Raw genomic sequence first — 141,652 nt, 5'->3', positions numbered from 1 at the left:
TAATAGTTTTTTGTAGAATCTTTAGAGTTTTCCACCATAAGATCATAACATCCGGAAACAGAAATAATTTTACTTCTTCCTTTCCAATTCAGATGCCTTTTATTTCTTTTTCTTGCCTGATTGCTCTGGCTAGAACCTCCAGTAATATATTGAACAGAAGTGGTGAAAGTGGGTGGCCTTGCCTTGTTCCTGATCTTAGAAAAGTTTTCAGTCTTTCACCATTAATTATGATGTTAGCTGTGGGCTTTTCATATATGACTTTTATTATGTCGAGATAGTTTATTTCTATTCCTAGTTTGTTGAGTACTTTTATCAGGAAAGGCTCTTGGATTTTGTCAAGTGCTTTTTCTGCCTCAGTTGAGGTGATCACGTGCTTTTCTTTCCTTCGTTGTGTTAATGTGGTGTATTACATTGATCAAGTTAATATGTTGAAATTGCATTCCAGGCCTAAATCCCATTTGATCATGGTATACAATCCTTTTAATATGCTGCTGAATTCACTTTGCTAGTATTTCGTTGAGGATGTTTTTATCAATGTTCACAGGGATATTGGTCTGTAGTTTTCTTTTCTTGTAGCATCTTTGTCAGATTTGCTATCAGGGCAATGCTGGCCTCAGAATGAGTTAGGAAGTATTTCCTCCTTTTCAATTTGTTGGTAAAGTTTGAGAAGGACTGGCATTAGTTCTCTTTAAATTTGGTAGAATTCATCAGTAAAGCCATCAGGTCAAGGGCATTTCTTTGTTAGGAGGTTTTTGATTACGATCCTATATCTTTACTAGTTTTAGGTCTATTCAGATATTCTGCTTCTTCCTGATTCAGTCTTGGTAGGTACTATGTTTCTAGGAATTTGTCCAGTTTATCTAGGTTATCCAATATTGGGCATACAACTGTTCATAGTAGTCTCTTATAATACTTTTCATTTCTATAGAATCGGCAGTAATGATCCCACTTTCATTTCTGATTTTAGTAAGTTGAGTCCTCTCTCTTTCTTCTTAGTCTTATAAGCTTATTTTTAAAGTGTGGGTTTGCTTAAAACGAGCTCCCTCAGAGGGTGAGTGAGTAAGTGGGTAACTGAGTGAATGCATCATATAAATCCCCTCTGAATATCCCACTGCCCCCCACCCACCATGTACGGACACTGAAAACAGAAAAACAAGGCTCAGAGAAGAATAAAATCTTGAAAGTCAGTTTTCCATAGAGACTCATTCAGAATATTGCACACCAACCTCCTGAACCCGGTCCATGCTCAGTCTTAGCCTTTTCTTTCCAGCTCTTTGAAAAGTCGTCCCCAGTCCTGAGCCAGTTTCTCCTGGCTGGAGGAAAAGCAAGCACCTCCCGTTTAGCACAGACTGGCCAGCTGCCTTGGGCCCACATCCCCGCCCTCCCTGCAGTGGGGCTCGTTCCTGCCTCGGCACAGCCAGGGTCCTCTTCTCCTGCCCTGGTGCAGCCTCACGCTGCAACCCCTCCTCTCCTCCAGGCGCAGGCCTCTGTGTCCCAGGCTGGGGCATTGCTTCAGGGAGTGACTGATCCAATGAAGTTATCCAGGCTAAGACCTTAATGACCACAGCAGCTTAATGGTCTGCCGCTCATAAAACACGTGAATTTTAATTCAGTCTGAATGCATTAAGCCAAAGGAGGAAATAACCTAGTTTCACGTGCCGTGGCAGGTCGGTGGAAGGAGACGTTTGGGATGTGCGAAAGACCGTCTTAGTAATGGCCCTGGTATTGAGCAACAGCTGAGAAACTGGAAGCCCTGGAGAATCCTTGGAACATCAGCTGCCACAAGGCTCAGGGCTGGAAAGTGGGAGAGAAGAGGGATGGCAGAGGCAAGCTTTGGAGCAGCCGAGGACGTATCACAAAATATTTCCAAAATGCCTCGTCCGTCCTTTCGCCCTCCCTCCAAGGATTTCAAAAGAGAGTCTCAACACATAGCATGCTGGGTACGTTGGCCCCAACTGGGAGTCACTGAAATCAGTTTTGACTTGTCTGATGACCAACCTGCCCAGTTTGCCTGGGACCTTCTTAATTTTAGCACTGAAAGTCTCATTTCCCAGGAAACCTCTGAGTTCCAGGCACACTGGGATGGGTGGTCACCCTGGATCTGAGAGAGACCTTTGGGATCCCACTGAACCCACCCTGCCTTCCCAGAGGTCCGCCTGTCTCCCCCCAGCTCCCATCCTCCGAGGTGGCACTCCAGTGCTGGCTTTTGCATGGCTGATAAGACCAATTATACCAAATATATGGCCTGACACAAGCTAGGCCAATCAGAGTTTGAGTCCCAGAAACTGAGGTTGGAATTCAGAGAGAGCAACAACACCAATGGCAAGAAGATTTGTTAAGGTGATTCGAGTACTTACCATGTGCCAGGTTCTGTTCTAAACGGTCTGCTCATGATACCTTATTTAATCCTCACGCTAACCCCGTGAGGTAAGTGCTACTGTTATCATTTTGTTGCAGGAATTAGGTGGCACACCCAAGGTGGTGCAGCTAGTAAATGGTAGGCCTGGGGTTGAAATCCAGGCAGTGCATTTCCAGGATTTTCTCACTCAAATATTTAGTCTACCCAGCTTGCCCCCTCTCCTTGGTTTCTACTAGGAAATGAGTCAAGACCCAGCTGAGCAGCCATGTTTTTCCATGGTCTGGAGGAGCAGAGAAGGCCAGTGGCAGGGAGGGGGGTGGGGGAATGTGGGGGTGGTGAGAGACAGAGAGGAGGGGTCCTGTGACCCCAGGGCTGGGAGCCCCTCGCACCTGACCACATCCAGGTTTGGTTCCAGCACACCTCGGCTTGGGCGCCTCCCACCCCAGGGCTCTGTGAGACACCTCTGAACCCCTACGTTTGTGTAGAAGCTGGTGGGGCTAGGTTTCTGGTTCCACCAACCAAGCAGTCCAGTCTACGAAGACTAAGAGGTGATAAGGGATGGTGGTCAAGAGCAGCTGAGAATAACACTTGCTGAGCACAATCCTGGCTCCCCACTGCCTAGAGAATGTCCCTGGACAAGTTCTGTGATGGCTCGGAGCTTCGGTTTGCCTCTCTGTAAAGCATGAGCACAATTCCTCCTTCATACTCGTCCCCGGGAAGACTAAATGAGATGAACTCTGCAGAAGAGAGATCTGTCTCTCTGTGAGCCACCTAGCAGGGTCTCCTTCTCCCCCGGGAATGGGGCGCGGTCCCTCTCTACCCGGCACAGGGGATGGCAGGGAGAGCCAAGGGCTTCTGGACAGCAGGCTCTGAACCTCTGAATGGGGGACTCAGCTGGGCTTGGTCCTCACCTCTGCCTGACATCCCTGAGGGAAAGCAGATGCCCCAGGGGCGGGACGGGCCCAGAGTGATCCAATTTGAAGCCTGCAGGACTGGAAAAACTGAATCCTTTGACCCAAGTGGCAGTGAGTGCTGGCAGAGGACTGGAGGAAGGCTTATTAGCAGGAGGCAAAGCCGGGCAAAGACTAACTGTGCCTCCGCCCCTCCACGTATGCCACTGAGAGCACTTCCAGCCCCACCACAGGAACAGCTGTGATCACTAGGAAGTTCTCCCTCGGAGCCAGCAGTAGGGTTGAGGGGACACACACAGGCACACACACACCCCCACGCACGACCTGGAGGCCACGATGAAAGTTGAAGCCTTTAAAGTTAGATCCAGGGCAGTGGTTCTCAAAGTGTGTCCCTGGACCGGCAGCATCAGCAGCGCCTGGAAATGTATTAGGAAAGCAAATTCTCAGCTTCCCACCCCAGATCTGCTGGATCCAAAGCCTTGGAAGGGCCCAGTACTCTGCTGTAATAAGCCTTTCACATGATTCTGGTGCAGACTCAAGTTTGAAGAGCACAGATCTGAAAATAATGGAAAGAAAACAATGGCTTGTCACGAGGAGGCAGAAACTCCCAGACTCAAAGATTATAATCAGACAAGATCTCTGACCATGAGACCAGCCTGAAGCAAACACAAGAGGCCAAGCCTGGCTGACCACACTGTGATCGCCCCAGCCCTACGCAATACCCAGACCAGTAGGAAGTGGGCAGTGCTGCAGCCTGCAGACAGAGCTCCCCAGAGCCCGGATCAGGGGCCTCACAGGGGGTCCCGAGTCTCGCAGGGGGCCTGCGGGGGCTGCTCCGCGGGTTGGCCCTGGAACAGTCCCCAGTCCTGTGCGAGCTGTAGGCCCATGACAGCCATGAGCACATTCCCGTGCTCCCCTTCTCCAGCACGCAGAGTTTCTTTCTTAACAGCTATCCTGTTCCCACTCCACCACTGCACATGGGGTGTGCCGGGCCGAGTGGCAAGTTTTTCAGCCATAGGAGGCTTCACTGGAAGGCATTCCACCTGGACTGAGTGGAGTAGTGTCCAGACACTGAGGTCCTGGAGCAGCATGCCGGGGTGATGACATTTCAGCATCGTCTCCCTTGGGGAGTTTCCTGTGGGTGTGAGCAGGTATGGGGGATGTTAGCAGCCAGGAGAATAGACCCCGGTGGACACTGACAGCTGCCTCCTCTGTATCCCTTTTACCCTTCTTGACTTTCATTCAACTATCCACCATTCCCGACCCCATGATTCAAGGGAAGCCAGCCTGCTCCCTGGTTCCAGGCGCTGGGCCCAACTTGTGCAAAGGTTGTCCAAACACCCTCTGCAGGAACCGGCTGGGAACGTGGTCCCAGCCAAACACAGCCTCCGGCCCACAGAACAGACGCACAGCCCAGCTCTAGGGCAGGGGCAGCTAGAGTCTTCTGGGCAAAAGATTTCTTACTGTTAAGAAAGGGCCACTGGAATTCTTTCTCTTTCTTACATCAAAATTTTCCCTCTCTTCTGGCTTAATCTCATCACAAAGAAACATACTCTCATTCTTCTCACCTTAAAAAAATACTCTCTTGTTCCTTTTCCCCTGCTAGTTACCCCCATTTCTCTGCTCCCTTTGCAACAAAACTCTTAGAATCGCCCATACTCACTGTCTCCAATCTCTCTCCTCCCGTCGTCTCTTAAACCCGCTGCCGGACTCCCGGCCCCACCACTGCACTCACGCTGCCTCTGTCAGGCTCACGACACCTGATGTGGCTGAACCTGATCTCAGTCCTGCTCCCCGTCCACCGGACAGCCCTGGACACAGCAGTAACCAGCTCCTTCATGTCCCTCTTCACTAGCTCCCAGAACATCACGCCCTCCTGGCTGTCCTCCTACCCCACGGCTGCTCCATCTCCCTCTCTGCTGCTGAGCCCTCTTCCCTGACTTCTCCTGTTGGGGTTCTGGGGCTCAGTGCCCACTGCTCTCCTCTTCCTGCACTTCCTGTTAGTCTCATTCAGGCTCATGGCTCCAAGGACCACTCATTTGCCCACAACTCTGGAATTTAGACCTCCGCCCCAGACCTCTCCTCTGCGCTCCAGGACCCCTGCACGCCGGCCTGTCCGCATCTCCACAGGATGCCCCATGGGCACATCATCCCTAACAGGTCCAACGTGAGCGCTCCCCCAAGAACACTGCTCTGTGTGGTGGCGATGACAGCTCCATCCTCCTGGTTGCCAGACCAAAAACCTGGAGTCAGCCCTACTGCTGTCTTCCTCCCCCTCCAGAAAATTCTACTGGCATTGGCTTCAAAACCTGTCTAAAGCCTGACCACTCCCACCACCCCCACTGCTATCACCCTAGTCAAAGCCTAGATGACTGTGGTAGCCTCTAACTGGTCCCCCTGCTGTTCCAGCAGCCAGAGGGAGCTTTTCAAAATGCATGTCAGATCATGTCACTCCTCTGCTCAAAGCTCTGCAGCGACCCCACTTTACTCAGTAAAAGCTGAAGTCCTTACAGAGGCCACCACCTGGCCCCATCACCCCAACCAGCGTCTCCTCTTGTCTCCCCTCTCCAGCCTCCGCTGCAGCCACACTGGCACCCTTGCTGCTCCTGGGACCCCCGGGCGCGTGTTCACCTTCGGGTCTCTGCACCAGCTGCTCTCCTGGTCTGAACACTCTTCCTCCAGGAAACGTCTCCATGCGGCCGACCCTGATTAGCGTATTGAATCCCAGACCCTGTCATCCCCTTCACCCTCTTTGTTCCTGTGACTCCCTAACACTCCCATCGTAGACCGATTGCCCGTGGGTACCTGCGTCTACCTCCCCTGCCAGAAAATGAGCTTCATGAACAAGGCCCCTCCACCTGCTCGCCCACTGACTTTACTCCAGCGCCTACAATGGCACAGTGCATGCAGCAGGCACCCAGTAAATCTTTGTTGGATGAATGAATGAATGAGATGGTTTCCCTTCCTCTGGACAATAGATAGAGGCACAGACGCAAAGGCCAAAATGTGCCCCAGCCTGAGGGCTGCTCCCATGCGTAGGAGAAGGCAGGGAAGACTGGCCAGGATGGGTGCCAGCCGAGGCACTGAGACGCCCCGCCGGTCAGTTCCCGGTGCTGGCTGAGCTGCTGGAGCCGGGATTTTGCTGCTGGCAGCTAACACGCCTTCCGTGGGGGGGGTTTGACAGTCGTTTGCCAAGACTTCAAGCAATCGCTCCACGTGGTATGGAATGAAAGTAGTGACTGACAGCCGGCGGGTCGGGGTCAGGGCTGCTGGGTTTCAGATTTGCCACCCCATCAGCCTGTGAAACCCCCAAAGACTTGCTTTTCCTTCTGCTGACTTCTGTTGGCCACACTGCGGGCTCCCACGCAGGATTTATTCTAATATCATCTGATGTCAACAACGGCCCTCATTAGCATGCACCTCAATTAACAATTCAACAGGCAGCTGGAAATAAACCCCACGCTTGCTGGCCACTCAGGAAGTGTCAGCCATCAGAGGACACAGAGTCAAATCCTCAGTTCCAGCTCCTCATGTCCTCATGGATGACCTGGGCTGAGCCCCAGGCTTCTCTGAACCTCAGTTTCTCCACTGTGAAATGGGCAGAACTGAGATGATGATGTCTGCGCATTGTTAGCCCCTGGTCTCAGCATTGTGGTGCCCAGGGACCTCGGGACAGTTTTGCTGTCATTCTACTACTCTACAGACTCTGGGCCTTATACCACCTGTGCTACCAGTCTAACCTCCCCGCCAGCCTTTAGGCCACTGACGTGGCCCTTTCTGCCATCCACACTGGTCGTCTACGTGTCCCTCTGCTTGACCAGGGCCGGGCGCCTCCCAGAATGCTCACCCCCTACTTTCTTCCTACCCAAACACCAACCATCTTTCTCTTTCCAGGGTTCTCCTGGTTCCTCTGGGAAGCCCTCTCTGATCACCAGCTCAGCTTAGGCTCTCCTTTCTCTTGGTCTCTACAGGTTTTGGGTCTATCTCCCGTCTTTAGACCACTGTGCAAACGGTGTAGAGTAAAACTTCCACTAGGCTCCTCAGACTGCTGACCAGTCTCGTGCCTGCAGCTTGCAGAAGTCTGCCTGTGAGGCAAAGCAGTGATGTGATGAGAACATAGACTGCATAACTGTGTGACTTTGGGCAAGTTACTCAACATCTCTGAGCCTTAGCTTGGTTGTCAAGAAAAATGGGAATAATAGCATGTGTTTATGGGGACACTATGAGGATTAAAGGTGAGAACATACATAAAGTACTCAGCACAGTTTCTGGACCCCAATAGGCACTTAATAAATGGAAACCAACATTGTAGTCACCATTGGAAGGGGTTTCTTTCCTGTCTGTCACAGAACCTACATTCCAAGTGTTTTCACTAGACTGTGCTAACCGATGCTTTAAATTAATTATAAAATATTCCAGTATCTACAAAACTGCCTCTCTCTATGATGGTTCTAACTGTGCAGAGACGTCAAAGAGGGGACGTGAGCACTGCCACCAGCTCCTCCCACCATGACACTGTTCTCTACTGAGCCTGCGTCTAGCTTCGTTCTTGGCACAGTTCTCAGAGCAGACACTGCTACAAATCAGAGTTGGCAAATGGTGTGTAGTAAAGAATGTGGCTGGTCTTTGTCCTCGGTTCCCGGGAGGGAACCGCCAAGTCCTTGGGATTTCCTGAGTGGAGGAGTGTCTTGGTTATTCACAGTGGACGCAGATAGTCTGTGCCAACGAGGTGAGTCGTGCTGGGCCCTGACACAGTTTCTGGAAGGAGCTGGCCACACCAGAAAGACCAACCATGTGATTGGAGGGTTGGGGCTTTGAGTCACATGATATCAGCCCAGCCTCTGACCTTTGGGAAGGGGAGAGGCTGGAGATCGAGTTCAACCACAAGGCCATGATCAATCAATCATGACTATTAATGAAAGTCCAATAAAAACTCTGGACATGGAGGCTGGGAGAGCTTCCTGGCTGGCAAACACACTGAGGTGCCAGGAGGGTGAGCATCGGCACATTTGGGGCCCTCCCAGACCTTGCCCTGTGCATCTCTTCATTTGGTGATTTGTATCCTTTATAATAAAACCACAATGATAAGTATAGTAATTTCCTGAGTTCTGTGAGTCACTCTAGTGCATTCTTGATCCTCAGGTGGTTGTGGGAACCCCTGATTTGTAGCCACTTGGTCAGAAGTACAGGTGGGCTGGACCCCAGGAGCTTGGAGCTGGTGTCTAAAGCAAGGGGAGTCTTGTGGAGGATGGTGCCCTGCCTGGGAAGTCCGTGCTGACTCAGTGGTTCGTGTCAGGATGGCGCTGCAGCAGAAGAGAACAAAGGTGAGGCTTTTATCTCATCAGTCAAACGCAGATACTGCGGGCCGGGTATGGGCCCAGCTGTGGGCCAGACCAGGCACCTACAGTGGAGGCAACAAGAAGATGAGGGACAGTCCTGTGGTCCCACCCACAGGTGCTCAGGAACAAAATCAACCCAGGGTCAGCATGCAAAGCAGGAGCCGGGCCCGAGCCGGGCTGGGGATATCCGAGACCTGGAGAGACAGCAGGAGCTGCTGCGTCTGTCCACCTTTGCCCAACTCCCTAATGCTCTTGTGGGCCACCCCCGACCTGCGGGGGCTGGAGCAGCAAGGATTCCAGCTCCTGATCTTCTGGTGGACAATCCTTGCAAGTGACCCCATTGTCCACAGTGGCAACCTCGAAACCCCACCTGATATTGGCCTGTCTCCTTCCCTGCCTCAGTCTGCCCTTCCCTCTCTCCTGCTTCCCTTCGGGCTCAGCTCCCAAACAAGCGAGTGCTCCTTAGAGTCTCTTTCTAGGAGAGCAGAACTGCGGCTGAGGCCGGGCTCCCCCGTGCTGTGCTCCATAGTGCAGCTGGGGTGGTCGCAGCCTCCCCCGCCTGGAGGGAGGGAAAATGGCGGTATGGCCCTCCCCGGGACAAGAAGGTCCTGGGCGAGGCAGGGGTGTGGGGGCTCCAGGGCCAAAGGGGAGTTCTGATGACAGACACACAGGGCAGAGTGTTAGAGTGGGCCACAAACACAGCGGGAGCCACTTCAGTCCCTCCCAACACAAAGGCAGAGCTGGACAAGAGGACCCCAAGGGCCCTGCCACAGGGAAGGGCACGGGGAGTTCAGGCCCCACTGGGACCCAGGGCAAGCTGCTGTGTCCCCAGGCTGGAGTCCTAATGACCTCACGATCTGGGGCCCTTGCCAGGCCCACCTGCAGAGCAGCTCCCAGCCTATGGCAGGGCCGCTTCCCTGCCTGTGCAGACCACACCGTCCAAGGGTGCTTTCAAGGGGCGAGGGTGGGCGCCCACCCTGCTCAGCATCAGCCAGGGAGAAGCGGAGGTTTCCACAGCCGTCCACTTGGGGCGCCCCGTTCTAACTCACAGAACAACCCACCTGCGCCAGCAGAGGCTCTGACTCCCGTCACCCCAGAGAGCTCGGAGGGAAAGACCCCCCAGGAGAAGAGACCCTGGAGAGCGAGGCTTGCGGGAGGAAGCATACCACCATCGGCTTCACTCTCGGGGCCCTCTCCAGAACCCACCGCCAGCCCCTCACCTGGGGAAAGGTCCAGCAGAGACTTTAGGGGGTGAGGGAGAGTATGTGGGAGGACCGCTCTCTATCCCCCCAAAAGGGGGCTGTGGAGCGGATGTCTCCCCAGACCCTGCTTCCCTGGCTGGCTTGTGGGCTCCTGATGGGCCAGCATGTCTTGTGCTCTGTATGCTGGGCCCTCCAGGGGGCTGGGCACAGAGCAGGTGCTGCTGAATGGATGACAGCCCAATGCCTCAAGACCCTCGCTCTCCACTTCCACAGCGAAAGCCGCCTTCCTTCACAAACACTCTGCAGTGTCCTCTTACGTGGCCCGAGCCAGTGCTGGGCCCTCCCAAGCCTGCATTGCGCCTGTTCATGCCCCGCCCCCGGAGGATGCCCGCCTCCAGCCCCCTCCCACTATCCATCCTTAAAGGACAGGCCCTCTCACCCCACCCTGCCCAGCAGGAATTCTCCCCTGGCTTCCGTCTCCCTCTGCGTTTTGCGGCACGCAGTGAAAGGTCCGCTTTGTGGCATGCAGACTTTCAGCTCTAGATGCCCCTGTGGCAGAGTCAACGCAAAAACAAAAAAAAAAGTCCATGATAAACAAAATACCAAATTTCCATTAAAGACGGGATCAATATTACTGATTTTTCTTTTTGCCTCAGGCTCCAATATGACTTGGCACTAATCCTGTCTTTATTTAAAATTTTGATATTTTATTTATCATGGAAATTTTGCCTTCTTTTTTTAAAAGATTGCATTAAAATAATATATATATGGATTACTGAGTTCTTTGGCGACCTTCTAAATTTTGCGCCAAAGGCGACTCCCTCACTCCCTAGTCTCCGGTCCCAGCTGTGCCCCAAGACGACAGTACTGGACCTTCTAAAGGAGGGTGGCTCCCAGCCAGCCTGCTCCCTGCTGAGCGTTACTTCACAGGAGGGATGAAAAGCAACCTGAGCCAACAGTCATGGAGACAGCCTTGGGAGAGGCGATGAGACCAGAGAGGAAGAGAGAGGAGAGAGAAAGAGACATGCAGAAAGAGAGAAGTGGAGACGACAAAACATTAATGAGAAGAGAAGGGCTCAGGGTCCCAGCCAGTGATTGCAGGAGTTTATGCAGATGACTCCCCGCCCGCGGATGCAGCCCTGGGCCCTGATTTGAAGGCTTTCCCTTCAAAGAGCTAATATTTGTAATGTACCAGTCACACACCAAAGAGGGTAATTCAGTAGCTTCTAAAAACAAATCTACGGTTTACTTGAATTCTCTAATGAGTTGATATAATCTCCTCAGGGACCTAAAGTACAAATCAATTTACAAACGCGTTTCTCGCCCCCTGCGGTGCCCCACCACCTGCACTGCTGAGATTATCTGTGACAGAAGGCCGCCCCCGTAGAGGAAGACGGCCCTCCACACGCAGGGTGGCCAGGCGTCGCAGTCTGCTCAGCATAGTCCCAGTTTGCACCCGTTGTCCCCCTGTAATTATGAATAGCACGCCCTGTCACTCTCAAAACTGGCCCAGTTGGGACCAGTAACCTGCGTGGTCACCTGATGGCTGCATGAGTTCTCTGAGCCTCACAGCACTCCTCTGGGGAGGCAGAACAGCTGGAATTATCTCTACAGATGAAGAAGCCCAGGGTCAGGAAGGTTTGGATCCTACCCAAGGTCACAGAACTACTAAACGGAGGAGACAGGATTGGAAGATTGATGTACGTGCCGTGTAACTACTACTGGCTTCGAGGAACAACTTACAGCCGACAGACTTCAGAACCAGGTCAGAACCCGCACAGATGCCAAGCCACAAATACACCCTAAGGCACCGATGATGCGTAGGGCTCCTGGGCTTTGCAAACCAGACAAAGGAGGCCACTGGCAGCTAAACGAGCCAGTTTAGTTTGTCAAAACCCAGTATTCCCATAATGGCAGCCCCTCCTATTTTCCAAGCGGTAGATTTGTGCTATTCAACCAGGACAAACTCTCCCCTCTCCCGAGTCTCTGTTCCACAAGGCTGGTGCTAAGTAACCCCCTCTGGGCCAAGCCCATTTTCCTCGGGGGAGCTAGAGTCAGAGCAGAGAAGGGGACAAGATGAGGCAGGAGTGATGGGCAAGGGTCAGACCACATCAGGCCTTGAAGGCCCTGTTAAGGGCTGTGGTTTTCAGTTGCAAGAGCAATGGACAGCTACTGAAGAGCTGTAAGCAGGGGGCAATGGAAGGCGATCCAGGGAACCGAAACCCTACAAGAGTATACAGCCTGGCAATGGAGGCGAAACTGATCAGACTTGCTTCGGATTGGCTCTGGGAGGGAAGAGGAGGAGGAGGAAGTGGGTTAAAATGACTCCCAGCTTCTGGGCGGAAAGCTTTCATCAAAGAGGAGCAGGTTTGGGGGCCTCGAGCCGTGTATTCTATCCTGTGTGGTGGGCCAGAGCTGAGGGGCTTTCAGAAATCCGTGGTAGCAGCCAGGTAAGCAGCTGGGTATTTACGCAAAGCTCTGGGGAGAGGTCTGGCTAGAGATTAAAGAACGGCAAGTCACCTGCATATACACGGTAATTGCACCTCATAGCAGCTCCCAGGGCGTGGGTTCACTCAAGGCCATGGCCACCAGCAGGGTTCGGAGTGAGGCCAGAGTCTGGATCATTCCTTTGCCGAAAAGACAGCTGGCCAAAGGAACTATAAGATTGCTTGGAAGCTAGAGTATTTGCACACCAAAACAACGTCTTCCAACACTCCATCCCTTCTGTCTCCTCAGACCATTTAATCTTTCTGGGCTATAGTGACCGCGGCCACCTTGGCCGCCCCCGAGCCGTCCAGACCCCCAGGCCTAGATCCTCTCTTCTTGGAAACTCTTCAGTGGGCTTGTTTCCAAAGTGCTCCCCGTGAGCCCAGGAGGCGGAGGAAGCGCTGGAGGCCGGGCACCCCAGCCCCTCTCTGTGGGGAGCCGCCTTCCTCCAGGGCTTCTCAGGCCCAGCAGGCTGCTCGGAGGTCGGAGGTCGGCTGCATCAGCCCACTGAATCCCCACCACCTCCTGGGAGACCAGGGTCATCCCCAGTGGACAGACAGGAGGTCAAGGCACGCTGCCCAGTGACACAGCTGGCAGGAGAAGGCTCGCACTGGAACCGGCACCTCCGAGACAAGATGGCACGAGTCAGTCACGGGGGACGTGGCCCAGCGTGGCCAGTCGGCAGCGAGTCAGAAGTGCACACATTTAGACCTTCGGCTCTGGCTTCACTTTCAAAAGGAATTTTTCCGCTTTCGTTTTCAAAGGGAATGTTTGAGAATTCTTGTTTGTAAAGGTTTTCAACCTTTACTTCACCCGGGTTGTCACCCAAACATATCAGTGCCAAAAAAAAGTTCACGGACAGTGAATCTGCTGGAAGCAGAAACTAAAATTCATAGGAAATAGTATGGAGAAAAGCTTGTATTTAGGCTTTGTTTTGAAAAATAAAAATAAAGATTATAAAAATAATATGATTTCATCTTATCTTAAATAAAACCTGGCTTATTAGTATAATGACTCCTTACTTCTGTGGATTTTTTTTTACCTTTTATTATGAAAAATTTCCATCAGAACAGTAAAGAGAATGGTATAACGAAACTCCATTATCTATTACCTAGATTTAACAATTGCTGACAATCTTTATATTTACTTTTACAGATATTGTGACATTTCAATGTGAATCTTTTCAAAAATGACATTTACTTACACAGACACAAAATTATCATCACACTTAAGAAAATCGATAAAAATTTCCTAATATCATCTAATACGCAGGCCACATTTAAATTTCCCCCTAATTATCCCAAAAAAATGTCTTATGGTTGGTTTGTTCAAAGATCCAGTCTAGAACCACTCGTGGCATGCAGCTGCTGTGACGTCTGGGTATCTTTTAATTATATATTGCACTGTCCAAAACGGTAGACATGCGCCACATGCGGCTATCTGAACTAATCAAAAATAAATAAATGATAAAAAATGAAATAATACTAAATGCAGCTCCTCACTCTCACTAGCCACACTTCCAGCGTCTAACAGTCACACCTGTGATGGAACATTTCCATCATCGCAGAAGACACTACTGCACTGGGCTGATCTAGAACATGCCCTTGTTCTAGGTACCCTGGCTGTCATCTTTTTATATATGACTCCGGCCTGTGGAAGAGATCTGGCCAGCTATTCTGTGGAATGCCCTCGCTTCTGGATTCGTCTGCTTGTTTCTCAGAGCGTCGTTTAACTTGTTGCCCTACCCTCTGTTTGCCTATCAACTCCGCCCTAGAGCTAAAGCTTGAGTGAATGCGGTTCTCGGAAGGCGCAGCGAAAGCACCCTGTTGATTGGGGCGGAGGAGTGATTCTTCCTGCCGAGCGTGTGCTGACAGTACCGTGGTGGGACCAGGCGCCCACCTTACACTGCATCTGTCCAGTACAGTCACACAGCATCCCGGCCTCATGGCTTGGACACTCAAACTGTTCTGTTCTAACGCACACAGGATTTCGCCAAAGGCACATTCAACTGCTTCACAAAATTTTGCACCTTCTGCAAGACCCTAATCTGGCTCCACAGTGTATTTGTGCTGATCCAGCCACCACTGAAGGGCTGGGCAGCGGGAGACCTGACAGCCAGGAGGCAGCAGAGGGAGGGCCTGAGTCAGACTAGGGTCCCACGCACGAGCCCGCGGTGAGCGTTCTCACCTGACGGCCACATCAGCTGCCTCATACACGCTCACAGCTGTGGCCTCTCAGACTTTTTTAAATACCTCCTTTAAGGAACTCTGATAAACAAAACTCAAAACTTTTAAGATAAACCATGGGGGATTTTTTATTACTTATTTGAATTCTTCACTTTAAAAAATTGTGAAAATGCATTGAAAGGTAGAAATCATAAGAGAAAAGTCATCACAAAGGTCTAAACCAGTACAGGAGACTGATGAAATAAAGTATGTTTCAGCCACACAACAGAGTACCAAGCAGCTAAAATTAGGAATGAGGAATATCTCTACATACTGATACGGAGAAGAAATAAATAAGCAAAAGAAGCAAGCAGAATATTTATAATATGGTACATTTTATGTGAGAAAATGAGAGACAGAAAATAGATGAAGATGATGATAGAAAGAGAGATACCTTGATAATTTACTTATAGTATCATAAGAAACAATGGAAGGATAAACCAAAAACCTTCTTTTAAATAGTTATCTATTGGGAGAAAAAACAAGATTATGGAAGCAAGACTTCTACAGATGTAACTTGCTAATCAGTTTTTATTTTGGACTTTAAATATTTTACATAATTTTTTAAAATTTAGTCCCAAAAGAAAAACAAACAGTCCCTTAAAATTTGAAAGTAAACCGAAATGAATGAGCTAACTGCGTAGAAAGCGTGTGTCAAGACTCAAAGTGGCTTTAAACACAGCATCTTGACTCCACATCCCAAGCAGGAGATATTCCACGGGTAATAAAAAAGGAAAGAAACCGTAAACTGCATTCAGGAGTCATGTTATTAGTATTGATATTTTTATTAAATGATTATGATGCCAGCATTAGACACCACAATTTTCAGCATAAAAATGATATAGTATAAAATCAAGGAAGTTAAGTAAAAAACCTGTAACCTTAAAAATGAATTGGAAATAGCAGTATGAACTCCTACTATATTTTTCTCTTAAACAATAGTCTCCTAGTTCTGTCCACTGAAAGGGCCTGGGAGCAATGACACCCAGTAACAATGAGACACTTAGAGGACCACTTACCAGGGAAGTTGGCTAAGTCCAGGTCTAGGGTCAAAATGTACAAGAGACTGGGTCATCTTCCCGTACCAGAAAGCAAGGGAGCCATCGAGATTGATGAGGTCACGTCAAAGTGACATACGACAGCACAGGGCCCCCCGCAGCGGCTGTTCAGTAATGGAAGGGTCAACGGATGGTTGCAAGTCTCATCTGGGAGAGCGGTGGGGACTACAGGGTGAGGGCAGAGAGGGAGGACCCCAGCGCCCACAGGGCCCGCCAAGGTGGGCACAGCGTGAGGGCGGGCTTCAAACCCAGCCTAGGGGGGAGAGCCTCGTGTGCAGAGAACAGAAGAGTGAGCACGCAAGAACCTGCGTGTCTCAGGGGCCCCACCATCCGCAGGCTCCGGAGCAGGAGTGAGTACCCAGCCGGCGTGGACGGTGCTTGGCCGCCAGACTCAGCCTGCACGAGGCACCAAGAGCAGGTGTGGTTCAGGAACTACAGGCCAAGCGCTCTGGAGAGGCGCTGCCAGGCCGGGAGCCGGGAGCCTGGGGCCGCGTCGGGCACACTGCCCGAGCCCCTGCCTCTGCAGACCCGTACCCCAATGATCCCCGGCTTCTGCAGCCCTCTCCACCACCCCCACCCGCGGGTCCAGCCCCTTGGGAATCTTCCCAGCAGCCGAACCCACCGCCTCCTGCCCGGGCCTGGGCTCAGCCCCTCCGCCAGGGACCTGCCAGACCCTGCGTCATTGCGTCACCTCGCAGGGGTCTTCCCACCCAAGACTGCCTAGGGGGCCCTCCCTCTCCCCGACGGCCTCTGGGTTCTAAGCGGAAGCTGGCTTTGCACAGAAGTACCCCCCGACCAGGCCGTTTCCGCCTTGCTGGGGGTCTCCCTGCGCCGCCCTGCAGTCCCTGCGAGCTGCTGCGCGGCGCCCGAAGCCGGGGTGGCCTCCCCCGCGGGTGGTCCTTCGCAGCGCCCAGCCCGCCATCGCCCGCTCGGCCCGTGGGGGGCGTTTGCTTGTTCTCGAATCACGTGGGTCCCCCGCGAGCGCCCTGGTTGGCGCCTGGGACCCGGTGGCCCTGCGCCCAGGGGTGTGCGCGGGCGGAGACGCAGGGGCTCGGCCGGAGCTTCCTGAAGAGCTCGGCGGCTTCCCCCCGCGTGGGCGCGGCTTTCGGTGGGCGCCCTGGGACAGCGTCCTCGCTGACGTTCGGGGCCGTGAGACTTTCTGCCTCTGAGCGGCTGCTGACTGTGGCATCCCTGTGGTCTTACTGTTCATCTCCCCGGAGACAGTGAAGTTGAATAGTTCTCACGTGTTGATAGGATATTAGACATCCTCTTGGGAACTGTCTGTTCACCTTGATACCGAACCTGAACTGAGTTCGCTCACCCCTTGTGCAGGAAGTCAATCTCTGACACCCGGGTGTGATGGAAGAAAGGAATTTTATTTTTGCACGGCGCTGAGCAAGGAAAGAGGGCAGCTAACGCTGAAATCCCAAACTCCCCGAAAAGCTAAAAGGAAGGGTTTTTATTTGGGGTTTTAAGTAGGGGAGGGGGAGCATATGGCTTTGCTGGTGCGAGCTTTCTCACCAGCCTGTCTGCGGCCTTGAGACACTTGCAGAGAGGAGGGAGCCCTTGACCTTGCTGGTCAGCAGCTTCCTCACCAGCCTGTATCTCTTTGCAGGGAGGAGATGATCCAGGTGCTTGTCCTTGACGGTGTCTGTCTCCATGGAGGATAGTGGATTCTGGAGCCAGGAAGCCAGAGAGTAAGCTGGAAATAAGTGTTTGGGTTTTAACCCCATATATGCTGGGTTTAATGTGGGGAAACTGATATCAGGGTCGATATCAACCTTTTTGCCCATTTTTCCTGATTTATTTGAATTGATTCTTATGTCGTCTTGGTAATCAATGTGTTGTAAATATTTTACTCATTTCTGTTGTTTTTTCATTAGTGGAATTTTTTATTTCTTGATTTTCGTGTTATCTATTTCAGTGCTTTCAAACTACCTGTGGTTATGGATCAGTTTTTTGTGGGTTTGCCTTTCTTTTCTGTCAGTGGCAAACCAATATGTTCTAAAATAAATTGGATTATTAATAAAAATTTTTAAGTGACATACACAATCTAAGCCCCATTTTTTAGTTACTAGATTTAACAGATATAAAGTATACTGTCAGATTTACATAAACGTTTCTAAAAGCTGGCTTCCAGTGTGTCCACTCGCCCAGTCACCAACTGGAGCCGGAGTTTACAGATGCCTCACTCTGAGGTTTTCCTCCTACCACTTGAAAGCAGCTGAGTTTTTCTTGTTTTTCTCCTCTAGTCTCAAGGCTTTTTAAGAAATGTTTCAGTATCGCAAGGTCATGAAGATATTCTCTTTTATTTTCTACTATCTTTATAGTTTTACCTCCCATGTTTAGATCTTTACTACATCTAGAATAGATTGTGTATTGTGCAAGGTAGGGATTTCATTTCCATTTTTTTCTCATGGATTTCCACTTGTCATTTATTGAGAAGCTTGTGATTCACGTTGTCGTATCGAAAGTCCATTAATGTGTGGGTCTGTATCTACAGCCTACATTTTGGTCCGTGGTCTATCTGTCTATCATGCATCATGACATGCTGCCTTATTAACACGACTTTGGAACAGGTCTTGGAATGTGGTGGCTGAAGTCCTCCTCCCTTGTTCTTTTTAAGCATATTTGTTTGGTTTGCATCTCCATACAAATTTTTGAATGAATTTGATAAGTTCTACCGAGAAGCTTGTTGTAATTTTAATTAGAATTGCATTAAATCTATAAATGTATTTGGAGAAAATGACACATTTAACACTACTAGGTCTTCCAATCCATGAACACGGTTTATCTCTCCATTCATTTAGGTCTTTTGAATCTTTCCACATTAAAAAAAAAGAAAAAAAGACACAGGAGTCAATTTGAAGGGGCTTGCACTGGCTTAAGATGGGACCATTTGAGCACCAAACAGTGAAGTGAAACATGACAAATTATAAAAGTCCATGAGTTCATAGAAACACTCTTAAAAACTCTTTGGTCACCATTAGAATTTGTTAGGACGTCAACTCATTACTCTGAAAATTTACAAATTGATAAATAATGGGACAAATCAAGCATTCATTCTGTCTATCTCTTACAAACTATATTGCAGAGGAACCAAAGAATCCATGAGGTGAAATTCCGATGAACTTTCTAACAGGAGAATCCAGTTGACCCCACCTGAGCTTACTGACCTATCCTGTCACAACTCAAAGTAGAAGAGAGACAATGAGCCTCCCCACTGGGCCACGATGAAAAGCACAGCACCATCTACAAAGGGTTCTTGCCTTTAAAAGTAAACCTGAATCCAATCAAGTCTCTGAATCCAACCACTAGCTTTTAAGAAATACAGAAGACAAAGGAAGAAGTTAAAGAAGGCCTCTGGGCAGCAATCAGCCACATCTAGGATACAGGACATCCTAGAGATGCAGTGAACAAACTAGTTTCTCCAAGAAATCAATGGCATTTTTAATAAGAATAAAGAATAAAGCAAAAAGAACCAAGGATATGTACGATATACCCAAACGCAATGTGTGGGTCTTGTTTGGATCCTGATTCAGACAAATGAACTCTAAAAGACCTTGTTAAGAATTTGATCAGGCTAAGGGACTATGGGATTTGATAACTCGTGTATTAAAGAATGGCCCTGCAAATGTTACTCTATCATAAAAATGTAACCACTCTAATTGAATTTAGAAGCAATATTAAAATTATTCTTTTGGTGATGCTTCCTAGATGTATTAAATAAAATATTTAAAGTAGCAATTGATTAAACTGCAAAAAATAAAGAATTTGATCGTGAACTGTATATTAGATGATATTTATTAAGGAACAGTGGTTTAATTTTGATCGGTGTGATAATGCATGGTGTTAGTGTTTTTAAAATGCCCTTGTTAACTAGAGATGCATAATGTAGTATTTATAGGCAAAATTACATACTGTCTGATTTGTTTTAAAGGACTCCAGTTTTTAAAAAAATAATATGAGAGAAGGGATAGCTCAAATAGAGATGGCAAAACCTTGATAATTATTGGTTGGGGGATGGGTACATAAGAATTCTTCATTATATTATCCTCTTATGTGTATGCTTAAAATTTCCCAATTAAATGTCTCTTATTGTTTTGAAGTTAAAAACAAATAAATCCAAAAGTCAGATAAGGAGCTAGGACAAATATTTGCAATTTATATAATAGTCAAAAGGTTAATATATGGTCTAGATAAGCTGTTCTTACAAAATGTTAAAAGTGAGCACTCTAATAAAAAAATGAGTTAAAGACTTGAAAAGGCAATTTACTATATTACAAATGGCTAATAAGCTTACAAAAATTAGAGAAAGTCACTAATTATTAAAGGAATCAAATTAAAAGAGTGATGAAATATTATCTTGAAATATTTTTTACGTCATTGGAATGTGATGAGAAGTAGACACATCTGTACCACTGCTGGCCGGATTATAAATTGTAAAAACTTTCTGGCAGATAATTTGACAACATGTATCAAAGACCCTTAAAAACGTGTGCCTGGGCTCCTTGGAGAAGTTGCTGTTTCTAGGACTGGGGCAGGAGATACTCAAGACGAGACTGGAGTACTTGTAGCGCCAGACAGTGAAGGGGTGTCAGACAAAAATTCCTCACAATGATGGGGTTACGTCAAAGGGACCCAGGAGTCAAGTGAAAGAGCTCTCAGTGACCAAAGTTGCAACAATTTGAGCCAGCAAATAACGCAGCATTGGATGATAACCCAGCCTGTGAAATCAATAGCCATGAGTCCCTTCTGATAGAGACGAACAACTGAATGAATAAATAATAACATAAATGGGGGAGAACAGACAAATCTCGTGTACATTCCAAATAATTTGTGTAACGCTTCTCCCTCAAAGAGGAGGCGCCTAACTCCCCGTCCCTTAGGTATGGGTTGTGCAAAGTGACTTCATTCCGAAGACCATGAAAAGAAGGGGAAAAGAGTAACTTTACAGTGGAGAAACCTAACAAACCTCAGCCAGGTGACGCGGAGGTCAACATCAACTGTGACAAGTCATACTGAGAGTGTGCACCCCTGCTATGAGGTCATGAAAAGGGCATGTCACCTCTGTGGTCTTCAACCCAAAACACATAACCCCAGTCTAATCATGAGAAAAAACATCAGACAAATCCCAACTGAGGGGCATTCTACAAAATAGCTGACCCCTCAAAACTCAGAAACAGGGAGGTCTGAGAAACCATGCCCGCCAAGAGGAGCCTGGGGAGACACAATGACTAACGTCCCGTGGGATCCAGCGGAGATCTGAATAAAGCATGGGCTTCAGTTAAACATCCTGTTTCAGTGTGGGTTTGTTAATTGTAACAAACGTATCACACTAATGTAGGAGGTTAATAATAGAGGAAATTGGGTGCGGTGGATGCCAATGCTCTGTACTATCTTCACAACTTTTCTGTAAATCCCTGTGTTCTAAAATTAAAAGTTTATTTTTAAAAATGAATGCCCTTTGACCCAGAAATTCCATTTTGGGAAGTGTATTCTGAGGAAATCGATAAGGATGTAAACAGAGAAGAAGTCATAGACGTGAAGGTTGTAACAGTAGAACCTGGAAATAGGGTGAGAGCCCAACGACAGGAGAGGTCGGTGAGCGACAGTCGGTCCACACAGCGTACGGACAGTCACCAGCCGGCGGAAGGCTGCTCCAGATACGCATGGAGCTGAGGTCTCCATACTTAATTGTAATTACAAAATAATAGATAGTGCTATTATATTTGAAAGTATAGTAAAATATAGGTAAATAGAAAGACCTCAAAGTACATACACAAAGAATTAACTGAGGCTGTGTTGCTTTGGGGCGTTTTCTGATTTTTCTTTAATGAGCAGGCTGAAATTCCCAGGAAGCAGCTGGTCTGGCCAAACTAGTAGGTTCGCAGCTCACGTCCACTCTCACCAGTCAGTGCCGGAGCTTGTCACCATCTGTGCTGTTTTGGCTGTTAAAAACTTTTGAAATCACTTCTGTAATAGAATAATAATATATTCATTTGTTAAGCCTTATAGTATGCAATTCTGTGCAAACTCTTCTCACACATTCGAGATAAAATTTTATTTGTGAATGTTCTGTGCAAGTTTCCAAAAAAGCCAGGGGAATAGAGGGACCCCTGTGCAACCCTGGAGGAAGCCAGCCAGCCCAGTCCTGGGTGATGTTGCCCTCCCCTCTCACCCCCTCCTCGGCCCCACCCTCCCCGGCACTTTCAGTCTCTCTCCTGGAGGAAAGTAGTCAACTCAGAGGGGCAGGGCCTAAGCCAAGCGTGGACAACGCCCTGAGCCACAGCTCCTTCCCGCCTGAAAAACTCGTTAAGCACCTGGTGACCCCGAGTCACTGGGCTTGGCCAGCAGTTGCTGTTACCTGGCCTTCCCTCTGTGACAGGCGTGCTTCCTGCATCCTTCAGTCAGGAACACCTTCGGCTGTCCTTAGTCGGGCGACCTGGCAAGCAACCTGGTGGAGACAGGAATTAACTTGTGGAGGGCTAATGGTGATGAAGGTATTTCTGTCCGTAGCGATGGAAATGAGTTTTATCCAACGGAGAATAGAAATCTCTGTAATCAATTATTTGAACTGGCTCTCTTGTTAATTCGTAGTTAGATAAAATCTTTGACGTGTGTTCATTTTATATTTGTATGAGAGTCATGACTTTACTTCAGTGAAAATTATCCGTAAGCAGCTTCCGATGTCCCCCGGGACACCCGGGGCTTCGCTGGTCAGAGCCCGTACTGAGCGCTGGAGACGGGCACTTCCCGGCTGAGCTCGGCCGGCCGTTGCCTCCCGCTCCCTGAGTGAGCCCCAGCCAGCAATGGGACTCCAACTTCACTCGCTGTGTCTCTAGTTCTAGTTTTCTAATCGTTACTGAACTTGTGTTTGTGACTTTATTTCTGGCTCATGCGTGACTGATAAGTTATTCTCCATTCTTGGCAACAGGGGTTGGCAAGTTGGTTTTGTGGTCTGGCCATTTGGTGATCTCTATTACGGAAGGGATGATAGGGATCTAGTCCCTCTTGGGTGAGAGACAACAGAAAATCCAGCTTGTTAGTCTTTTTATGTTTGTCTGTTTTGAGCTCAAGAATTTAATGCCCCCCTGGGAAGAAAAACAGCTCTTTGGGATCTGGGATTAGTAAATTTTGTGTTTTCTTTTGGCCTGTGGCTGAAGTGTGGACCTGAAGCGAAAATCTCTCTGTGCGTCTGTGTGTCCATGTGTCTGTGAGTTTATGGCTGAGAAAGGCCTTGACATCTTGGTGAGTGAGTGTAAAATATGCTAGATTAATATGGCTCTTAAATTAAGGGAGCTCAGTTATGATTAGTTTAGAGAAAAAAATTAAGCATTTATATAAATCTAATATTCCTAACTCATAATACTTTCAATGTGTTAGGCTTTAGGGAAATATCCTTCATAAAGAAACTGCTAGCTTAGAAACTTTTTATAAATTCAAATTCATATAAATAAGGTAAATCAAATTAGCTTACTATTTTTGATTTTAAAAAAACAGGTAGGTTTTTTATCATCGTTAAGCATAATGCAAAGAAACATTTTTTGTTTGATTTCTCCTGAAGAGAATAGTTAATCTGAGCTTCCTAAATAGTTCACTGATCAAAAAGCTAACATTACTCTTAGAGGTTACAAACTGTAAATTGATGTTACTCTAAATTGAAGCATTATTCACACAAACTTATCATATGTTTCGTGGTGTATCAGATTAAGTAAATTTCCAAGATCTTCAGATAACTTAAAACCTTAAACTGGTATTGAACAGAGCTAACTAGTGATAATCATTGGCTGCTTACTTAGGTAATTTCTAAGTAAGATATAAAACTAAAACATGATTACTGAGCATGACTTTATATACTTTTGCTTCCTATTTTTCTATGTTACAGAAAGACTGTATATTTGGGTCATGTTAGGACACGTATTGGTGTTTCCACTCTAAGAAGGAGCAGAGGGATGCGTGTGGATGTCTGAGCCCCCACCCCCCATCCCCTCCAACCCCCCACCCCGCTTGAGTCTGCTGGGCGGCCGGCAGGCTTGCCTGGGATCATTCTCAACCTTCCACCCATCTGCCCAGTTTTTTCTGTGACATAGAAGTTGGTTACTTTGGGTAAAAGTTATCATTAATATGGGTGGTTAATGTTATGCACGAAGCAGCAACAAAGAAATACAAGTGTGTATGTGCTTCGGTTTTGTGAGGCCGTAAAGAGCAGTTTTGTTCCCGAAGGTGAAAGGTCACCCTGAAGGACAAAACTGAAAAGTGAATTTCGTTTGCCTTGGCTTGTAATACCTGAGTCTGAAAGGAAACCATGAAATACGTTAACGTTTTGGCCCAGTTCACTCCCCGTTGATGGACTTGCCGCCTCAGTTTACTGATTAGAGCCTTGGGCTCCAGCGTGAGAGGTGGTTCCTCACCCAGGGTTCAGTCTGCCTGGACAGCAGAGCCTGTGTCTTACCATAAAAATTGCTGTGCTTTATGTTGACTTTATGTCCTTGATTATTGAAAAACAAAACACACACAAAACCTCACTCGTGAAAGAGATGCGCTTCCTCAAAATCATATCACCTCGCTGTTCGCTTTACAACCTTTCGTTATTACTAGACGGGTGAGCAAGACTTGTTTCTCGGCGGCCGGGCCACACTCCTGATCAGGGCCCTGATCTGCTGCGGCCAATCTCCGGATTCCCCCCCTCCCCCCCACTCCCCCGAGGTCAGATCCTAAATATAGAAAGGGTGAAGTAAAACCTTCAGATGTCTTCACCTAGAACATTCTTTGAAACTTCCCAGAGGCCCTGGAAGCTCACAGTGGTTTGCTCTTCCACCTTATGAAACAAGGGGGACACTAGGAGTAACGACGTTTGTTTAAAGGGTCCCCAGAGCTGCCTGGGAAGAGGTGTCACACCAAAGAGACCCTCAGCTGCCCAGGGTTATTTTGTGTTGGTAAACGTCCTCGATATAAATACTCCAGAAGCTGCCGGCTTTATGGGAAGGCCTGAGGCCGGTCAGCGTCCTCACCGTCCACGGCATCTTTTACCCTCAGGGAGACACTGACCAAGCTGTGGTGTAGTTGTTTCCCAACAGAGACGCCTGCCCGCTCCAGCTTTGTATCACTGTTGCTGCAATAAATGAACCACAGTGTTGTCGTCTGCAAGTCACTTAGATGACTCTTCTGTTTGTCTGGAAGCTCCGCTCTCAGCTACAGGCCAGACCCTGGGTCCTGCATAGAAGGGCAGCCTGAGGACACTGACACTCCAGTGACTCCCCTCCTGGGGACAGACTGCTGAGCTGAGCTCGCCTGGACTGCTGTCCGCCCACGCCCGCGGCTGGATCAGGATTTCTAGGACTCAGATCAGAGCAGGAGCTTCTTGAAAGCGGGCAGTGAATGAGAATGGATTGCTCAGGACTGAATGAGGCCATTTTATTGTTGTTATTTCTTGGAATATTGTTGATGTTGCTTTAGCCTTCTTTCGTTTATAGATCTGTGAGGAAACCATTTCTCTTCCTTCTTAGCCTACAGTTTAATTGGTTTTGCTTTTGTAAATTGAAAGGAAACAATTACATTTCAGAAATGACTAAAGTCCCTGGGTACCCCATCCCCATGTCCCTCCCTCCTCAGAGGTAGCTATTAATCTGAATTTTATATGTATTATTCCCATGCATTTCTAAACACTTTGTTATATGTAGACATCCATTAGTGATAGATGGCATAGTTTTGCAAGCTTTTAATCTTCATAAAATTGGAATCTATGGCGGCTCTCCTCTGAGCGCCCTTGTCCGGGGGGAGGGTGGTGGATGTCGTTTCTGAGGTTTGTCCGTATTGATGTGTGTAGCTCTTGCGCGTTCATTTTCCCCTCTGCGTGTTCACCGGGTGACCACACTACCCATTTCCTGTCGGTGGACGCTTGCACTGTTACCATTGCTCGTTTGTATGAGCAAAGCTGCACTAAACATTTTGTACAGGTCTCATGACCTACTTATCAAGTAGAAGAACCTCACATGGAAACGGCACTGTTTTTAGCTGCTAAACAGTTCACAGCTGGCATAAAAAGAAACATTTTTATCTGATTCTCATTGACCCCCCCCCCCCCCCGCCAGAATTCAGAAACTTGCTTAGTTCCCTCAACCTTTCACGGAAATGTAGTTATTGTTATAGGTTCAATGAGAAACTGCCCTCCTTTTCGCTGGGCTGTAATTGGACTGTGCATTTGGGATGCGATACTCGGGGATGATACTCAGTTAATCTGGTATGATGAGCCACTGTATCTGGAGAATCAATGCCACGAGGCCCTCCCGGGAAGGCGGGCCGGTCCCAGCCCCACAGGTGGGAGGAAAGGGAGCTTCCGCAGGCCAGGAGCATTCCCCAGCCTGCGGGACTCGGAGAAGAGAGGAAGCCAGCCAGTCATCTGATGGTGACAGCTCCTTGGGCTCTGCTTCCTAGCTAATAATAGAGGCTTTTAAAAATCCGGTCTGACGCTCATGAAAACATCCAGACAGAAGCTCATTCCAGGCCCTGGCAGTTGCTCAATGCTGCACAGCTCTCTAGATTTGAAAGCAAACTCAAGGAGGTCTGCAAATTAATGAGTATTCTTACTGCACCCATGTAAATAATCAGGCCAAACCTAATGAGACTTTTTGTTTTGTGATAAAGAATAATTTTTGGAGATTATTATGATCCTGGGAGAGCAAGAAGAATGTTTTAAAAAATTGTGAGAAACTTTAAATGGGGGAAAAAATTACTGTGTCCCTTCCGTGGCATTCCGGCCATCAGCTAGTGGAACCCGGGGACTGTGGGACTCGGTGGGGCGCCTGCCTTTGACTGTCGGGCTGGGCTGTCTCGCCGTTCTGTGCAGACCGAGGTAGCTGGCGCAGGGTGGCGGGACTGCGTGTGAGTCCTGCTCAAGGCAGGCCGTGAATCCTGTCCAGGAGCGACTAGAAACTCCAAACCTCCGGTTCTCGTTTAAACTGCCTGAATGAAGCATCTTACTGGTTCCTCATTAATTCGTTACATAAAATGTGTTGCTTTTCTATTTGTATGAGACATATGTATATACATATGTATGATTTTACCATTTTAAAAATATTCTGTAATTCTTCTTAATTCACCCAACAACCCTGTCACTTGTGTTGTCACCATTTGACAGGAAAACAAAGTGAGGCCCAAGCAGCCTGGCACCATAAAGGCTGGATGCGCATCGCCAGAGCCCAGCTCTTAACCACCCCAACGCCTGCTTCCAGGGCCTGAAGACACCCCAGACGTGTGCCTGAGCCATTGCCCTGTGCCCTCGAACCTTCTGAAGTCACCGTTTCCTCTGCTCCTGAGTGAAATGGCTCAGGGTCCCTTCCTGCGAAGTTTGAAAATCTCAGCTCGGCCCCACCATCTCCCAGGACCTTTGCCGGCAGAGGCTGGGGGAGAGGGCGTTTTCCGTGCGCTCTCTCTGTCCTCCTGTCCCAGGAAATCCCTCTGCCCTACAGCCACTCTCCGCTCCGCCCTGGGTCCGCTCCTACGGTGCCCCTTCTCCCTGATTTCCTCAAAGCCACACTGACACACTGAAGGGTCAGAATTAACGGTGGTGGGATTTTCAGCCCAGCACAGAATTAGAAACGAACCCGGAACTAGTCCTGGGCGTCCTCCAGACTCCTCGGGTGTTTGCTGCCTGGTGTCCTCGCCGGCGGTCCTCCACCAGGCCTGGCTCACTGCCTCCTCAGGCCCGTCTCCCTCCAGCCTCTTCTCCTTCTCTCCACCCTTCCCCTTTGGGGGTCCTCACAGCCACCACCCTCCTCCCCCACGGGCAGAGGCACAATTCCCTTATCATGCGGAACAACCCCTCTCTTTGGCTTCTCCCCTCCAGGCCACGTGAGGGAGGAGGAAGAGGCAGCCTTCAGAACCAAACATGATTTTGAGGTATTTTGTTCCCCACAAATGACCATTGGACTCGGAGGAATGCTTGCTTCCGTTCCGACTTCAAACTGTAGGCAACTTTTCAAATAGAAGTCGTTTTCTTCCTATTACACAAAAATCAAATTCCCCACAGAAGATGATAATCTGTCAGCGTGGAAGGCATCCAAACCACGCTGCCACCACCTGCAGATGCTGCCCAGAGGGGAAGTTCTGGAATGTGCTGAGCAACTCTAGCCTCTTGTTAGATTAAAGACACACACACGACACACGATTCTAAAAGATGAATCTTCACTCGGATGAACGCTGGTGGAAAAACTATGGACACACATCCTGCAAGGTAACCCCTGCCTCGGGATCTCAAAACCTTCGTGTGAACAAAAGAAAGATTGGCAGGTTGCCGGACAACAGGGGGCATCAAACTGGCACACCAACAGTCGGGCAGAGACCGTCTGCATGAGCCTGAGTCCACAGGGGCACCTCGGGGCTCTGCCCACGGTCAGCTCTGCGCAGCTCAGCAATTTGATTACAACCGATCGCATCATCGGCCTCCTCACTCAAATGTGCGGAGGCTGGGTTCCAGCCTCTAGGTGGCTGCTGGAGGTCCTGCAGAGGGCTCTGAGCAGAGTCAGGACGTATTCTGCTGTCCCTTCACCTGTCCACCACCCTGGGTACCATGTCAGAACACGGGCTGACACGGAATGAGACAGCCGTCGGCCGTGGCAGACTCGGAGCATACAGAGCTGACCAGGCTCAGCCGTTGGGTCAGATCTGACCAGGTGAAATGTGGCCAGGAGAAACGCCAGTCTGCCCTTGAGTTTTTAAAAACCACAGTCCAAAAGAGACAAAACCAGAAACAGGTTACTGGGGCGGGGTGATGGGATTATGACTCATTTATTCCAGTTTTTAGTAAGCAATGCCCTGTGGCTTCTGCAACAAGCAGCAGTGGCCACGTGGCAGGGACCGAGCAGAGCATGATCGAGCACGGCACTCTCTGAGCACCGGAGCCTAGGCCTCGACCAGGAGCCAGGGGACATGGAGGGCTCACTCAGGGGGATCAGAGGAGCGGGCCAGCTCCATTCCCTACGAGCCGTGCCACAAGTGCCATGACAGACTGATGGACGGATGAGGGTGAGCTCAGAGGAGGCGGCAGGAGAGTGAAAGGCGCATCTGTGAGGGGCACTCAGCCTCAGCCTGGCAGAAAAGGTGGGACGGCGGGCAGAGGCCACACCCTCAGCCGGCCACTGGGACAGTAAATCCAAGGCAGGGAGCGGAGGAAGACGGGGCAGAGAGATGGTCAGCGTCTGGGTAAGGGACTTGGTCTTGTGTGGGAAATGGAGCCTACTGGAGGGTTTAAAGATGGGAAGGATGTGGTCAGAAATGAGTTTCTGAAAACTGGTCCTGGCAGCCATGGTGCCCTCCAGGGATGGACAGAGGGAGACACCACAGAGGCAGTGAGACCCAGCAGGACACTAGCGCCATTCCTGCAGGAGGAGGTGGCAAGGCCTGAACATGGAGGGGGATGGGGAGAAACAATTTAGAACTCTTTAAGAGGCCAGAGGACTAGGTGACAGACAGAGGAGCATGGAGCACTCAGGAACGCTTCAAGTAACAGAAACCCCCACAAATGTGATGGGGTGATTTCACACACAAAAAAAGATCAGGAGACAGCAGTCAGGTTGAAATGAACGTGGCTCTGTAATGCCATCCCTCCACCTTTCCCCTGCACCATCCTCAGTGAGTGGCTCTTTGTCCTTAAGCATGTGGCCTCGGGGTCACAAGATGGCTGCTGCACCTCCAGCCCTCATTCCAAGGCAGGGAAGAAGGCAAGGGCCTTTCTCTTAAGAAGGCTTTGACTTTTCATTTGGGAAGGGATGCAGCACCCATAGCTGCAAGGAAGGCTGAGCGACTTCAGTGGAGTTCATTGGTACCCAGAACAAAATCAGAATTCAGTTAGGGAGGAGGAGCAGATGAGTATTGGCTGGGCACTTAGCAGCATCTAGGGGGCGCACCCGGTTTGACAAGCCAGTTTGGAGGCACATAAAGTTTGAGGTGCCCATGGGCATCCGGGGAAGCTGGGCAGTTAGATGAAGTTAGCTTCAGGGGCACCTGAAGCTTGGGTGAGGACGGTCACCTGAAGCCATAGACTCAGGATCACCAGCTCATAATGAAAGATGACCTTCCGGAAGTTTCCGAGTCCATTCCACGAGTCTGCTCTAGAAACTGCACGTCCTCTAGACCTACCAAAACAAGAACGGGGCATGGTGTCAGGCTTCCAGAAGAGAGAAATCCCATTGCCTCAGCTCTGGGACGGTTTCTGTGGGTGAACCTTGGCCCCCGTGAGCTGATGCGCTCCTCGGGGGACAGCTGTGCCTCCCTCCTGGTCCCCTGGCAGTGCACACAGGGCAGGACTAAACACACGAGGTCGACAGACCGAGCGGCAGGACCTCTGCTCACGCTGGGTTCCAGGCCCTTCCTTTAGCAAGGCTCGCCGTCCATCTTTGCCACTGTGGTTGACATAGCTGCTGGCATGGAGATGCGCCCCTTGTGCCTTCTCCCACCAGCACTCAGGACCCTCATCTGTGATCAGGGCTGTCAGGAAGGTGGCCTCCTTGCTCATTGTTAATCATCCATTTAGTTAGACCGACAAGGGCCTTCCCTCAGTGACTGGCCCTTCTGCACAACCAGAGCCAGGCCGGGACTGTCCCTGGCAGCAGCCTGCCCACGTCCTCCCACGGGCCCAGAGTGGCCCCTCCTGGGGAGCCCAGGGACCCAAGAGCAGGCCAGGCAAGGCTGTCTAGACCATCCCTCCCCTTCTCTCTGCCTCCCTGACCGAAGGCAGCTTCTGAAGAAGGGGGATCTTCTCAAACGAAGGCGTTTTGCAGCTCCTCAGCCGTCACGCCTGCAAAACCCCTTCCTCCTCCTTTTGCTGTTGGTGGTCAGGCCACCCCACCCCCGCCTCCCTGGCCCCTCCTCCTTCCTCAGCCACAAGCTCTCCACAGGTGCCCTCATGTCCCCTGGCCCCAGTCTCCACCTCGATGCCCCTTGGCCCCTACCTCTCTCTCCCAAGCCCCAGGCTCCCCAGCGAGAGCTTGAATCCCACAGGCCTCTCCAACTCAGCCGGCCTCGCACCCAGACCTGCCCACTGCTCCCCTTGCATCTCTCTGCCTGAGACAGGCGTCCCCTGCACCAGCTCCTGGGGACCCGGTGAACTCCGAAGGCTCCACGGAGACTCCTCCTCCCACGGGGACCTGGGTGGAAGCTCCTGTTCGTCTCCAGAACCTTGAACACAACACCATGACAGCCCCTGCTGGGGTCCTGACAGTTCTTGTCTGCTTTCCCCCAAACTGTGAGCACATCAGGGGCAGGAACCACTTTTTTTTCCCTTCTTCCCCCCAAAGTCCCCCAGCACATAGTTGTATACTCTACTTATAGGTACTTCTGCTTGTGCTATGTGGGACGCCGCCTCAGCATGGCCTGATGAGCGGTGCCATGTCCGCGCCCAGGATCCAAACCGGCGAAACCCTGGGCCACAGAAGCAGAGTGTGCGTTCTTAACCACTCGACCACGGGGCGGCCCCAGGAACCACATTCTAAGCTTCTCTGTAATCTCAGTGCCTATGTGGGAAATGGTGAGTGAGGGAAGGAATGAATGAGCAAGTGAATGAATGTTCAGGACACTGGATCCACAGAGATGCAGGTGCATCCCCAGCCACACGAGCCTCCAGCTGGCTAAGGAAGCTCACACTGCTACACCGCCTCCAGCGCTGGGGCGGGTTCTGGGCACGGAGGCGCGGGGCGGGTCAGAGCATCAGATGAATGCTCCTCCTGGAACACGGAGCAGCAATCCACACGGGTCTCCTTCCCCCGTCACGCACTGACCCACCTGAGGTGGACTCTCTGGATGGAGTGAGGAAAGTAAGAGTCTCCCAAGTGTCACACACTCACTCTCACGACACACTCACAACACACACACACCCCTACTTGTAGTCTCCATCCAGTCATGTTCCCTGGTCTCATGGCTCTTTCTGGAAGCCATGGTGGAGTGCACGTTCTGGAGTGCACTGGTCTGAGCTCCTAGAATCCATCCCCCCTTAACCTTGGAAGCCATACTCCAATTTTTGGTTAGGTGTCCACCCTCCCTCACCCAGGCTGGCCCCACCTCCAGCTCTAGGCCTTGTAAGTGCAGGGCCAATCCAGAGGTCAGCCCAGCTCAGGCTTCAGGCCAGCTGCTAACCCACCTGGGCAGGGGCTGCACCCGCCTCCCTACCCCAGAAGCTGTCTCTGCAGGGCCAGCTCCCTCCCACCTGCTACAAGGAGCTCCCTGCAGGCCCCACCACTATGAGACAGAGCAGGGCTTGTCCTGACAAATCACCCAGCCGCAAGAGGAAGGACCCCCTTGAGGATGAGGGGGTAAAGCTCAAAGCCACCATCTGATACACCTTTGAATCTCATATTGTGATGACCCTAAGGCAAATGCTTTCTCCTGCAGAATGTGTCTAAATTTTTCATTCTGAAATAAAAGTGAAGACACTGCTGTTGGCACCGTGGCTGCATCCCCCACATATCCAGCCCAGGGTTTCGCCAGTTCGGATCCTAGGCGCAGACATGGCACTGCTCATCAGGCCATGCTGAGGCGGCGTCCCACATAGCACAAGCAGAAGTACCTCTAAGTAGAGGATACAACTATGTACTGGGTTCAGAAGCAAAGTGGAGCTAGCCAGGTCTGGGCTTCAAGCCTGGCTCCACCAGCAATTAATTAGCTGACGTCCTTGGACAAGAGAATTAACCTGTCAGTGTGGAAGGAAGGAATGAAAAGCTAAAGCCTTCAAAGCAGGAGTAACCAGAAATGAGCTCCCATGCCCCACTTTGCTCATAGAAATTATGGTTGACACAGCCAATACTGTGGAGAGGGGAGGGCCACAGCAGTGACGATCTTGCCACCTGAAACAAAGTCCAAGGGTTTTACCCCAAAATAAAGCTAAGCTTCTGACATGCATCCCCTTCACCTGATTTATGTCGAGAAATCCCTTCCACGTGGAATTCCAGCTGGTCCCCAGGCCCATGAGCACAACTCCAGCGGCTTCTGGGAGAGCCCCAGGCCACTGCTACGTGTGCCACACGCTGCTCAGAGCAGCCCACGTCGCTGAGGAGCTGAAGAACCGGGGCTGTGCACCGTGGGGGCCTTGACCTTGGAAAGGACACAGGCAGCGAGAAGGAGGAGAAGCTGGGTGGGCGGAGCTTGCCCTTCATGGCCCAGCAGGCTCAGGGCTCCCCTAGGAGCCTGGGGCCAAGCGCCCAGGTTCAGAAACCAGTCCCACACTCACCAGCAAGCCACCAAACCTCCTTGGGCCTCAGTGTCTTCCTCTGTGGAGTGGCGTCCTAGCACCTGAGCCCGGCGCCCTCCTATGTATTAAATCATGTCACTTTGGGTGGCACCCAGTGGACACAGAGCTGGCTCTTCAAGCCGGTCTTCCCTTTCCATCATCCGGCCCCATTACCTGCATCCTAACCAACCACCAGTAGAAACACCAGAGGACAGGGCCTGAAGCCAGTGGTCAGGTCTGGGCCCAGGCGAACCTAAGAGGTGGTGGTGGTCATGCAGCTGGCAGAGGGACTGCCAAGAATCGAGCCTCTTGCCCAGCAGCACCTGCCTGGGGCGAGGACCTGGGGGCGGACTGGCTCGGAAGAAAAGCCACAGATAATCACAGTTCCATCGCACCGGAGACAGAAACGGAGGGAGAAAAAATAAATGCACACGTTTTCTGAGCGTTGACAGCTTTTGTTTCATTTTGGTTTGAACACTAAGATTTATTTCAAACGGCACACAGACGGGCTGCGGAGCGGGGTGTCTGGGCCCCGAGGTCTCTGGAGAGACGGGACCCCACCCGCAGCAGCTGCCGGGGGGGAAAAGAGGACCCTCGCCAGGCAGCACGCGGAGCCCCGGGCGGCGCGCATGCGCGGCGAGCCCGGCGGGCGGGGCGGGCGGGGCGGGCGCCGGGAACTCAACTAGGGGACACAGCAGCTTCAGGAACACTGGTGACGCCACCGGACTTGCCGAAACCAGGCTCTTTGGAAAACAACCTAACCCTCGGGAGCACACCTCTTGGCTTAGGTCTCTCCTCTGGATTTCCCTTTGCTTTTCAAAAGTTTAAAAACAAAAACGGAAAAAAACACACATTTTTCGGGAAAAGTGTTCTTCACACGCCCAGAGGGCTGCAGCGGCCGCCGCCCTCACTGGACTCGCTCGGTGAAGTTCTCGGGGAAGACGCCCCGGCACTGCTCCAGCTCCTTGTGCTGGTTCCAGTCGCTCTCCTTCACGCCCATGAGCCAGCCTTCATCCTGCGGGGAAGGTCATCCAGGTCGCACAGGGATGGGGGAAGAGGCACGTGGACTCTACAGGTGTTCATCTCGCTTGGGACACCCTGGGAGAATGTCCTCTCCATCTGCCGGTTCATTCCCTCTAACCTGTCAGCCCGCCTTGAAGCATGCCTCGAAGCACGCCTCCTCCAGGCAGCCCTCCCTGCCACTCCCGCGGGACCCAAATGACCGACTCCAGGAACCATGCCGCCCCTCAGCGGGCAACTACGGCTGTCACTGGGGAAATCTCGCCCCTCTAGGAAGGTAGTCTGACTGCTGCACTGGGCTCATGTGTCTCAGCAGCTCCCTCAGTCCCAGGCCAAGGAGCCTCCCACCGTCCGGTGCCTACAGAGGACACGTGCCCGAGGAGCACATCAGCTGTCCTTCCAGTCTTCGACACACTATTCCAGGACATTCTGCTGAGCACTGACCAGTGAAAGGCTTCTAGAGTGGCCTGAAGCCGCCCCACCCTGCCCTCCAACCTGAACTTGGCCTTTGCTCCATACTGACCCCCCATAGGAGTCACCTACCCCAGCCATCACAACCTCTCCGGCCAGACCCTGACCCCCAGGCCTGCAGTGACCCTACACCCTGCCATGGCTGAGGCCATCGCTGCCCCTACAGCTGGGCCATGCCTGGGACCCCCTGGGTCTTTGTTATTTCACTCGTGTCATCACCTGCCTTGTCACAGACCCTATGGATGTCCCATCTGAGCCACTGCCTCCCACCCCAGATGACCCCCACTGTGGGCCAGGGGCCAGGATTCTGCCTTTTTTATTTTTAAACATTGGCCCTGAACTAACATCTGTTGCCAATCTTTTTTTCTTCCTCTTCTCCCCAAAGCCTCCCAGTACATAATTGGATATTCTAGTTGTGGGTCCTTCTGGCTCTGGCATGTGGGACACTGCCTCAGCATGGCTTGATGAGTGGTGCTAGATCTGGGCCCAGGATCCAAACTGGGAAAACCCTGGGCTGCCAAAGCAGAGCACCCAAACTTAGCCACTCGGCCACGGGGCCAGCCCCTGCGATTCTGCTTCTGAAAATCCCACCCAGCCCGGGGCTGGCCCACCGAGAAGATCAGTGGGGACCTAGAGGTTTAGGCAAATTGGCCGATTCAGCAGCAGGGCCAGGAAAGCCTGTTACTCAAACCTCCCAGCCCACTGTGGCCTCAGGAAGTACCTGGGGTCCTCAAGTCCCAGCCTAAGACCCCCATCCCAGGTTGGCCCCCTCCCAGACCCAGACTCAGCCACGCCAACAGTCAAACCACAGGGGTGTGCTGATGGGTAAGTGGGCCCTCTGAAAGCAGAAAGAGCCCAGCCAGGACCCCAGGCACTGTGGGTGTCACCTGGGCATCAGCATGGGCACCCTGACCACACTGACACTCCACAAAGGCTCACTCGACACCCACAGTGAGGCTCCTGCTGAGGGGTGGCAGCTACCTGCATAAAGCAGCTGTGCAAACCCAGGAGGGCCCTTCTGCCTCGCTTGGCACCAGCCCCAGGCCCAGCAGGAGGCCCTCTGAGGACATTAACCAACGAGGAGAAGCTACAGCAGGAAGAAAAGGGTCTGGAAGGCATCTGGGGTGAGTAACAGCTGGAAACACAGCTAGGGGCGTTCAGGGTCCTGCCAGAGGCCACACGCTGTCCCTGTGGGTCCTCTGTGCACAGGGGCAGGGTCAGCCTGGAGGGCGAGGCTTGCAGGGCCAGTGTGAGCTCAACGTGAGCGGCGGAGCAGGCCCCTTGGCGGAGGGTTCATGAGGGGCAGCCAGGGATCCTGTCCTGGGAGGGAGGCTGGGGGCGGCAGGGAAAGGAGAAGGGGAGAAAGAAACGTTGATGAAAGAAAGCAGACAACGCTGGAGGAAAGGAGGGAGAGGGAAGCAGTGCAGACAGAGTTCTAGGAAGAAAGAAAATGAGAGACTGAGAGGGAGACAGGCAGGAGAGCCCAAAAGAAGGCGAAATGTGGCAGGGGAGACAGGCCAAAGGGGCAGGAGAGATGGGAGGGGCCAGGCAAGAGAAAGAGGAGCACAGAGGGAGGGAGGGAGGGAGGCGGGAAGGGGCAGGCAGACCCTGGTCCCTGCCGTGGGGCTCTGCTGCCCCCTGCTGGCCACTCACCACCACAGCAGGCCCAGCCCCAAGCCAGGGCCTCACCTGCTCCTCGGGGTTCTGGAAGGGGATCACCAGCACCACATCACCAGCCTTGAGCTGCAGCTCGTCTGTGTCAGTGGCCGTGTAGTCATGCTGGGCCTGCACCTGCAGAGGTTGGGGAGAGTTTGACACCCTTCCCTCAAAGGCCCCGGGTCCCACCTGCGGGCCTTGTGGCTCTGGGGTGATGCACCGACATGGTGACCAGGAGCCTGTGACAGCAGCAGGACTAGGGCTCAGATGCCACCTGGCCAACTGGGTAGCAGGGGTAGTAGGGGCAGGCCAACTTGGGGCCAAGACCTGGCCTCTGGGGTTCAGGGTCCCCATCTGAGGCACCAGGGGACGGTGGCAGACAGCAGCTGTGGGGTCTGCTGGCCTGGGCTCACCTTGAACATGAACCCCGGGGGCAGGTCCACACGCCCAGCCGCACTGCCGCCCTCCACGGTACCGTTCACAGCTGCAGAGAAGGTTTCCACCACGACAGCAGGCAGAGAGCTCTGGGGAGGAAGCACAGGTCAGCGTGGGGCGGTGGGCCCAGGGGGTGGCAGGGCCCCGAGGGCAGGGAAAGGGGTGTCTGTGCTGGTTCCTCGACAGGAACCACGACCTGGACCAGCACAGAGCAAGGAGTGCAGGCGAGAATCAGGGCTGGGAGCCGCGGGCGGGAGGACGGATGGACGGACAGACAGCAGGGAGGAAAAGACAGGGCCTCGGTCCCTGTCGTCTTACGGAGGCTGCTTCACTTGCTGCCGTCTCCCGGGGCTCCTGGGCTCCAGCTGCAGGTTGAGTCCCACCCGCCACCTCCGAGGCCTCCGATGGCTGCAACATAAATGCCAGCATGGGTCAGACAGAAGACGCGCGCCACGACCGGGACAGAGGAAGGGGCCACGGAGGGCGGCACCCTGAGTAGCAAGAGCTGGCCGGTGCCTCCACACAGGTCAGGGAGCCCCTGGAGGAAAGGCAGGTCCCGGGCTGGGGACGCAGCTGCAGAGGGTGCTGGCAGGCACGAGATTGCAGAGTGACCTGCCGCTGAGAAGCCCAACACAGGCCCCTGGGTGCCTCCCGGCCCTCGCTCACAGGCCATGCCCTCTACGCCCAAGACCTGGCCAAGCCTCAGCTTCCTCCCACCCGACCAGCCGGGCCCGCCCCTCACAGGTTGGCAGGGGTCTGCTGAGTCAGCACGTGCCCGTCCCAGCCAGAACACAACTCAGGACAGGCCAGAGCAGCCTTTGCCCAGCCCTGGATGCCTGCTCCCCAAGGAGGGAGCAGCACAGCGCCAGGCACGATGGTGGGGCACAGGCAAGGCAGAGTGGACGCTGCCGGCCTCAGTCAGGCTGACCTCAGCCAGCACCAAAACTCGGCCACCTCCGAGCTCCGGGAGCAGGCACTCAGCCTTCCTAGCCCCCATTTCCTCATCTGTAAAAGGGGGAAATGTGTCTGTTAGGGTGAAGATTAAAGGAGAAAATTCTGGAAAGTAGGTGCTCTAAACGCTCTTCCCTCCCACAGCAGGGGCTGGGGTGGGGCTGGCAGGTGGGAAAGGGGCTGATCTGACCCCAGCCACCCCTAGCATGAGCGACAAGCCCCATCCTAGGCCCTCCTGGCTCACGGACCTGGCCTCACCCCCAGGCCCATAGTGCCCTTGTCCATCCTGTGCCCCCTCCTCTGGGCTCACCCTTCATGCTACACCCTCAGAAACCAGGGACAAATGAGGGGCAGGCAGGTGGGCACTTACTTGGGCAGGCCCCAGCTCGGCCGTCTGGCTGGGCCAGGCCACAGCAAAGGTGCCCTCGGCAGCACTGGGCTCCCTGGAAGGCAGGCCGCCCGCTGGACTCTCTGTGGGCTAGTGATGGGCCGGGGAGAGCAGGGCGGGGGCGGAGGTGGGGAGAAGGTGTTGACAGGGGCACGAGACAAGAGAAGACTGTCATGAGCCACCCAGCGCTGACAAAGGGGAGTGAGGGGTGCCTGTGGCACACAGCCTGGCCGAGCCCAGGAGGGGCAGACGCAGACCCCTGAAGAGACGCCCACTCCCATCTCCTCACTCCTTCCACTGCCAAGGGGATGGACAGGCGCAAATGTGCCACCCGCAGCTCAGCACAGCGACGTCCATTCGGCAAATGGCTCTGCTTGCTCACCCCAGGCTTTCTCTGGCCTCCTCCAGAGAGAAACTCTATTGTGGAGCTTTCTCCTCCGAGCTCCCAGGATCTTGGGCTGCTGACACCTGCACACCAGTGCCCCCACTCCTGCAGGAGCTGTGTCACCAGTCATTGGGCAAGTCCCATGCCCTCCCTGAGCCACTCTGTCAAGCCACCAGGTGACGCCGACACGTGCCGGGCAGGCCCTGCTCACAGAAGGGCCCCTGACCTCACCCTGCCTCTCCTGCCCGTCACGTCATCCCTCCATCCCTCCTCTGTCCCACCAGCTCCAGATGCCACTGCCCTGCGGGGCCCCTGATGACAGAAGGCTCCTCCAGGGCAAGGCCCCTCCCCTCTGCGGCCCTCCTAACCCACAGGCCTCGGCCCAGCAGGAGGCACCTTCTCCAGCCTGGATGGCAGCTGGTCACTGTCTAGGGCCACTCACAGGCCCTGACAACTGGCCCAACCATGGAGGTCCCTCTTCTCAGGCTAAACCAAGGAGCCCCTTTCCATGGAGCCTGGCTGAGGGCTCTGTGTCTCCACGGGGGCACGAAGCAGCCGATCAGCTGGAGACGAGGCAGCTGCGCCAGCTCCCTGTGCGTGTGAGCACGGGCCCGAGCATGTGTGTGCGTGCACCTGTGAACCGTCAAGGTGCAGGACGAGGCGTGGCGGGCCCAGCACACACAGGAGAGCAGCTCCCCCCCGGGGGTGGCCACAGAGCACACACGGCTTACCTCCCAGAGGTCCCAGGGAATTGGCTGAGCGCAGCAGAGGGGAGAAGGACAGAGTTAGCACAGAGGTTAGAGACGGCAGTGGGCAAGCATTCCCCAGGGCCACCACCCCACGCCCGCCCCAGGGCCCTGGAGCCCGGCAGACACGGAGCTGGGCTCTGAGGTCTGCGAGGGCCAAGTCCTGGACACGTCTCAGGGGGCTGAGACCCCAGGCAGAGGAGCACCCAAGCACGGGGTGCTGCCAGGAGAGGGGCAGGCGCTGAGACAGACCGCCAGCTGCCAGGCAAGTGTTCAGCTGGCCCCGCCTCAGGGTCCTCTCACTGGCCTGGGTCTGCTCTCTCGCCTTCCCATGGTCAGGCAGGACTGGAGGAGGTGACAAGAGCCATGGGCCAGGGTATGAGTGGGAGGACAGCCTGGTGACCCCAGGACTCCCAAAGGCCTAGGCCTACAGAGGCCCACGTGGCCAGCGGGCAGACATGAGCCCAGGGCTGGTGGGCTCAGACCAACCTGACCAGAGGGCGTGGGCGCCTTCACGGGACTCGCCACAGGCGGGAGGGGGTCAAAGTCCAGGTCCAGCAGACTGGCCTGCTCCGAGAAGGGGCCCGGGGCCTCAAACTTGGCGGCAGCAGCAGAGGAGGAAGGCAGTTAGTGACAGGTAGGGACCGTCGACACAGGCACACACAGCGGGCACTTGCACTCAGGGACACGTCCAGCCCTCACACGAAGGGGTGCTGCCCACGCCGCACACCCTGGCACAAGCCTGCACCACACAGGACGAGGCCTGGAGCCCACCTCAGACATCGGCCACAACTGCCGCCCGACCAGAGCCAAGCCCCCAATCCCCCCGTCTCGTTCTGCAGGCAGACTCAGGCTGCCCTGTGCCTGCGCTTCCTCTCGGCTCCCTGGGCCCACAGCAGCCCCACCTCATCCCTCCCCCAGATGTAGCACAGCTACAGCCGGCTGGACAAGACAACCTGTGGTCCCCCCGACCTGGAGGGCCTCTAGGACAGGCACAGGCCTCCCCTCACTGCCCCATACGAACAGGTCACCCTATGGTGACAGCTACCCACCAGTCAGCTCCAGGGAGCGAGGCCAGGGCTGAGGCAGCACACGTTGCCTAGGGGCCCAATCTTAAACGTGGGGGTCCCCAGCACCTGGGGTACCCATGTTCAAACTGCAGATCCTGCCCCCACCAGCAGAGAGTCCCACTCAGTGTGTCTGAGTGCAGGCCAGGAATGTGCACGCAGCAGGTATGGCCCCAGGAGGCTGGGAGGGGGCCCCGTTCACGTTGTGAGAAACCAGCCCCACCGTAAGCCATGCCAGACAATTGTGGGAAAAAAGGGTCTTTCCCAGAGCCGCTCACAAGGCTGTCAGGCTGGGTCCACAGGGGACATGCTGCCCTCACAGGAGGAGGGCCTTGCTCAACTGCTGCAGCCTTCATGTTGGACGCAGCTTTCCCTTTGGAGGCCATGGAGGACTTTGCCCAGGTCCTAGAGGACAGAGCTGGCTTGGCCCCGGGGCCTCCTCCCCACCCTCCTGCAGCACTGGCAGGCACAACCCCACAAGCCCAGGCGACCCCAGCTTCCGGGCACCCAGCGCTGACAGCAAGCACCCTCCAGCCTGCCTCCACCAGAGCCTCCATAAAGAAGGACCCGAGAGCTGAGAGCGTGGGGAGGAGCTCCCCAGAGAGGCCTTCATAGCTGAGCTGCAGCCTACGGGGAGAGACCAGACCTTCGCCCTGAGAAGGCTTGGTGCCAGCCATCCCGCAGCTCGAGGCAAGGCCTCCATGCCGGCCAAGTGCACTCACTTTCCAGACAGGGGACCCCAGGCCCTGAGCCCCTGCCCCAGGCTCACCCCCAGCTCTGACTTTCCTTTACTTTGAGCCCTGTCCCATGAGCCTGGGGGAGGGAGGTCACTGCTCAATCCCCACAGCCGTGCCGTCTCAAAATCACTGAGTGCTCAGGACACCATGAGTGCACGGCCTCCAGGTGCCCTCCCCCCAGGTGGTGGGCAGCACTTCTCTCCTCCAGGTAGCCCCACCATTCGCCCCTTCTCAGAAGTCACCCAAGTCCAGACAGCCGCCCGTCATGCTCCAAGTGGACAGGGTCACCAGGCCAAAAGACAGGCTGTATCATCCCTGCCCCTCCTCCCAGGCCAGCCTCCCCACCCTGCAGGACAGGGACTGTCCTTCGGCACAGGACACAGGCTACTCACCACGACCTAGCAGAGCAGTGGTGTTAGCACAGCATCATGGCAGGGGACCAGCCCACCCCGGCCCCAGGCAGCAGCACCCACAGGGCACACTCCCGCCCTCGCCAGGCAGAGACCCAGTTCCCTGAACAAGTGGAGGAGGCAGCAGGGGAAGCATGCAGTGAGCATGGAGGGGCACACCCAGTGCGCGCGGTCTGGCTGAGGTCAGGCCCGCAGGTTCCTCCCCCGTTAACTGGGGACAACCGCCTCTGAGAGGATGGCTGAAAACCCAACCAGGTCGTGTAGGTAAGTGGCTGACACCGTTCCCTGCTCAGTGTTCACTCGCTCTTGGTCACCCCATCTCCCTCGTGTGCAACCTCACCAGCCAGCAAGCATCCCAGTAGCAAGCTGCCCTGGAGGTCCCTCTCCCCGCTCCCCCCACCCCGGCTCCAGGAGCACCTCGGCCAGCCTCGGCCACCTTCTACAGAGAGGGGCTCCTGCACCTCCAGCCCTGGGCCAGGGCTTCCCCGCTCTGCCCACCTAGCGCCTGTATTCAAAGTTCCTAGTTCTAACCTGAAGTCCTCCCTGGGGGCTTGAAGCCCCTCGCCCCTAGGCCCCTTAGCAGAGACCACTGTCCTCAGTTCCCAGCTACCTCTCCATCCACACTCACCCCTCTCGCCCGGCCCCTCACCTCCAGGCCTCAGGGCTTGTGCAAAGGAGCCTGTGGGAGGCAGAGCCCAGAGACCAGGCAGTGCTCCAACACCGGCCCACGTGGGATTAGCCTGGGAGCAGCCAGTCACAAGAGGCGAGACCCCACATGGAAAGGGCCCTGGCTGTGAGGCCTGGACACCAGGCTCCGAATGTCTAGCACACTGTGGCCCCTGCAAGCTGAGCAGACAGTGTGCAGCCCACTCCAGTGCTCCCATGGTCACCTTCCCTGCTTGGCCCTCCTTCTGTCCATCTGTAACAGGCATTACATGCCTTCTTAGGGCATTTACAAGCAGCAGCTCTGCTCTGCAGCCCAGCCACCACCCCACATCCAAGGGCTGCCAGGAGCTCTGGGAACTAAAGTCTAGGTGCCTTGGCCAGACCTTCCAGGACCTTCCCAGCTGCCCCTGCTGCCTGCTCTCACTGCCTCCCACAGCGGCACCCTCCCAGCACACAGAACTCCCAGAAGTCCCTAAGCCCTTCTCTCACCCCTCCTGGGCTACGTACAAGCTGCTGTCTCTGGCTAAAGCACTGTGTCTGCTCGTAGCCGCCTGCTCCAGGAAGCCTTCCCTGACTGGCCCAGGTCCTCCGTGTTCACTGCCCCTTTCGACCAGAACATCAATGGAACCGCGAGGCCATTGCGGAGCTGTCTGTCTCCACTAGAACGGTTCACCTGTGTGCCTGCGTCTGGCCACAGTACATGCTCAGAGATGGATGAGGAATGATGGAGGAAGGGATGGATGGATGAGCGAGAGGGAGGCTCAGGGTCAATCTCTCCAGCCAGCTTCTTGGCTCTTGAGGCAGAGGCCCAGGGCGTGGGATGAAGAGGGAAGGCCATGCACGCCTGAGAGAGCAAGAGGAGGGAAGAGAGCTGGGCCGCGGCGGCCGCGGCTGACCTGGGAGGGGGTGGTCACGCTGATCTCAGGGACAAACGTGTCGTCAAACAGGCTGAGGATCTGTTCCTGCTTGACCTCCTTGGACGGGGTGTGTTTGGGAGGCGGAGGGACTGGTGGGCCTTTCCGGAGCTGTGGGTCGGCAGCGGGTGAGGGGGCCGTGTGGGGAGGCACAGCAGAGCGTCGGGGATGGGGACAGACAGACAGAGACAAAGCCACAGTTAGTCACACCCAGGCCACAGCCCCACCCAGGCAACCGAGAAAGACAGAGCAGGAAGAGTCACTGCTCCCCAAGATACAGACGCCAGGACCCCACGGCCACCCTGGGGGAGAGTGAGGCAGGGCATCCAGGAACGCTGTGCAGAGAGGAGAAAGGAGGGGGAGGGGAGAAAGGAGGGGGAGGAGAGATGATGGGAGGGGAAGAAGAGAGAAAAGAAAAAGAGAGCAGTAGAGAAGAGGGAGAAAGCAGGGAGCAGCCGCCCAGGCCACCCAGGGCCGCTGTCGGAGGGTCTGGGCTCCTGCCCACCCAGGTGAGAAGCTGGAGAGAGAAACGTGGTGGAGAAACAGCCCGGGTGCCCGGCCCGCCCTCCAGCCCTACTTTCCTGAGCCCAGACCCCTCTCTTCACCTCCTGCAGGAGGCCCCCGTCAGCCTCTGCTGTCACATGTGGAGGCCGTCACATGTCAGGGCCGGCATGGAGCCAGCAGAGACCCAGGAAGAGGGTCACACGTCTGCCCGTGTGGGGGGACCTCAGGCATGTCACGCAACCCCCCGAGCGTGGGTTTCCTCACTTGTCAGCTGGAGCGATGGCAGCACCTGCCTCAGGGGGCTGTGAGGATCCAGTGAATGAAAACACGGACAGCGCGGGCACAGTGGCCAGCCCAGATAAGCGCTATTCAAGTGTGGGCTCTCATCACGGCTCTTAACATCATCATCCTAATCAGCGTGGGCCGGGTGATGGCCTAAAACCAACAGAGCCACTGCCAGCAGCAGACGCTGGGGAGAGACTAACAGGGCTGACAGGCCAACAGAGGCCACCCTCCTCCCTCCCTTTCCAGCTCCTGGGGATGCTGTGGAAACCTGGAGAAAGCTGGGGGCACAGGGCCTGGCTTCTCCAGGAGGGGCAGTCCAGAAGCACAGAGCCTGCGCCCCCTTGTTCACTTCACAGTCTCCTCACTGAGCCCTTTCCCTTGCTGCCCCTTTAAAGATCCTGCAGGGCCCCATGCAAGGGAGACGGCCAGGAGGAGAGAAAGGCAGTCACCTCCGCAGACTCTAGATGCTGGGAGCTCAGGGCCCAGAGCCTGTGTCTCAGGAGCGAAGGAACATGGAGACAGCAAAGTACCCCGCAGGCCAGGGAGAGAGGGAAGGGAGGGCACTGCGCTGGGGGAGGAGGACGCACAGTCACAGATGCCCCGGAAGGAGGCCAAGGCCACCAAGATGAGCCTGGGCCGGGCAAGGCATGAGTGAGGCCAGGGTCCAGACCCAGGCAGAGGACAGAGGACTGGGGAGCAAAGCAGGAGGAAGAGACGGAGGACGAGGAGACAGGCCCTGGGACGGGGTGCCTACCTGAGACGGGGACTTAGGGAGGGCGGCCCCGGGTGTGGCCACACTGGCTGGCTCGGGCTCGTGGTTGACTCTGATCTCGGGGGTGGCGGCAGGGGAGCCATCTGGCGGAGGTGAAGGGCTCTTGTTCCCTTTGGCAGGGGCATTGTCGCTGTGGAGGCAAGACAGGACAGGGAGCCTGATGGAGGAAGGCCACAGTGTAGGAGAGGGAATGTGTAAATACACAGGTGTGCGTGTGACGCACTGTGCACGTGCAGATGCCCCACGATCCATGTGTGAAAATGTGTGTGCACATGTGTATGAGCTTGTGTCCATGTAGATCAATGTGGGAGACTGCGGGTGGACGTGTGTCCACAGATTCACTGTGAGAATGGGATGTCCACGTATGCATGAGTGTGGGTCCTTGTGCATCCACGTGTGAACAGCACGTCGGTGTGCATGAGGATGGGTTGAAATGAAAGGAGGTAGGCAGGAGACCACAGGTGGTCGCAGCAGGGGCCTGCCCTGGAGAAAGGGCCGGTCTGCGGTGCCCAGGGGAGCAGCCCCCTGAGGCCAGCCCAGCGCCCACAGACCTCTTGGGGCCCCACCCTCCCCTCACTCAGAGGCCGAGCTCCAGAGCGGGAGAAAGCCAAACCTCCTAGAGGCAGAGAGTCTCCTCCCAGACATCACACAACAGCCCTGTGCCCAGGGCGGGCCCCAAGGCTCAGCCAGACCACAAAGGCCTCTGGGGGGGGCGTCCCCCACCTCACAGCCCTGCCCCGGGGCTGCCACCCCCATCCAGACCAGGCCTCACTGTCTCACCAGTGCTCTCACAGGCCCTGCAGGGAAGGCGCCCGGGAGACCCGCCGGCAGGGTGTGAGGGAGGGCGCCAGCCACCGTGGGGGTGGTCGCCAGACGAGAGTCTGGCGGCCTCCAGGCCAGACGGTTCAGGACCAAAAACAAGGGCGAATGTGTGCATAACCCGCCCCGTGGGTACAACGGGAGCAGAAAATAAAAACCTGTATTTGTACCTGCACCAAGAAACACTAGGCCAGGCACTGGCTGAGACTAGCTGCTAGCCACAGGCGGCTGCTCAAATTTACACCTAAATTAAATGAAATTAAAAATTCAGCTCCTCAGGCACACTGGCGACATCTCAAGTCACCTTGACAGTCACCTGAGGTGAGCGGCTACTGTGGTGGACAGGGCAGGTCTGGAAGGAAAGGAAGGGAACCAGTGACCATGTCACCTGGGGTGGGGGGGGGGGTCACACGATGGAACAGACGTGTGAGCGATATCCATAGTACCTTCTTGTCTTTATTGAATTTATGTTTTCTGGGAATGTACTTGCCTTGCGTCACTTAACAACAGGAATATGTTCAGAGAAACGTGTCGGTGGGCGATCTCGTGCCACAGAGCACGCTTGCACACACCTAGATGGCACAGCCCACTGCACACCTAGACCGTGCGGCACTAATGCTACGGGGCCTCATCACACGTGCGGGCCATCACTGACTGCCACGTCGTTATGCAGCGTGTGACTGTACACACGAACCTAGTACACACACACGTAAGTTTACAAACCGCCCGTGCTGCAGCCTCTTTCCCTGAGCCTCCCCAGGCCCCTGCTGGCTACATTCTCCACCTGTTAATGCCCCTGGGGCGCAGCCCGGCAGACTCAGTGCTGCACAGGACGTGCTGCCCTGCGCTCGGCTGTCCGGCCGCCCCCATGCCCCCAACAGGCCCTCTACCCCCAACACGCACACGGCACAGCAGCCCGGCCGTAGCCGGCCCTCGGGAAGGCGGGGTTAGTGCGCCCTTGGAGAGGGCTAGGCGCATGCAGGGGCCGGCGGGCCGGGCTGGCCGGGCCGCACAATGCCGCACTCACTGCTGGTACCTGTTCTTCTTTCTGCGCAGCCGGGAGAACAGTTTAGTTTTCTTTCTGTGGGACGGACGGGACGTGGAGGCCTTCATTTGGGGGAAATGCCAGATTCGGGGCTGGCCTGTCCCCTTCCCTCATCAGCAACCCCTCTGCTCAGAGGACAGCAAACGGCCACAACCTCTGCCACCACCCGAGGCCACGAGAGGGCCTGACCCCGAGCGCGGGCCGCCTCCTCCCCAGGGCCTGCTGGCCTCACCACTGCCAGGTGCCCTGGAGCGCTGCCGGCCAACAGAGCACACGAGCCAGCGAGCTGGAGGAGGGCGCTCAGGGGCTCAGAGGACCAGGAAGGAGTGGGTGGCTGGCCAGTGGGGGCTCCCGGGAGAGGAGGTGACTGGGCCACAAAATGGGCCACTATGCTTTCAGGGGGTCACGAGTCTCCACATCCCCACCTCTGCCCTCAGACCAGCCACTGTCCAGCAGGAAGGAGCCTGGCCCACGTGCAGGCCCAGGATGGCCACCACTCACCGCCCTCCTCACCCATCCTGGACGCCCCTTCTGTCCCCTCCAGGCCAGGCAGCTGCAGCGCAGGGGGGCCGGTCCTCCTGGGACCTGGGACCCCGTCCTAGTCTCTAGGCCACCCTCTCCCCAAACCCTGCGCTGTCACCTGCAGGGCCCCTCTCTAGACCACGTTTTATTTTCAGGGGCGAAGAAGAGCAATAACATTCACTGAATACCTTCGCAGCCCTAGGTAGTGCCCCAGCTGCCCCAGCAAGCAGACAATCACCCCCTCTCATAGACAGGAAAGCGAGCTCCCCGGTGCTCCACGCTGAGCGACGCCCGGCCACAGAGGAAACGAAATCTGGACTCGCTCTTGTTTCCCCTGAGCCACAGCCAGGGGGCAAGGCACTTGCCCTCCTCGCTCACAGGCTCCCCTCAGGAAACAGGGATCTCCTGGCAGGGGGAGGGCCCCCACCCCACCCCGAGGCCAGAGCCAGAACAGGAACGAGGACAGCTTTGCGGTGTGCAGAATGCCGCCTTCCAGGGACTGGGACCTCCCAGGAGCAGGAGAGGGAAAAAGTGGCACTACCCCTCTGCTCTAAGAAGATGGCTCACTTCCCAGAAGGCTCCATGTCCGTCAATCATTTAGTCCCCACCCCCCCACCTCCAAGCTGAGCAGGCGCCCTGACTGCTCCTGCCCCACAGATGAGGAAGCCAGGACGGTGATCTGCAGACTGACCTCTTCATGGGACACCCCGGAGCTGTAGGGGGTGCCCTCCGCAAGTCCCCTGAGCACAGGGAGGCAAGCCAGAAAGGCGAATCCCAGAGGGACGCAAGAACAAGCCTCGTCTGACCTTGCATGAGTCAGCGAGCACCAGGCGTCAGCCCCCACCACACCTCCCCACGCCCATGCTGCAGGGCAGTGGGCGCCACATACCTGGGCTGGGCCTTGACCGTGAAAGTGTTGCTGCCGTGCTGTTTCTCCAGGCTGACCAGCACGTCATTGAGGTTCTGGTTGAGCTGCAGAGGGGACAGCAAGCAGGTGGGGGTGGTCTGGAATCCACCACCATCACTTCATCCCTCTGGACCCTAGAGACAGAGCCAGACCCACCCACTGCCCAGAGGGAGGGAGCTGCCAACACGGGGTTTCTCCAACTCGGCTTTACAGTATAACCGTTAAATTAAAATGAAAATAACACGACAGAGGAGTGTAGGCTAATCAGACCCCTTGTTACACCAGATTCTGACAGATAAAGCAGACTTGTTTCAATATGTTAAGCAACATGGTAGAAAAATTAAAAATTGAGAAAATTCTAGGAATCTATTATTTGCCTACAAATTGGGAAACCACCGTCATTCTCTGATACGGAGCTCCCTTGGTCAGGGTAGCCTGAGAACACGTTTACTGTCACAGGGGGGCTGGCTCTGTCCAGGCAAGGAGAATAGGTCTGGGAGCAGGGCGCAGGCCGGGGCTGCACCCATGGGCCCCCCCTCCCGCCCCTGCTCCCAGCCTCCCCAGCACACCCAGCCCCTCCCAGTGGCCCAGACTCTCTGCTTCTTGAGGGTGGGAGCTAGGCGGCTCCTCCCAGAACCCAGAGGGGGCGCTGTGTTCACTAGTATGTGCCAAAGCCCAGCAGGAAGAGGGAGCTCAGCCTGCCACTCCAAGCCTCTGAGCCTGGCCCATCAGGGGGGAGCACGGCGGAGGCCCTGAGGCCCACGGTGACCAGGGCATACCTTACTCATCTCCTTGTGGAAGTTTTCCTCCAGGCCCGCAATGCTCTGAAACGTGTTGACATAGAAACCTACACGGCTGCAGGAGCGGGGGGAAAAGGGCAAAGTGAGCACACAGGTCAGGGTGGACAGCCCAGGAGAGCCACACACGCTGATACACCTCCACTACCACCAGAGACACAAACCCTGAGGGCACGGGGCACCCAGGACAGACACACGTGACACAGCCACGCAGCCTCGAGGGGAGGCCGAGGCTCAGCCCTGCCACCTCTGGCCCTCACCTGTTCCACAGGGATGGCAGCTCCTCCTGCAGATCCACATTCATCTCCTCAAACACCTTCTGGGCTTTGATGAGCTCCTCCTCGGCCTGAGGGGCAGGACAGGTCATCCCCCTCTGCTGAGCCTCTGTCCCAGCCAGCCCAGGCCCACCCCCAAGACCTGTGCCACCCAACCTCCCTCTCTGGGACCAGGACTCTTGGCAAGATGGAGGCTGAACTGGATGTGGACGCCCAGGGAAGAGCCCTCAAACAGCCCCTCAGGCCCTTGCAGCCAGGCCAGTGGGGGCTGTTCCAAGAAGGGGAGAGCAGAGCAGCCATGGCAAGAGGGAGACCCCCCCATCTGGCCCAAGTAGGCCACAGGGGAGGCAAGGGATGAACAGGGCACAACAAGAAGGCAAGAGACAAGGGGCCTGGGGGGCTGGGGCACAGTAGGGGCACAGAGGCAGACCCAGAGCCAGTCAGGTGGGGGCCCTGCCCGCTCCCCCGGGAACCCCTCTCCAGCTAAGTGTCAGCCTGCTGCCTAGCTCTCCGGGCCTTGCTGTCCCCTCCTGAGGATTCCTTTCCCCTTTCTCAAGGCGGCTCCTACTCAGCCTCAGCCACCAACCTGCATTTCACCTCCCTGGGAGAGGCTTTCCTTCCCCCCCTCACCTCCCCCCACCCCTCTCTCCTCTGTGACCTGTCCCCACCCAGGCAGAGGGCAGGGCCAGGGAGGAGGGAGCTGGGCTGCTGGGCAAGGTGCCTGTGCCCTCCCTGAAGGCCTTCCCCAGGGCAGGCCCTGTGCCCTCCAGGCCTGCTCGCACCCACCAGGTGGTGGCGCTAAGGCCCCATCACAGAGCAGAAGGACAGAGGGAGCAGCAGGCACCCCCCTCTCTGAAGGTGGAGGGAGGGCCAAGGGGAGGCTAGGGTGAGTCACAGGCCCCTCCAGAGAAGGGGCTAGCTCCTTCTGGACAGCGCTGCTGGAAACAGTGACTCAGGGGGGTGACTTGGATTCAGGGTCTGAGTCACAGCCCTGGAACGTGGCAGCTCCGCCCAGGAGAACACTTCCCCCCAGCAGCCTCACGTTCTCAGGCCTTCTGGCAAAGGCAGCCAACCGGCCTGACGGCCAGACTCTCACAAAGCCAGGATTTCTGCAAGCCCACCCAGCTGTCCCATCCCGCTTCAGGCACCAGATCAGCCCAAGTCAGCCCCTCCCCTGCTGGGCAACGACCCCCCCCACCTCCCCCGCCCCACCCCCGGGCTGAGCTGTGGTGACTTGGGGGTGCAACTAGAGGAGAGAGGGGCCACCATCGTTCCTGACTATACAATTACCTTCAGGTTGTTGGAACCTGCTAGAGTGGGCATGAGCTCCTTGCCTAACTTTTTAAAATCTAATTTAACAATTAAAGGTAGAATAGGAAAACAAAAATGTCTCTAAACATGCATGCCTTAGGCCACTCCTGGAATAGCCCAGATCTGGTGTGACCTCTGAGCCATGGCCAGGCCATCCCTGCCCTACTCCTCTGAGCACCCCAGTGCCTGAGCGGGGGCTGCTCACAATGGCTTGTAGAACCCACAAAATGAGCGACCCCACAGGACCAGCCTCAAGCGCCTCGCACTCTTATACACGCCTCCCACTCCACTGCAGAGTCTGGCTCAAATCCCGTGTCCCCCCACTCCACCTTGACCACCCCAGCTCCTATACCCGCAGAGACCACCTCTCCGTGAGCATTCAGCTGCCACCCCGCCACCCTGGTCCCAGCTCCCCAAATGAACAATCATGACAGTGAGAGTGTTGACGGCACAGCTGCTCACTGCTGTGCGCCAAGCCCTGTTCACACGTCCCAGCAACAGCAATGCTGCAAAAAACAGAGCAGCTCCGTGTTAGAGTTCCTGGAAGTCAGGGCTGGAGTCTTTTATTCCCTTTGGGTCACAGTCCTCCTCTTCCAGCTCTTTCAGAAGCACGTGGCCGGGGGGGAAGAGCTGTCCACTGCGGGGAGCATTTGCAGCCCCAGTGGCTCTGCTGCATGCTTCTGGCACAGAGCGCAGACCCAGAATGACCTGCTCCTCAGGCAGCAGGGCCCCAGGGGCCTGCAGGCAGGTTTTGGGAGACTGGAGCAAGTGTGGAAAGCAGCTCAGAACTAGCCCAGGGGACACCTGGAGCTGGTCAGCCCTAGAGAGCACAGCCTCACAAGGCTGCACTGTCTCCCCAAAGGTAAGTCAGCCAGCAGGGCCCCAAGTGGCCCAGCTCATAGCCAGCCAGCTGCCCACAGGAACTCTGAAGGCTCCCCAGCTTCCAGCAGGCATGTGGCAGGTGGGGGCAGAAGGAAGTCACGCTCAAATAAAAATTGGATCCAAGTGGGAAAGCCAACTCGGCTGAAAGGCCAAACATCTGCAGCCTGACGTCCGAAGACGAGGTTGTAAGCCTTGGCCTCCCTGCCCTCCCCGGGACGGGGGCCTCCAGCAGGATACCCCGGGCCCAAAAGCAACTGCAGAGACCACCCTAGGCCACACAGTCTCCCAGGGGCTTCTCCCACCCAACAAAAATGTTCACCTGGCCTCCTGCCAAACCCATTTCAGAAAAATTATGCAGAAACCCTGACTGTGGGTCAGCAACCCCATTCGCCCTCCAGCCAGAAGTCCTGAGCTCTGCAGGCAGGACAGGCCCACTCCAGCCCTCGCTCCTCTTCCACCTCCTGCAGCAGAGGAGGATGTGCACCTATCGACGGCTAGGCCACCTTCCCCAGACCCTGAAGATCCAGGGCCACCTGACCTCAGGGTGAGGCTGTCAACAGTTCAGTGCCTCCAAAGTCAGCCCACAGCTTTGGCCTAAAAGAAATCAGGCAGCAGGTCAGGTAAGAAATTGGGCCATGAGCCCTGCTGAGCCCAGAGCTCTCCACATCACTGGCATTCAACATATGTGGGTTGAAGATGATGAAATCAGGAGGTGGTCCAGAGAAAACGCGGCAGCTGCCCAGAGGGAAACCCAACCTCCTGGGTCGGGCGTCTGTCACTCCCTCCCACCCTGGGATCATGAAGGGGCGCTAGAGTCATGTCAGTTTCACTGCCGAGAAATCCACAAGGCTGTCTCTCCCAGGCACTGTATCCAGCAGTCCCTGGTCACACCCTGCTCACCCAGGACCTGGCCCATGCTAAGGGCAGGGGCTGAGAAGAGTGAAGGATGGCCAGGGTAGCAGGATCATTCAGGAGTTTTGTACAAAGAGCCTCCTGTGGAAGCCTTCCAGGACCACTGTGGTTTGGACTCTTTGCCCTCCATGAAACTCACAAAGAGCCGACCCTCTAGGCCCCAGGTGTCAGCATCCCAGCCAGACTGAAAGGCCTCCCAGTGTCCCCTCCAGGGGCCCACAAGTCCCAGGGATCCCCATGAGTCTGGCCAGCTGTGGCAGGAGCACCCACATGGAGCCCCAAGCCAGGGAGCTAGGATAATAACGAATGACCCAGGGCTTGAGTCAAGCAAGCCCAAGCTCAGCCACTAGGCGGCTCTGGGAGCCGGGGCAGGACATTGTGCTTCTGTGGGCAACTTTGTCTCCTCAGTAAATTCAGGATAGCCTCACAGTTCTTATGAGGGCTGAAGGACAAGCACGCCAGGACAGGAGCCTTAGTGACATCATGTCCCTCCTGGTAGGAGCCTCACAGAGGATAAGCGGCTCCGAGGCTTTCCTGAGTTCCTGGAGGCTAGGATTTCAGTGTCTCAGGACTACAGAGACCCAGGTCAACCAGTGCCCCAGCCTCTCTCTGCCTCATACATTTGACCTCAGGTCTCCCAGCAGACGCATCTGAAACAGCCCTGCCTCCCAACCCGGGAAAGGGGCTGAGCCCTCCCCCACCCAGGGGCAGTGCAGGGCAGCTGGGCAGACAGGCGCCCAGCGCCAAGGACAGGACAAGAGACCAGAAGGCGCCAGCACGTGCAAGGTTAGAAGCCAGTGTCACCTGATTTCGGAGCAGGTTAGTTTGAGCTACGAGATGAGCCTGCAGTTTGCCTTGGCACCACTGGGGGGCGGCTTTCTCAAGCAGCGAGACAGGCTGGGGGTGGGGAGGGGAGGTCAAGGCAAAGGAGAGTGGAGAAACAGGAGGGAGACGGGAGAGAGAAACAGAGACACAGATATTAAACACCAAGTCCAAACATCCCAAACGCAGAGACAGACAGGCTGGCCACCCCCCAGGGGCCGGCCCCCGACAGCAGGGAAAAGCCCTCTGAGGCTGACAGAATGAAGGGGAGCCCCAAGCGCGGGCGGAGACGGGGGTTGAACTCCAACTGCAAAGCAAAACGTGAGAATTGTTAGCAGGGGCAGAGGGCTGGGCAAGCGCGGTCAGCCGCTGGCATGTGGAGAGTGTGGCCAGCCCTAGCCCCAGCCCCAGCCCCAGCCCCTGGCTTGTTCCAGCTGAGACAGGGTCACATCAGATCCCGTGACGGAATTCCACTTGGAGTACGCCAGGCCGGGCGGGCCTGGTCCCAGTGTAACCCAAGCCAGGTCTGCTCTCATCCTGGAAAGTGGCCAAGTGGCCTCAGGGCGGCCAGAGGGGCCAGGGGCCAGGGGCCAGGGCAGGCACCACAGGATGGGCCAGAAGTGGGCCCTCACCAGGCGTCCTCCCACTTCCCCGCCCAGGGCCAGCACCCCCGCCTCCCCAGCTCTGCGGCCTGGGACTAGTCACGGCTGCACAGCCCTCACAAGGGGGCTGACTGCTGCGGCCAGGGGAGCGGTGAGAACCAAGGCTGCAGAGGGGTGCGGGGAGCGCAGCGCAGAGGGACGGCTCCTCCTGGGCTCCCCGCTGCGCCTCCCAGAAGACTCCCCCTGCCCGCCCACCAGCCCTCACCTTGGCGATTTTGGCTTCATCCTTCTTTTTGGCGGTTTGGAGGGACTCGAAGTGGTGCCGGGCACTGTCGTAGTCCACCAGCTTCCGCCCTCGCTTGGCGATGCGTGACTGGGGGACAGATGGAGGAGGAGGGGTTGAACAGGGCCTGGCACTCATGCTGAGGAGCTGACCCAGGCTGGGCCCAGAGAAACCGGGTCGTGGGCGCAGGGCCCTGGATGCAGCCGGAGGGCCCAGGGCAGGAGACCCCAGGCTCACCGAGTACATCTAAAGCATGCTTGAGACACGGGTGCTCAAACGCTTCTGGTGGCAACGAGCTCACCCCTTCAAGGCAGTCCATGTCCTCTGTGTCCTTTCTCATAGAGAGGTCACACCGATTCCTTGCAATATTAACCCATTTGTCAGCATCCACCAGCCGGTACTGTGTGGGCTGAGCCACTTTCCTGGCCTGGCCCTCAGCTCCTTAAAGACGCCTCCTGGGCCCCAGGCTTATCTTCTCCAGGGCCACCACTGCCAGCCTCCCTTCTGTACTTCCAACAAGGCACCTTCGGGAGCCTGAGGCACCTGCAGTGGGTAGCCAAGGGGGCCAGCATGGAGCACCACCCCCTCCCCAGGGGACAGGTCCAGCACAACGGTCAACACCTGGGCTCGACACCTCTGCTTCCAGGGCCAAAACACTCGGGGTCCCACTCGCCTCAGTGGAGACCCTGGCACAGTGACAGTTTTAGCACATACTAGGCCCAGCAGAGGCAGCTGGCTTTTTGAACATACGCAATCATACAAATACCCCAGAGAGGAGGTGACACACACAACTGCACACACCCCTTCCAAGCACACACAGCCTGACACAGGCACACTCAGGCACACACGCCCAGGCCTGGATCCCTGTAATACACCATATCCAATCCTACAGTCTCTCCTCAGTGGCACAGCCACACACACACACACCAGGGGTCTCACTGTAGCCCAGAGTCCCAAAGGTACAGGCTCCCAGCTCGGAAAGGCCCAGGTCTGGGGAGGCAGGGGGCTGGGGGGCTGCACAGAGAAGCAGCCCTTGAGGGACGGACTTCCAGGTGAGGTGATGCCTGCCTCAGGGCGGAGTCCCCCAGCGCTGCGCCAGCCCCACACCCGTTCCTCTCTCCCTCTCCAGTTCCTTAGCCTGGCCGCCGGCCCAGAGCCGGGCAGATCTACAGACAGCACCTCTCACCTTGATGTCAGGGAACTGGCCCAGGTACGTGTCCATGGTGAGCAGCGCCTGGTCCACCAGCTTCTGGTGGAAATCCATCCAGAGCAGGTCGTTGTTCTGAGGGAGGAAGAGCGCGTGAGTGCAGCACGGGGGCTCGGCCACCCGGCTCCCAGCTCTCCCTCCCAGGGCCGGGGGCAGCCAAGCCCCATCCCTTCACAGCTCAGTGTCTTCTCAGAACCTCAGTTTCCTCATCATTGAAATGGGGGGTAATGACTCCTGCCCTGTGGCCTTTCACGGCATGACTGTGAGGATCAGATAAGCCCAGGGCTGGTGGGGTCAGGGAAGGAGGCCGACTGAGTCATGAGACACAACACAGAGATAAGGAATGGCCACAATGCATTACCTCACGACAACCCACCTCAGTGTGAGGGCGTCAGAGGAAAAACATGACCCTCAGAGACGGCAGGTGACTTGCCCAAGGGCACACAGCATGTGAGTGCCCCAACAGGAAAGGCTTGTCCAAGAGGGTGAGACAGAGCGGGACAGGCCAGCAGCAGCTAAGGCCAGAAGGGCCCTGTGGGCAGGGCCAAGACCACCTGCCCGGCACTCACCTCGGCGATCTTATTCGCGTCGTCCCTGCCAGGCCAGTCGGGCTCATACACCTCCTGCAGACACTCGTTCAGCTTCTTAGAGGCCTCATGCATGGCTGTGGGCCAAAAGGGTCACTCTGCAGCCAGGGCCACTATGGGCCAGGGACGCAAGGGGACCTTTGTCCCAAGGCCAGGAGGTATGTGGGCCTCCACAGACAACCCTTGTCCCCTCACCACAGACCCTGCCACCCCTTCCCAGTTCTGCACCCATCAGCTCCACAGGGGGAAGTCCCCTCACTGTGTCCCATAACGCCCAGCCCACCCAGGAGCCCCACCTGCCCCTTACCTTTGACCGAGGCCAGGTAGGTCCGCAAATCCTTCTGCAGTCGAGTGCCCTCGGTCTACAAAGAGAAAGATGGGAACAAAGTGAGGCCCTCAGGGCCATGCGCCTGACCCTGTCTCCTGCACTCTCACGTGGACAAACGCAGGCTGCTCCTCACAACGCCACGGACCAGCTGTCCTCATCAGGGCATTGAGAGGACAGGAAAAGACAGATGTGCGAAAGTCCCCGGGCGGGGCCTGGCACAGCACGACTCGGAGCACAGCACTCTCCCCTCTGGTCAGAAACACGCACCAAGCACCCACTGCCTTCTTGGCACCACGCCTGCCTCTGGAGCCCGGGGCCCTAAGGGACATTAATACTGAGTTTGTCAGCACCTGCCCCTTCAGGGCACTATTCTCAGCCCTATAAGGAAGGCAGGAAGACAGAGACCCCTCCGCCCTAGACAAGACACAGGTACACGGCCGAGTGACACACGACAGCACACAGGAAAGACAAGACGGGCATGGACAGGCCTGCCTCAGATGACCACGGGCCAGGTGACCAACCAGCACAGGAACAGAGCCGGGAGGTGCAGCAACCACCGGACACCTCGTTCCAAACGCTTTAGGTGGCGCCTGAGACCAGCAGGCTCCACGGCATCGCGCCAGGCAAGCAGGGCCCGGGGTGAGCCTTCACGGGGTCAGCAGGGCTGTGATGGACAGAGGACGGCCCCACAGGGACTGGAGACCTCGGGAAGCGGGGCAGAGAAGAGTGGGAACCTCTCAGGACACGCCAGGCTGAGAGGAGGATGAGGATGGAGACGGAAAGGTTGAGAAGGGAGAGCAGGCCAGCTAGTGAGACCCCCTGAGCCGGGAGGGCAGCCCCCCGGGCTTCCTGAGACAGCAGGAGGAGCAGAGAGTGTGGAACCGTGGGCGACGCCTCAGTCCCCTCTGGGCCATCAACACCATAGAAGGCAGGAGCGGGAGAGCTGAGCTCCAGGTGGGAGGGGGGCGATCAGGCTGAGGCCAGCAGGTGAAGCTCAAGACCACCCCGTGAGACACCAAAGCTTCCAGAAGCCATGTGAAAATGGCAGAAAGCACACACAGGCTTTGGGGCCATGAAGACCCAGCTCTGTTCCTTACTAGACGTGTAGCTGTAAAAAGTGACTGAGCCTCTCTCAGCCTTGTCTCTTCATCTGTCAACTGGGGAGAATGATCCACACCTGGCAGACCATAAGCAAATGTGCTTGCAGTGCCCGCACGGCGCCTATCACACCTAGGTGCTGGGGGAACAGCTTCAGTGAGCCGGACCAGATCCCAAGCCTTGAAGGACAGCCTCAGAAGATGGGCTGGACCTGAGAATAATGATGCGGAGCAGAGGGGTGACACGAGGAGAGCAGGGCCTCTGGGGGCCATGGGCAGCAGTGGCCAAGGCTAGCCTCTGCCGGAGAAGGGCACCCTCCTGGCCTCTCCCTGACCTGAGGCCTTCCACACTTCCCCACCCCTTTGTTTTGGATTCCCTCACCCTGGTGGAGGGTTAGATAGACACACACCCAGTGGCTGGCCAGGGTTCCAGGGGACCAGCACCCCACAGAGCACCGGCCCAGAGCTCCTACGGAAGACGGAAGGTGGTCTCCACCCCACAGGTCAACACTCCTGCCGAGAGCAAGCAGGGCCGCGGCCCCCTCCCCAAGCTCCCCCAGGCACCCCTAAAGCCGAGCAGGCCCTCCCTCAGAGCCAGGCCTGCCCCTCCCCTGGCATCCTCAGAGCATCGAGCGACAGCTGCACCCTGATGCTGGCACTTTCCAGGCACCGTCCTCTCGACACCTCTGTCCCACCTGACAAACGAGGCAACTGAGAGGTGCAGTGACTCACCTGGGTTGCAGAGGGACTGGTGGAGTCGGGGACTCTCCGGGGCTGGGCCCTGGGCCCCATCTGCTGCAGGGTCCCAAGGGGGCCCCAAGAACACCTGTTTCCTCCGATGCACACCTCTCGAGACGGCGAGAGTGCATGTGGGGGTTCAGGTGCCCGGAAGATGTCGCACAAGTTCAAAAGAAGGAGTGGAGAGGAGAACAGCAAACCCTCCCCCATACTCCTTCTACCCCAGAACAGAGTATACGCAATTCTTAGGAACACCAGAGTTGGAGGCCCGCTGACACAGCCTAAGGAAGAAGAGAAAGGCCAGTCCCCGAGCGCACCGCCCTGGACCCCCGTCAGGGCTCGGAGTGGACGCTGCGAGACGGGGAATAAGGAAGGCCCATCCCACTCACTCTCGCTGCCGCCTCTCTAGTCCCAACAGTTCTACGCTCTGGGGCAAGGGTGAGGACTAAAGTGTATTCATGATGTAACGCCACTGCATTCCTCTGCTGTCCCAGGATACTCCAGACCCAGCTTCTCTTCCTGCCAGGCCTCCACCATCTCGCCCCTCTCCCCACCATGCCCAGCACCTGTCTACACGGCACCCTGCAGAAGGGGTCACCCGTGGGGTGGGCTGCTGCGCTCGCCTGGGCCTCAGGCCGTACCAGGGCCCCTTGTGCTTCCCAAACAAGGCCGCGCTGTGAGCGGGCACGCTGGGCACAGATGTGAAGGGGCCGCCCAGAGCTCTGCCTCCCGTGGGCCAACTGCAGCTGGCCCCCAGGCCGTGTTCCCCAGCCAGTCCCCAGGGTGGGACACAGCTCTCCCCGGCCCAGGGTCCCCGGCCAGCTGCCTCCTGCAGGGCAGCACCCAGACCAGCCAGCACAGAGAGTGTGTGTTCGCTTCCAAACGGGCTCCCGCAGCCCCCAAACACAGTGTCTCAGAAACAACTCTCCGGAGGCTCCTGGCTTGAACACGCTCCTCACAGAGAAGCTGGGGGAAGGATAAGGGCCACTGCCCCTCGGCCTGCTCTCCTGGCTCTGCACTCAGGGGTCTGCAAGGGCATCACAGCCCAGACCAACACCTACTGCAGCTCCGTGGGGATGGCTCAGCCAGCACCCCACGTCCCCGCTGCATGGCCATCCAAAGGGTGTCCCTTGCCTCCCCTGCCATCAGCCCCCACCGGTGCCCGAGCCCCCATCTTCCCAGTGGGCCTAGGGGACAGGGACGTCCCCTCCTGCATGGACGCCCTCTGACCCCAGCTGACTCTTGTCCCTCTGCAGTCAATGCCAGAGGATCTCACTCAATAGCCAGGGATGCCCACGTTGAGCTGAGCCGTGGGTGGGCCCTGGGGGCAAGAAGGAACCAGACCTGCCCCACCTCAGTGACAGACATGCAAACAGCAGTGATGAGCCCTGGGGTGCAAGCTACAGGTGGCCCCCAGGAGGAAAGCATGGCCCACTTGGAGGACGCAGGCTGGCTTCCAGGAGGGCCTGAGCTGGGTGTGCAGGACTTGAGGGCACAGGGCAAGTGGGCCATCCAGGGTTTCTCAGTGCAGGGGCAGAGGGCAGGGGAGCTGTGGCTAGTGCTGCATGGGCCCAGGGTCCATGTGGCATGGGTCCCTGTAAAAGCAGGTAACAGCAAGGTAACCTATCCCTGTCCGAGGACCCACTCCCATAGGAAGGGGGTAGGAAATTCGCTTCCTTGATGACCAAACCCCCTGCCCTCCTTGGCCCTAAATGGTGCTGGGCTCACTCGCTTGGTGTTCACAGAGCAAGAGCAGGAGGGCGCTCAGCTTCCAGCTTCTCCAGCTCAATCTTCACCCACCTCTCCCAGGATCCCCCAGGCCCTGCAGGTGGGCTGAGGCCAAGCCCATGGCAGCTTCCCAAATTAACCCCCTTAAGAGAAGTGAATCCTGACACCTACCCCCAGACGCCAGTCACCCCCTATATCAGTCAAATCCAGAGCTGCCTTAACCCCCAAGGGAGGGTCACCCCAAGCCTTGAATGTGACCTCAAATTCGCCCCCTCCTGCTACCACCCTTGGCCCCTGAAAAGCCAGCCTCTCCACCCAACCTGAGGGCACACAGAGCCCCAGCTCAAGTGACCACTCCATGTCCACAGCCAGGGAGCCACCACTGACTACCTTTAGCCCTGGTCTCACCACCCGCTGCCTCTACCCAAGGACCAGTGAGTGACTCCTTGCCTGGAGCCAGGGACCCGGAGGGGGTGACTCAGGGACGAAGGGAAGAGCATCACTCTGGCCAGCTCTGGGGCCAGGCCACAGGGACCCTCAGCTCCCAGACCTGTGCTTCCCTCACCTTCCACCCAACAGCTTAGCCTGCTCTGGGGAGCCCCTGCCACTCCCAGCCCGGCGCTGCAGCTCAGGGGCTGCCCTAAGATTTCTTCCCAGCCCAGCCAGTTGCCCTCAGGACAGGGACGCAGCTCCAGAGAAGGACCTGAGAGTGGACAGATCAGGATTTAAATTCCCAAGGCCCCCACCCCAGCTGTATGGCCTTGGAAGAGTTGCTGAACCTCTCCAAGCCTCAAGTGCCTCATCTGTAAAATGAGAATATGAGCATGCCCTGAAGGATCAAGGCTCGTGTCTATAAAACCCACAGCAGCACCTGGTCCACAGGAGGTACTCAAGTAGCAGTGTTCCCTAAAAGGCTTTCAGAGCACCCCACAACCTGAGGAAGCTGGCAGAAGAGGGCAGGTGCTCCAGCAGCCTCCAGGAGACAGAATCAAAAGCAAAGACTTCAGGCTTCTTATTCAAGCCCTCATTTTGCAGGTGAGAAAACAGAGCCCCAGCAGGCAGGGGCTCACTCAGGGCCACAGAGGAAGTAGACATCTCTGTCACGAGGTCCACTTGGGCCTTGAAATGCCTCCCACTACTGCCCTAGGGGACAAGCAGCCACAGGGACTCCCATCCCTGCCACGGGGAGCCTCGTGGCTGAGCTCCTCTGAAAGGTGAAGGTGCACTTGGCCCTGGGGCTTTTTCCAGAATGCTACCTGACTCTTTCCCAGCATGCTCCCTGCCTCTCTCCCAGCATGCTGCCCAGTCCTCTCCCAAGATGATCCCAGGCCCTCTCCCAGTTGATCCCCAGCCCGCTCCTAGCACGCTCCCTAGGCCTCTCCCAGGATGCTCCCAGGCCCTCTCCCAGCATGCTCCCAGGCCTCCACCCAGGATGCAACCAGGCCCTCTCCCAGCATGCTCCCAGGCCTCCACCCAGGATGCAACCAGGCCCTCTCCCAGCATGCTCCCCAGCGCTTTCCCAGATTGCTCCCTGGCCCTCTCCCAAGATGCTCCCAGGCCCTCTCCCAGCATGCTCCCCAGCGCTCTCCCAGGATACTCCCTGTCCCTCTCGCTGGATGCTTCCAAGCTCTCTCCCAGGATGCTCCCAGGCCCTCTCCCAGCATGCTCCCCGGCCCTCTCCCAGCATGCTCCCCGGCCCTCTCCCAGCATGCTGCCCAGTCCTCTCCCAGCATGCTCCCCGGCCCTCTCCCAGCATGCTCCCAGCCCTGGCTGGTGGGCTGCCAGAGTTCACCAACGGAGGCCCCCTCCCCCAGGCTCCATTCCAGCTGCAGGGGCCTTGGAAGGCACCATCAGTGCTTTCTGAGGCCTCAGACATGGACAGGGAGCGGGGTGAGGCCTGGTTCCTCCCAGCCCCCAGCCCGGGCCCACCTGGCCTAGAGGAGCTTAGACGCTGACCTCACTCCCCACGCCCATGCTCATGCTCATTCCTCGTGGCCTCTTCCAGCCTCCATCCCCATCTGTCACTCACTGGGGCTGGCCGGCAGAAGCCACAGAGCCACGGCCCCACTCTCCCTCTCTTCCTGCTACCTTAGGCCTCCCTAGGGAGCAGAGAATCGCCAGGGTCATCTCACGTCCCCCTACCACTGTCCTCAGATACAGCCACAGAAGTGTCTTATTGTAGACTCAGCTGATCTCCATGGGGGAAGGTTTCAGGGATAATCCATCAGGGTATTCAGAGCCCTTCGGTCAGGAAGTCCTCCCTTGGATCTAACCACTGCCCCCAGGCTGCCAAGGTGATCAAGCCCCTTCTGTCACAGATCCCTGGCCTATAGAAGGACTTGGTAAGGATGCCTTTAAAGTCCCTTGCAGTCTTGGGAACCAGACAAGTATGAGTCTGAATCTACTTCCAAAGCTGGATGGCCTTGGGAAAATTACCCAAGTTCTCTGAGCCCCAAGTGCTTCACCTACAAAAGAGGAACGATGACACTGGTCGCCTTATGGGGTTGTTGGGAGGCATCCACAAACAGTCTACAAACGGCCGGCCCGGGACCTGCCACACAGCCAGGCACAGTCACTGCACAGCAGGGGCCCAAATCAAATCTGTCTGGCCCAGCCTCCCCAATAAGCCCTGCCATGCCACTCTCACAGGAAGCTTCTACAGCTCCCAGTTGCCTTGATATTCAAGTTTTTCCAGAGCATGGCCACGATCTATTGCCTTCTCCCACCCAACCCCCATACCCCACTCTCCCTTTCTGTCTTACCAAGGACCTAAAGTACACCTGGCCCCTCTTCTTTCCCAGGGTCCACGCCCTGTGCCAGTGCTCTCTCCTCCAGGAAGTCTTTCGTGACCTCGCCAGCCCACACTGATTCCCCTTCTCCAAGCTCCCTTACTCCACAAATTCGGCTCCTGACATTTTCCACCTGGCAGCCATAGTTGCATTTTCGCAAGCTCCCTAAGGCCAAGGGCCACCCACACTCACCAGCTGCTTGTTGAAATTCTGGACACACTGTTCAAACTGCTCATCCTTTGTCTCATCTGCCTTCCCCAGTTTCTGGAGGACCTGCCAAGGCAGAGGGAGAAGAGAAGAGTGTTACTCAGAGAAAAAGAGTGGCCAAACCAAGAGGGCCCAGTCTCCGATACCACAGACCCCTCCCCACCCAGCCAGGGTCTCGGAGCCACGGCCAACAGCACTGGGGACGGTCAGGAGGTCTCGCAGCTGCTGTGACCCCCCAGGGCAGGACTGAGCGCATGGAGTCCTGAGACCTCTCCACCCTCTCTCCAGGGCTCGCCCCTCGGCCAAGAGGAGGACCTAGGACAAGCCTGCCGTCACCACCGGAACCAGGAGGAGGGGGATTCCAAGACAGCACGAGGGGCGGGCACCTCCTTGCTGATCTCACACTGCACCTGGGCTCTCCGCCCCTACCCCGGCTGCTGGAAAGTGAGCTGAGCATGAGACGGGCCAGGTGGGAGACACAGGACTCCACTTCCCGAGCCCAAGGCTCACGAACAGCATGGGGAGGAAAAGCCGCCCCTGAGCTGGGAGGCGACACCCCACGACAAGGAGGGCAGCGAGGGCGCTGGGGCCCGGCTCTCCTATCACTAGGAGTGAGCGCCCCATCTGACTAGATTTTCAGATGGGACCTGCTCCAGCCTCCTGCTCTCTCCTCCTCCACCCAGCAGGCCATGCTGGGCCACTCCTGGCACTCACACTCACACTGACACACACACGCATTCACACACACACAGCCTCACGGCCACATGTCCTACTCCCAACTGGAAATCTCCCTTCTGGTGACTCACAACTGTCCCTTTTCAGCTGTGTCAGGGGAGAGGAGGTGGAGAGTAGAGGCAGGGAGATGGTGGTAAATGCAAGGAAGGGGATCCATGGCCAAGAGAGGGGGAAAGACCTAGAAAAAGAGGAAGCTGGACCAGGAGCGTGAGAGGAAGCCCTCACCAGGAGGGCTGGCCCACCAGACTCTCCCAGATCCCCCTCTCTCAGATCCTGCCAGGTCCAGCCCCAGAGCTCTCTCTGTTAAGAGAAAAGAGAGAGAAAGAGAGATAGAGGGAGGGAGGGAGAGAGGGGAGGTAAAATACACAAAGAGGGGTGAGGGCCATGGGAGAGAGAGCAGGGAAAAAGAAAGACGAGAGATGGGGGCACAGAAAGGGGATGCTGAGGCAGAGATGGGGGTGGCTTTGCAGGGAGAGAGGGAGGCAGTTCCCCTCCACAGCCCCGGGCAGGCACCTCCACGGGAAGCAGAAAGGACAACATTGAAATGATCAGCAGAGGCAGCAGCCAAAACCCAACGAGAATGAGAAGGAAAACAGGTGGCAGTGGGTGGGGCTGGCAGGTGGAGGGAAAAGGAGGGCCCAGGGCAAGGACGAGCAGCAGGTGGGGCTGGGCCCAACAGGACCAGGGGAGCCTGTGAGCAAGCGGGCCAGGCCGGCAGCAGTCCGAGGCCAGCAGGTCATCACCAGCACTCCCTTCATCTATGTCCTCCTTTCAAAGTCCCTGAAGTGGGCCACATTGCCTGGAACACAGCTTTGCCTGCCCAGGACCCAGGCCAGGGTCCTGGACTGAGGGCTGCCCAGTCCCAGAGCAGAGCCTGGACCCTTGCCACCCGTGACTGGCCCTGGGCTGGCCTGTGCTGCCCTGTGGCACTTTCTCCCGCAGTCCCAGGAGCCATGGTGAGGCCAGTCAGCTCTCAGGCCCTCTCTCTCATTGTGTAGTACATTTGGCCCTTTCTCACCAAGCGCCTGCTCTGTGCCCAGCCCTGGGTGTCTCTCTTGGGGGCAGCAGAGATCAAGCAGACCTGGGTCCAGGCCTGAGAGAGAGGGAAGTACATGGGACTGTGGGAGCCCGGGGTGGAGATCCTATCCAGCCTGAGCAGTCAGGGAAGGCTTCCTGGGGGAAGTGGCAGCTCGGACGGAGGCGAGGGCTTACAGCAAAGGTAAGGAGACCAGACAGATGAAGTACATTACCAGGGAATTTTGAATTGCTCAAAGTGACTGGAGGTCACAGAAGATGGTGACAGAGGGTGTGAGTGGTGGGGGGGGGAGGCGCTGGGGGTGCTGGGGAGTGGCCCACCAACACCTTTGTGCTACAACAGTCAGGACAGTCTACCAGGCAAGTGCAGCTGGATGCCAAGGGCTGACACCGGGGGGAGAGGAGAAAAGCAAAACAAAACTGCCATGAGCAAGAAAGCCGGTCCTCCCACAATCCGCAGGCCCCCATTCTCCAGGCAGCCATACCCAGTGGGTCCTGCGGGAACAGGACAAAGCCTCACAGGGCCTGGCCCGCTCAGCGCAGAGCTGGGGTGGGTACCTCACCCCCAGCAGATGCCCGTCCCATGGCCCACCACTTGCAAAGAGAGAAATGGGCCACCAGGTGAGAAAGAGCCTCCAGAAGCCATCAAGGGCCACCAGAATGAGCCAGAGGCTCCAGGGAGCAGGGGCAGGGCTGGCTAGCCCGCAAGGCAGGAGGCCTGGGGAGGCGGCCCTGGCCAGCCCCCCAACTCCTTCTCCCTGAGGAGATGCGCTCAGTCAGCAATGTGCTCAGCCCCGGCCTGCCATCAGGCTCCCGAGGGCTCCAAGGCCCCAGGTGTGCAGACAGACACACAGCCGCCCACTCCCCGGACACAGCTGCGAGCCCCACCCACACAGCTGAAGCCTGCAGGGAGATGTGAAGGCCCTGAGAAAGGCCACCACCGTGAGACTGGGCCAGGCCACGAGAAGGCCCCTGGGAGAAGGCACAGTCTCTCTCAGAGCCTCAAGTGCCTGTCTGAAGACAGAGACACGAGCACTGCCCTCAGGCTCAGCCTCTGAAACAGGCCTCTGCCCCTGGCTGTGGCACATACACAAGCAACAGCCATCCCGAAAAGGCCTCAGAGCAGCCTTCCCACAACCAGGCGCAGGGCCTGACACCAACCCACCCTCAGGCCAGGCCCAGACTGACCGCATCCCGAGATGCCAGACAGATGTCACGTGCACACACACTGTACACATGTACACGTGGGCAGGCACGCACTCACAGCAAACTCCTATTCACCTGTCAAAACCTTGCTCAGGCAGCACCTCTTCCGTGAAGCTGCCCCTGCCCTCTCTCTCCCCTACACCACTCCGTACCACTTAGGGCCTGGGACCTACTCTCCTCATTGCTAGACAATGTGCCGGAGTGTTCGCCTCTGGCCCTGCCCCAGTCACATGAACAGCCTGAGGTTGGGGAAGTGTCCAGCCCTCTCTGTGTCCCCAGCTCCTGCAAGGGCTGGGCACAGGGGGGACACACAACAAATTCTTGGCAGCGGCTGGCTAATCTGAGCTGTGGATCTGGAGGGCAGAGTTGTGACCTTGAACAAAACACCCCATCTCGCAGTCTCAGTCTCCTCCTATGTAACATGGGAGGGTCACGTATGGAAAGTACTCCCCTGACACACGGACAGTCCCCAAGAGGCGGCCGTCAGAATTAGGACCAGATCTGGCCTTCGTGTTCATCTGAGGTCTGCTTCTGGGTAATCTGGGCGGGCTCCAGCGGGTCCCGGCCCTGCAGAGGCTGTGTGGAGGGGATGACCAGCACGGAGGCTGGGCAAGGCTCCCGGCTCCGTGTGACCTCAGGCTGATGCCTCCCCTCCTCTCCACACTTCAGTCCCCACCTCTGACATGGCAGTAATCACCGTGACACCACGTGGCCAGGGCTCAGGAAAACGCCAGGTCAGTGCATGCCGGCCCGGGCCAGGTTTCACCTGGCTGCACGCACTGCCCCAGTCTATAGAGGGGAGGGGGACGCGCAGCCTGGGGCCTTGACCTCAGGGAGCTCCCAGTGTGGCTACTGGAGGGAAAAACAAGTGGGCACCACCAGCCCCAGAAAAGGGCCAGGACAAAATTCAGTCCACCAAAATCCCACAGCCTGGATGGCCACCCACTTCCTACTTCCCACCCTCCATAGCTGGGCCTCCTGCCACGCCCCGGCGCTGGGGAGAGGCCTTTCTGACTGGCCACTGGGGCCAGACTACAACCACCCTCCCTGCCACTGAGAAGCTGCTCAGCCATGCCAGGACCTGTCCCCGTCCCGCGGGGAGGCCCCGAGGCTGATCTCTCCAGCCCCCACCAGCGCCTCCATCCAGCCTGCACGCCCACACTCAGAGCCCCCTGCTTGCTGAGCCGGAAGCTGTGGCCATGGCCGCGGGCACGCAGGGGCTCCCCCACCCAGCACACGGTTAGTGGAGCGTCCCCGTGCCAAGCTCACAGACAGGCCTCGGGGGCAGCAGGGGCCTCCGGGGGTCCAGGTGGGCCCGGCCCCCAGGGCTCAGGGGACTGGGGATGACTGAGCTGGGTTTTGAAGGATGAGCAGGAGTTAGGTGAGCAGGAGGGCCCAGAGCAGCGTCAGGACTCCCACTCTCTTGGTCTCTCTCATGCGGCAGGGGGTCCCCCCCCCCCGACCCTCCTGGGTCACCCTTATCACAAAGCTTTCTGGATGCTGCGATGGAGGACAGGTGCACCTCGGGGTTAGCCCAGGGGCAGGGAGTGGGGATGAGTGCAGCAGCCCTTGTGCCAGCAGTCCAGGAAGGCCTCTCAGCACCACCCCGTCTCCTGTCACCACATCCTCGGTTCAGCCAGATAAGAGTGGAGCTAAAGTGTCTCAAGAGGGACAATCCAGGGCAGGGCAGAGAGGAGCTGGTGGCACCATGAACCTCCTTCTGACAACATTCACAGTTCAGCCTCACTGAGCCAGGCAGCGAAGGCTGGCAGCCCCTCCCTGGGGCCCCCTGGGGCTCAGCAGGAGCTTCCTGTGGCAGGGGAGGGGCGTGCCCCTTCCCCAGTGCTCAGCTGTGGCCTTTCTCACAGCCCAGGGCATCCTCAGAGGCCAGGAATGGCCTACTCCCCACTGAACAGGCGGGTGTCCTGCCAAGCCCTCTCCTGGCCTCTGACTAGCCAGCAAACAGCCCCGGGGACAGCAAGCCCACGATGCCAAGTGCCACGCTGCACGGCCACCAAGCCCAGAGGGACAGGAAGACCCTCCAGGGCCAGTCTTGTTTGAACAAGGAGCAGTGTATCACTCACTGCCCATGGAGCACAGCACTTTACAGACACCAAGCACTCCCTCACAGGTAAGTGTCTTCACCTCCCTGTGACAATGGCTGGTGACCACAGATAACTCAGGAAAGAGCCTGAGGTCTCACAGTCAGGAGTGAGCACAGAGCTGCTCTGCTGCTCCTGGGCTCCAACACTGGAAAAGGGGCTCCCACAGACCCCGCCCTACCCAAGCCACTCGAGCCCAGCCGACAGTGCAGATGAGCATGTCTGCAGGCGCTCGCCGGCTGGGCTGACCCTGGGCACCCTGCTCGGACCGCTGGGCCCTGAGCTCCAGGTGATCTCTCCTGGAGGCTCTGACCCCACCCTCCTCCCAGAGAGGGGTCGGGCCCTCTGCATTGGTGGGACACATCCCCACATATGAATGGCATGGCAAAGCACAGAAATAAGTACTTTCTAGAACCCAAGGCTGAGGAGAGGAGCCAAGTCCAGGGTCCCTGGAGGGAAGCCCAACAGAGGCAAGGCCCGCAAGCCCTGGTCGCCAGGCTCTGGGCCAGGCAGGAAAGCTGGGGGCTCCTCCAGCGGCCGGGGCACCCCTAGTCACGGCTGCTGCAGGAGGCATCTCACACGGCCAGCAGAGATGAGGACCCACCCACCCCTCACCCAGAGCATCTCCAGAACCCCAACCCACACACACACACTCACACTCACACACACTGGCAAGGGCCTCATCCAGCTCCCCCCAAGGAACCCACCATCCAGCTGCTGAGACGCCCTCGGACCTGAACCTTTCTAATCACCTCCTCCCGGCAGCCGCCTGGCCGCGCCTCAGTCAGGGCTGGTCACAGAGTGAGCCGCGCCAGGGCAGCTGGGCGTCACCACCCCACTTCTTCCTCCCGGCAGAGCTTGTGGTCAGGGGACCACAGCGACAGGATGCACATTCTCACACCCTCACAGAGGCCCCAGGCAGGCAGGGGCAGGCAGACAGACAGACAGATGGACAAGCAGCTGGAAGGCCAGGTTTTCCCACTGATCACTCAGCACACAGCTGGGCCCTGTTCTGAGGGAGACACCCCAAGAGGGAAAAGTGACGAGGGGACACCGGAATCAGGCCAAAGGCCCCCTGGTGACCGGAGCTGCCCCTCCACCAGGCAGACATGCCGGGAGGGGATATTCTGCCCAGCCTGCCCAGGAGCCATGCAAGAGAGAAAGCAGGGAGGGGACAGGCGAGCCCCCCAAGCCCACCACTCACCACCCCCCACCGGCACAGGCCCCCTCCCAGCTTCTTGTATTGAAATATAAACCTCAAAGCATGTTGAAAACGAGTACAACAAACTGCCACACGCCCTCCCCAGAGCTCACCACTCATTCCCCCTCGGCCACACTTGTCTTATCTCTCTCTTCACGAACAGTCTGGTTCGTTCGCCTGTGGCTTTGCTGAACCACCGGAAAGTAAGCAGCAGACATCATGACCCTTTACCCCAAAACACTTCGCCCCAAGGCGCTTCGGCACATTTCCTAAGAGTCAGGGTGGTCTCCTAGGTCCCCGCCGGACCGCCCGCCTGGGCTGTGCTCAGTACTTAATACTGTTATTTACTACACAGTCCATGTCCACATATCCCCACCTGTCCCCCAAAATGTCCCTCACGTCTGGGTTATTTGTTTGTTTTTCTATCTGGGATCCAAACACGGTTCACACATGGCTTGTGGTTGTCACGTCTCTTGTCTCCTCTAATCCAGAATATTTCCCCCAACAGCTACTGATTGCTAGTTTACATATTTTTTTCTCTTTCAAGTCACTGACATTTTTAAGAGTACAAACCAGTCACTTGAAATGCTCCCCACTCTAGATTCGTCTGATTATTTCCTTGCGGTTAAGTTTAGGCTTGACAAATAGAAACGGCAATAGGATATACTGGAGTCTATGAGGGAGCCATTTGGTGTAAACCTGACTCGGCCTGACTCCGTTTTTCCAATAGGGCCTGAGGTGGCCGTTGAGCGTGCATTGTATATCTGCTTTACGCATGTGCTGTGTCCCACAGACAAGAACAAAGGCCCTTAAGATAAAGGTGCAACTTCCTCCCCACTGGCATTCCCTTAAGGGTAAGCATCTCTCCCTACGCAAGGAACTGATTGCTACGCTCGTCTGTGACCACCCAGCTCGAGACAAGAGACCTGCCACCTGCTGTGTCCACTGAGATGGCAGACCTACTACCTGTTGTGTCCATCAATCGCTGTGCCGACAGAGCAGTCTCGTGAGTATTGTAAAGCGGACATTTCAATCCTATGTGAAACGTCCTCTCTGGAGGTATATAACCACTCTGTGCACCCACTTCTTTGGTGCCTTTTGTTCCTTCAGGAAAAAAGGCCCCGGGCCATGGTCCTCACATTTGGCCCAGAATAAACTCACCCGAATTTTCATTTATAGATTGGTTATGGATTATTTTTGTCGACAGGTTAAACATTGTTCGGGCAAGAATCTTACAGAAGTAATGCTGTGTCCTTCCAACCGCATTGCAGTGGATGTCCCCTGCTCCGTATGCTGAGCTGGGCCACTCGGTCAAGCGGTGTTTGCCAGATCTCTGCTGTAAAGGTAACTTTTGGTAATTAATTAGTCATCTGAGGGGCGATTCACTGTCACCGTGTGAATGTCCCAGGCCAACAACTTTCCGCCCAGTGCCTTTACCGTCAATTAACACTTTGCTCCTCAAAGCGGGGTCCACGGAGCGGCAGCTTCCCAGTCATCAGGGAGCCTGGTAGAAACAGAATTTCAGGCTCCCCCCAAGACCTGCTGAAGTAGACGCCACATGTTTAACCAGTCCCCGGTGCTCCGGGCGCACATCAGTCTGTGCAGCACCGCACCCCCACCTTTGCCTGAGCCCAGGCCACCCAGGGCTTCACTCTGCAAAGAGCTCCCCTGGTCGAGCCCCTGGGGAGTGGGGAGCGGGGACATCACTGACTCCTGCCTCCATTTTGCATTCAGTGTGTTATAATCTTCTACCTTCATTATTCTTTTTGACGCTCCAACTGTCCCAATTTGGCCAGTGGGCACCTCTGAATGCATCCCAACTAGTCTCTGAGCAGCTCCTTGCTTTCTGACATAAGAGGCTCCAGGTTCAGCGTGCGCTTGAATCAGCCATTGCTCCAAGGAGCCCGGGCTCCCTTGAGGGGAGGTGTGCTCATTGCTACTGGGCGTCCTTGCGCCTAGGCAGCTCATTTCAGTTTTAGGCCACGCCTTGAGCTACACATTCTTCCCCCACTTTAGAGATAAGAAAAGTAAGGCTGAGACATTAAGGAATTTGGCCACACAGCTGAGAAGGAGCAGAGCCAGGACTCTGTGCCTTTGTGGTGGCCGTGAACAAGTGTGGCTCAGATCCCGTCTGCTGTGGGAGCTAGATTGACAACCCCAGCAGCCGCCCTCTGGCCCCATCACTGTATCCCAGCTGAGTCCACACCACCTGGTGTGTGCTGAGCATGGTGGGGCTGCAGAGAGACAATGGGCTCCTCCAACAGGCCTCCAGGCCCAGGGACACCCCTCGGCCTGGCTGAACCCTTCTTGGCCCTGGGCTGCAGTCCGAGCCCCTCGGCCTCTTCTAACGTGGGCATATGGCACTCCTACTTTACGAGCGAGGAGAGGAGGTACAGAGCACTGAGGCGAGCTGCACACTGGCCAGGAGTGGACCAGGTCTCCTGACTCCTGGGTCCTTTCGCTGGGTGTGGGTCCTTTCGCTGGGTGTCGCTCCTTGGGTGTGGCTCTTGTCCCAGGGCTGGCAGTGTCTACAAAAGGGGGTAGCTTCCTCTTCTCACCCAGCCAGGCGCACCCTGCTTCTCCCCCGAGAGCCCAGTGAGCCCACTCCCAGGGAGGTGTCGGCAGCTCCGCCTCAGGGCGGCAATGCCCGGCCCATGGCTGGCAGCCTGCAGACAAGGCTGGCACAGTTAGCAGCCCCAGAGCTGCTGCTGCGCCCTTAGGGTAGGAGGGGACCACGGAGAGAGGGGCTGGAATGAGGGGCCTGGCTTCCCCAGGAAGCAGGCAGTCCCCCGAACCCTGGGCCCGGCTCTGGCCCCACGGTGGCCAGTAGCGGGGAGAAGCAGCTCAGGGTCCTGCGTGGGAGCCGCGCCCAGGGCCCAGAGAACAAGTCCCAACACACGGCGGAGAGGCCCTGGCCAGTGGCACCCGCAGCCCTCCTGCTGCACCAGGCTGGCCATGCATCAGCCTTTGCCTGATCACTTTCCAAAGACTCGATGAATTTTAAGAAAGATAAATGTTGAAACACTGGCCTTGGGCAAGAGCCAGGAACAGCATTCCACCCCCAGGAGGCAGGAGGAATGCTCCCAGCTCTCAGGCCCCCATGCAGTGCCTCCTGCACACCCACAGGCTCCCATGCACACACGCGTGGACATGCACACACGCTCCCTGACAGGGCTCCTGCCCATAGCCCTTCAGTGGCCTCTGGGCACAGTAAGAAGGTGGCAGGAACCACAGGGAGGCCAGGGAGCCAGGCAAGGAGCAGAGCCGATGCCAGGAGGTGCTGTGAAAGAAGAACCCAGAATGAGGAAGGGGCGCAGAGAGAGAACCAGAGAAAGGGAAACCGACAGCAGCTCAGGGCTTGAGCAGGCAGGTCTGCTGGAGGGAGCAGGAGGGCCTCCCTGCGCCAGCTCCCTCCCCCAACACCCCTGCAGCAGGCTGAGGGCCTCATCCGGTCTCCTGGGCCCTCTCTCTCCCCAGCCTCCTCCGGATCTCAGTTTCCGAGACTGGCAGCGAGGTGGTGGCAGGAGGCATTGGCTCTGGGGACAGCCATCGGCCATCCTGCCTTCCTGCCAGGGGAAATGCCGCAAGCTCAGCTCACACTCCAGAGGGGACCCCGCCCCAGCAGATCCCATCTCTCAGGCGCACCCCGCACCCAGCGCCGCCCAGCCGAGCTCCCCAGGGATTCCAGCTGAGGGCATGGCATCTGCCCCTCCCTCTAAGCTCCAGGAGGGTGGCACTGCAAGGCATGTCCCCAGGGAGCCTGATCCAAGGGCCCACCTTGAGGGGAGCCCACCACCCTTGACAGCCCCTTACAGTTGGCCTCATAGCACCAGGGCATCGTGAAGTGGCAACTGTGGGTCCCATTTTACAGATCAGAAAACAGGCTCAGAGAGGTCACTCGGCTAACGAGTGGCAGAGCCAGGAGCTCAGACCTGATGGATTCCAAAGCCCAGACTCAACTTGTGAGTCTCAACTGGGGGTACACAGACCCTGGGAGTGACGGGCGGCGTGTCCAGGGTTTACTGCAAAAGACAGACACTCCATCTTGCTGCTTCCCAAAAATCTGACTGGTAGAGAGAAGACCTTTGTGACACAACCAAAAAGATGGGTTATGCCCGAGAATGTGAAGTTTGCAAAGACTTCGGCAATGAAATAAAAACTAGAAAAGCAATTCCAGGTTCCTACTGGCCAACTGAGCGGGCTGCCCCCCAGGAAGCTCCAGACCTTACCCCGACCTGGAGATCTGTTTTTTTTTAACATGTCCTCACTCATGTTCTGGAAGTTGCTGTCCCCTGACACCCGTCCACAAAGACGCCTCCTTTTCTGAGGGCCCCTGGTAAGAACAGCTGACTGACCGAGGAAGCCAATGGGCCTGTCCTGGGCAACTGTCACCAAAATGGTCTCCTTCCTCCGCCAGGGACTGTCCTTCTCCTTTACGAAATACTGGCGAGAGTAAAGGGGTGTTTGGTTTTCCTTTTTTATGTCCTTAAACTGGCTCCATAAAAACTTGGCCACCACCCACCTCAGCCCCACAGCAATGCCCTGAAATGACATGGTGGGTCAATAGCCAAGCACAGGAGGACCCCTGCCCTCCAGGGCAGGCCCTTTCCACAGGCCCCCCCGAGGGCTGGCAGCCCACCTGCCCCTGAGAAAGGGGGCAGGGTCTCCTCCTCCACAGCCATCTCTCCAGGTGGAAGGGAGGGCTCCCCCCAGGTGAGAAGTTTCTAGTTGACTCAGGCCAGAACCCCCCCTCCCCCTCTCCTTTCTCCCTCCCTCCCAGGGAGCCTGAAATTCCAGCCAGCTCAGCAGATAAGCCTGTGGCCAGCAGCCAGGGTGGGGCCACCCAAACCCCGGAGGAAGCTAGGGTGGGCTGGGGTGGGATGGGGAGGCCCAAACAGCCCAGAGCCAAGCACGGGGAGCAGAGGCAGCAGGCCAAGTCTGGGGAGGACGGGCTGGGGCGCCAGGAGGGGCCGGGCTGGGCCAGCGGAGGGCAGACGGGGACCACAGAACAGCACAGCCACCCATCCGAAAGCGTCCAAAAGCCTTCAAGTGTTCCCCACATCCTGTGAGGAGAGGGAGGTGCTCCACAGAGGGAGAAACTGAGGCTCAAAGCCCCTGGTCTCAAGGTTAAGTAAGCAGGGGCCCATCAGGTCCCAAACCCAATCCTGGAGCCAAGAGAGCGAGCCGGCACAGAGGAGCCCAGCTCCCTCCCCTCAGGGACCTCCCAGCAAGCAGAGCCCATTCCCAGTCATCAGCAGAACCAGACAGGCGTCCACATGGGTAGGAGGGCTTCTGGAAGGGCCAGGACCACCCAGACGGAGGCTGACCACCCCCTTCCACAATCAAGCACCACCCAACTACCCAGGCCTCCCCCCAGCCCCACTCCTGGGGAGACAGGAACTTATCACCAGCTTCTCCAAGCAGCCCAAGCGGCCCCACTTGACTTCGCCCCTCACAGACCAGATCCAGCGCCCCTCCACAGTGAGGAGTCCCCACCCCTGGACTCTGAGACTCATCCCAGGTGTGAGGGCTGGGCTGGGGCTTGGCTCCTCCTGGACGCCCTCCCCAGCCTGGATGGCTCTGCTGCAGGGAGCAAAGCAAGGCCCTGCCCTGGAGGGCCAGTGCACCAGGCATGGGGAAGCATGCCCATGGTGACAGACATAACTGACATGTTTGACATGTTTTTACAGCTGGTCACGGGCTGGGGCCTAGGGAAGTGACCTCTGAGCAGAGACCTGGTAAAGGAGAGAGACACTAGGCTATCTGGAGGAAGAGCAAGAGCGGGCCAAGCAGAGGCACAGCAGGTGCAAAGGCCCTGGGGTGGGAAAAGCAAGGCCTGTATGTCTGAAGAGAGGGGGAGAGCGCAGAGGAGGAGGAGGATGCCCTGAAACAGCAGGTGCCAGGCTCCATGCTGAGCACATTGCATGATCCATCAATCAATGCACTCTACAGCCTTATGAAGAAATACTATTCTCATCCCCACTTTGCAGATGAGGAAACTGAGGCACTGCTTTTCAAACTCCCCAGGGTCACACAGCAACCAGCCAGCAGGATGGCCAGGAGCCACACTCCGAGCCGGGCTCCAGAGGCGACACATTCCAATCCCTGCACAAAGGGCCCTGGCTGGAGCCCGGAAGCCTAGGCTGTGAGACTCTGGCTCCGATTAGGAAGGCCTGGAGAGCGCTGATCTGAATGACAAAAAGTCCCGGGACAGCCTGCAGGGCAGGGGCTTGGGCAGGGACAGGAAGTGGTGAGGAGCGGTCAGATATGGTGACAGAGAGAGAGGTGAAGGGCACCCCAGGGTTGAGCAGCTGTCACCATGTGAGACGGGGACACCTGAGGGTCATGGTGAGTTTGAGGTACCCAGAGAAGTCACAGGGGGGGTCAGAGGGGCCAGGATGACTGGGGCGGCCAGGACAGACTCCCCCGTCAGGCTCCCACCTGCCCCCTCATGGCCCAGCTCAGGGCAGCTGACTAGCTCACAGTGTCTGGTCCAGACAGCTGGCTAAGAGAAGGGGTGGGAGGGCGGGAGGGAGCGGCAGCTCCTGCTCTGGACCCCTTCTGGTGGGAGAGGCCCTGGGTGGAGGTGCAGGGAGCAGGCTGTGCCACCTGGGCAGGGAACTTCACCTTTCTGAGCCCTGAGCCCCATCAGTCAAATGAAGCCAAGCCCTCTCCCTCAAGGGGGGACTGAGGATGAAGTGTGGCTGTGTGGCTAAGAGGGCCCAGCACAGAGTGGTGGCTGGCTTCCCTCCTGCCCCCTTATCCCCATCTTGACCTGGGATTCCTCCCACCCAAGCCAGAAAGCTCTGGCAGCTTCTCCCACCTACTCACCACCCTACCCCCATCCTGCCCCCGCCCCCACCCCACCCCCACCCCCAGCCCACACATGCCTTGCCTGGTGCCTGGTGCCGGCCGCACCTGTTCCCCATGACTCACTAGGGCTTACACACGGCATTTCTCGTGGACAGCTACCACCCGCCGCCCCACCTCCCTCTCCCGCCCCAGCCTGCTCTCAGCAGCCTCCTCACCCCAGGGCTCTGCAGGCCCCCGGCCCGCTGACAAAACGGGAAGCTGGTAAAGGCCCCATGGAAAGCAAACAGCAGCTGAAAGCACCAGCCTCTTAGGACCAGCAGCAGCCTCCACAAGCAGCTCTGAACAGAGCAGCTCTGAAGGGCCCAACCGTCCACCTCCCAGCGCCACGCCCGGGGGCAGGCCTCCTGCAGACAGGTTCAGAGGCTCCCGGCCAGGGCGAGGCCCGGGGAGTTGGTGATGCAGGGCCACTCCGGGCCTCTTTTGTCGTGCTGGGTGGTGCCTGCTGAGGACAGGCAGGCCTCACCCTTGGCCCAGCCCTCCACACCACCTGTTCAGAGAAGTGAGCACAGTGGCCCAGAGCCACCACCCCACCTGGCCCCTCCAGGCAAGTGTGGGCACTATTCTCAGCCCAGCTCCAGGACGCTGGCCATCAACAGAGGGGTGGGATCTGCCCCTCCAGTCACCCACCTCCCACCAGCCCCTCATCAGCTGCTTCCTGAGCTCAGCAGGGAACAGCCTGTGCAGAGAAGTGAAGCACCGGCCAGCCCTCAGCTCAGTGGAGCACAGGGCCAGAGGCAGGGTAGGGCAGGTGAAGGCGCCGCCTGCATCCTTCCTCCCGGGCCAAGAAGGCCTGACCTGGGCAGGACCACGGGCAACCCCACAATCCTGCTCAGGAAACCTGGCTTCCCTACTGATGCCAGGCTGTGTGGGCCCTTCCTATCACCTCCTCCAGGTAGCCTTCCCTGATCCCACCCAGGCACAGGGACTCACATGTCCCTCTGGATCCCTAGGCCTTTGTGTACATCTGCTCCTGTCTGAGAAGCTTAACCAAGTTATTCGTTTATTTTGCCAACTGGAATCCTCCACGTCCACATCTGTCACATTAGAACTATTAAACAGCAAAAGGACGAAAGATCTGTGGCCTTTTTTCCAAACACAATGCTACTATTTTGGTTATTGTTGTCATTTTGTTTTTCAAAGGAGTCAAAGCCCAGAGTCAGTTTTAAACAGCTCCCACCCACTCCTGCCCACGGAAGCACAGACATGCATACCACGCGCACGCACACACACACACACACACACACACACACGTGCACACATGGCAGTGCTGAGGGCCACCCCCACCCCTCCCCAGCCCCATGGCCACTCCCATGCCCTCATCGGCCTGGGAGCTGCGCTAAGGGACTCCCTGCCTCAGCCCGGACTGTCCACAGTCCCAGTAGCCGTGAGGGCACCCCACTTTGCAGACAGAGGATCATGGGTGGGGACTCGCTGGTTCAGGGCCCCACAGCTCAACATGGTGGCCCTGCCCCCAGCCCAGGGTTAATTCTACTGCATTTCACCAGAGCGGAGGCTGCAGGAGAGTTGGGAAGGGACTGGATGGGGAGGGGGTGCTTGATCAACCAGTAATAGGCTCAAGGGACGCTGAAGGAGGGGGGGCGGCAGGGGGAAGCAAGAGGGGACGAAGAACAGGCTAGGGGTTCCCGTGGCTGCCCTGACCCTGTCAGATGCAGGGGATGTCCAAGGGAACGGGGGGCTCTGCCAGGCTTCCTCCTGCGAACCTTGCACCCCTCTATTCTTGCGCTGGCAAGCCGGCTGGTTTTAGAGAAATAGGGGGGCAGGGGGAACTGTCCTCCCACTCCCAGCAGACGCAGGAGGTCAGTGCACAGCCAGCAGGAGCAGGGGCCTCCCAGGCCCAGCCTGGAGGCTGCAGGGGACGATGCAAGGGCTGCCAGACGCCTGGGCCAGCTACCATCCTCCAGGTCCCAGGGGCCCACCTCCATAATCGGAGGAGGGAGGCGACACCAGGTAAGCACAAAAGGCCCCTCCATCTCTGACTGCCCAGGGTTCTGGGAGCCTTAGCCCTGGAGCCCCGTCTCAAGGCTAAGGAGGCCCTCAGGGATCTGGCCCACAGGCCTCCACTAGCCTGGATGTGCTGGCTCCCTCCAGAGGCTCCAGGAGAGGCAGTGAGGACCAGGAGGGGTGGCAGAGACCACGCGCTCGCGCGCGCACACACACATGCACCCACAAGACGGAAGAGGCCCCGAGAAATCACAGCAAACACCAGCACGCCCTCTACGCCTGGGGGGAGGGGCTGCCTCTCCTGGGCTCAGCCCACCTGTCCCCTTCCTTCCCAGGGCCCTCTATACCAGGAGAAACAGTTCAACAGTAACGAAAGCTGAGCGGCCAGAGTTACCAATTCCTTTAAAAAAAAGACAAAAATCACAGTCCTATGCCAAAGGAGCAAAGTAGAAAAGAGCAGATGGGGCAAGGCCTGGGGGATGCCGAACCCCAGATCCCAGGACGTCGGCCCCTGGCCACCTCATGCTACACCTCTGGACACTTTGATCATCTCAGAGCTGGAAGGGATTCCTACTGCCACAGGCAGAGGGCCGGGGGTGGGGTGGGCTGAAGGGGGTGGGAAGTGGGGGACCCCTCTCCAGCCAATACCCTCCCCTTCCTTCCCCCCTGAGGCCTCAAGCCCCACTATCTGGAACCCAAGCTGGGGCTGGCCTCCTCCACTGCTGTGAGGGCCAAGGCCAGCCTGGACCTGAGCAGGATGGCCCAACAGGACACATGCAGAGGGCACAGGCACAGCTGAGCACCCCACACCCACCTAAGGCACCTCGGCCACCCCACCCCAGGGGAGGGCTGGGCCCACGAGCCAGCACCCCAGCCTTCAGAGGCCTCAGGTGTGAAATGGAGACACCCCTCTCCCATTAATCCTCACAAATAGGAAAACCGAAGCTCAGAAGGGACTAGTAACTTGCCCAAAGTCAAGGTCCTGGGAGGAGCAGAGCTGGGATCTGAACCCGGTGGGCCTTCCACTTTGGCACGCTGTATGAGGTGCTTTGCAAAACCCTTCCCTTCCCTGACACACTGGAACCTCACACTCCAGTTCACTTTAAGGGCCTGCTCTGTGTGGGTGTCAGGGTCACCAGCCTCCCGACTCGAAAACTCGGGGTCTAGCAGGGAGGCCAGTGACACCATGTTATGGAAGAGCAAGCCAAAGCAAGAAGGGGTCAGTAACTGCCCCCAGTCCCAGAGGGAGGGAGGGGAGAGCAGGAGCCAGAAGCCCAGGTCTCAGCGTGCACATCTGCTGCCCAGAGGCCTCTCCCTCCACCAAGTTGCCCAGGAGTGGCACTGAACCGGCTGCAGAAGGTGACGTGGTCTCCCTGGTTTCTTGCGGCTCACAGCGGGCAGGGTGACCCATGAGTGCAGTGGCACAGTCGAGCTGCAGGCATTGGGTTCTGTCCTGCTGCTGACCACGGGTTTCCCATCGTGCTGACTCAGCTCTCCCAGCCAGGCCCTGCAACCCTGCACCCACGTCTCAGGGCGGCCTCCACAGTGCCCAGGCCAGCAGCGCCAGGACCAGGCACCAGGGGGGCCCCACCCGTCCACCAGATCCAGGGCAGTGCTGCCCCCAACATCCTCGGGAAGGGCCCAGGGTCCCCCTGGGCTGTGGCCTCCTCCAGGCCCACAGTCCAGCCAACCAGGAGGGCTGGGCTGGTCAATTTGGGGACGGTAGTGACATTCCAGCTTAGCCAGGCCAGATTCCAGAACAGACTGCTCCACTGAGTCCTTGGGGGGAAACGGAGGGACACAAATAAATAAACTCCCAGCTTAGTTAATATTTCAGAGAAACAACAATATTTGGGTCTTGTCCCAGGTTCACCAAATGCATCCAATTAATCGTGGATTCTGTTTCTCAGTTTAGATCAAGACTCAACCATTAACTCGTCCTTCAGTCTCCCCCACCCACAGGTGGCCCTGTTCCCACTCTGTCTTCGTGGGAGGTGGGAGCTCGGGTATCTGTGCCCAGCTCTCCCTCTACTTGAGGCTCCCTGGGGAGTGCAGAGTCCAGCTAGCTTCGTCCAAATCTGACCCTGACCCTCTGGGGTCCCTCGACTCCTGTGGGAACCCAGGTGGGGGGTCCCAGCACCATGTGGAAATCCCGACCCAGTGAAGGGCCAGCTCTGCAGGGTCACCTTCTCCTTTGATGTGCTGGCCTCCTGGGGCAACCAAGGGTCCCACCCTCCTCCCATATACACACACACACACACACACACGTGCAGGCAAGTGCTCACATACACATGCACACACCCAGATTTGCCCCACGGGGCAGCCCTCACACACTGATTTTCATTTGAAATCAGCCACACTTGCACTGTAATGGTCTCTTCGAAGCATCCTCTCACTCCCTGGATGCAGGGATGGGGGTGGCAGCACCTGGGAAAGGCCAACCTGAGGCCACGCCTGATGGCTGTGAGGGACCCTGAGCCTCAGTGTTCTCATCTGCCAAACGGAACCACAATCAGTGCTGCCTACCTCACTGGTCACCAAGAGAAACAGGAGGAAAATGGCAGGCATGCAGGATCTTAGTAAATCACCAAGTGCCACGGAGACACTAAGATCGTTCCCTCCTCCTGAACCACCTGGAGCCAGCTGGACCCGGCAGAACTCAGCTCTGCCGTCACCCCTTTCAGGAGCTGGGGATTCACCTTACTTCAGTGACGGGACCCCGTGCTCCCCAGTTCTCGGACAGACACACTGAGGCACGGTGGCCAGGCCAGCGCCCACCCAGGGCTCTCAAGCCCGGGTGCTTCTGCCACACATCCGGCTTCTCGAATGAAGGAACGAATGACGGGAGACCCTCACCTCTGTCCCCAGTTCTGGGCCCCTCATCCGGCCCCTCACACCCCAGCCCCACCCCATCCCTTCACTCAGGCCCTGGCTCAGGGGCTCTGACCTCACTCCTCAGGGAGGTGATCCCACCATCTCCCAAATTAGCTTTCTCAGGGAAAGGGAAAAAATGCATTACAGTTCAATTTCAAGAATCCCGTCCTAAGCAAAGACAAACAGCTCAAATCGCAAAAGCCGGAATGGTCCGCGTCTGTGGGTTCTCAGGTGTGGTTCCCAAGATGCTCCCTGGGAAAGAACAGCCCCTCCAGGGACCAGGCACTGGCCACATTCACTTCCGCTGGACCCTCCCCACAAGCCCGTGGGGCAGGAAGTCCTGTTCCCATTGCAGAGGAGGAAACGAGCGCTCAGAGAGGGCATGACTTCCCCAGAGCCCCAGACCAGGCAGGTGGTCACTGAGGCCACACTCCCTCTCTCTGAGGATTAGAGCCCCTCTTTAGGTCCGTCTTCCCCACACACACCTCTTAGCTTTCTCCTTCTCTTTCCCCTGTGCAACCCCTCCTCTCTCCGACTACAGCTGCCAGTGGCCTGGGGCTGGGTGAGCGCCCTCATCCACCCAGCACCGCTATCTGGCCCCTGAGATAGTTATCAATGGGCTAGAGGACATGTCCTGACAGAGTTGATGCCATCTCAGAACAGGGAAATAAGGGAGCCACGGCAGGGGGCGGGGGGTCCCCTTGAGGGGTCTCTCTCAGCCCAGGTCTCCCTGCACCAGGTCTGTCCCCAGTGCCCAGTGGCAGGCCCAGGCATGTTGGCCATGGTCCTGGGGAGAGGCCAGGCTGAGCAAAGGGTCCAAAGAAAGTAGCAGCAGCTGTTGGAAAAAGGGGCCGGGCTGGAAAAGGCTTTCCCATTACCCCATCCCCCTTCAGGCCCCACAGCCACAGGCCTGAGTGGAAACCCCAACCCCCCTCACCAGCCAGCTGCTGCCCCCTCAGCCTCCGTCCACTCCCCACCCAGCTGTCTGCACTGGGAGCCAGGGTCCCCACAGGAGAGCATGACCACTCGTGCTCTGAGGACCCTCCCCAGCTCTGACTCAGGAGCTAGGGGACCCCCACATGGCCATCTGGTCAATGACCTGGCCTCGAAGGGCAGGCACACAGGGATACCTTGAAGAGGGGTGAACTGATCCACTGACAGCCCTCCCACCTGTCAGGTTCTACAGGCCTCGCGGTGTCACTCTCCCCTCAGTGTCTCTTAGGGCCACCCAAAGACAGAGAAACAGGTATGCACGGAATGTGGGGATGTACAGGTTGCTGTACACCAGCCTTTCCAGCAAGGCTGGGGGACAGATGTCACCCAGCCCCTGCGATCCCAGCCCTGACGAGTGGACTCCAGGATGGCAGCCCTGCCCCAGACCCCCTGCACCTTCCTGGGCACGGCTGGATTCTAGCCAGGCTGAGGTCACTCCCTCAGGGGCCTCAGACTCACCCCTGCACCCTGGCCTCCTCCTCTTCCTCAGAAAGCCAGGGATTCCTGCAGCCCAGGAGAGTGAGACACTGGGTCCTGAGCTGTGCCCAGACTGGGAAGCGGACGGACGAACGGCTCAGGCAAGATCTGAGGAAGAGAGGCGAGGACGCTGGGCACAGGGGTCTGGGGGCAGAGCCTGCCGTCCCTCTCGGCCCCCCAGGGCCTGCTCTCCCTCATCTGTCTTTGCAGACTCAGGCCTCGTCCCACCCACCCCCCCACACACAGTCCAGCCACCCTGAACAGCTTCCAGAAACAGCCCTTCCCACCCCACAATCTGCCTCCTTTGTCCTTCAAAGCCAGCTCAGGTGCCGCCTCCGAGGAGCCTTCCCTGACGGCCCAGGCTGGCCAGGATGCTCCTCAGGGCCCAGGGCCCTCGCCCCTTCTCCCCTCAGATGTGATAGGCACTGTGTGCGGGGCTGGGAGCTCCTTGAGGGCAGGGGGCGTCCTCTCCCCTCGGACCCTTGGCACCCCAGCACCCTGGCCCACAGTGGGCAGGCCATAACCAAGAGAACAACAGGGATAAACCAGGTCATCAGGACCGGGAGCCGATTCAGTGTAAGAGGCTGAGGCTTCCAAAACAAGGAGCCAGCGGAATGTCCCGCAAAGGGGCCCTGGGGGCTCGGCGGGTGGGGGGGCCTGCAGGGGCAGGAGACCTGAGATCCCAGCCTAGCCTGGCAGCGCCCCGGGCCAGTGGTGGCTGCCACGGCCCCACCCACACCCCCCCACACCCCCCCCCCCGGCTCAGCCCCCCATGCGGCGGCCCTCGCACTGCAGAGGCGCAGAGTCTGCAGCTCATCGCCCTTCTGGGGCGAGGCAGCAGTGGGGACCTGGCCCGCCATGCCAGGCTCAGGCACAGCGTGGGGCACAAAGGCCCACTCCTGGGCACCACGGACAGTTCTCAGCACCCAAGGCTGCTGCCCACCCCCAGGCTCCAGCCCCCGCCCTGCACCCGTGGTACAGCCCCATCCCACCATCTGCTGTGATACTGGGACCTGGGCCAGGGACCGGGGCAAAGGTTGGCTCCAGGAGGCAGAGGGAAGAGGCCCAGCAAAGAGAGCCGAAATGGGTCTGAGGGCAGCAGCTCACGGGCCCTAATAGTGAAGTCTTGGGTCCAGCAAACCTCACGGAGCCCCAGATCAGTGACCCCCAGAACTCTGTCAACTAAAGCCTTCTCAGGTTGGAAGAAGACTCCTGCACAGGGCCCGGGCCAAGCCCTCTTTGGCATCTGACCTAAAGCCAGGCCAGGCTCCCCAGCAGGGCCCCAGGCCCCCAGTTTCTGGGCCCAAGCACTGCAGCCCACGGCTCAGGTAAGCCCCACCACCACCCTGAGCCATGTTACTGCGAGAAAAGGCACTGTGCAGTGATGCCCGGGTCCCTCGGAACAGCCTGTGGCGGGTGGGATGTGCCCCACCAGTCTGAAGACAAGACCTGAGCTCCAACCACTGCCTTGCCTGCTCTCTGACAGCCTGAAATCCTGCAGCCTCAGCTCCACTACCCGTCCCTACAGCCTGAGCCCAGAGCCTCCCGGGTCTCTGCCGGCCGGAGGCCAATCTCCCCCGCGCCTGAGAATCCGTGCCTCCAGCAACAAGTATGCAGGAGGTGCATGCCGAGCTGGGGAGGCCACAGCGACTGCAGGAGGCAGGATCCACCCCACGGAGCAGACAGTCTTGGGGGCCTGCCTCAAGCCTGGACCCAGGAGAATTGCTTCCCTACTCCACACGGCCCGCCCACGGGGTAGACGCCCTGGTGCAGCGGTCCCAGACTTTAGATTCCACACCAGGAAAAGTCTTCCCAGTGTGCGCGTGCCTGTGGTCGGCGGCACAACTATTTCCTCCTGAAGAACATTAAGAAACAATTAGAATTACCATCATTTCATAAAAGAAACATTGTTGCAACAACATAAACAGAGGTAGACAGATATAATCTCAGAATAAACAGTGTTCCTTTACAGTGAATAAACTGGATGCAGCCTTTATATTTGTGAAAACGCTTTCACACACTCACCCCACTGCCTCATTTTTGCTCATTTGCACTAGAAACCCCGTGTCTAGACTTGCATCAGGAAACCCGAGGCAGCCCCTCGCCCCGGAGCCCACTACACATCCCAAAAGGGGAACGGCCACATCCCAAAATGTAAACCTAGACCCCAGGTGGGGACCCAGGGGGAGACACGGGGCCCCAAATCTCATTCACTGGGGGAGGGGGCTGATCTTGGGGACCAAACCTGTCAAATGACCCCCTAATAGACCTTCAGGGTCAGGAGAGCCTCGAAGGAGACCTGCTTCTCATTTGCATGTCTCCAGGCCTCCCCGCGGCCCAACCACCTCCTCACCACCAGAGGGGGCAACCCAGACAGCTGGCCAGGACAGCCCGTAGGCAAGTCTCGCCCCTGCTCTGAGCCTCACCTTCTTCACCTGCTGAGTGGGAATCACACGGACCTTACCCGGTCGCAGTGAAAGTTTTACCCGCAGCTGGCCGCCAGCAGGCACACAGGAAACCATGGCTACTGCTATTAAGTTAATATTTGACAAAGGCTTCCCTTGGGGCAGGAAGAACCTGTCTTTCTCTTCTCAATTCCCCAGCCCTGACCCCCGTCACTGCCCAGTCCAGAACCGTGTGGCCTCTTTGGGAGGTGGCAGCCTCTTTGAGAGGCCCCAGGAGCCCAGGTGCCAGCCAGGTCCCAAAGGCATGCCCTTCCATGGCACAGGAACCACTCCCTTAGGGAACGGTGAGCTCTGCCCTTTCCAGGAGTCCCTCCAGCATGTATCCGTTTAATCTGCACAACACCCCCCATGGCACATACTCACTATTTCAGGTGAGGAAACTGAGGCTCAGAGAGGTCAATGTGACTTGCCCAAGGGTAGTAATGCGTGGGGAGGGATTCAAACCCAGCTCGCTAGAGCCTGAGTGGTTTCCCCTGCACAGAGTTGCTGCTTAATATGAAAATCTTACAACCGGCCCTCCCAGTCTGGGCCCTCTTTGGTGCCTTCCCACTCCTCCTTTAGCGGCCCCTCCCACCTCCCCAGTCCTACCTCCTGGGCGAGAGCACCTGCTCCCAAGCTGCCCAGGCCTGTCCTCTGTCGATGCCCTGTGGAGTGATTTTAGCATTGCTGTCCTTTGTTTGCACTTTTAATCCCAACAGGAGACTTGCCAAAGAGGCATCCTTAGAAAAACACAACACACCAGGGTGACAGCCTCCCTCCCCCAGGTGCCCTCTCACATGGAGACCAGAAGCTTCTGCTCAGCCTCTCCCCACCCGCCCAATGCCCTGCACTGCGCGAGCGCCTCCTTCACATCCACACCCGAGTCCTGAGCCCCGGCACTGGCGATGCCCAGGAGCCGAGCCCGTCAATCAAATGCCACTGAGGAAAAAGCTCTGGGCCACCTCCTGCTTCACTGCTCCGAGAACCACCTGCCCCACAGGTGTCTGCCCCATGGCTGTCTCCCCAGCCAGAACGCCAGTCCCCTGGGGGATTCGGTTTTGTTTAGCCCATACCCTCCATCCCCAGAAGAGTGCCCAGCACATTGTGGGCGCTCAATATTTGTTTCCTGAATAAAAGAGTGAATGAGAAACTTCACCAGGACTTTACTGACAGCCAAGTAAAGCCCAGAGAGCAGCAGACTCCCCAGGGCCACGGTCTGCATGTAGGCAGTCAGGATTCGCCCCAGACATGCCGATCCCCCCACTGCAGGCTGCCCCTACACGCAGACCCAGGTGCACGCATGCGCACGCACATATGCAGACACCACTCCAGGACTGGACGACACCACAAACCCTGATCAGCCCCGGGCTCAGCAGGGATTAGCTGTCTATAGAGGCCTGTAATGGACACTCTCAGGGAGAGGGTGGGAGAGCCCGCGCAGAGAGGCAAGGGGTCCAGCATGGGTTCACCACACTGCCCTGCTGCACAGAGCTGGCGTTCAACGGGCACTTGCCATGTGCTGGGCACCTGTCCAAGGCTTCTCTCTCCACAAGAAGCCTGTGAAGAGGAACCCTTCATCCCCATTTGTACATGAAGAAACTGGGCTCAGGAGGCTCCTGCAACTTGTCCAAAGTCCCAGCTAGTGAGGAGAACCCAGGAGCACCGGCCTGTCATTCTCACACACTCTCTGCCATGTCCTTGTCCCCTCTCCTGCGGCAAGACAGAAGTCTAGCACTGAGCGTGGGCCCCAGGGATTCTAGAACTCCATGGAAAAGCACCACGCAAGGCCTAGATTGGGACAGAAGCAGTCTCCTAATGTTGTCCAAGTCATACACACAGCTTGTAAAGAACGAGCTGGGCCAAGATCGCCGAGGCCGGAGGCCAGGGCCTGGTCAGGCTCCCAAGAGCGAAGGGGAGCACGGAGCCCGGGACCGGCGATCTGCAAAGACGGGAGAAGGGTTCGAACCACAGCTTCACCGAGAATACGTGGGATACATAGATTTCCCCGGCATTCAAGACTTGACCACAGCTAGCCCAAATCTACCCCACAGCCACCCCCACCACACCCAACACACCCCACCCCTTCTCCCCAGGAGGAACGACAGCCTCGCTGTCCACCCTGCGCCTTGGCCCACAGCTGTCTGTCCTGAATACCTCCTCCTGCCCCGTTCAGGCCCCTGGGCAAAACAGCCTGCCCCGCTTTGAGCCTTCCAGGGGCCAGCGGGCTCTCCTGAGTCAGGTCTCAGCTCTTCCCTGGACCCCATTGGGTGCACTGGGGCTCAGAGAAGTCTGCAGCCATGCTTCCAACCTCTCCCTTAGCCAAATGTCCCCTGAGCCCCCACCAACACCCCCCCCAGAGAGGACGCCCGCTCAGCAGCCTTCCCTCCAACAGGCACGATGAACCATCTACAGAAATAATTCGGGTTCGGGGAGGGGTTGATCCGAGCCTGGAGAGGTGCAGAGAGCCTTGGGCAAGCTCAGAGGAAACAGACACAGAGCAGAGAGACACAGAGACAAGGAAAAGACGACGGGTGGGTCCGGGGGCGGGGGAGGCGGATGAGAGACAGGAGCAGGAAGAGGCCTCAGACACTCAGGGACAGAAAGATGGACGCTGAGAGGAGGAAAGAGAAATGGAGAATGTGGGTGGAGGGGAGCAAGGTCAGACTAGGGCCTGGGCAGTGGAGGGCAGGGAGGGGAGCCTAGCACCTCCAGCCTCCAGGAGACCTGGGTGGGCTCCCGGCCCAGAACACCTGCTCCGTGGGGTAGCGTGTTATTCTTAAGGCTGCCTTGAGGATGAGGATTGGTTGTAAAGGCCTCTCTCCTACTGAGGCCAACATGGCTACAGCACGAGGAGACCCTGACCACCCAGATGAGCATGGGGCCATCACGGCCCTGTGTCAGGGTTCTATTAATAACTGTCATGGCACCTTTCCTCTCCTGAGCATCTGCTCCAACATGCCAGGGCTGTGCGGTCCACTGACAGCCCCGGGCCCACCCCCTCCCAGCTGGGCCTCCCACTCCCAGCAGGCTGAGGGCGGCCATGGAGACAGACAGAGTGCACACCTCCAGGCCTGCGAGAGCCTTCTGCCTCGTGCTCATTACCAGCCAGCTCTGTCAGGACAACGCCAGCCTCCCCACTGCACACTCCATGAGGCCTTCTGGGCGGTGGACCTCAGGGGCAAGCAGGCCAGACTCCACCCCCGCCCCAGCTGTCTCTTCTCCCCAACATGCCCTCCCCCAAGGGGCCCAGCCCGCCAACCTCTAATCCTCTGTCATCTGACCCAGGCTCCACCCTAAGTTGGTTCTGCCCAGCCACCTTATTGAGGCCCAAAAATGGACAGAGTCATTTATAGAGGGTCCGACAAGCCAAACGCAACGGGAAGATGACCTCATGGCACCCCTCAGCCCAAGCTCCCGGCAGACACTCTGCACCCCGGGCACTCTGGGAACGCTGGGGCTGGGAGGCCAGCAGTGACAGTGCTGTGCTGGCAGACCCTGACGACCCTTCCAATATATTCTCACGCCCTCCTCACGCCAGGGCCAGAGGCCGCGGGAGCTTACAACAAGCTCCACGCCGGCTAGAGCCATGTGCACCCTGCTCCCACTGCCCCCTGGGCTCAGCCCAGGCCCAGGCACACGGCACACATCCCAGGCAGGATCTGATGAATGAGGGAAGGCAGAGGAGCCAGGGCACAAACCAGCCCACTCACAGACCTGCACCAGAGCTCCCGATCCAAGGCCCTAAACATCCTTGTCGGTTCATACACAGACACTCCACACCTGCCGGGGCCAGGTGGACACCTGCTCTGCTCTCAGGGAGCACCCAGACTAGCAGTGGAGGCGGGCGGGCTGCTGGGTAATGCTAAGCCAGGACCCATGGAGAGACGCACTTAGCTGGGGGCACAGGAGAGCTAGCCCCACAGGCACCAGAGGGCCAGATTTCCTTGCCCACTCTGCCACCCTCTGAGTCCTGGTGGATGTCCGCGCTAAGAGGGGATGTGTGGAACTTGGGAGAGAAGAAAAGAAGAGGAGATATGGGACCCTTCTCCCTAAGCGGATACCATCTAGGCCCCCCAGCAAAGCCACTGCCTGCCCCTGGTCAGGAAACGCCCTCCTATGGCAACAGGACAACTGGAATTGCCCTGCTTCTGGCTGATCTGACCTAGGTGAGGTGGGGGCGAGGTGAGGTGGGGGGGGGCAGGGGTGCCTGTGAGACCACCAACAATTAAAGTTAGACGTCGAAGTCAGCTGTGGTCCTGAACGCCCCACAGATGCTGAGGAGGCAGCAGGGTGGGCGGCACCTAGGCTGTGACGGACTCTGAGCCACAGGAGGGCAAAGGGGAGAGGCTGGCATGGCTGGAGGCCTCAGGCTTCCCAGGACGGGTACTGCAGCTGGGCCCACAAGCGACAGCCGAAGGAAGGCTACTTTCTAGACTCAGCCAGGATGGCTGTGGTGCTGCTCTGGCTTCTGATGGGGGAGGGTCTCCGACCACTGCCCAGGGACAGAGAGCAGCAGCAGCACTAAGCAACTCCAGTCCCACACAGCCCAGGCTCAGGCAGGGCCAGCCCCTGAGCAAGGCCAGCATCCACAGCTGACCAGCTGTCAGCCCACTGCCCCTGGCCACGGAACAGGCTGGAGAGGGAGGGGTGGCAGCTCAGTGGGGTCAGCGATGATATATTGCCACTTACAGGGAGGGGACGCAGCCCATGCCTACTGCCCCTGAAATTACTGAAGGATGTGCTGCAGAGACAAGGCATCTGAGCGAAGGGCACACAGCAGGAGCAGAGGGGAGCCAGGGAAGGTGACAACAGTGCGGTGAGGGCAGGGCTCTTGTCTCAGCTAACCCTCTGCCTCCCACTCCTCCTCCTCAGCCCCTTAGGAGCCGGAAGCAGGCTTAGGCCCAGAGCTGCCTGCTCCAGGCACCTAGATGGATTACTCAGTCACGGGAGGGGGGAGGAAGCAAGGGCAGCAGCTTCTGCACCCCACCCCCCCCACCACCTGAGCATGGAAGGCTTCCCAGCCCCCAACCAGCTATCTGTGGGGCTCTAATCCCTCCTCCGGCCCTGGGAGGGAGGGGGGGACAGCTGGGGCAGGCCAGATCTGGAGCTTGGCTGAGGGCCCTTCCCTCCCGGCACAGGCACCCACCTCCCCGCCTGGGACCACAAGGATGAGCAGAACTCTGAGGGAGGCACAGGGGAGGCTCCAGCCGCCGCCCCCCCACCCCATCACGTGGCCGCATCCCTAGGGAGCCCGCGGGTCTCAGCTGCAAAAGTCATTGTTTATAAACAGCCACAGGCCCGGCAGAGCAAGGCGGCTCGGTCCCCGGGCGGGGGTTCCCACTCGGCCGCGCGTCGGGCGGGAGAGGCGGCAGACCCCACTGGGGGTAGGCCACCCTGGCCGGAGCACAGATTCTGCAATCTCAGATTTCAGAGTCGGAGTCGGCAGGGGAAGTGGCGTCAGCTGCTGGCGTGATCCAATTCAATAAAGCAGAGGTGGCTTGGGATGAAAAGCGGAGCAGGCGCGGACCCCCGCCCCCCAATCCTGCATTTCCTGCACAGTCCGGGTGCCGCGGGAAGCTCTGGCTCCAGCCCCCCGCCTGCGGCCAGCTGCTCCCGGCGCTGAGGGGTCGGGTTTCCTGCGGCGCCCTCCACGCCCCAGCGGCCCACTGCCCGTCGCCCGGGCCAGTTCCCCACCCCGGCGTGGGCCCCCAAATCCAGAGCCGCCGCCCCCTCCTGGGCCGCCGGAAACGCGAAGCCCCTGCTCGGGCGAGGGCACCTCCCCGAGGGTGCGCAGCCTCTGCTCCCTGGGGCCCCGGCCAGAGCGTCCAGGCCGCAGGCACCTCTCGGGAAAGGAAACTCGATCCCTCCTTCAGCCGGCGGGGAAAGAAGGTGGCGAGGCGGGTGGGGAGCAGGAAGCGCTCGGAGGCCTGGAGCGAGCGCGCCGGCACCCGCGGGCCGAGCGACAGCCTCGGGATTCCCGGAGCACAGCGGCCCTGGGGGGCAAGAGGCAGGCTCCCTCCGCCGGCGCCGGCCCCGCCTGCACGGCCCGCGTGGCCCAGGAGGGCTTGGAGCGCCACCCCGTCTCCCAGCCTCCCGGCCCTGGGTCCCCAGAGCGGGGTGAGCCCGGACCTCGAGCCCCGAGAAGAGCGTGGGCCGCCACTTCTCTGCAGACGTGCGGCGAAGACACAAAGCGCCCGGGGTGGGGGGGTGGGGGGGGACTGCGCCCTTTCCTGCCCCCGCCGGGGGTGGGGAGACCGAGGACGGGGACAGGAGAGGGCGCCCAGAGCGCCGGGGACCGCAGCCTGAGGAACCCGCCGAAGGCCCTCAGCAGCGGTCGTCCGGAGGTGACAGCGCCCCACACCGGGTGAGGACCAGCCCCCGGAGGCGTGGGTCGGGGGACAGGTGGCCCGGACAGAACGGCGGCCGGGCTCGGGCTCGCTCACCTTCTCCTGCGCGCGAGTGAGCTTCTTCTGTACGTTGCTGGCGATCTTCCCCGCCGTCACCCCCTTGCTGCCCATCTCTGCCATCGCGGCCCAGGCCTCGCCCGCGGCGGGCGCCGATCTCGCAGCCCCGGCCCCGGCCGCGCGTCCTGCCCCGGCTCGCGCTCCACGCCGCGCACTGGCCAGCCGCGCCGACTGACGGAGGCGGAGCGTGCGCCCGGCGAGCGAGCGGGCGACGCCGGGACCGCGGGGCGGGGGGGACGGACGGACCGACTGCGGGGAGGAGGGAGGGGCTGGGCCTCCGGCCGCGGTCAGCGCCCCCCGCCCGCCCCCTCCGGACCAGACACTGCCTTTTAAAGGGCCACTCCGGGCGCCGGAACCGCTCGGCCGGCCGGGAGGGAGGGCGCGCGGGTGCGGGGCTGCGGCGAGCGGGACTCCCGGGACGCTCCCATGACACCGCCCCGGGGCGGGGACTCAAACGACGGTCCCGGGTCCGGCGCCGCCCCGCGCTGGGTCCTCCTCCTAAGTAGTCACCTCCAGCAGCCCAGGAAAGGAGGTCAGATAGAGAAGAGGGGTGCTTTCGAAAACCGGAGATAAAGTGCGGCGATTGTGCGCGCCCCTGGAATCCGGAGCCGGGGCTGGGAGGGGGCGGCCGGAGCCTCCTCTTCTCCCCGGGGCTTACCTCTGGCCCCACGCTGGACGCTCGGCCCCCTCCCGGCCTGCAGACTCACGGTCTCCACCTGTGTTCTCTGGGCGCCTCCGGAAGATATTCACATCTCTGTCCCCGGCGCCTGGTCCCAGGCCAGCCAAGGCGCCGGGTCTGCCAGTGTGCTGATAATTATTGTTACAATAACAAAACCTAACATTACTGAGCGCTTACTGTGTGCCCGGCACTCTGCTAAGTGCCTCGTCGACAGGCAATATCGCGTTCAGCCTCCACGACCGCCCTAGGAGGTAGGGGCTGGTCTCATTCCCATTTTACACGCGAGCCCCCGAGAGGCCTGCAGCCAGATCTCTGGCTGCACCCCAGGCTCTCGACCACTCTACCCTGGGTTGTCTTCTCTTCTGTGCTGGAAGGAAAGTGATTACTGATCGTTATTCAAAGAGAAGGGAAGTTCGTTGATAACCGTCTTTGCCGACAGACCAATGACACATTTGAAATGAATAAATATGTACTGAGACTACTGAGCCCACTCACACTCCTCCCCCAAATCATGCCAGGGGCTGTGAAGGAGGCCACTGCGCTGTGTGGCCCTGGGCCTTTCCAGGGGCCTGTGGGCTGAGTCGCTGGAGAGAGGAGACCTGGAGGCCCTGCTGAGGCGGAGCGGACAGGAGCCAGGCCAGGGGTCCCTGGGACCCTCCGGAGGAGCAGGACTGGCTCTTGCAGACCATACACCAAGCCCCCATGCAGGTGGAGAATTGGGGTCCAGAAATAAAAGGTTCAGCCTGGGTCCCGTGGCGGGGTCTCTGCTCAGGAAGGCCCCTGACCCCCTCTGCCTGCTCCTCCTGGTTCTCCCCACTACTGCTGCACCCCCGAGGCGAACGTCTTCATCAGCCCTTCCTCCTGGCCTACTCTTCTTCTTCTTTTGCAGAAAGACAGACAGGCTCTGGAGCTGCCGAAGGCCCTCCTGAGCTGATGCCCTCAGCTGACACCCCGAAGTGCTGCCCAGAAGCCCCAAGCGCTGCACGAATGGAGAACATTTGCTCAGAATTGTTCTTATAAACTCACGCCCGATTCGTGAGTTGCCAAAACAAAACCTAAAGCAGCTTTCTCCTAAAAGCACCTTTCACTTCACGATCTCTCTCCTCCTGATGTTATGTTTGTCGTTTTTCCAACCATTTCCAAGAGTACTTTCTTTCAATGCTCTCTGAGGAAAGGAGGAAATGAGCAGAAGCCACATCGTGTTACGGTCAGCCCCCAGGGATCAGTGGGAGAGTCTGGTTCACTCAACTCTGGCGCTTCAAAATATTGATTGACAAAAAAATTGGAAGCAACTTAAATAGTTATCAGCAAGATGGGGTCAGCTAGCCGGCACAGCAACCAGAGGGGCCATCAGGGGACAGTGTGAAAGAGCCATTACAGAGACCATCCCCGTTATGGTAAACAACCACCACCATTATGTAGCAACATGAAAATCATGCTTGTGGGATAATTACGAGTGAAAAGAAGACAGGAAACTGTGCATGCACTATCCTTGCAACTGCATAAAAATAAATAGAAAGTCTCCAGATCAAAGACCCCAAAGAACCATGCACGAAGGAAATAGATGTATTAGGGTCAAGGCATCGTGGCTGATTTCTTCTCCTTAATTTCCTAAATATTCTGTAATATGCTATATTGCCTTCATAACTAAAACACACACACAGCTCTATCTTTCAAGAAGGTAATTCTTATCTGATCTCTAGATCGGAAAGATTTTTCTACACACAAAGCATTGGAGGATATATTGAAATAAAAAATGTTAGTTTGGGGATGCATAAAAATTAAAATATTTTAAGTTCAAAAAATACCATTAACACGTAGGATCAAAGTTTGGAAGGAAATGTTCCACAAATGTTACTATTAAGTCCAAAGGGTAGGAATGTAGATTTTTACTTTCTTCGTTATGATTTTCTATAGAGTCTGATTTTTTTTACCGTGACACCCCATTGTTTTACATCAGAAAAATAAATAAACAAAGCTATTTCCCTTTTGAAAAGAAATTTGACATAAAAAATTAAATTGTAAGAAACTAGGGAAATGATTTTCAAAATAAAATAGAACCCTTACAACTCATGAGAAAAACGTTAAGATCCCAACCTATAAATGGCAAATGGCACAAATGGACGAGTCACAAAATTGGAGATTCTGATGATGACTAAATGGGTTTTAAAAGTTCAGTCTTACTAGAAAAAAAAAGGTCATTAGATCAGCGAGCTACTGTTCCCGGCCCCACTTTCATCCAGTCAGCAAATCGGTTTTCTTAATTACATTACTTAAAACCAGAGAGATGGATGCTCTCACATACTGCTTCTGAGAGTGGAACAGACAGAAAATTTCTGGAAAGCAATCTTGCAATATGTATTAAGAATCATCAAAATATCCTTATTCTTCAACCCTAGAATCCCAAATCTAGGAAATACTCAAAATTTCAGCAAAGTCTTAATCCCACAGGTGTTCATCACATTATGATAATCCCAAACTGCAAGCATGCCTAGTTGCTATCGATCGTTGTCCAGGTGTGCTCCCTGCTCAGTCTCCCAGCATTTCTGAGCACTGCTCAGTCCCAGTCCTGGGCTCAGCCCTGCAGGATCGGCAGTGGGGGCAGGGAAGCCCCTTCCCGGAGTGAGCCTGTGTGCGTGTGCAGGGCAGGATGGGGTCTGGGAGGGGTTGGGCGAGGCCCTTTGAGGGAGGGATGTTGAAGACCTGATGTCAGGGGCCTTGACCAGAGAACAAGGGGAGCCTGCTGCCTGGAGGAGCCCTCAGATATCAGGGTGTGAATAAATGAGCAGACAAGCAAATACCCAATGTGATGTTGCCCTACTGCTCCTGCCCATTGGCGCTCAGGCCTCCCAGTGCCTGCATCCCTCCAGCTCTCCACAGGGAGACCCCGGGGGCGCAGCTGTCCGGCCCACCCCACACCACTGCTCAAAGGCCTATTACCGCCTGTGATTAACTAAACTATAGTATAGCAGTGCACGAAATGTTTACCAGAGCAATAATGCTCATGAAGGTTTTGTGATGGGAAATGCCTACAATGTGTCGCTAACAGAATAATGCAGGATATGAAAGTGTATAACAGTACAGTGCCAACTGCTATCCACATGTGACTGGCGTCTCTGGGTAGAGCAATACGGCAGGAGATTTTTTTTCTCTCTTCTTCCTTTTTCATTTTCCAAATTTTGTACATGTACTATTTTTGTAGTCAGAAAAGAAATGCTGTTAGAAATACAGGTTGAAATGACGAAGCTGTCCCCTAGGATGCTAGTTGGGAAACCACAATGTGGGGGAGCATGTGTGCCGGGCCTGCCGACGTGCACGTCTGAGCCTTGAGGTCTGGGGAAGTGATTGTTTAAACCATGAAGAGCTCAGATGAGCACAAGACAGTCCTAATTTACCTTAGAGAGAAGAGAGCAGCACCCCACGCCTCCTTCTATATTCTGAGAACTGAGGAAGAGGCTCTGAGCTGGCACTGGGACCACCACCACAACCATCATCATCATTCTGTCTTAGAAAGCAAGATTTTTTGTTTATACTGTTTGACTGTCAGAATAACCCTGTGTTCCATAGCAGTAGGACTTTTTGCCACCCTTTTATGGATGGAGACTCAGAGAAGACGGGTTCACCTGAAGGCGCAGGGCTGGTAGGGCCTGTGCTAGATGCTTTCGCGCCTGGCATCTCCAGCGTCTGGAAGAGACCAGCTCCATCCCTCCCTCCTGTGACAGCGGCTTCACCTCTGACAGACAGGAGGATTCAGAAGAAACTAGAGGCAGAACCAGAAAGCAATTTGTCTTTCTAGAAGCATATTTTAGGGCAGCATACTTGTGATACGGCGTCCAGGAAGGGCTGCCTGACCCACATTATCCTTGCTCCCTCTCGTGTATCTAATGTCACCGTGATATTATGGGAGCGGCAGACAGACCTGGAATCAGAAGTCAGCTCCTCTATTTATCACTTTTTCCTCTTTGGGTATGTTATTTAAACTGTTTAAGCCTCATCTGTAATATGGGGGTAACTTACTTCTTTAGATTATTGTGGAAATAATGAATAATGTATATAAAGCCCCTGGAATATTAGAAGTCACTCTGTAAACGGTGGCTATATATAGTGGGTGGCAGATGCTATAAATCTGGTCTGCCCAGCTAATCGTCCTGCTTTCTTTGTGCGCTCCTTCCTCCTTTGCTGTGGTTTGATGGAGCCTTGTTCCTGGCACCATGATGTGCACATATGCCTGGTGAGCCATTTGTCAAGCCATAACATTTGGGTCAGGGATGAGCACATGACCCAAGCATAGCCAGTGAGAGTCTTCCCTAGGCTTGTAGGGATATGTGCTGTGGGACACAGAAGTTCTTCTTTCCGCTAGAGCTGCTAAGATGGGAGGACGTGAGTCTAGAGGCACCAGAGGCCAGCTTGCCCACCACGTGAAAGATCCTGCCTTGAAGACGAAGTCAACAAAAGTTGAAAGTTGGAGGGATGGGGATAGAGAGAGAAACAGACGTAACAATATTGTCTGAGAACTTGGTTCCAGGCATGCCCGAATCCTGCCCACTCCCCACCTCCAACTATCCAGCCACACAAACCAATACATTTTTTTCTTGCTAAAGCCGATTTGAGGCCACTTGCAGTCAAAAGAGTTATCACAATAACGTCCTTCTGAGAGACAACCTCACGAATCCCTAATGGTACAGGTGGCTTCAGGGTAGAGTTTCTCTTGAGTGCCTCTACCCAGTCCATCTGAATTAATAGAGAATGTCCAAACTTGGACAGTTGTGAGTGAAAAAGGAAAGAAGTAATTACACCCAGATAGCAGGTGTAAACCAGGACCATCCTGGGCAAATTGGGACGAGTGAGTACCTGGGTTAAGGGGTAGGAGTTCAGAATAAAAGTGGACAAGGAGGCTAAGGACACGCAGCTCAGTCTGCGCTCAGGCTGGTGCTGGACACTGGTGTCTGTCCATTCTCCCCGGCCTGTCCAGCCGTCCTTCAGGGGATCTTTGTGGAGATGGGAGTCAACCCTCTGGAGGACCTTCTGAAAGTGGGGTTTCCTCGGGCTTCACCTCCTGCCTTCCAAACCTACTGACCCAGATGTTTAGCTCCAGTCTTGATCCAGTTTAACCAGGCCCGGCAGGAGGGGCCCGGGGAGGAGACCAGTCACTGGGCCACCGACTAGCTCCAGGGTATTCCTAAGGCTTCTGGGAAACAAGGCCTCCAGCGAAAACCAGTTACTACCTTTTGCCACTAGCAAATAAAGTCTCCAAGAGCAAACTTTTTTTACAGTCATTGACATGCTTGTGTTTCTTCTCCATGTCTTTAAACCTTTGTCGACCTGTGTGTGGTCCATGGTGTGGCTAAGACGCAGTAGACAGAGAAGATGACAACAACAACAGAAGGCCTCCGCTCTGTGGTTAGTTGTGTGACCGTGGGCCAGTCCCGCTCCTTTAAATGGAGCAGAGATGCTCACCAGGCAAGGCTGCTGCTGAGGGTCAGAGGTAACCCCGGCAGCTCCTGGCCTGGAGCGTAGCGGCCTCGGTAAGTGGTCCTTACTTTTCTGACGTCACACTCTGAGAGCCAGGAGCAGGTGTCTCAGTTAGTCTGCTCTGCGGCCCTCTCTGCTGGTGAGACACAGTAGGTTGACCTTTGCCAGCTATACAGACGGGTAAATAGAGGTGCAGAAAAGCAAACAGCCCTTTGCCCAGCGTGCCTTCCGTAAATCCCTGCGGAGTTCCTTTAGACGCTGAGACTCCAGCCTTCAGAAATGCTCCCTGGAAATTTACCATAATCATCTTTGTATTATCTGCGGAAAAAACGGTTTCCTAAGCCAAGCGTGGTGACAAGATTGCCACTGTGTGTTTGAGCGTTTGTAAAGCCTCATTTATCTATAAACAAGCTAACAAGCTGTGGGAATACTAAGAGGGCCGCTGGTTCCTTGAAACTGGGCTTCGTTTTCAAGTTAGGAAAGCAGCTTCGGGTGTGTCACAGAGCCTTACAAATGTGAGCACCCGAGATGCGTCGGAAGCATCCTTAGAACACGGGTACGAGCACAGTGATCTTCTTCACAACATGAAAGAGTGAAAAGTTGCAGACAGCCTAAATGTCCAAGCAGGGGTTGGTTAAATGAGTTTTTAAATTTTGGTTTATTTATATTTCGAATATTAAGCTGCCATTAAAAATTGAGAAGTGGAACTTCTTCAAAATTTAAAACTTCTGCTCCTAAAGACACTGTTCTGAAGAGGAAGAGGTGATACACTCGGATAAAAACTACTCTTGACACATATACCTAGCGAAGGACTTGTATCTAGAATATATAAACACTTGTTATAACTCAATACCAAGAAGGCAAACAGCCCATTTACAAAAACAAAAAAAACCAGGCAAATGATTTGAAGAGACCCTTCACCAAAGAAGATGGCAATAAGCACATGAGAAGATGCTAAACTTCATTGGTCTTTCGGGAAACCCAAATAAAACCACATCGAGCAAACACTGCACACTCCTCCAAACGGCTGAAGTTAAAGAGGCTGACGACACGGAACGTGCGGGAGGACACGGAGCGACTGGAACCGTGCCCGGAGCCACTTCCCCTTAGACCAGATTCTCCTCTTTCCTCAGCATGAATTTTCCCTTTTTGTTCTTTTCCTCCTGCCTCTTCTACTGGGGGGGGGGGGGGGGATCATCCTACACACACACCTGAAACCTAGCTGTGGGCCGGCTGGGTGTTTTACGTCCTGAGCGTCCTTGTAGTTGCAAATAAGCTCCCGCTGGAGGGGAGCCGCCCACCTCACCCCCCAGCCCCCGCACAGACAGGCCCCCGGTACCTTGGGACTTCGGAGGTGTCCTTCCTACAGACAAGCACACAGGTACCCAGCCCTCCCCCTCGCTGCTTCGCCTGCCTCCCTGTCCCACCCCTCAGGCCCAGCTCACCTGTTGCCTCCTCCAGAAAGCCTTCTTCAGCCGTCTGACTCAGGCGGGGCTAGTGACCCTTCTCTGTACTCCCCGAATCCTGTTCGCCTTTCTCACACACCTACCACCTCCCCCTCCCCCAAAAAGTCTTTCTGCAGTCATGGGGGAGGCACCCGGGACCCTGTTCTTAACTCAGTTCCTGGCGGAGCATCCGCTCGCTGTGTTCCTCCTGGCAGGTGATGGCCAGATTGGGGGAGGAGGTTGTGCTTTTCCGGGAAGTTTCATTTCTTGCTCCCACTCCAAGTTGAGAAATGACAGCCCCCTCACAGAATTGTGGTTGCCTTTGAGAGACGTGACGCTCAGTTTGAGCCCCACAGTCTCCATCTGCAGCTCCGGGGGCAGAGCCTGCCTCTGGTTAGCTCCGACCCCCAGTGACCTCCATGAGGCCAGGCAGAGACCAGGCACTCAACAAATGCGCTGCTCTGCGTGGGCCCCCCAAGGTCAGGGAAGGGCACAGCCCCCAGCGGTGGAGACCTGCCTCAAGCTAGTGTCTCATAAGTGGGCAAGATGCATTCGTTCAAAGTCACCTGCCTTTTTGTCTTTTCACATGTGTCCCACCTTGTCACCTGCTCTCTCTCTTTTGCTGCATTAAGCATGGATGTGATCTTATGGTTTTATAAGTCACTAGCCATGCTTCATTCACTTCTTTCCTGCTGACCTGTGTTACTTCTAATACCAGTTTCTACCACGCCAGCCCATTTCTCGGCCCCCGGGGAATGGTGGCAGCACCGAGGACGCCGCTGAGCTCTGACTGGTGGACTTTCTTGTGTCGGGGTGCAGCCGGGCAGACAGAGATGCACATTCACAGAGTGCAGGTGGCCACATCACTACTGCAATGAAATCATGTTTCTCGAATTTTATATTTTACAGAGCAGAACACAGAACATAATAATAGTTTTTGTTCATTCTGAGTAAACATCTGACAATGTCCGATTCAATGGGTTCTGCTCCCCAAACACAACAATGCTTCTTTAAATAAAAAGTGGCTGAAAATCTGTGCATTCCTAGGTAGTGGGGACAGACCTCAATCCACAGTCGTAGCTATGCAAGAAGTAATTGACTTCTTTTACTCCTCTCTTTCAAACCTTTATTCCACTGGCAGGGCCCTACTGGCCCCAGCTGCCATTTCTCCAGCCTTGGAAAGCCCTGGTCCTCACCTCTGTCTTCTGGCCGCTTCTAGACCCCATGGTGTGCTCCTCCTCTCTCTCACACCTGGGGTCCATTGTGTCACCCACACAGCTGCATCACAGGTCTGCTCCAGGACATGGGATAAAGACTCTGCATCCCTCATGACTGAGGTTTTAGGTACCTGCTTTTGGTGGCCTCTGGGGCAGGTGTTTCTCCCTCCATGTTGGGGCCATGGGTGACCGTCTGAGGCATCCATAGGCCCGCCCCCAGATGGGACGACACAGTTTCTCCTGCCTTCTGCGTGACTCTGTGTGCTCTGCCCTCAGATCCTGCCAAAGCTGGCTAGGATTTCCATCACTCTCCCTGTCCCCCGGGGATTGGTCCTGGTGGCACGGCCAGGGCCTCTCTCAGAACCTGGGAGCATCTAAGTTCTCTTCATGTCTTGGATCCTCCACCATCCCACCCTAAGAACAGCTCTGATCTGAAGGAAGAGGGCTAACTCATCAGACACTGCCCTCAGTCAGCCAGCTCCTAAACAGGTCCAGGCTTTCAAAAGTCTAAAGCCAAGAATTTGACCCATTTCTTGAGGCAATGAAAGCAAAGAGCTCATCCGTTTGAACCAGGGAGAGGCGAGGGTAACAGCAAATGCTGAGGGGAGAATCAACGGTTAGCATTCCAGATACTGTCCTCTGTATATCACACACACGCACACACACACAATGGGGTTTGCTTAAACTATGTGTATGTGTATATGTAGTTACATGTAGAACTATGGCTACATGTGTCCAGTTGATGCAAATCCCACTGTAAAGATGACACAGGGGCTGTTTTTTACAGTCTAACGAGGCCCCAGCACAGCCTGCCTCTCAGCACAGGAACAGAGGCTGTTGAGAGTGGACTCCGCCCCCCAGGCTGTGACATCTCCCAGACGGCGCTCACTGAGCACAGAGCCAGCTGGCCCTGGACACAGGGGACACACACAGAGGAGAATAAAGCAGGTCCCTGCCCGCAGGAAGGCCTCAGTCTGGAAGGGGACGGACAATACCCTCTAAGCACCCACAGCAGACGATAATCCGTAACGTAACGAAGGGCTGCCAGAAATTCCAGGAGTGGGAGAGCAACCCCAGTGAGGGTGGGCACTTTGAACGGGGTTTTGCGGACACCAAGGCACGCACCTTTGGAGGGAAGTGAGGTCCCATGGCGCCTGACCCAAGGTGCTCCCTCACTGCCTGGGGTGGGGGTCCCTGCAGGGAGCGCCGGGACAACAGGCCCATTCTGAAAGCCCGACCCTGGGCACGTGGCCTGCAGAGACTAAGACATTCCCCGGCCGTGAGCAGGCTCTTGGCCCAGCAGCTCTGAGGATGCTATGAGGTGGCCCAGGCCTGGGCCCACCCTGCCCCAGGGTCCAGGCGGGGACAGTTTGGCAGCCAGGAGGAAGCTGTGTTCCAGGGATTCTTGGAAGGGGCCTGGCCTGGGCTCTGGAATCATGATAGCTGCATCGTGTCTACACAGCCCTGGTTAACTGTGTCCCCCAAGACTGCCTCCCTCCAAACCCTCCTCCAGGCCTCCCACCTCCCGCCTACATTGCCCTCTGGGTTGGACCCTGGCTTTCTGCCTCCAACCTGCCCTCCCCACGACCTGGGGAGATTTTTCTAAAATGCTGATCTGACCATGCCAGTCTTCTGAGTTTCGTGGCCTCCTCGGAGATTTTAGAATAAGTTCTAAATACTCAGGTTAACACCCAGCCTCCTGTGGCCTAACTCCCACCTGCCTCTGCGCCTGCCTCTCCTGTGCTCTATCCCTTTCTGCAAACCCTCACCTCCAGGCCTCGGCACCATGTCTTCCTTCTTTTTTTTTTTTTTTTTTTGAGGAAGATTAGCCCTGAGCTAACTGCTACCAATCCTCGTCTTTTTTTTGCTGAGGAAGGCTGGCCCTGAGCTAATATCCGTGCCCATCTTCCTCTACTTTATATGTGGGACGCCTACCATAGCATAGCTTGACAAACAGTGCCATGTCCACACCCGGGATCCGAACCAGCGAACCCCGGGCTGCTAAAGAGGAAGGTGCGCACTCAACTGCTGCGCCGCCGGGCCGGCCCCTGGCTTGCTTATTTTTTCACTGTCGAGTTTTGAGAGCTCTTTATATATTCTAGATACTAGTCCTTTGTGGGATACGTGGCTTGCAAATACTGTCTCACCGTCTGTAAGTTATCTTTTCTTCCATTTAACAGCGTCTTTTGCAGGGCGAAGGCTTTGATTCTGAAGTCTGGGTGTCCATGTCTTTCTTTTAGGGATGCTCCTCTGGCGTCGTGTTTAAGAACTCTTTACCAAGCCCTAGGTCCTGAAGATGTTCCCCTACATAATCTCCTAAAAGGTATAGTTTTAAATTTTACATTTAAATCTAGAATTCATTTTGAGTTAATTTTGGTAAAAGATGTGCAGTGGAGGGGCCGGCCCCGTGGCCGAGTGGTTAAGTTCTCTTGCTCTGCTTCGGTGGCCCGGGGTTTCTCTGGTTCGGATCCTGGGCACAGACATGGCACCGCTCATCAGGCCACGTTGAGGCAACGTCCCACATGCCACAACTAGAAGGACCCACAACTAAAAAATATACAACTGTGTAGTGGGGGGATTCGGGGAGAAAAAGCAGAAAAAAAAATTGGCAACGGTTATTGGCTCAGGTGCCAATCTTTAAAAACAAAAATGTGCAGTAGAGAGTAAGGTTGATTTTTTTTTGCCTGTTGATATCGAATTGCTCCAGCACCATTCATCGAAAAGACTCCTTGCTTCATTGGATTGCGTTTGTACCTTTGTCAACAATTAGTTGGCCGCACTTGTCTGGGTCTATTTCTGGGTTCTCTGTTTTGTCGCATTGATCTGTACGTCTATTCTTTTGCCAATACCACAGAGGCTTAATTACACTCGCTATATAATGTCTTAAAAACAGGTAGAGCACTTCCTCCCACTTTATTCTGCTTTTTCAAAACTGGTTTAGCTATTTTCATATAATAAAGAATTTGACTGACGTCTGTCGCTGGACTAAATCCTTGGATTTTCTGAGTAATAGGGGTGTCTGTTATTCATGAGCCCCTTGGACCCCACCTGAGTTTATGCCAAGAGACGAAATCACTCAGCCTGGGGTCTGGTCACCAGAAAGACCAGCCGTGTGGTTAGAGGGTTGGGGCTTTGGGCCACATGATACCCATGCAACCTATGACCTCTGGGGAAGAAGCGGGAACTGTGGACTGAGTTCGGTCATGTGGCTAATGATTCAATACATAATGAAACCCAGTAAAAACTCTGGACACTGCAGCTCAGTGGAGCTTCCTGGTTGGTGAACACATCAATGTGCCAGGAGAGTGATGTTCCCTGATTCCGCGAGGAGAGGACATGGCAGCTCTGCCTTCCCTCCCAGACCTTGTCCTGTGTGTCTCTTCATTTGGCTGTTCCTGACTTGTATCCTTTATAATGAAACTGTAATCATAATCATAGCATTTTCCTGAGTTCTATGAGTCATTCTAGTAAATCATCAGGCCTGCGGAGGTTGTGAGAGGCCCCCAATTTGTAGCCAGTTGGTCAGAAGTGTGAGTATCCTGGGACCCCCCTTGTGGCAGGGATCTGAAGTGGGAGCAATCTTGTTGGGGACTATAACTTTTAACTTGTGGGGTCTGCACTAACCCTGAGTGGTCAGTATTAGAATTGTTTTGTAACACAACCATTGGTGTCAGGATGGTTGGGATTGAAATGGAATAGCTATTCTGGTTCCTTTGCCTTTCCATATAAATCTCTGGATAATCTTGTTTATGCCTACAAAATTTCCTGCTGGGATTTTGATAGGAATTGCTTTATATATCAATTTTTGTGAGAATTGACATCTTTCCAATGTTGAGTCTTCCAACCCATGAGCACTCTATGTCTCTCCATTTATTTAGATCTTATTTGACTTCTTTCACCAGGATTTTCTATGCAGACAATGATGTCACTTGCAAATAGGGATAGTTTTGTTTCTACCTTCCTCATCTATATGCCTTTAACTTCCTTTTCTTGACGTATTGCCCTGGCTAGATCTTCCTGTACTGTGATGAATAGCAGTGGTAAGAGCTGACGTCTTTGCCTTGTCCCAATGTCAGGGGGAAAGCATTCAGTCTTTCACCATTAAGTATGCTGTTAGCCGTCAGATTCTTTTAGATGTTCTTTATCAAATTGAAGAAGAAGTTCCCTCTATTATTAGTTCTGAGAGTTTTCATCACGAGTAGGTATTGAATTTGGTCAAATGCTTTTTCTGCATGAATTGATATGATCATATAATTTTTCTTCTTTAGACTGTTGATATGATGGATTACATTGATTGATTTTGAGCCAGCTGTGCATCCCTGGATTAAATCCCACTTGGTCACAGTGTATAATTCTTTTTATATATTGCTGAATTCTATTTGCTAATATTTTGTTAAGAATGTTTGCATCTATGTTCATGCCACATATGATCATCTAAACACCTAACATTAGTATATCCTGAACGAATCATTCAGGGGTATATTTATTTGCAAATTAAGTCACTGAACACTGGCTCAAACACTTGAGTTTATTTTTCCTATGTAATAAGAAGTCTGGAGAAAGGCGGTATAGGGCAGATGCAACTTCAAGGATGGCATCAAGGATAGAGGCTCCTTCCACCTTCTAACTCAGTTACTATAGTTGGTAATAGTTTGTAGGACTTTTATCCTCAAAGATGCAAGATGGCTGCTCACCTCTGGTTTTAGTTAGGGAGAAAGGGAGGGGCAAAGAGCAAAGGATTGAAGCTACATGCCCTCATGTGTGTCCCTTGTGCAAAGGTTATCCAGAGGCCCCACCCAGTGAAGACTTTGGCTTTCGTCCATTGGCCAGAGCTGGGTCACATGCCATGCTTCACAACAAGGGAACTTGGGAAAGCGAGTATTCAAGCTGGCACAGTGCTGTACGCCGTGGGCTACAGAGAGGAGGCAGAGTAGGCAGCCGCCAGTGCTGGCACCTGGATCATCTGCAGGGCCACCTTATAACTGAGTACCGTCAGCCACATCAGGCTGGAACTCATGTTTCCATTTAGGACCACATTGGCACCAAGTCAGTTACTGTGTCTCACAGTAAAGATAAAAGAATGGGCAGATTTTATACGTCAATGTTGGCATGAAGTCAAGAGAAGGCCAAACAACTTCACCATGCCCATAGGAAGGCCTGACCGCAGTGTGGGGAGAGAAAGTGCTTGGAGAGCCGAGTCTTCTCATGACACCCAGCTCCACAGGCGTGCTGCTCCTGGAAACTAACACAGCAGCAAGGGCTGGCATCTGACTGGTCACCATGCAAAGTGTGATTCGTTTCTAGAAAAACAATATCCTTCATCACATTAAATTTGTGTTGTTATTTTGATTTTATCGGTTTTACAGTTTTTTCCAAAATTTTCCTAATGAAAAATCTCCAACATAAAGAAAAATGGAAAGAATAACACAACAAACACTCATACACCCATCACCTCAGTGCAACAGTGTGAACAGTTTGCCACATCTTATATATGCAGTAAAAATTATATATATGTTATAGGTATATATTTTATAAACCATGTGTATAATATATTACATAATGCATATATAATTGATAAGTATTATATATAACTTAAATATATACATAATATATATATGAACCATTTGGAATTAAGCTGCAGATCTCATGACACTTCACCCCTAGAGACTTCAGTGCACATCTCCCAAGAATAAGGAATTCTCCTAAGTTACACTACCATTATCACGCCTAAGAAATTTAACAATAATATGTCTGATATCATCTAATGTCCAATCAATATTAGACTAGATTTGAGTTTACCAGTTGTCACAAAGATATTTATAGAGTCTTTTTTAAGCAAGATTCAGCTCAGGTTCACACACTGCATTTGTTGCTGGGACATTTTAATCCATTTGGAACAGCCCCCCACCTTTTGAGGGGATATGATACCGCCAGTTTGAAGAAACCAGGTCAGCTGTCTTACAGGATGTCGGAATTATGTTTCCTCAGGGTTTGGTTTGGCTTGCTTCCCTGGCGTTCTGAGAAACTGGAAGCTAAGTCCCGACACCCTCTGGTGGGCTCACTTGACCTGGGATGCTGTGTGCTTCACAGCACATCACAACAGGAGGTGCCTAGTGTCAGCTGATCCCTTTATTGGTGACCCTCGGTTGATCGCTTGGCTGTGGTGTTGACAGCCTGCTCTTCCCTTCGTGAAGGTATGTTTTCATCTTGCGGTTAGCAGACGAGCTGTGGACGGCCGTTTGCCATCACACAAGTACCCTGATTCCTAGCAGGCTTTCAGCTAACAGTTTTAGCGTCCAATGGTGACCCGTTCCCAAATCAGTTATTTCACTGGGGAGTGTAAAGCGGCTTTTTCCTAATTCTAACATTTCTTCTACATTTCCTACTAAAAGATAGTATAAATGCTTAATTCTTTTTCTTTATTTCCAGAGTAAGGAATTGGTATAACAGTCATCAATGGTGGAAGTGAGGTGGGTGTTTCCTCTTTCTCTTTCTCTCGCTTTCATTTTGAACATTGCTATGCACTCACAGGTTTTTATTTATTCAATGCTTTCAATCAGTTCAGCCCTTATTCTTTTTGACGCTCAAATTGTCCTGAATTTGGCCAGTGGGAGCCCCTTCCAGCTGGCTCCTTGTCCTCTTGAAATGTCCCTATTAACCTTTTTATTTGAAGGAATTGATTCACACAATTATGGGGACAAATAAATTTGAAATCTGCAGGGCAGCCCAGAAGGCTGGAAACGCAGGCAGGATTTTTACGTTACGGTCAGGCAGATGCCTTCCACTCCAGGAAACTCAATTTTTACTCTCAAGGCCTTCAATGGCGAGGGTGAGGCTCACCCTTATTATCAACGGTTAACTCCTTCACTTCAAGTCAACTGACTGTGGATGTCAATCACAGCTACAGAACAGCTTCGCAACGACACCTAGACTGGTGTTTGACCGAACAACTGGGCGTCATCACCTAGCCAAGCTGACACGCAAAATCCGCCACCACAAAAGGCCTCCTTGCTCACTGGCATAAGATATTCCGAGCTCACCTTGTATTTTCTCTCCATCCCTGGAATCAGCCGTTTCTCCAAGAGTTCTAATATCTTTCAGCGGAAAATGCTATTAGAAACCAAAACCCGGGGGCTGGCCCCGTGGCCGAGTGGTTAAGTCTGTGCGCTCCGCTGCAGGCGGCCCAGTGTTTCGTTGGTTCGAATCCTGGGCACGGACATGGCACTGCTCATCAAACCACGCTGAGGCAGCGTCCCACATGCCACAACTAGAAGGACCCACAACAAAGAATATACAACTATGTACTGGGGGGCTTTGGGGAGAAAAAGGAAAAAATAAAATCTTTAAAAAAAAAAAAAAAAAAAAAGGAAACCAAAACCCGGGTGCTGGCTGCGCTCATTGCTGCTGAGATGTGGCCACCCCTTTCAAGGGACAGAGCTGGAAAATTCACGTTTTAAAAAACTGGACATTCTTATTGATATTTCCAGTTCAAATTTAATACTACAGGGGGCTTTTTCCTCCTTATCTTCTTTGAGTTTATATTTGTAGTTCTTTCCCTTAAACTGAAAATCTGGGTTTCAACTAGTACATTTACTTATTTACTTTCTCCTACCACATGCGTCAAGTAATTTCAAAATTACATTTCTAATATGACTTGGAGGACTAAAGCTACTAAATAAAGTTTAAGATTTCTTTTCAGTTCTCTTGTCCTTGGAAGCAAAGGCAGGCATGCGAAACAAAGATAAAAATCCAACGAAAAGCAAAAGTAAACCTTAAGCCTCCAGGTTGTCCTGTAACTGGTACTCACTCTCAGGAACGCAGTGTCACCCCTCGTGTTAAATGAATGTGATTTGAGTTTCGCTGGTTTTGTAGTTTGGTTTAAATATGATTCCTAAATTTGTTTGGGTTTTATAGTAGTATAAGAGCTACCAGCATAAGAAGTGTATGCTTAATTTCATATTTGTATATCTTTAAGAAGCATTACAGTCAAGAAGATCCAGGCACTAGCTTCAGGTGAGGATCGCACAGTGAGGGCAGCTGTGCGCTCTTCCTACTTGAATAGCGAGAAGATGTACAGAGTGAGGGAAAAACAGCAAAACTTCACAAATTCAGTTTTGCATTTTTCTATAATGTGAACTCCTTTATAATAAGCCTGTATATTCTCACAAGCTGAAAAATAATAATTAAAGAAATAAAGCTATTTTTAAAACATAATTTAAGCCCACACTTCACGTAGCAGGAATTTCTTCCTTTAAGAGATGGCAAACGCTGCTGTAGGCCCGGACCTGGCTTTTACAAAAATGGAAAACAAACAAGCTCAGTAAAGAGTAGATATTCTCCCTGGTATCAGAGCTCACAATAAACAGGGGCCTCCCCAGAAGGAGAGGCAGGAGGGGGTCCAAGACGCCTGACTCATTCTTTCATGACAGAAAATGAAGGGCTTGCCTGCTGCCCTCTCCTCTCCACACTCTGGTCCAGCCAGCATAGCTGGAACCAACTCTGAGGCCCAGTTCTGCCCACTGGGTAGGTACTGCCCATCAGGTGGGTACAGCCCACCCCATGGGTACAGCCCGTCTGGTGGGTACTGCCATCCAGTGGGTACGGCCCATCAGGTGGGTACTGGCCGTCTGGTGGGTACTGCCTGCCTGGTGGGTACTACCCTTCTGGTGGGTGCTGCCCGTCCGGTGGGTACTCCCCATCTGGTGGTTACTGCCTGTCCATTGGGTACTGCCACAGACAGTACCCACAGCTTTCTAACTTCTGCCTGGGTGCCTGGTGCAGGAGAGGCTTTGGTCCAACATCTTAGTTCCTGGTGCCTGTAAACAAGCTCGGTCCACGCATGCGTGTGCATCCATATTCTTTTTAACCCTTTGCCTTCCGCCCGTCTCCCTTCCTCTCTGGCCTTCACACAATGGCTTCATGAAGCTCGACCCTGAGGGCTAGAAGGGCCCTCTGGCACCATCTTGTCCAGCCACCTCAATAAGGAGCCTGGAAGCCAGAGTCCAGAGAGGGGACAGCCTAGCAGATGGCCACACGTCTAGTAACACAAACTCCCTGCCCCAGTGCTGAGTCCTGTAGTTCACTTCTCTTGTCCTCTGGCCACAATCCTGATCAGCTCATAAAATGCCTCCATCCCATGATTCCACAAGAGAGAGGAGGGCAGACTGTAGTCAGCTAACCAACAGGATTTTTCTCCCCTGTTCCTTGCTGCCTCCATTAAAGAGCTTGGGAAAGGTAAATCCTTACTTTGCCAGCCTCGTCTGAAACTGAGTGAATATTTGACACAGCTGGAAAATGGGACTTGTGTGAAAATTTTCTGGGATTGGGGAAGGTTTCTGCTTCTCATTATTAAAGGGAAATGTGCAGCTTTTCCTCCTTCATGCTGCCTTGAACACAAATAAAATGTCTGGAGCTGCAGCAGCTATTTTGCAATCACGAAGCAACAAGCAAGAGACTTGCAGGTAAACTTGCTCTGACATCATGGGTTGCTGAACCAAGGTGAATAGTTATCTGATTTGGAGAATTTTGTTACATGCCTAGGCTTCTATAAAGAGCGTTTTCTGTTTCTTGTAGCAAAAAACATTCTTAATAGATACATATGTATACAACTTACAAACACCTTAATTCAACAGATATTTACCAGTTCTTGCCATCGACCTGAATCTAAGGATGCAGACATGCATACGGCATTGTCCCTGACCCCAAGGAATTCACAGTGGCAGGACCATATTTTTGTTTTTCCCGCAATTCTGTAAGATAAATATTATTGTCCCCATTTGACAGATGGGATAAATGAAGGCTCAGAGAGGTTGAAGGCATTTGCTCAAGGTCACACAGCACTTAGAAGTGACACGTGACCCATATGGGGCAATCAGTCCATGAGCAGGCCAGCAACCAGAGAGATGATTTACGGCGATGGGGAGCCTAACCAGCCAGGACTTCCTCAGACCCCCTCCCGCAGGTTTCTTTTTCCTTTCAATTGGGAAACCCAGAGATCAGGCGGTCAGCCAGGGATGCTGAAGTGAAGAGTCATGAGGTGGAAGCACCCCAGCAGTGTGAGAGACTGAGGGGGCAAGGGGGAGAGGGGAAGAGGAGCGGGGAGGGGAGCGGCACCCGAGAGTGAGAAGGAGAACAGGCATGCCCAGGCTCCCCTCCCCCCACCCACCCCCACACACCCCCTCGCCCGCCCGCGCCCCAGCAGAGGCTGAGGGGAGCTGGACCTGCCGCGCACAGGACAGCAGAAGCTGTAGGGACAGCACAGGAAGCAGGAAGAGACCCAGGTGCCCAGACCCAGAGCAGAGCCACAGGGACCCCTCCTGGGTCTAGACGATGTGGGCCAGCCGCTGCCTGAAGCCCAAACAGCTCCACCTGGGCTCACAGAACAGCATGACTGAGCCCCTCACGGCCGCCCCTCCTGCCCAGACAGTCCCTGAGCAGAGGCGCGGGAGGATGGGCTTCTGAGCATGGGGGTCCCCAGCGCCCGGGCTCCGCCCCCACAAAGACAACTTCTTTTTCTCCCTGTATTTACCCCGTGCCCTGCTGACTTCTCTGGAAACTGAGCCTTTAAATGGGCTTAAAAAGCAAACGACAAAAAAAGAAAACCAAAACCTCTGTTCTGCTTTTTAAAATTCCCTTTTCCCCGTTTCACTTTCAGCAGACGTAGCAGGAGAAGACAAGGGACGGCATGGGGGGTGGGGAGGCTCCTGGGGACTGCGAGGCTGCACCTGTCCTGTCCTGTCCTGTGCTGCCCTGTCCTGTGCTGTGCTGTCCTGTCCTGTCCTGTCCTCGTCCTGTCCTGTGCTGTTCTGTCTTGTGCTGTCCTGTCCTGTGCTGTGCTGTGCTTCCCTGTCCTGTCCTGCCCTGTCCTGTCCTGTCCTGCCCTGTGCTGTGCTTCCCTGTCCTGTCCTGTCCTGTCCTGTCCTGTGCTGTCCTGTCCTGTCCTCGTCCTGTCCTGTGCTGTCCTGTCCTGTCCTCGTCCTGCCCTGTGCTGTCCTGTCCTGTCCTGTCCTGTGCTTCCCTGTCCTGTCCTGCCCTGTCCTGTCCTGTCCTGTCCTGCCCTGTCCTGTCCTGCCCTGTCCTGTCCTGTCCTGTTCTGTCCTGTCCTCGTCCTGCCCTGTCCTGTCCTGTCCTGTCCTGTGCTTCCCTGTCCTGTCCTGCCCTGTCCTGTCCTGTCCTGTCCTGCCCTGTCCTGTCCTGTCCTGTCCTGCCCTGTCCTGTCCTGTCCTGTCCTGCCCTGTGCTGTCCTGTCCTGTCCTGTGCTGTCCTGTCCTGTCCTGTCCTGTCCTGTGCTTCCCTGTCCTGTCCTGCCCTGTCCTGTCCTGTCCTGTCCTGCCCTGTCCTGTCCTGCCCTGTCCTGTCCTGTCCTGTCCTGCCCTGTCCTGTCCTGCCCTGCCCTGTCCTGTCCTGTTCTGTCCTGTCCTCGTCCTGCCCTGTCCTGTCCTGTCCTGCCCTGTCCTGTCCTGCCCTGTCCTGCCCTGTCCTGTCCTGTCCTGCCCTGTCCTGTCCTGTCCTGTCCTGTTCTGTCCTGTCCTCGTCCTGCCCTGTCCTGTCCTGTCCTGTCCTGTCCTGTGCTTCCCTGTCCTGTCCTGCCCTGTGCTTCCCTGCCCTGTGCTGTCCTGCCCTGTCCTGTCCTGTCCTGCCCTGTGCTGTCCTGCCCTGTGCTGTCCTGTCCTGTCCTCGTCCTGTCCTGTGCTGTTCTGTCCTGTCCTCGTCCTGTCCTGTGCTGTCCTGTCCTGTCCTGCCCTGTGCTGGCCTGGCCTGTCCTGTCCTGTCCTATGCTGTCCTGTCCTGTCCTCGTCCTGTCCTGTGCTGCCCTGGCCTCGTCTTGTCCTGTCCTGTCCTCGAGGCCTGCTGGGGCCGCCCTCACTGGAGCTGGACCACCAAGCCCACAGGGGTGACCCCAGGAGGGCCCTCGCTGCCCACGCCTGCCCCATCCCAGGCCCGGGGCAGACACTCTCTCCTGTTGACAAGAACAGAGACAGCAGCCACCACTTGGAGCCTGTGCTCCAAGCCGGCACCGTGCACAGACCTGCACATTGCCTATTCTAACTCCCATATCAACCCTGGGAGGTCAGGAGGGGGAAACTGAGGTTCCGCGTGGTTGAGGGACTTGCCCGAATCTCTCAGATGGCCAGTGGGACAGTGGGCTGTGGCTCTGACTCCAAAGCCTGTGCTCTGGATCCCACGCCAGAGGCCGCAAACTGGTGGCCCCAGGGCTGATTTCAGCCTGTACACAGTTTTGCTTGACGCACACAACTGAGGCCAGAACAGTGTTTTAAATTTCTTTAGTTGTCAACATTTAGCTATCAGGAGAGTTTATATAAGAGCTCACATTTCTGGATTCTGTAGAAAAATCAGGCTATCAGGCCCCACTGAGCCCACATGTCCTCTTGGCTGAGCTGACCCTTTTATATGAGACCCTGCTCCCTAGTTTCCCCCAGTCCTCACCACTCCCTATTGCACCTCCAGCACAAAGGCAAGGGTCAAAGGCCACTGATCATCCTCCTCCTGGTCCACTCCACTTACTCAGGGTGCCAGCATGGTCCTGCGGACAAGTGAGTTTGGAAACCTGCACCAAGCTACACTGCTTTGTGGCTGGCTGGCTGGCTGGCTGGCTGGCTGAACAGATAGAAGGGAAGAGTTCAGTGGATCTCAGCTGCCTGCCCAGGAAGCATCTACGGACAATGGCCCAGCATCCTGTCAGCCAACTCACCAAGTCCAGGATGTCTATCTTAACAAGACAGCCTGGCTGCTCATCCCCTAACCCCTGAAACCCAGGCACTAAGAGTCCCCAGTAACACAGAATGATTCCCCTCGTTCAGCCGTGCCTGCTGGAGCATCACTGTGTGAAAGCCTGGGGCAGACAGGCCCTGGAGAAACCCTCATCTGTAAGGAGGGCAGATGTCCACAGGTTCAGCCCAGGCTGGGCAGGCACACGGACAGCGTGCAGGCCAACTCACAGCACTGCTGTGAGGACAAAGTGAGGTGAGGCGGGCAAGCGCCTGCCCCTGCCCGGGGCCCCGTGCCAGCTGGCCATAGATGGCGGGAACTGGGGGAACGGCGAGGTGGCAGTAAGACGGCCACGTGAGCAGATGCCCCACTGGCCCGGACGCTGGCACGAGTTGAAATGGGGGGGGGGGGGGGCCAAGGCACCAGTGGACAGAGAAGAGCTTGGGGTTGGGGTGGGGGAGGGTGGACAGGACGGGATCTTGGGGCAGCTGAGCGGGGAAGGAGGCGAGGCGTAGGGAATAAATGAGGAAGGGAGGGCAAATGTCTGAGAGGGCAGCATGGGAGAGCCTCAGGCCTGCATCCCCAGATGCCCCGGGCCCCACAAGGTCCCCACAGGCCTCATCCGGAGTGGAAGTTGGTCATGAGGCTCATGGGAATTTTCCCTCCAGGCTCTGAAGTCACTGACAGCCCAATAATCTCTTCCTGCAGAGTCAGGCTGACACTGCTCTCCTTCCAGAAAGACGGGAGGCAGTTTGAGGAAGTATTTGCCCCCTCCCCTTCAAGGGCCAAAGCGCCCTCCTCCTGCAGAGTCCCTGTGGAACTGAGGCCCGAGCCCACGGCCATGCTGCCAGGAGAACTGGAGCAGATGGAGTGGGCTCTGGGAGCTGGAGGGCACACTGGGGAGAGGTGGGCTCAGCCAGGAAGGCTCAGAGGCCACCCATGTCACCCAGTCCCAGGGGTCAGGTCCAGAGATCATAGACACACGCATCCACCAGACACCAACACATGAACTGACAGTGAATCATCCAGCTGCCCAGGGCCCGGGCTCCCTCCGTGGCTGGCACGGCCGTCCCCTCTGGGGCATTGCGTGGGAAGCCCAAAGACCTCTAGGAAGCTCTCAGTGAGACTGGCTCCATGCAAAGGGAAACGGTTGGCCAACAGTGGCCCCTGTCCTCGAGCCGTATCACTCTGCTGCCCCCTCTTAGTGTGGCCCTGCCATGAGGACCAGGAAGGCAGGCTCGTGGGCTGAGGCCCCACCCGAGGCCAGAGCTCCAGGCTCACTGGCTGACCCCCTTTTCCAACTGCCCTTCTGGCGACACACGCTGTCGTCAGCCAGGCGCCGCTGTGCTGGTGCCTCTGGGCGGCGCCTGAAAGTGACCACGTCTGAGGCACAGGCACATCTAGGGGGACCCCAGGCCAGTCTTCCAGGTAGCCATCATCTACGGGCCCCTCTCCCAGAAGCCCCTGCTCGGCCCAGATGGGTGTGGGGTGTGGGCGACCTCACCCCGTCCAGGCTTCGCCAGTCTGACTCAACGTCGTGGGCGGGGATGTCCACCACTGCTCACTGCTGGGTCACTGGCCCGCTGACCAAGCCCAGTCAGGCAGCGGCACCCACAAATGGTAGGAATCTTCTAAAACATTTGATCTTGAACCCTGACCCGAGCAGCCTTAAACCACGAGGGGCTGGAGGCAGGACAGCCGCCCCAGCTCAGCCCTGTCTCCCATGACCAGTTTGCCTCGTTTTCCTGCTCCACCTTCCCCTGTCGGTTTCTTCCTGAGGCTGCTCGGCTCACCCAACACAAAGCTGCTGTTTCTCCCTGCATCTCTCCTAGAGATCAGAGACAGTGCTCTGTGTGCGGAAGATGCACAGAAAAGTCAGCAGCAGCGGTGTGTGGTACCTTCACAATGCTGTACGGCATCACCATGTTCTAGCTCCAGAGCACTTTCCCCACCCCAGAGGGGACCTCGTAACCGTTAAGCAGTCACCCCCCATCCCCCCACCCCCAGCCTTAGGTAGCTACTCACCCGCCTCCTGTTTCTACAGATCTGCCAGTTCTGGATATTGCGTGTGAATGGAATCGTATCGTATGTGGGCTTTTCAAACTTAGCATCACGTTTTTGAGAAGCATCCATGTTGTCGCATATATCAGCATTTCATTCCTTTTTATAACTGAATGATCTTCCAAGAGTGATAGCTGTTCAGAAGCCTCACCCCCAAGACTCCTTACGTCTAGTTGGGCAGAATCCGGTCGCCTGCTCGTCCCTGACCGGATGCCTGGCCGGGCCAATGGGGTGACCCTTGGGTAAGGGCTGTCTCAGCCGCACGTCGGATCCCCTGGAAAACCCCGAGGCCGGGGCCACCCTAGAGATTTTGATTTCACTGGCCCGGGGTACCGGCACGGGCATTGGGATTTTTAAAAAATTGGTTGTTGCCATCATTAATGGTGGAGATGATGATAAGACGATGACAAAACCAATTAGTCAGGAGACGGGTGGAGGGAGCAGACAATGGCCCAGGAGTGAGGTGCTGTCAAAGACAACAAACCACACATTTCCAGGCTGCCACTCAAACGGCAGGCTCCGCCCGTGGTCAGGGAGCTGCCAGCCCTTCCTCAGGGCCCGTGTGGCAGGAGAGGCCCAGACCATGTTGCGCATGAGTTCAGGGCAGGGTTTCCCTGCTCAGCTGCTCGCTGGGCCCCACAGGAGGGAGCTCCCCGAGGCAAGCTCCTGAGATGCAGGGCCCTGGCATCTGCATTTTGGTGGCCCTCCCCTCCCGGGGGCTCTGCCTCTCCCGGGGACCAAAGGTTGGGAGCACCAGCTTCGGCATTCGCCCTTCTGTGGAACACAGGCTCCGTTCCTCAGACTTTGCCCTGCGCTGCCCCTGGCTCCTGGAGCGCTCCAGCCAGGGAGCTCAGAGGAGGAGAGCCGCTTCCCTCTGCCTCCGCCAGGCTAGGGAGGGCGGCACCCCGTCGGTCATTATTTAGCCTCCTCTCTTTCCCTCTGAGCCTCCAGCCGTAAGTAACACTGCTGGCCAAGGGCTCCTCTGCGCCGCCAGCTTTTGTCCTGCCCGAAACAGCACCTCTTCCAGCGTGAAGGAGAATCCGGAGAGGCTGGGAGTTGGCCCTCTGCTCCTGCCCCTCTCTGCAGCCTGCTTCCCCGTCCATCCCTCACTGCATCTGCCCTGGCCGAGCCCTCCCCACCTGCTCCCTTCGCTCTGGAGAAAAGACACCCAAACTGAGACGCGAGGGGGTTGAAGATGGCTTTTCTGGAGAGTTTAATTTTAAAACAACAGTCTAGTGAAGAAAATAAATCACTCGTGGTGGATTGCTGTGGTGGTGGCATTTTCAACTTGACTGTCGCTGGGACCTAGGAAAGGCCCACGTTGTCTTGATGCTATTGTAACCTGGCCAGCATGCTAAATTCTCTTACTAATTTCACTCATTTGCCAAATCACTCCCTTGGGCTATCTAGGTGGAAATGGGTACTCTGCCAACAAGGACAGTTCTGTCTCTTCCTTTCCAGGACTTATGCCTTTTACTTCCCATTTGATCACAGGAATGTGTATTTTAAGCAGAAGCAAAATGGAAGGACAGTCTCCCTCCTTCTCAGCCCCTCGTCAGCCAGTTCCCCTCCCTGGAGCAGCCACTGCGACCAGGCTCTTAGGAGCCCTTCTAGAGATGGTCCACGCGTGTGCAGACACCTGCACGTGTCCTCCCCCGCCCCCACTCCCCACCAAAGGAGTCTTCCAGGTACCCCGTTGGGCACACAAGCTCTCCGCACTTAGCCATGTAAAACAGCAACCATCGCACGAATGAAGCCACCCCCGGCCGGGGAGGGAGTGTCAGGCTCCCGGGAATGGTGTCCTCTGCTCCAGCCGTGTCTGGCAGCTCGCCTGGAAAGGCTCAGATGCCTGGGGTTGGGGCCTCCCAGAGGCTTTCCTCTCGCGTGTCTGGCCCTGTGCTCAGCCGGGACTGTCGCCTGGACGTCCTCTCGGTGGTCTCTCCAGGAGGCCTGAGCTTCCACACAGCGAGGAGGCCTCAGGTCCCCAAGCGCAAATGTCAGAGGGGAAGGGGAAGCTGCACAGCCTCTGACGACCTAGCTTCAGGAGACACGTAGCATCACTGCGGGCAGCATGGCCACAGAGCTCTGCCCAGTTTCAGGGGTCGGGCAGAGACCTCCTCTCTCAACGGGAGGACTGTCAAAGGGTTTGTGGCCGTGTGTTCAAACCACCAAAGGTATAGTAACATCACATTATTATGCACATCATTTTGGGTTTTTTTACTTAATATACCTTGGCAAGCTTTATATATGCATTTATATAAAGTTCATATAAGGCTTCCATATTCTTTTCTACAGCTACACAGTAGCCCACTATAAGAACGTACCAAACTGGGGCCGGCCTCGTGGCATAGGGATTAAGCTCACTCGCTCCACTTTGGCAGCTCAGGTTCGAGGGTTTGGATCCCGGGCGTGGACCTGCACATCGCTCATCAAGCCATGCTGTGGGGGCGTCCCACATACAAAATAGAGGAAGACTGGCACAGATGTTAGCTCAGGGCCAATCTTCCTCAAGCAAAAAGAGGAAGATTGAAAATAGACATTAGCTCAGGGACAATCTCCCTCATCAAAAAAAAAGAGAAAAATGTCCTGTACTTCATTGACACAGTCCCTGGTGGTTGATGGATTTGGTGCTTGCATTGCTTCCAGTCTTTCCTACGATGATGCGTATCCTTGACCACACGCCCTTTCCATGCCTGCAAGTGTATTTGGAGGATAATTAAGTTTGACACACGTTGCCAAACTGCTGTCGGCTGAGGCTGCGCCAGTGTATATTCCCACCAGCAACATGAGGGTTTGTTTACCCACGTTCTGTCCCATCCGGGGGTTTGAACTTTTTGATTCTTACCAATATGGTAGGCAAAGAAGTTGTTCATTCTAGTTCAATTTTTTGCTTTCGTTGTGATAAAACACACACGACATAAAATTTACCATGTAAAATGGTTACATTCTTAAGCTCACAGCTCAGTGAAGGTAAATACATTCACCCAGGTACCATGCTGCAGCACGTACCAGAGTTTCCTTCCTTTTTTACGGCTGAATAATCTTCCATCGTAGGCGCAGGCCGCATTTGCTTGTCTGTTCACCTGTGGATGGACGCTTGGGTTGCTTCCAATTTTTGGCTGTTGTGAATAGTGCTGCCATGAACAGGGGTGTACAAATCTCTCTGAGATTTTGCTTTCAATTCTTTTGGGTATATACCCCAGAAATGGAATTTCTGGATAAAATGGTAATTCTATTTTTTAAGTTTTTTTGGGAAACCACCATACCATTTTCCATAGCAGCTGCACCGTCTTACATTCCAACCAACAGCGCACAAGGGTTCCAGTTTCTCCACGTCCTCAGCAAGACTTGTTTTCTGTTTTGTTTTGTCTTGTGTTATCGTACCTCTAACAGGTGTGAGATGGTATCTCGCTGTGGTTTTGATTTGCCTTTCTCTAAGGATTAGCGACATTGAGCATCTCTTCATGTGTTCATTGGTCATTTGTATATCTTCTTTGGAGACACGTCTATTTAAGTCCTTTGCCCATTTATTAATGGGACTGTTTGTTTTGTTGTTGTTGAGCCATAGGCGTTGTTATGTGTTCTGGATACTAATCTCTTACCAGATATGTGATTCGCAAAGATTTTCCCCTCTTCTGGAGCTTGCCTTTTCACTGTGGTTGTTATGCCCTTTGCCTCACAAAAGTTTTTAAGTTTGATGTAATCCAACTTGTCTGTTTTTACTTTGGTTGCTGTGCTTTTAGTGTCATATCCAAGAAATCATTGCCAAATCCAATGTTAAGAGGATTTTTCTGTGTTTTCTTCTAAAAGTTTTATAATTTTGGCTCTTACATTTAAGTTTTTTAATACATTTTGAGTTCATTTTTGTGTATGGTGTGAGGTAAGGGTCCAACTTCATTCTTTTGCATGTGGATATGCTTTTTCCCCAATGCCATTCGTTAAAAAGATTACCTTTTCCCCCAGTGGAAAGTCCCGGCACCCTTGTTGAAAACCAATTGGCCGTGCATGTGAGGGTTTATTTCCTGGCTCTCTATTCTAATCCATTGGTCTGTATGTCTGTCTTTCTGCCAGTACCGCACTGTTTTGGTTACTGTAGCTTTGTAGTAAGTTTTCCAATCAGGAAGTGTGAGTCTTCAAACTTCGTTCTTCTTCTTCAAGACTGTTTTAGTTGTTCAGAGTCCCTTGAGATGACATATGAATTTTAGGATGGATTTTTCTATTTCTGCAAAATCATTGTTAGAATTTTGATAGGATTGCATTAAATCTGTAGATTGCTTTGGGTAACATTGCCATCTGAACAATAGTAAGTCTTCCAATCCATGACCACAGGATGTCTTTCTATTTCCTTGTGTCTTCTTTAATTTCTTTCAGCAATGTTTCATAGTTTTCAGTGTACAAGTCTTTCGCCTCTTTGGTTAAGTTTATTCCTTAGTATTTTATTCTTTTTGATGCTATTGTAAGTGGAACTGTTTTCTTAATTTTCTCTTGGATTGCTCGTTGTTAGTGTATAGAAATGCAACTGATTTTTGTGTTTTGATTTTGTATCCTGCAACTTTGCTGAATTTATTAGTTCTAACAGGGTTTTTTAATAGAATCTTTTAGGATTTTCTACTCTAAAGAAAAACTCACCTCTTTCATGTGTCTCCTCTACTCTCAATACTCTACTACAACGTATTATCTCACTTCTGACACCAGATGTATGGCTTTTCCAGACACCAAGCAATTCTGCAACGCCAGCTGTATACCCTACAATTTAACTCAACTCTGACACTATCACCTTAGCATTTCATCTCTTATATTGCTATTGTAAGTAAAGTCATTTCTTCCATTATGTCTTCTGATTGTTGTTTATATATACGCACTTGGTTGATTTCTGTGTATTAATTTTGTACATACTCAAACTTACTGAAGTCTCATTTGCTATAGTTTTCCAATAAATTACCTTGAGTATTCCAAGCAATCAACCATCGTATATACAAATAATGATAATATTACTTTTTTATGATTTTTAGAGCTCTGTTTCATTCTCCAGTTCAATTATGTTGCCTGATAAATCCAGAGCAATGTTAAATAGTATTGGCAACAAGGGGCAGCCTCTCTTCCTCCTGACCTTAACAGGAACATTTCTAGTGCTCCCTCATTTTGGTTGCATTAGGTATGTATTTTATTATGCTAAGTAAGAGTCCATCCACTCCTAGTTCATTAAATTATTTCATTAATAAAGGACATTGAATTTTATCAAGTACATTTTCAGCATCTACAGAAAATATCTCATAATTTTCTAGACTTTTGATCTATTAACACATATTACATTTATTAGATAAACCCGTTAGTTATGGCTTCAGTGTATTTAATGTATGCTTTCCTTCTATATTTTAATGTCAGGTTGTAACATAAATAAAAGTTTATTATTGTTATATCATTATGAGTTTTTTATTTTTCCCCTTTAATGTTTGTTTTGCCTTGAATTCCATTTTTCTGACATTAATATCATAGACTTTCTTCCTTTTTTATTAGCGTATATTCAACATATCTTTTTCCACACCTTCATTTTCAACTTTTCTGTCATTTTTTAAAGATATATTTCTTAGAAACAGCACATAGCTAGGTTTTGGAGATTTCTTTTCCTCCTGATTTGCTGTTTTTTCAGAAGACAGTTTAACCTACTCACCTTTATTGTGATTAATGACATGTGAAGGCTTTTTACTACCATTTCATTTTGTATTTCATATTTACCATGCTTTCTATTTTTACCCACTTTTTTCCTTTTTGTCAGTTGATTGGGTCTTCTTGATTTAATTTCTGATGTTCAAGTGTCTACTTTCAAATTTTAACTTTAATATCTGTTTATTGTTTTCTCCTCTCATAGCCTGTATAAGGATTTGCCTCTCAGGCTTCCCTTTATGAGTAATGTGTTCTCCTCTGCTCTCTCCCGCATGGTCTAAGTTTCACCTGGCGTATCTATTCGTCGTCTTATTTTCTGTCTTGCTCGTCATGTGGTATGAGGACTTTCATCTTTCGTCAACTTGAGAAACTTTCTTCTGTATTTATTTCAGTATTCCTCACCTCCATTTTCTTTATTCTTTCTTTCTGGAACTTCTATTTGATGGATACTAAAATTTCTGAATCTGTTCTTTGCATAGCCTAGCTTTTATTCTATGCTTTCTATCTTTTCTTTCTCTTTCTTTCTTTCTTTTTTTTTTGAGGAAGATTAGCCCTGAGCTAACATTCATGCCTATCTTCCCCTACTTGATATGTGGGACGTCTGCCACAGCATGGCTTGATAAGCGGTGCATGGGTCTGTGCCAGGGTCTGAACCAGCAAACCCCAGGCCACCAAAGCAGAACGAGTGAACTTAACTGCTACACCACCAGACCAGCCCCTTTCTTGTTCTTTTTTTGCAATGCATTCTGGAAGAAATCCTCAATCTGATTTTGCAGCTCACTTATATGCTATTATTCATTTGTGTACAACTTGTTCATAGCCCGTGGATTGAGGATACTTTCGAGAATCGTGTTTTCTATTTCTAAGATCTCAGACTGTTTCCTCTAATCACTCCCTGGGGACGTTGACTCTCTTGTCTAGCGTCTGCTCTGGCTGTTCTGCCAGCTGTTTTTGGGTGTCAGTGCCTCTGTTTGTTGTGCTCCCTGCCTCCTTCACAGTGGTTTTCCTCAGTGTTCGGTCTCTTGGTTGTGTGCTCATCTTGGAGTTGAGATTCTTTGTCACCCAACCTATGGAAGATGTCTCCAGTTATCGTGTGGGAGGGATGATAGCAGGCAAGAAACAAGCTGATGGGAAGGTGTGCCAGTTTCCAGTGTCCGTCCCTCCTGGGTGGTGCCGGGCATCTGTCGCCTGAGCGCCACGTTGCTGATGGAGGCTGTTATCTCTGTCGCAGTTTGGCAAGGCAGGGAAGGTGGGGTGGGGGGAGTAGGTAGCTGGTTGTCTTGCTCAATCCTACTGCAACTGCCCAACCCATTACCCTGTCAGTTACCGCCATCCCATCCGTTGCCTTGAAGCTCGAAGCCCCTTCAAAGCCACTGCCTCCTGTCACAGGAGGTCTCTCCTGCACACGTTCTAGGCAGTGATGTCTTTCTTCCAACTCCAACATCTTTCTTTGTTCAGGAATTCCCCACAATTTCAAATCAACTGAGGTTACCCCTTCTTGTTTGCCAGAACATTTAAGGATTATGTATCTTTATCTTTTCTGATGTTTCTAACAATTTGGGATAGGAAAAAGTGGCTGGAATTCATTCTACCATTTTGAACTAATTTCTAAACAGGTTGTTCAAATGTTAACTCAGAGCAGCCCTATGAGTTAAGTATTAATCATTGCTCTCATTTTACAGACAAGAAAACAAGCTTAGGAAAAAAATATATAATTTTCTCAAGATTTCACAGCTGGCAAAGAGCAGCACTGGGACTGGGACCCAAGTCTGTTCAACATTAAGCCCAGAGCTCTGACCCAGCTTCCCTTGCTGGCGGACTAAATGCAGCAAGTCTGCTAATTGTTTCGTGGGGTCCACAAGAAGTCCCACAGCCTCCAGGTCTTCTGCCCTGGACCACATCTGAGGACCACTGCTGCATGCCACGTCTCTGACACTCTCCCACCATTACAGCCCCTGATTCTTGAACCCTGAATCGTTCATCCATTCATGTACTCATTAATTCACTATTCACTTAGTGTAGCCTATGTTACAGACACTTCTAGAACAAAATAGACATGGTCCCTGCCCTCACGGGCCCTCCTGTGTACTAGGCAATTGCTCGTGTTGCCAATGAAGATGCCAAAACCCAGAAGGAGAAGAGCTTGCCCAGGATCACAAGTCAGAGGCAGAACTGGCATTAGAACACAGAATTTCCTTATTCCCACATCAGTATCCCGTTTTCCCTGTCTTTTTAAAATCAGCGATACATGAGTGTTGCTGGAAAATTAGAAAACACAAGTGAACAGTGAAGAGGGGTGCAAAAATCACCCATAATCCCACCTTGCAAAGGTTCAAGATTAACATTTCGGCATTTATCCCTCTACATATTTTTCTATGCATATGTGAGTTTTTTCTTAACAATATTTGTAAGGTTTTACAACATTTGTTTTATATTACAACAATGGAATCACACTATATATACTGTTTCTCATTAAGAATATCCTGTGCAAATATTCCCATGTCAATAAATACTCACCATCATCCTTAATTGTTGTATGATACTCCACTGTATGGATGTATTACACATTATTTAATCAATGCCCTATAATTGGAAATTAACCCTGATTTCCAATTTCTCATGATTATACATCAACCTTTCAATTAATATTCTCATATCTCATAACACTGATCTTCAAGGCAGACAGACTGGTCAATATCACCTTAGCCACCTGTGCGTCCTTGGACAAATGTTAACCTTTTTGAGTCTGTTTTCTCATCTGCGAAGTGAGACGAATGGCGTCTGTTGCACACAATATTTGTGGTTATTAAACGAGGTGAGGTACTTGAAAGTACGGTGTGGTTCTTGGTTCACTGTAGGTGCTAAGTTAACAGCTGCTGTGTGATGGTGACGACACGATTTGCCGCTTTACCTCCTGGGAGTCCTGCCTAGTGTAAGTGGAAACCCCGCCCACTTCAAGCATTCCCTCAAGGAGTTAACTTATTTGAGCTTAGTGCCCGGGGATGTTCTAGAATAGAGCCAGCTCCAAGCTAAGAGGACTCCTCAGTCGCTAGCTTACCTGGGCCGCCGTCTCAGCATCTGCAGCAGCCCTCCCATCGCCGAGGAGCCCCCGGGCCGTGGCATTTCCAGGAGCAAGGAGTCTGGGGTGCTGCACATTAAGGGTCAGACCCCTCGACCCCAGAAGGACTAAGGCTGGCCAGGACCGGGGTCTTACAAGAGCCACTTCTCCTCTTGGGCCTTCTATCCAGAGAATTCTACCCAGAATCCCTAAGAAGGCCTGCAGGCTGCCTTCAAAAAGCCCCAATAATCCAATACCGTGGCAGACGGAGCCCAGTGCCTCAGGAGACGTCCCGGATTCACAGGAAAAGGTCCTTTTCTTTTTCTACTTTTATTGCTTTCACTTCCTGTTCCTCTTTGGTGTGGAAAGCAGGAGGCGCGGGAGAGAAAGCAGAGGGAGACAGGGACACGAAGGGGGAGCAGAAGGGGAACAGAACAAGGCTGCCCACCGCGGGCTGACGCGGGAGCAGAAGCAGCAGCACGCCCGGCGACCACGAGGGGCCTGAACGCGCCCACAAGTGTCTCCCTAATTCTTGCTGTGAGCTGGATGTCGATCCATTTTAGAGATGAGAAAGTGGTTCTAGGAGACTAACCACTGATGGTAATGGCTAATACTGATGGAGTGCTAATCGTATGCCAGGATGCTGTTGAACTCACTTAATTCTCACTAGGAGAATAGATGTCAATATTATCCCTGTTGGCAGAGGAATCAACTGAGTTAGCGAGGGAGAATCTGAAATTGGGTCTTTGGTCCCCTGAACGATCAAGTCACACTCTCTTCCCAGCTAGGCAAAGCAAACGGTCACTTGTTTCCTGGGCCTGCCCTCCTCTCTCCCCCCAGGGTCATATGGCACATTCTGGGGGTGTCCGGGGGTCCCCTCCGACCCCTCCGCCGGGCCTCTGACACAGACACACATTTCTGAGGCGTGGGCTTTGGGGATAGATGCCCTTTTCTCCAAAGACTTTCAGGAAAATCTGGAAACTGGCAAGCCCTCAGAATTCATTCATTCATCCTTTCATTTGTTCTCATTCACTTACTCAGCACAGGCTCATTGAGCGTCTGTTCTGAGCCAAACCCCGATGAGTTGCTGGAGACACAGGGACGAAGCGGACAGGGCACAATACTTCAGGGTGCAAATCATTTTCCCTCAGAATTTTGAAGACTTTGCTCCATTGCCTTCCAGCTGCCAATGTTGCTGTCTAAAGTTATTGAAGCATAAAATAAAAAGAATTTTTTTCAAACTATGTGTATCACTTTTTCAAATGACTAGTAAGTTATTAGGACAAAAATACTCAAGTTGCTTGGACTTAACCACTGAATAAACGGAACTATTAGGTGTTTCTGTCAGCCCAGGAGGAGCAGTGAAAGAATTTCTGAGACGTGGACGGCACCATGACCGGGGGAGGTCTGGGGGACTCCGCTCTGGGGGAAGTTCCTGCAAGGGCCCATGCCGCCACATTGAGGGTAGGCAGCTGTTTTATACGTGAGTCCAAATTGCCTTCCAGGAGGTTTTCATTTGTAATCTAATCAACAAACTCTGAGAGGGAAACAGTCTCCAAGCAGCTGTGGTGTCAAGACTCCAAATATCTAATTTTCTCCCGCCAGGACTGTCTCACACGACGAGTCCAAGGCCTTTCTTGGACCTGCCTTTTATTTCCACATGTGCAAATTACACATTTTTCTTAAATCTGTGGGATTTAGGGATTTGTTAAAAAGCGTTAGGAGGAAAGGCACCAACACGCCAACAAGTGTTTCTCTCTGGACAAGTAGTTTTCACTAATTATTCCTTCCTGCTTTAGAACTTCCTGTATTATCAGAATTTTTCCCAATGGTTTAAAAGGATCTTTTAACAAAGCTCTGAATGTTTTGGATTGACTCTGTACCTAAGTTCCATTAACAAGAACTAAGGACACAGTACGAAAATATCCACTGCCTGTCATCCTCCTTTTGAGAAACGAAACCCCTGGTAATAAAAATAGCCTTTGCTTGCAGTTAGAAGAGAGACAATTTAAAAAGAAAAAGAAAAGGAAAAGCAGAAGGAAAACTGTCTGTTAGCAAGTCTAAATTCAGACAAATGTCTGAGGGGCTGAACGAAGGAGACGGTCCAGGCCCTGCACCCCACGTCCCCACATCCTCTGCGGGGCAAGGAGGGGGCTGGTGACTTTATGCAAGGCGCTGATTTTAGATGTGGCCGCAGATTAATTTTAGAAGGCCTTGACATTCTAACTGAGTCATCCCTGGGCGGCCTGTTTGGAACTAACGGGGCGAGCCCGATTCAAGCTGGCCGTCTTCTCAAGTGTCCCAGATCTCGGGGCTCTGCCAGCTCCTGGAGTCGGGAGGCCTTGCTCCCATCGGCAAGCGCCATCTCACGCAGGGAGGGCCTGGACCATCAGTTGAAAGGGGCAGGACCACCTCAAAACACACAGAGGGTCCTGGAGCTCTGTTTCCCTGGGCAACTTGAAGACAGCTAGTGTGATCCCACCCAGAAAACCAACTCCGCCCTTTCCATTACACCAGCAGCTAGAAAGCACCTACTGTCCACACAGATGGTGGGCAATGATTCCCAAACCTGATCATCCATATCTGCTCGAGAGCTTACTAAAAATAGAGATACCTAGGACCAGCCCCAGACTTGCAGATTCAGTACATCTGGGGAGGACCCTGAGGTGTTCAGGGGTCATCCATGTCTGGGAGCCAATGCTGTGGGGGACCCAGAACCAAGAACACACAGCCTCTGCCCTCAGGCTCTCACAGAAACCTCAAGATGGCCACAGGGAATGGACTATGCTGACTGAGCAGTCTGGGCCACGTGTCCCACTCCTGGCTAGGGTGGGGTCTCCTCCTAACACAGGGCCTGAGAGCAGGAGTCGAGTGGTTCCCCAAAGGAAATTGGAGTGGTTGTTATGGAACAGGGGAATGGGTGTTGGGCAGGCGAAAAATAGCAAATGTCTTCCTCAGTCTGCTATCCCAGCAGTTTATCACCCCGAGGTGCTGCAGCATCCAAGACTCCAGTAAGCATCCTGTAAGCGACATCATTTGTTTTCCTGCCCAGTACCGTTCCCACTCCTCTAAACACATATCCTTCCTTGGAGGATTGCCCCTCCCCTCATCCCTGTAGCCGGACCCACCTCCTGGTCTCAGTAATTGGTCCAGAGGTGGGCACCTGACTCAGGCTAGGCCAATCAGAGCCCTTCCCAGGGATTTTCTGAACTGGGAGCCAGGAGGAAGGCCCATTCTTCTTAGGTGGCAAATGTGTGAGGCGGTAATTTTGGAAGTTTCAAGGCCATGCCCTTCACTGCGTGGAGAAAGCCAGTGGAAGAAAATGAAGGCAACATTCAAAGAGAAGCAGAAGCCGCAAAGGAGAGGATGTCCTGGTCGCCCTGAGCTCCTAGTTCTGTCAACCCAGCTTCTACCCAAGTCTGAGTTGGGTTTCTGTCACAACTAAAGAATCATAACTAATATTCATGTTATATATATATATATGCAGTTTGTCCCAAAAGAGGATAAATAGGCTGAAAAGGAAATGCTGGGTCCAGAACCCTTTCTCACAGCCCAACAGACATACTTCTCAGACTGATTATTCACCCACCAAATTCAGGTTTAGTCATTCAAGAAATTCAATCAGAGAGGTTTGGTTCAATAAAGGCATGCTTCCTGGAGGGGGGGAAATTTCAGGCTGGATTTTGAAGGGCACGCTCAAAGCAGTACAGCGGGCTGAAGATTTCTTTATTCCAGGAAGGGCTGTGTGCACTAAGGACTCCACGCAAAGATCTGCAGAGGCACACGTACTGTACTTGCTGTTTCAGCAGCATGCCAGGTCAGGAAGGGCTCGGGACCCCTGCAGGGAACGTCCTGGGGGAGATGAGCTGGCCCCTCAGCTGTGCATTCACCTCAGATCAGGCGGAAGCAGAGTCTCCCCTGAAAGGTCTAGGGAATATCGATCAATAAGGCTCTCCACAAGCGCACAGAACTTTGTTCCCATAAAGCTGCATTCCCTCCCCTCTGCTTTGTGGTGTTGTTTTCATACAAATCACATCTTTACACGTTCTGTGACCTTAACACAGATTTCTAATTATTGCTTTATGCAGTTGTCTTTTAGATCAGATGGAAAAAGAGAGTTACTAACAATGTACATTTATGCTGTCTTTTGTATTTACCTGTGTAGTTACTTTACTTTAACTACAAAAGTAACTCTTTTGTAGTTACTTTACTGGTGCTTTTTATTTCTTCATTTAGATTCAAGTTACTCTAGTGTTTCTTTTATTTTAGCCTGAAGGAGCTCCATCAATATTTCTTTATGTTTCTAGGAGACAGGTCTCCTAGTGATGAATGTTCTCAATATTTGTTTATATGGGAATATCTTAATTTCTTCTTCATTTTGAAGGACAGTTTTGCTGGATATAGAATTCTTGTCTGACGGTTTTTTCCTTTCACCACGTTAACTATGCCATCCCACTGCTTCCTGGCCAACGTTGTTTCTGATGGATAATCAGCTTTTAATCTTGCTGAGGGTCCCTTGGACAGGATGAGTCACTTTTCTCTGACTGCTTTCAAGATTCTTCCTTTGTCTTTCTCTTTTGATAGTTTGATTATGATGTGGCTAGGCGGGGATCTCTTTGAATTGACCCTACCTCAAGTTTGTTGAGCATTCATAAATATATATATGTCTTTGATGAAAAGTATGAAATTATATTTTTCATCAAATTTTGGAAGTTTTCATCCAGTATATCTTCAAATATTTTTCTGCCCCTTTCTCTCTCTCCTCTCCTCTGAGTCTCCCATTATGCATATGTTGGTATATTTGACAGTGCCCACAGGTCTCTGAGGCTCCATTAATTTTTCTTCATTCTTTTTTCTTTCTGTTTCTCAGACTGGATAATCCCAATTGAGCTATCTTTAAAGTCGTTGACTTTTTCCTTCTGTCTGCCCAAATATATTGTTGAGCCCTGCTGGTGAAGTTTCCTTTTAGTGATAGTACCTTTCACATCTAGCATTTCTATTTCTATATATGTATACATATATATGGCCATGTCATATTAAAATAACGTGTGAGAATGATGTCACAACAAACAGAGAGCACCAATAAAGAGACACTACATATGATTGATAGGTATGTTTTCTTTCAGTATGATGTGGTTTCCTTTAATTCTTTGGACACATTTAAAGTAGCTACATTTATTTATTTATTTATTTATTTATTTATTTATTTATTTATTCTTTTGAGGAAGATTAGTCCTGAGCTAACATCTGCTGCCAGTCCTCCTCTTTTTGCTGAGGAAGACTGGCCCTGAGCTCACATCCGTGTCCATCTTTCTCTACTTTCTATGTGGGACACCTACCACAGCATGGTGTGCCAAGTGGTGCCATGTCTGCACCTGGGATCCGAACCAGCGAACCCCAGGCAGCTGAAGTGGAGCATGTGCACTTAACTGTGCTATATCACCGGGCCAGCCCCTAAAGTAGCTACTTTAAAGTCTCTGTCCAGCAAGTGCAACAACTGGGTTTCCTCAAGGACAGATTTTTCTTCCTGTGAATGAGCCATACCTTCTTGGTTCTTTCCATGTCTCACAATTTTTTGTTGAAAACTGGACATTTCAGATAACACACTATGGCAATTCTGAAAGTCAGATTCTCCCTCTCCCCAGGGTTTGCTGTTCTTGCTACTGGTAGTGGGTTTTTCGTTTTGTTTGTTTAGTGCCTTTTTTGAACTAATTCTGTATAGAAGGTGTTCTCTTTCATATGTGGCCTCTGAAGTTTCTGCTCAGGTAGCCTTGAGGTCAGTTAATGATCAGACAGAGATTTCCTTAAACATCTGGAACCAATGAGACCCCCAGTCTTTGCTGAGGGCTGGGTGAGCGTGTGTGTGAGTGTGTGACTGTGTGTGTGAGTGTGAGGCCATGCCTTCCACACTCGGCAAGTGGTTTGCAAGCCTGGGAGCCTTCCCCTCCTGCTTGCACAGTCTCAAGGTCAGCCAGGGGCAGAGTTTAGGGCCTTCTCAGGTCTTTCTGGAGTCTGCATAGAGCCCTGAGCCTGCCCACAGCCCTGCACATGGCCTTCTAGGTTCCTGTGAACATTTCAGGGCTTTTCAATACTCCTGTGGACAGCTCGTTCCCCAGCTTTCTTCTTAAGCCTTTTGACTAGTCTGTTATTTGGCCCAACTGTTATCAACTGCCTGTAATTGTTTTCAACAAATGCTCCCTAGGAAAGGGGTTTTCACACTGTGTGTGCTCAGAATCTGGTCAAATACAGACAGCCTTGCTAGTGGGGATCTTCCAGGGAACCAGCAGGGGGTCAAACAATGGCAGCTGACTGGTAATAGGGCTTTGAAAGAGCTGCGGGCCAGTTCAGCTCCAGAGGTGGCTGCCAGGCTGCTGATTTTCTCTGCAAATGTGGGCTGTTATTTTTCAAGGCTACCATGGGGGATTGGACTAGCACAAAATAAAATGCCACAAAGCTCACCATTCTTACCAAGATTCACCCATTTTTCTTGAATAAGCATTCCTCAGATTTCTGCAAGCCTGTGGTTAATTTCCAGAGTTCTAAAAAAGTTGATTCTGACAGTTTTTGCCAATTTTCTCAATGTGTTCATAGAGAAAAATTTCAGAGGTCCTCACTCCGCAATTTTCACCAATCCACTTCATATTCTGCATTCTACTCCACAACATACCCAAGTGTTTTAATATAACCTTATGTGATTTTAAATTATTTACCGTGGGATGAAATCGACTCTCTCGAAAGATACATTGAGTCTATTCTGGGACCTGACGCCCACCAGCACACCCCCTAAGAAGAACAGCTCGTTGTAACCTTCTAATGGTGTGTTCTCTCCTCCAGCAGACAGTAACTTCCCCGGGTGCAGAACCAATCAGCCTTCATTTCTGTCAACCACGCCTGGCACAGAACTTGAAAGAGGATGACTGCAAATGTGGAGCCAAAATGAGTGGTGCATGCTCTTATGAATCTGAATGTACCAACACGGGGAGGGCTAGCCAGGAACCCTTGGGGAGAACGCCCGTATGGCCCCACTGCTCTGAGTTCAGTGCTTAGACCCAGCTCTCACACAAACCATGGTCGTTCCCAAACTGTGCGTTCTCTGCCGTGAGCTCTGAGAGGTTTCCTGCTGGGAATCACCATCTTGAAATTCCAGGTTAGAAGCCTCTGAGGCCACCAACGGATACGTTTCTTTCAAAGTGAATCAAATCAAGTAGATTAGAGACGACTGTTGCCCAGGGCATTTCTATCACAGCTTCTGCCTCTGAACTCAAATAGCAATTGCTCAAAAGAACGATATAAACAGTGAACTCCAATGGCTGCAATCCAGCCAGTGCACATACACCTGTTTTTATAAAATTATAAAACCAGCAAGAATGATCTTTATGTTCGCCTCTGATGCTGCTGTTGAACATTATATATATATATACATATATATACACTAAATACTTTACATATAGTATATGTATATTATACATTATGTTATATGGTTATAACATATATAGCATCTATAAATATTCAACAACATATATACATAGACACACAGAGTTCTGTTACCAGTCCTTTCAAATGCATGGTTAAAATACCACGATTTCTTGGCCACCGTAGAGGACACCATGTTCGGGGTCACCCAGCCAGGGGAGCTCTCTTCCTTTCTGCCTCGTGGGAGGCAGGCTTTGCCTCCCTATGCGGCTCGAGGAAGCCAGGCCCTCTTCGTCCTCAGTCCCCAGTAGCCCGGGGAGCTTACACGACTCAGGCTCAGCTGACTGGGTGCTTCTGCCAGAGTCAGCGAGCCGACGAGATCATCTATCCTGGCGGAGGCGCCGAGGACCCAGGGAGGGTGGCAGTGGGTGTCCACTGGCAACGGTACCCACTCCAGACGGCCTCTGAGACAGGCCCTGGGCAGTGATCAGGCCACCCTTGGTCTCTGTCCTCTCTGCTCACAGCCTCCTGGGTGCCCCCCGCAGCCGCAGTGCTCTCCTAATGCATCCGTGCCTGCCTCAGCAGCCAGGGCCATCTGCACCATGCCCCCCTCAGACCTCTGGCCATTGCTCACTCGTATTATAAATAGTCTTGTACGTTTTCTTCACGATTGGGAACCAGGAACCTGCTGCGGTAGGCTTTGTGCTGACAACTAGAAATGGCAAGCAATAGGATATATTGGAGTATATGAAGAAGCCATTTGGTTTAAACTTAATTTGGCCTGACTTTGTTTTTTCCAAAAGGGCCTGACTGTAGCCATTGAGCAGGCATTGCATATCTGCTTTAAACATTTCCTATGGCAAGAATAAATGGCCTTAAGATAAAGGTGCAATTTCCCCCCACATTGGCATTTCCTTAGGGATAAGCATCTTTCCTTAGGCTAAGAACTGATTGCTGTGCTCACCTGTGACCACCCAGCTCACCTGTGACCACGCAGCTGGAGACAACACACCTGCCACCCTGCTGTGTCCACGAGACAGCAGACCCACCTGCTGTTTCCATCAATCGCTGTGCCGACAGAGCAGTCTCGTGACTATTGTAAAAGGGACATTTCAATCATATGTGAAACAACCTGTCTGGGGGTATATAACCACTCTGTGCACCCCACTTCTTTGGTGCCCTTTCTTCCTTCAGGAAGAAAGGCCCCGGGCCATGGTCCTCACGTTTTATCTCAGAATAAACTCTCCCAAATTTTCATTTATAGATTGGTTATGGATTATTTTCGTCAACATTTCTTGGCGTAGTCACGGCAGGATTTCAGAGAAACCCACCGGAGACCACCTGGAATCTACACTGAACTGGCATTTGGTACCAATAAGGGCCCATTGAGCGCCCCCCCGCCCCCCCCCAGATCACTGCATTCTTCAGGTGACCCTGGTGAGTTCTCCTGAAACCCGGAACTCCTTATTTTAAGTTGACGGTCCAAGAGTTTATATGAGCTGGTTAAGGTCTTAAGACTAGGTGTCTTAAGGGGTACCGGTACATACCCTAGGTAAGAGGAAGCTGGGAGGAATTTGCTAGGCCAGAGGAGCCTAGAGGGAATTTCTCAGGCCAGAGGAGCCTAGAGGAACTTGGGAGTGAATGGGGAATGCTGACCTTTTTAATTTGGCTTTAAATCAGAAAGAATTATGTTTATAAAGTCTGAACAAACTTCTTGATAGAGAAATGAGAGACTGAACGTGTTCAGCTCCGAAGAAAAGGGACAGTAGGTCCTCCTGGCCTTTACCAAAAGGCACCCTTAGGTGACTAAGGACCTCAGCGGGAGTGTCAGAGGATCAATCCTCGCGACGTGCAGCAGTCCCATAGGGAACTCCACTCTCATTCACGGTAATTAATTACAGGCTCGTCCAGGGACACGCACATAAGGGCTGGTCACCCGGCGCTCTGAGCACCCACGGCAGTGTTAGACTGCCAGAGGGAGAAACCGAGGCACGTAAGAGAGTGTTTACAACCTTTCTATCGGGAGTAATACTCACAAGCAGCACACTTTCTGACCCATTACACTGTCCTTAGAAGTTGTTCGGACTTTATAACAAAACAAAATTAAAACAGAAGTGGGAAATTGAGCTTCTAAAACAGCCCGATCAGTTCCCGAATGGGCAGCCTTTCCTCCAGACTCCGGTTGGCTTCATGCTGTGACTGCAATTGCTTAACAAAGGGGGATCCCAAGCCAGATTGCTAAGGCCAAAAGAAAGAGAGAAAGAGGGTAAAAAAACCTGGGAATAGGGGCTGGCCCCGTGGCCGAGTGGTTAAGTTCACGAGCTCCGCTGCAGGCGGCCCAGTGTTTCATTGGTTCAAATCCTGGGCGCGGACATGGCACTGCTCATCAAACCACACTGAGGCAGCGTCCCACATGCCACAACTACAAGGACCCACAACGAAGAATATACAACTGTGTACTGGGGGGCTTTGGGGAGAAAAAATAAAATAAAATCTTAAAAAAAAAAAATTTTAAAAAAAAACCTGGGAATACAAGTTTTTCCACTGCGGTCTGCTGTGAGAACACCTAAGTCAGAAATCTAAGGAAAATCTTTGTCCTATATGTCTGTCTGTCTGTGTGTGTCTATATATGTTACAAATGTGTGGTATTTTACCTCCGGATGGTACAATTTCTAAAGAGCTCTATTCAATTGACTTAAAGTAAGTGCTTACAAAATGTTTTTCTAAATACAACTAACCCAAATGTCTTTCAAGTTAACATGCTATAGATTAATCTTTGGTTAATGAAAGTTTAAGTTGTTGGTTTGATTGAAAAGGCATGTCCTCAAGAGTTGTTGGTATTTGAATATGATGCAGACATGCAGCCTGGGTTTACTAGTCAAATAAGCTCACGTTGTCTGTTAAATTCGTCAGCAAAATAATAGCTTTAAATGATAACTAATTTTGTCTAATGTCTCATGAAGTTTTGCAGGTAATCTAAACATCATTATTGGGAACAAATGGTTTAGATATAAATGAAATAAGAGTTTATAGATAAACTTTTAGCAATAATTATAGTTTATGGCGTGTGTATTTAAAATAACTTCCAAAATCTTTTGGGTAACTTGAAATTTTGAAGTTTTGCTAGGTTAACGTAAATGAATGATAACATTCATTGAGTACCTAGATCATTTCCAAATAAGATATTAGACATTAATTACTAAATGTAAGTTTATCTACTTTTGGCTTTTTATTGCAGAGAGGCTAAAAGTGTTTGGGTGTTTTACTGTAAAGTGACGTGTTCCTAGAAATTATGAAAAGTATTTAGAATGCTGATATAAAACACAATTCATAATCGCTTACCTTTTTAGTGTTTACTATGGTCTGTTAAAGGTTAGTTAAGGAGTTCTAATATATGTGGCTAAAGCTACTAGAAGTTAATAAGGAAAATGTATTTATATTCAAGGAAAGTAAAGTGTAAGTTTTCAGTAAAGAAGGTATAAAAAGAATGGAAAAATTTTGTTTGATTGGTTAAGAAAGATAAATTTGTCCGAAAGTACTAGGAGGAAAAAAAAAAAGAAAGACTTTGGACTTTGGACAAATTCTGAATGTAAAATAAAGTTATAGAAGGTTTGTGTAAGAGAAATTCAGAAAGGAGTTTTATGCCTGGTCAAGTTGGCTAAGATTAAAGTAAATCTAATTAAGCAAATGAGTTTTAATGTTAAAAATAAGCTGGTGCAGAAATTAAAATTTGGTTTTTCTCAAAGATAATTTTCTTAAACTCTTAGTCTGCTCTTGATAAAGAAGTTATAAAAGGTTTTTCCTTCTGAGTAAGTTTACAGAATATCTATGTTTTGTTAAGGTAATTTCCTAGGTGCAAAAAGACAGAGGTCTCTCTATTCAGGTTTTTTTGCTGTTGTCACTTTGGTTAAATATCATGAGCCTTGTTTCATTGACCCTTGTTTTACAATGACAAGATCAGCAACCTCTTGATCGTGTTTAAGTGTTTTAAAATCTTTTGATATTTTTGACAAGCTTCTCCCTCAAAGAAAATAGTCAAGTCCTAAATAAAGGTTTTCCTTTGACCAGGATGAAGGAAGAGAATTTCTCTGAGGATTTTCAGAGGGCCCCTGGGACTTCTCAGAGAAATTTGTTCTCTCTTCCTATGAAAGAGGGATGCTAATTAGGCTTGTTCGGTATGCTAAATTGCATGGGAAGCATTCTGAAGTAAATGATGATAAAACTTCTTAGGTTATATTGTGTAAGTAAATATTATTCACTATTTTAACCCTGCTACCTTGCTTCCAACATCACAAGGGGAGAAGACCAGGACTGCATTCTATTGTTTAATTTAGTTTACAAATGGGTCTTACTTAAATGATAACTGAGGATGTTATCAAGCTGGATATGCTGTCCAGCCTCAAGAATGCCTGCTACTTTCTGTTAACTCTGTTAACCCAGTAAAAAGATTTCCTTCTACAGACTTAAGAAATCGCCACAGAAGAAAAAATATATATATATATACATAAAGGTTACAACAAAAGGGAAAAACAATACTTTTGGAAACTTTTTCCCAGTGACTCATATAGCCTCTACTTGTTGTGCTGTGTGCCCAAAGTATAACCCAGAGAAGCCACTTCATGAGTCACAAGGCCACTTTCCCTTCCTAAGGGACCCTTTGAGGTATGACAATTGGACTTTGTCTAAATGCCTCCATCTCAAGGAAGAATATATCTTGTATATGTTCTCACATTGTTTGAGGCTTTTCCTAGCAGAAGAGCGATGGCTTTAGGTAAATTATTATTGAAAAGCATAATTCCTGTTTGAGGAATTCCTCCCGAGTTACACAGTGACTGGGGGACTCAAATCTATTTGTAACGTTTGGCAAATATTGCAGCATTTCCACTGCGCTTACCATCCTCGATCCTCAGGATTGGTAAAAAGAACTAACGGCACAACCAAAACTTAATTGGCAAGCTTTCCGAAGCATTTACTCTCTCACGGCCAAAAGCTCTTGTGCTCGTGTTCCTTCATCTTAGATCTGTACTTTTTGTAAACATCGGCTGACTCCTTTTGAAATAATAGTAAAACAACCTATGCAATTAGATGAAGAAATATATGAACCAACTTTGCTTAAGGGATATATTACATTGTTGTCATGGTCTTATTGAGGTGCTTAAAAGAAATGAAAGATTGGTAGCTGATTCTTTCACAGAGAGCTCCCAGAACTCAAGGATCTTGGACTATAACCTGGAGAATTTATTCACTGAAAGAGACATCAAATAAAAGACTCTATACAGCCCAGCTGGAAAGGGCCATACCAGGAGGAGAAGACGACGACATCTGTTGTAGACAGCTGTCCCAACACTACGGACCAAGTCTGTATTCCTGACCTTATATCTCCTCATTTAAACCTTTGTTATGCTTAAACTGTATACCTACTTTATAATTTGTTTGGAACGCTATCATACTTAAAGTGATTAATTTGGAACAGACTGGTCTTGAAGGCCAGGCGTTTATCAGGTGTCTCCTAATGGACTCAATGGTTATGTTAAACAAATCTTTGGCCTTGGCTACTGCCTGGATGGCTAAGACACTGCACCCTGAGTTTCCTTTAAAAGCAGGGAAGGAGTCAGGGTGCGTTAAAACCTGTTGCCAATCTCCCTCTCTTTAAGGCCAGATGGGCTCGTTCAGTGTTACACTGGTATGGCTATATTTGCAGCTATATTTGCTTCTTCTTTGGGGCTAAAAGAAGTCATTATTACATATGAAAGCTCTGACTAAATTTACTCAAGAAGCCCTTAATGATAGTCAAGCAGGAATACCCTTATTTAAATACTGAAATGTCTTTAATGAGAAGGGCTGTCCTTCAAAACAGAATGGCTTTAGATATTCTTACTACATCCCAAGGTGGTACATATACAATCATTTGGACTGGATGCTGTGCTTTTATACGTGATGAATCTTCCAATGTGTCATCTCTGCTAAAACACATGAAGAAGTAGGTGGATGCCTTATGCGATCCTGCACCCAGTTTGATTTGTTTGGTTGGCTCCCTTTCAGTATTGGTTCCCTTTTTCGATCCAGATTGCAATTCCTATTTCTATTACCTATTGGAGTTCTTGTACTAGTCATAATATTCAAACTAATTGTTGTTTTCTTTAATCAGTGCTGTAAAAATAGCATACAAACTAGAGTAATGGTTGCTTGGTGACTCCAGATGGTTGATCTATCGTATAATCCTGGACAAATTTCCTTTTCTGATAAGGACTATTCCTAAGAACTCATTTTAAACTAATGTTTTCAAATATGTTGAGCTATTGTCATCATTACTGTACTTGTTCTATAATCATATACAATGTAAATGTGAAGTGTCATAGAAAAGCACATATATAATGTTTGTGCAACAATCTAAAATTAATTGAAAAGTACATAACATATGAAATGCTTCCTCTGTTAATATATATACTTCCATACTTGTCCACTATTTCCCCCCAACGTGGACAACTGGGCAGATAAATGAGATGAAAGCCTAGCACTGAGGGACATGATGGACCCAGGGCAGGCAGCAACCACCCTGGCACCGAGGGACAATATTTTGATCATCAATGCTTTCTGTCGAAAGATTATAGATCAGAAGGGGTAAATGACAAATAGAAATGGCAAGCAATAGGATACATTGGAGTATATCAAGAAGCCATTTGGTGTAAACCTAATTTGGCCTGACTTTGTTTTTTCCAAAAGGGCCTGACTGTGGCCATTGAGTAGGCATTGCATATCTGCTTTAAATATTTCCTATGGCAAGAACAAATGGCCTTAAGATAAAGGTGCAACTTCCCCCCTCATTGGCATTTCCTTAGGGATAAGCATCTTTCTTTAGGCTAGGAACTGATTGCTGTGCTCTCCTGTGACCATCCAGCTCACCTGTGACCACCCCGCTTGAGACAACAGACTGCCACCCTGCTGTGTCCACTGAGACAGCAGACCCACCTGCTGTGTCCATCAATTGCTGTGCCGACAGAGCAGTCTCGTGACTATTGTAAAAGGGACATTTCAATCATATGTGAAACAACCTGTCTGGGGGTATATAACCACTCTGTGCACCCCACTTCTTCGGTGCCCTTTCTTCCTTCGGGAAGAAAGGCCCCGGGCCATGGTCCTCACATTTTAGCTCAGAATAAACTCTCCCAAATTTTCACTTATAGATTGGTTATGGATTATTTTCATCAACAGTGCTCTGGAGTTGAAGCAGCAGCATTCCGAGCCTTCGGAGAAGGTGGGCTCACGACAAGTTTCTATTTACGCACCCCGTGGCACATGCATCCTCTGGACTCCAAAGTTTCTCAGGAGCCCCAAATGCTGGCAGAACCAGCCTCTGCTTGCACTTACCTCCTCAACCCTCCACAGCTCCAATCTAGAAGTCCTGGCTCGAAGGAGGCCTCGCAAACAACCACATCTGTCCATAGTTGAGGGTCATTGTGCTGCTGAGGGGGTGAGACCCTGCGAGGCTTCAGTGGGGGGCCTGGAACAAGGCTGCTTTCCTGAATGCAAAAGCAGGCATCCTCCTGAGGGTTGGTCATGGGACTCCCGAAAGCGAGCTCATTCATGGCCCTGCCCCGCCCTGCCCACCCGGGTCTAGTCCAGGGTAGGTCGGCCAAGCCAGGTCTGCGTGGGGAGGCCGAGGGCTGTGAGTCCCTGGAGGCCTTGCTGGGAACATAGAGGCGCTCCCCAGCGGCTTCTCCTGTGGGTGGAGGTCAGAAGGCCTAGGTCCCTGGAAAAAGGCGAGCGGCAGAGACCTGGAGAGCCCAGAAGTCACCAAGATGCCAGGTAAAGAGCATGTCCCTGCATAGTTCATTTCTGTGCTTCCAAATAAGGAGTTTCTATTTGTTCCAAATGTGCGATGAACGCTGCCAGGAGGACCCAGCGCCATGACACGACCCTCCAGTGCTGCTGGACTCCGTGTTACACAAGTACACTCGGGCTGCGGGATGAGAGGCAAGAGGCCTTGAGAAGGCTGGGACAGCACAGTCAAGATGAAAAGCTCCAGAAATCTTATACGAAACCCCCAAATAGAAAAACAGGAAAGAACAACAAGACGTTCAAATATATTTCATGAATTCAGTAGAACTTACAAGTTCACCTTCTAATATTAACTTATCATACTGCTAGGGTGGTGGAACCCTGGGGCCCTGGAACCCAGCCTGGCCATGCGCGACCCTCACCACAGACGCTGTGAGATAATGAAGGGGTGTTGCTTTAAGCTGCTATGTTTTGGCTTAATTTGCAACGCAGCAATAGATAATCTCTGTTATGACTTTCATGCAAAAGGTATTTTCTTCTTAATTTTTCCACTGTCAAATTAATATACACTCTTTAAGAAAATTTTAGGAGGAAAAACAAAGTAAAACCACCAAGTTTCTCACCATGCAACTGGCATCACGTTAATCATTTGATCTATTTCTTTTTTGCTTTTTCTTCTACTTAGAGGGCGTTTCGCCTAGTTACAGTCAGTCATTACATATGTATAACCTTTTTCCTGTTTTCTTTTAGTTAATACTTTTGGGTTTTGCTGTTCGTCTCTATTCATTTTATCCTGAATGTGTCTACGAGGTGTTCCGGATGGGGACAGATTTCACATTAACCACCTTACAGTAAACAACAAGCCTGTGGCCCCCCTTGCTCCCGTCCTTCCGCGGTGACACAGTGAGAGCCAGAAGGACAATGTCCAGCGAGCGGCGGACACAAGGGCCGAGGAGGGAGCGTTTGCAGTGCAAACGTGTCCCTGGGGGCAGAGGCCTTAGAGCAGCGTGTGCCGTTCCCAGGCCTCGCCCCGCGGAAACGTGAGCTCGTTCCTCCAGCTCTGCAGCTCCCTCACTACCTTTGAGTTGTGAATGGACTTCTCAGGCTTGGGTTCAGCCCAGGATTATGGACTGAATGTTGGTGTCCCCGCCAAATTCGTATGCTGAAGCCCTAACGCCCAATGTGAGGCTGTTTGGTGGGGGCCCTGGGGCGGTGACTGGGGCTGGATGAGAGGGAGGCCCCGCATTGGTGACCTTACAAGAAGAGACACCAGCGAGCCGGCTTCCTCTGGTGCTCTCCCTCTCTCTCTCCCTCTCTCTCTCTCTCTCTCTCTCTCTCTCTCTCTCTCTCTCTCTCTCGCTCTCGCTCTCCCTCTCGCTCTCGCTCTCGCTCTCGCTCTCTCCGCCCAGCAAGAAGCCGGCCGTCTGCGGGCCAGATAGACAGACCTCGCCAGGACCTGCAGCAGCCAGCACCTTGATCTCGGACGTCCAGGCTCCAGAACTGCGAGAGGCAAATTTCTGTCGTTCACAGCAGACAGCCTGTGGTACTTTGTTATGGCAGCCTGAGCTGGCTAAGACACCCAGGATTCCAAGTGTCAGCAAATTCGTTCAGAAAGCCTGCAGAAATGCACAAGCATTTTCTCTACACCCCCCCATTATAAAATAATGGTACTTTTTTTTTTTTATCAGCCCACGTTGCTGCTGAGAAACTTGGTCGTCAAGATTTCAAATACGTGTACCTCTAGAGCTGATCACGGAGAGATAAACGTAGTCAATGAAAGTGTTAAGCAAATTTCATCTATAGTCATGGCTTAATCTAAATCTGTAAGCTACATAGGATCAGACTGCTTTTTTTTAAATTGCATAACCACACGTGGGGTATACACCTCTGCTTTCCACCTGGATCTCAGAACGTCTTTCCTGGTTTCCTACCAAATAATCAATATTAAGGAATAAACACTCAAAACCAGGTTCTGCCCCGCCACACATCAGGGCCACCCGGGAGCTTCTTAGAGCAGCCGCGCGATCACTCTCTGGAGGGCAGGGGACCCTGCAAGGAAAGAAGTCCCAAGTACCGCCAGGAGCCGGACGCCACGGCCTCATGGGCACTTTCTCCTCTCAAAGCCACAGAAACATCTGGGAGGGGCTCACGGATGGACGGCGGTGCCTGTGGGGCTCCAGGCCTGAGCACCATGCCTGGACAGAGAGTGCCTGGGCTGGGGCCCAAGGGCCTGGGAGACCCTCTGAGTGAGGAGAGCAGAGAGACCCCCGAAGGAGAGCCACGCCCAGTGCACCTTGGCCTCCTAAGCTGGCCCAGTGAGGCTCCAAAACTCAGTAGCAGAACCAAAGCCTCTGCCCTGTGGCCGAATCTCTTCCTGATTCAGGAGCCAAGTCCCCTGTGATTCTGACGGCTCCCAGAGGCACCAGCGCCCCCAGTCCCTCCTGGGCATCTGAGAGCACATTCTTCAGGAGGGCCCTGGAAGCCACCCAGAAACATAGCCCAGGGCCTGTGGTCCAAGGTCAAGGTGCCCCATGTTGATTGCTCTCAGCAGAAGCCAAGGAAGGCGAGAGCTGCCTGTGTGCTCCGCCCCTGGTAGTTGGGCTGCCTTTCTGCTCTCGGCCTGACAGCCCTGCAGTTAGTTTCCATGCAGCAGGACTTAAAAATACTTTAAATAATGAAAAAATACCAATGCCTGGGCACTGCCCCAAACCAGTGAGTCTCGAGGGAGCAGCCCCCAGGTTCTTGGCATTGACTTCCTCGAGATGAGTCCCCTTATCCAGCCTCTCTTCCCCAAACTTGCATTGCAAAGATGACGACCACTCGGCCACCGTTTATGGACTCCTGCTGGGTGCCCGGCCCAGGGGCACTTGGAGCCATACCAAGAAGAGATAGAGGACACGCCAGCTTTGAGGTGCTTCCTCTTACAGGTTTCCAAAGTATAGTCCAGGCAAGCTGGAAATCCATGAGACCCTGTGGGTTTTTCGACCTCAAAATTGCTCTCATAATACTACTGAAATGTTACTCACCTCATGTCCTTGCACTGACGGTGCACACAGTGCGGGTAGAGCTGCCCGGCTTGTGCACAGCTCAGGCAGCGCTCCAGACACTGCAGTAGTCGTTTGATTACTCACGACATAAGACGTGCCAATTCCTCTTAAGATTCTCCTTAATGAAGCAGTGAAAAATGTTAACTGTATTAAATTCAAGGTGGCATAGAGGTCTTCTATCGCACAGCCGAGTGTGATGGTCGTCTCGAGGAAGGCACCTGTGCGACTGTTGGTGTGCAAACCAATCTGGACACTTTTTTTCATGGAATACCATTTTTACTCACAAGAATAAAATCCCATTTTACTTGAAAGAATGACTGACAAACAATGGTTATTCAAACTTGGGTATCTGACAGACATGTCTTTGAAAATGAACAAAGTGAGCCTGTCATTTCAAGGGAAACAATGACAGTATTTGCTGCCAACAATAAACTTCAGGCATTCAAGCAAAAATTAGAAATTGACAAAACTTGCATCTGCCTTCCTGAGCTCGACAGCCTCCGAACATTTGAAGACTTTTCTGATGAAATTGGTGGCAACATTATCAAATTTGATTTTTTTTATATTATGTGATGAGAAGCGTCAACATTGGGGAAAACTGCCCCACTCAGTGAGTCCTCCCGATGAGCCACGCGTGAGTTTACATGCGGGGGTA

The 141,652-nt window shown here is 53.8% G+C and overlaps 1 protein-coding gene and 2 long non-coding RNA genes across 52 annotated transcripts; all 3 read right to left on the bottom strand.

Moving 5' to 3' along the window:
- Positions 1 to 19,725: 19,725 nt before the first annotated feature.
- Positions 19,726 to 22,445, bottom strand: LOC138918743 (uncharacterized). Its single transcript, XR_011428454.1, has 2 exons — positions 21,949 to 22,445; positions 19,726 to 21,557 (listed from the first exon to the last, which is right to left on the bottom strand). It is a non-coding gene; the product is annotated as an uncharacterized lncRNA (long non-coding RNA).
- A 5,909-nt stretch (positions 22,446 to 28,354) lies between these two features.
- On the bottom strand, positions 28,355 to 30,882 carry LOC106781934 (uncharacterized). The gene is made up of 2 exons (XR_001378721.3): positions 30,533 to 30,882; positions 28,355 to 29,716 (listed from the first exon to the last, which is right to left on the bottom strand). It is a non-coding gene; the product is annotated as an uncharacterized lncRNA (long non-coding RNA).
- Positions 30,883 to 33,255: 2,373 nt separating this feature from the next.
- BIN1 (bridging integrator 1) lies at positions 33,256 to 141,295 on the bottom strand. Of its 50 annotated transcripts, XM_014732372.2 has the most exons (21): positions 140,977 to 141,295; positions 137,540 to 138,131; positions 62,053 to 62,133; positions 55,488 to 55,542; positions 55,163 to 55,257; positions 54,573 to 54,668; positions 53,369 to 53,476; positions 52,484 to 52,576; positions 48,560 to 48,645; positions 48,282 to 48,357; positions 47,485 to 47,567; positions 46,065 to 46,109; positions 44,192 to 44,339; positions 42,631 to 42,759; positions 39,344 to 39,451; positions 38,840 to 38,863; positions 37,706 to 37,813; positions 36,703 to 36,792; positions 36,363 to 36,473; positions 35,983 to 36,084; positions 33,256 to 33,817 (listed from the first exon to the last, which is right to left on the bottom strand). In XM_014732372.2, exons 2-21 carry the CDS (start codon positions 137,612 to 137,614, stop codon positions 33,710 to 33,712), a joined length of 1,821 nt encoding a protein of 606 aa, XP_014587858.1. In that variant the 5' UTR covers positions 137,615 to 138,131; positions 140,977 to 141,295; the 3' UTR covers positions 33,256 to 33,709. The 50 variants fall into 50 exon arrangements, with proteins under 50 accessions (XP_014587858.1, XP_070097827.1, XP_070097849.1 ...); XM_070241726.1 differs by lacking the exon at positions 137,540 to 138,131 and having other exon boundaries at positions 140,977 to 141,276; XM_070241748.1 differs by lacking the exons at positions 137,540 to 138,131; positions 140,977 to 141,295 and adding an exon at positions 98,030 to 98,709.
- Between the last annotated feature and the right edge of the window lie 357 nt (positions 141,296 to 141,652).

The sequence above is a fragment of the Equus caballus genome, chromosome 18 (genome assembly GCF_041296265.1).
Source record: "Equus caballus isolate H_3958 breed thoroughbred chromosome 18, TB-T2T, whole genome shotgun sequence".
Taxonomy (NCBI): Eukaryota; Metazoa; Chordata; class Mammalia; order Perissodactyla; family Equidae; genus Equus; species Equus caballus.
The sequence above is the reverse complement of the archived record's forward strand: the minus strand, read 5'-3'. Positions and strand labels throughout refer to the sequence as shown.

Coding starts and splice junctions, on each gene's coding strand:
- BIN1 (XM_070241726.1), bottom strand. CDS start 141,261: ATGAAAAAAAGTGTCCAGATTGGTTTGCACACCAACAGTCGCACAGGT. Junction 55,258..55,487: donor CTACCTGGCCTCGGTCAAAG/GTAAGGGGCAGG, acceptor TTTGGCCCACAG/CCATGCATGAGGCCTCTAAG. Junction 36,474..36,702: donor CAGCAAGTGAAGCAGCCTCC/GTAAGACGACAG, acceptor CTTCCTCCCCAG/AGCTCTCTGCCTGCTGTCGT.